We start from the raw sequence: 105,869 nt of genomic DNA, 5'->3' as shown, positions 1-105,869 counted from the left end.
GTCCCTGAGGCCAGGCGGGACCCTGGCTGCGTGCATGGAGAGCCCCTTCCCCCCAACAGACCGAGGGGCTTGGGGGGGCTCCTTCTCCCCGCAGGACTTCTCTGACCCAGCGCTGGTCCTCTTCGAGGCCATGGACTTTGAGGAGGGCCCAAGCGTGGAGCTGAGCGAGGCGCTCCCCGACACGCAGCTGGCCGGCTATGGCACCGTCACCCAGTCCATCCACGTGCTGAGCGGCGTGTGAGTGCGGGGACAGGGGAGAGGGGGGGCAGGGGGAAGGACGAGGCGGGTGCTGAGCCAGCACCCATGTTTTCCTGGCAGGTGGGTGGCCTACGAGGGCATCAACTTCTCGGGTGAGCAGTACATCCTGGAGAAGGGGGTGTACCGCAACTGCGAAGACTGGGGTGCCGCGGATTGCCGCATCGCCTCGGCACAGCCCATCCTGCAGGTGAGAGCACGGGACACCCGCTCCCCTTTGCCGCGGGACCCACCGGTGCCACCGCAGGCGGGGCTGGTGGGGGCCAGGCCGGGGCAAGATGCCAACCAGCCCTGCTCTGTCTGCTTCCAGGTCGGGGAACACAACCTCCATTTCGTCTCCAAGGTCAGGGGCAGCGGATGGGGAGGGGGACTTGCCCCCCCCAGGGGACACGGCCCCTTGCGGGGTGGTGGCAATGCTCTGCCCCCCTCACTGAGCCCCTCTGCTCCCCCTCCCCAGATCCTGCTCTTCTCAGAGCCCGACTTCTTGGGGGAACACGTCACCCTTGAGGAGGACCAGGACGCCCTGCCCAGCGCCTTCATCCCACGCTCCTGCAGAGTCCGCGGGGGCAGGTAGGGCATCCCGGGGCCTCGCTGCCTCCGGCTGGGAATGGGAACAGGGACATCACCCTGGCCGGCAGCCCCGCAGGCATCTGTGGGGGGTCCCCAGGAGGGTGGGCAGGACGGGGGTGCTGGGGGAGCACAGGAGGGATGGATGCCCACCACGACGGCTGCGTCAGCCCAGGCACGCTCCTCCCCACCAGCTGGATCCTGTTCGACGAGCAGGCCTTTGCCGGGGAGCAGCACGTGCTGTCCGAGGGCGAGTACCCTACTCTCAGCGCCATGGGCTGCCTCTCCTCCGCAGCCATCCGCTCCTTGAAGAAGGTCCCGGTGGTGAGTGCCGCCAGCACCGGGGCAGAAACCCCCCGGGAACCTCCTTTTCCCCATCCTGTGGGTCCCCCCCGGCACTGGTTCTCCAGCCTCGGGGCCCTTCTGCACCCATGGGTGCTCGCTCCTCCTGCTTGTCCCCCTCACACCTCGTCTCTTCCCCCATCCCGCAGTTTTTCTCGGAGCCCTCCATCTTCCTGCATGGGCTGGAGTGTTTTGAAGGGAAGGAGATTGAGCTGAACAATGAAGTGCGGAGTCTCCAGGCAGAGGGTTTCAACAACCACGTGCTGTCGGTGCGCGTCAAAGGCGGGATGTAAGTGAGCCCCGGCCCTGCTCTCCCCCGGCTGGTGGGTCCCGTCTGCTTGCCTGGGGATGACCACGCTCTGCTCATCCCATCCCGTCCCATCCCGTCCCATCCCATCCCATCCCGTCCCGTCCCCTGCAGCTGGGTGCTGTGCGAACACGGTGACTTCCGAGGGCGCCAGTGGCTGCTGGACTGCACTGAAATCACCAACTGGCTGACGTACAGCGGGCTCCAGCACGTGGGATCCCTCTACCCCATCCGCCAGGTGGGTGCTGGGATGGGACGGGGTGCTGGCACCCCAAAACCCAGAGGCAGGCAGCTCCCATGGAGCTAAAGAGCTGCCAATCCCAGTGCCTGGGAGGAAGATGCGGTAGCGGCTCCTGGTGAGCTGGGGGAGGCGGCGGGGAACGGCCTGGAGAGCAGCAGCATGCTGCTGACAGCTCTGGCCCATCAAAGGCAGCACCAGTGCGGCACCGGCACCCCCAGATCCCTGTCCTCCGCCCTGGGAGCGGCCGCTGTGGTGGCGAAATGCTCCCTGCGGGCAGGTGCCTTGCAAAACGTCCCAGCATCCCGGCACGGAGTGCCGTGCCCGTGCCAGCTACGAGAGACAGGCCAGAGCCGTAGCTGTCACCCTGGGGAGAGGCAGAGGCCTCCCGGGGGGGACAGGGAGCACCCTCTGGGCAGCCGCCCCGGGGACCAGGGTCCTCCCTTCCCAAAGCTGGGTGAAGTCTTTCCTCATCCAGCTGCGGCGTGGGGGGGCAGAGGTGCAGGCAGCAAGGCTTTTCGGTGCCAAAAAAAGGTTTCTCCTTTTCCAGAGACGGATCTATTTCCGCATCAGGAGCAGGGAGCTGGAGCTCTACCTCTCTGTCCCCGACGACGTGGAAGACATGAAAGCGGGACGGGTGGTGGTCTCCAGCCTGAGCGAGCAGAGCAGCTCCGTCTGGTACTACGAGGAGGGGCTGATCAAAAACCAGGTCAGGGCTCGCGTGTGACAGCCAGTGCCGCGGAGGGGAGCAGGGGGGCCCCAGCAGGACTCCTGCGGGGGTACTCCCCACCCCAAAGACATCCAGCCTTTCCCAGCATCTGACCTCAGCCTTGTCCCCAAAGATCAGTTGATTCTCTCCTCCCCAAGTCTCCCCTAGAGACACAAAGGCATCTCTGCCTTCCCTGATGAGCTTTTGTCACCCTAATTGTCCCCACCTCTCACTGAGGGGTTTTCCTGCTCATCCCATGTCCCACCCCAGAACCAGCTGCATTTACAGGGAAACCCTTCTGAGCTCCAAGCCTTCGTGCCGGTCGGAGGCAATGGAGAGGAGCAGGCTGACCCGGCCACCACCGCTCCTTGCAGGTGGCCCCCAACATGAGCCTGCAGGTCATCGGGCCGGCTGGGAAGGGCGCGAAGGCAGTGCTGTGGTCCGAGACCCGGATGCCGCGTCAGACCTGGAGTGTCGATTCTCAGGGACGGATCCACAGCCAGATGTTCGAAGACATGATCCTCGATATCAAGGGTAAGGCCTCAGTGCCGGCACAGGGGCTGCTTTTCCAGGAACCCCCCAAAATGGGGTGTTTGGCCATGAGGTGGGGCACCCACCCCTTCACCACCATTGGGAGTGTGGTCTGCCCTCCTGAAACGCCCTCCTTGCTCCGCAGGTGGCCGATCCTATGACCGGGACCACGCCATCGTTTGGGACATGGCTGAGGAAAGACCCACGCAGATCTGGGACATACAGGTGCTATGAAGCGGCAGCGTGCGACCCTCACACCCGCAAGTGCCGCGGGGCAGGATGGGGACACCCTGCCAGTGTCCCCGCAGCAGGGCAGGAGTCCTCCTACCCCACGCACGCCAAACACTCCTCTGCCCCGGCTGCTGGTGTGAAGGATGCCCACCATCTCCTCGGGGAACCACCCCACCTCCCTCCCAGGGAGCCCTGCACGTGGCTCACAAAGGACCTCACGGACACGACCAGCGCGGGACTCTCCGGAGAGCAGCAGAGCCCCGTCCCCGCCAGCTTCCCCCTCCGAACTGTATTTATGTACGTGTGTAAGATACGGCCCTCCTCCTCTGGGCCAGCTCTGCCTGGGTGGTTGGTGTCCTTGTCCTTGCACTGGCTGCAGCCTGACAGCCCCCGGGCTGGGGAGCTACCCCCCACCCCAGCACCTTGTCCCCCGCCAGCCCTGCAGCACAGGGCCCAATCCTGCTCCCAGGATGGGAGCCCGGTGCCCTCTAGTGTCCACAGGCAGTGCCGGCTCCCCGGGTTTTGAGCAGTGAAGCCACTGTGGGGGGAGCCCAGCCTGCTTGGGGTGCTCCAGTCGTATCACCCCACGGTGAGCTCTGCTTCAGAGGCGTTTAGTATCCACGCTGCAGAGTCACGTCACGGCTCAGGTCTCTTATCTTTGAGGTCCCCGGGACAGAGGTCTCCTCCAGCTGGGTGAGGGCAGGAGCTCCCCAGGGACGTGACTCAGGGACAAGGCCTGAGACATCAACAGCTTCTGTCATCGCTGCTGGGGAGAGGAGACAGCTGCCGGCAAGGGCCCAGTTTGCTGAGCAGGTTGAGCCCAGTTTGGGGAGAGTCACTGTATTCGGGCAGCAATCACTTATCAACCCCGCAGCGAAACCGGGCTGTTCTGGTGGCGACAGACAGTGCAGCGTCTCCCCAGGGTTTCCTCGGCGGATTCGGGTGCACCAAGGTCCTTACATCAGGCGTCTCCAGCTGGCCAGCAACTGCCCTGGCTTTCGGCAACAGCCGACATCAAACATCCATCTTTATGCTGAAACGTGCCCCCGTTTGCCGCAAGACCTGTTCAGGCGGGAGGACACGTAACCGCAGGAGAGCAGAGCGTGCTGCATGGGGACGCCCAGCTCTGACATGCTCCTCTGCCAGGCCAGCGGGCAGGCAGCTGGCCAGAGCCCAAACCACTGCCTGCAGGCAGTGGGTGACAGGCAGGGCAACAGGCAGGGCTGCTCGTAGAGGGCAACGCCAGGCCTGCAGAGCCGGCAGGCACACGGATACCGAGTGCCAGGAAAAGCACCACAGCCCTCTCCCCGGCCTCTGGAGAAATGCTGGCGGAGACCTGCAGAGGATGAGGGGGGCTGCGGGTGAGGGCCCAGGAGACGCACAGGGAGGAACACTGCCACCCTGTACGGGCTGGGCTTGTGGCACCGCTGAGGCGCCTGGAAGTCAAAAACTCACAAGCTCAGGCCGGCTAGGCAGACAGGACAGGGACGCTGCCGAGGGGGAAATCTCAGCACGACCCCACTCGCGTAGCGGAGCCTGCGGGAGGCCCGAACCAGTGTGCCCCGCCAGAACCTGAGAGAGAACCGGCTCATCCCCGCCTTTATATGCCCCCCGCCAGGCCGGGATTGGTTAATAGCAGCGCGTATGGCAGCGTCGGATTGGTGGAAAGCACAAACCCCCGCGGTGCGATTGGCTGGGACGCACCGTGGAGCTGAGAAGTGGGGACGCCCGGCCTGCAGGGGGCGCTGCATCCGCGTTAGGACCCGGGACCGGCCCCCGAGGCCCGGCCCCAGGCGCCCGGGGCCGAGCCTCGGGGGCCGGTCCGGGGGCCGGTCCTGGGTCTGCAGGTGGTTCTCGGCCCCGATAAAGCCTCAGGGGGTCCCACACCAGCCCCGTTACCAAACCTACCCCGGCAGAGACAAGCCAGAGGCCTCTATCCCAGCGCTTTTATTTCTCAGAGGCCCAGAACAGGCCTCACGGCTTTGCTTTGAGCCGGAGCAGGTTCAGGGTTTCATTTTGAGGTGGGAAAGCGAGAAAAAAAATAACAACGGGAACACCGAGCAAAGGGAGGCAGCGATGGGAGCGATGCTGGCTGGTCCTCCATGCTGTGAGGGTCCGAGGAGGTGGTGGTGCAGGGAATGCCATCCTGGAGGTGTCTTCTGGGGGACGGTCCCCTCCGGGTTAGCGCAGCCACAGGAGGAAAGCCCCAGCCAGCCCCAGGGTGAGGGAGAGGAGGGGTGGGCTGCCACAGGGGGAACTCAGGCTTCTCACAAGGGTGGGGTGAGTGGAGTTGGTTGTACTCACACTCCCCTCTGCCTCGCCAAAGAGCTGGAAAAGAAAAGAAAAACGAACAAACGAACGAGTCAGGCATAGCTCCAAACCAGAGCAGGTGGCAGTGCAGGGTGGAAACCCCCACCACAAGAGCCCTCACCCAGCTGCCCGGGGCCAGAAAGGAGCTGGGGGGGCATGTTGGTGCCCACGCCGTCCCTTCCCAGGGGGAACATGCAGCCTCCTCTCCCCGGGGGAGGTTCTCCTTCACACCACATGCAGAAATCACCGTTGGCCGTGGGGTTTTCCCAATGCAAGGAGCAAAGCAAGCTCTCCCTTGCACCATTGCCCTGTTTCTAGCCAGGGACTTCTAGAAACTGGACGGGGTGGGGGGCGGAAGCAGAAGCCAGGGGGGTGGTCTGCTGCAAGGAAGTGGCTGGGGACAGGGCAGCCCGCAGGCCTTGTGGCGGATGATGTGGGGTGCAGGAGCAGAGCTGGGAAATACCTGTGCTGGAAGCAAGAGGGAGAAGGAGAGAAGGGGGGGTCCCCTGTCCCCCTGGCACCACAGGCTGTCGCAAGCAGGGACATTGCAGGCGGTGTGTGAAGCGTAACACAGCTGGGATGCTGATTTCAGGGCAGTTTCCTTCCGTCTCTAAAGATCGGCACCTTCCAAATTAAGGTGTTTGCATGAATCCCTCCTGCCCTGGCTGTGCAGGACCACAGTCTCTGGGTTTTTGGTCCTTTCCCAGGATTCCTAGTGTAAGTGGCTGTGCGTTACACAGCGACAAGCACTGCCCTGAGCTGCTGGAAAAGGGACGCAGTTTCTCTCCATGAACCAGCCCCCACACTGGTTCACACCGCTCCTCGGGTTCCTCTGGAGCCGAGACAGGGCCAGGGATGGGGCCCCAACGCCCAGCTCTGCCCCCTCACAGGCACTCCTGCACTACAAGGGTTGTTGGCTGGTTTGCTCAGCCACAGAGCAGGACTCCCGAAACATCAATACAACCCGTGGAGCTGGCAGCAAGTCACAGCTGTGTGGAGTGAAGTAAGTACAGACAAATCTGGCCCCGTTATCAACACACTGTAAAACCAAAAATCATCCCAACAGCTGCTCCAAACAGCATCACCCCCCGTGACCCTTCCCAAAAGCGCTGGCACATTGATCCCTCTCACGCAATGGTCCCTACCCAGGAGAGAGCCAACATCCATCATAACGGCAATCAAACCAGCCCCCATGAAGCTTGTGGCAGGAAAGAAAATAACTTCCAGTGGGGAGAGATGAGAGGAAACCACACAGCTGTGAGTGCACCCAGCGTCCCCACAGCCATGCTGAGCGTTCCCACACCAGGCATGGGTTGGCGATAGGGCTGGTGTCCGCATGCAAAGAAGAGGCTGCAAGATTGGGTAGAGAGCTAAGATGAAGATTACAGATATGCATGATGCTCCTAAGTTAAAAAAAAAAAACCACCTCAAAAAAAAAGGCAAAGTGTGGCATTATTTAGACCTTACAGACCACAGTGCAAAGCTCCTGCTAAGACTGCCAGGGTAAAGTCAAATAGAGAGTCAAGTGCTCAGGTTTCCAGCTGAAGTTCAGCAGAAATTTTCCAAGGCATTGAACCCTACAGCCCCCCAACCACCGTCACACCCCCAGGACAGATCTGGCTGGACCCCCTGACCTTTGCGGGGCCCCACGCCACAGGGCTTCTCTTACCATGCAGAGGAGAAGGAGGGCGAGCAGGAGGAACAGGTGAGCACGCTGGAGGAGCTGCATGGTCAGGATTCACCTCGCTATGTGCTGTGACACTTCCTCATCTGCTCACAGCGATTGCAGTCGGAGGCTTCAAGCACAGCGGTGGCTGTCTCACCAATCACACCCTCCTCCTCCACGCCAGCCCCACCAATTTAGGGAAGTCACATTCGCTGGCAATGCTGCGAGGGAAAAGCTGCAAGACACAGCACATGGGAATCTCCAGATAACCACACAGCCCTTCCGGCCTGAGTTCTCCATCGATCTACGTCACTCGGCATGAGAACAGCTCCTGCTCCCCCTTGTTCCCTGGCATGGCCAGCCCTGAGCAGGATGTCCTGGCCACCATCTCCAGCAAAGGCAGCGAGCCCCTCGCCCTGCCTTTTCCCACATCACAAAACCCCCAGGCTGAGCTCTGCCTGTCCTCAAGGGCTCCCTGTCCTGTGCCCCACATGATGGGTTAACACCCTTCCCCTCCCTGCCCCAGTTCACTGGGAGGATTTGCGAGTCACAGCCAACGTTTCCCTGTGTAACAAACCTCCTTCCCTGCAACTCGGGGCAGAAGCTGGGTCTAAGCTGCCCCTCTGAATTTCAGTTACAAGCCTAGGGTAGCCTGAGCTGGGTAATGGATCAGGGAAACAGTTCCTTCCAGCCCCCCGACATCAGTCTCCTCTCAGATCTCTTGAGCTCCCTCACCCTCTCAGCTGCAGCAGCAGGAAACAACAAGGGATCTGGTTATTTGAAGATGGTTTGAAATACATAAAGCTACTGAAATGTGCCAAGCGCATACACCTGTTGTCTGGTTTTGTGTTGGTGAAGTGCATCACAGCGCAGCGCCGCCAGCCTCCGCCCGAAGCCAAAGGCTCCTCTGTGGCAAAGCTTCACCAAATCTAGTTATTTTTTTGCACTTCGTACAAGTATCAAAATGAAAGTCTCTTGGAGACAGCCAACAACTCATAAAAGGTGCCAAAAATCAGTCTGTTCTGCGTGTGGAGCAGCACGGCGGGTGGCACAGGGGACACCACGAAGGCTCTCTGGATGGCAGCAAGCGCTGAGCGGAGTTTGGAGCATCATCAAAGCAAAACGTGTGCGCGGTAGCAGCCGGGTGAGGGAAAGCATTGCTAGAGACAGAGACAAAGGAACCAGGTGAGGAAATCGGGAGCAGCTGTACGGCGGGCGATGCCTCAGGTCAGGCTGTGCCACAGACCACGTCCACAAACTGACGCTGAGAGTGGCTGAGGAAAGGAAGTGTGGGCTGCAGGTCATGCTCCTGCACCAGTTCACACCCCAGCACCGGGAAATGTTTGAAGCGCTCCAAAACAAGAAGTCGAAAAAGCGCCATTTTGCGGGCAGGTGTGCAGGGCAGAGCGCAGGCAGGAGCGGTCCGGCCTGGCTGGCAGCCGCGCAGAACAAAGCCTGCCCGTAGCCCGGGCCTCTCTCCTCAGGCGACAAACGGAGGGGCCTTCCCCTGGCGCATCCCTCCTCCAAAGGCGGGTTCGGGGAGCAGCCGGCAGTGGAGGCCGGGCAGGCCCCGCCACGGGCCGGATCACCCACAGCGCAGGCCCGGGTGGGTCTCGGGGCAGCCCGCCGAAGGGCCGGGCAGGCCGGCAGGGCCGCGCTGGGGCCCGGAGGCACCAGGGGATGCAGCAGAGGCGACGGCGGGTCCCGCAGGGGCCCTCAGAGGGCCCTCACCGGGCTCCGGGCCCGGCGTCCCCCCCACAACCGCTCTCCCGCCACAGCCTGGGACCCCGCGGCCCCGGTGGGCGGCGGGAGCGGTGCATGCCGGGAAGTGTAGTCCTCGGGCTGCCTCGCTCTCCACGTGATCGAGGTTGAGCCAATCGCAGCGGCCCTGCGTCGCCGCGGCAACCGGCTGTAAACAAGATGGCGGCGGCGCGCTGAGCGCCGGGTGAGTGCGGAGCCAGCGGGGAGGGAGCGGGGGGAACCCCCCGCGTTTTGGGAACCCCCCGCGTTTTGGGAGCCCCCGCACACCGTGACGGGCGCCCCCCCCCCCCCCCCCCCCCCCCCCCCCCCAACACACGGTGCTCCCTTCTCAGCACACTCCAGTGGCCCACAGCCTTCCGCACACCCCCAGGGCCCACTCGCACAGGCCTCCCTGGGCAGTACCGGTTACCGCCGTTATTTTAAAAGCCCCTTTTTGCCAACGATCCTTCAAAAAAGCCGATCGCTACCGGCCTTCTGGGGACCCTCAGGGCTTCACGTGACGGTGACAGGCTCAGAAACAACACCAGCTTGAATAAAACTTCCCCAATTCCTTATCTGCTGCCTCCTGGCCGGCATCTGTCCCCAGCGGGTACCAGTCACTGCTCACACAGGTTCTCACCGCGTTTCCATTTCCTCAGTTTCAAGCGGAGAAGAGTTGTTTCCGGCAGCTGCAGCAGCATCACAAGTGTCAGCTCTTTCACCCGCTCCTGCCCTGACACAGCGAGCACCCCTGCACCTCGCTCACCCGGGTTTCAGCCGCTCTGCTGGCAGGCAGCTCCCACAGACTGCAGCTCAAGTTGTGGGTGTACGAGCACCCAGGACGTATGGACTGGGAAGACGGGCCAATGAGAAAAATGTACAGTTTGGCCTTTTTTTTGGACAGCCTTTTCAATTACATTAAAAAAAATTTGCCCATCAAAGCAAATCCTCCCCAAGTTAATGAACCTATGCTTCGTTTTTACATATTATCCCCTCTTATTTTTACTAAAAGGGCAGAGCTGCCCAAGTTCATTACCCACTGGTAAGGCTTTTCTTACCATCCTCCGTGTTTTGCAATGATTGTAGTTCTTTCTCTCCTACATGTGTCCAAAGTCGGATAAGTAACAAAAGGTTTCCACATCCTTAGCAAGCCCTGGGGCACATTAGAGCCTCATCTATTTTTACAGTTCCATTTTAGGTCACATCCTTCCTACTAGATCTTAGAGCAAAACCTCCCTTTCCACTCCCAGTAAAGTTTGCTGCTTCTATTAATCCCAGAGTATTGTGCTTTTTGTTAAAATAGCTCAATATTACCACTTTCTGCCTCACTGTGCAGCGCAGGATGCTCTGTAGGAGTATTATGGTCTTTTTCTGCTAGCCCCATTTTGTGTTTGTTCTTCCCAGCCGTGGAGATTGTACCTTCCCTTGGGTCCTGGCTTATAACGAGCGTCCACATCCACTCATTAGAGCGCTTATGGGATTGAATGGACTGGGCCGCTTTGCTTTCTCCTGCCCTCTCCTTCCCTCAGCATAACCCCAGTATTTCTTTACCTGCTTTTGGAGAAGTCTTATCCAAAACGCTGACCTGTTTTCTTTCTTTCATGCTCTTCGTGCCTCTTCCCAGAAGACGACAGCCTGTCTCCTAGGACAAAGAATCCAGTGCAAGGCAGTCTCTTCTCCTGCTCAAGGGGGACAACACTGGAAAAAGAATATGCAGGGTAAAGTCCCTCAATGATTAGGGGATTCTGGGCCATCACAGTTTCTCGGGCATGGTCTGGTGGACTCAGTACCACCAGAGCTAATTCCTGTGGTCCCCCTTTCGCATACACAGCGTGCTGTTGGTGACACAAGCATCTCTCCCTACCAGTCAGGAGCCAAGGGATTTCTTTGAGTACCCCCAAAAGTACCCTTGTCCTACCTGCTGCAGCAGAACGGGAATTCTTGTGTGGGGTCCCCTACGGCGCAGATAAGCTTCCAATACCGATCGCCGTTTTAGAGAGGTAACACGTCGTATTTGTGCTTTCAGCCGCAGCTCGCACCGAGGCAGAGCTCGTGTCCTCCATGATGCAAAAAATCACTCTGTTGGAACAAAAAATAGAGAAACAAGCACAAGAAATCCAACTGAAGGTAAAAATCCTGCCCCTTACCGAACCTGTTCTGGGCCCTGCTTTGATGGTTGATGCCACAGTAGCATTACACCTGCTCAGACCTAGTTTGGGCTGAAACAAGTTAATCCATAGCCTGCTCTGTTAATTACACAAACAAGCCTTTGCAAAGCAACAGAGCAATTTTATTAGTTCTTGGGGCAGGTGAGAGGACAGTCCATGCTGTGACTGCTCAATATGATGACTCTCAGCATCCTGTCCCTAATATTATTAGCTCTTTGGCTTCAGACTTTTTTTTTGTTTTTTCCTTCCTTTCACTTTCTGAAACAATAGCTGCTCATACAGCAGATTCATCCTAGAGCAGACCTCTCTGCATTACTGCAGCTTTAGAATAAATACCCCCCCCCCCTTTTTTTTTTTTTTAAGAGGTGACTGCAGAGATGCTGGTTTCATTTTTAGATCAACCACTTACTGCAGGTCAGAGCATGAGCTGTACCTCAGCAGGGAGCACAGGGGCAGGAGTCTGTGCATTTGCCTACAGCTCTTGTGCAGATAAAGGAGGGGGAGATATGTCAGCGTGTCTCTCACCTATTCTTGGAGCAGTGTATTTATATCCCACCCCTCATTTGAGTCTAATTAAGGTGTTTGTGAGGTGATACAGCCCTTCTGACCCTTATTTTTCCTGTCTCCGAGTGGGGTGAGGGTGCTTGCACCACTGACTCACCCAGCCAGGACTAATTATGCAAACTGTACCTCAAGGTCCTGAAGGCCAAGGAACTAAACAAGGTCATTATTTGTTCTGGTCCTGAAGGATAGAAGGATTGCTGAACTTGAAGAAAAGATGAGAACTCTTCAGAAGGGAGAAGGTAAAATTTATTCTACCCTTAGCCCTTTGCTTCTACCTGTGGGAGAGTTACAGAGCTCCTGGTACTGCAACAGAGCAGGCGTGGAGACCTCTTCTCTGAGCCATCCTGGTCTTAAAAGCCCAAGAGCCTCTTTGGGGAGTGATATTAGTTACACCACACGTGGTACCCTTTGCCAAAGCAGATCTGCACTTTATACTCGTATCTGTTACTCTGCTTTTCTGATGCAGTGCAAAACATTATTTCCTGACCTATTTTCTATGGGTTAATAAGTTTACATGAGCATAGAGCAGCCACACAGATACCTGAGGATGATCAGAGAAAAAGAATGCTAAATACTGCAGAGTTCAAACAGACTGGAAAAAACCAGAGCTACTCACAGCTAAGCGAAACCAAGAATCTACTTGCAGTCTCGAACAGTATTACAGAACCAGGCTGACTCGTCCTGTAAGGCAGCCTAACTCTAAATCGAACCCAGCTTTGAAGATCTGTCCCCCCATTCAGTTCCTTGGGATGCAGCAGCTCTCTTGATGAGCCCAGACACGTTTCCTACAATGGCTAAACTATCTTGTTGGCACAAAGCTGCGGTAAGTTCACCATTTCCTGAGCAGAGAACAAGAATCTGCCTGTAAAACCACAAACACATTTTGTACCTCATCGTGCATTCTTCTAGCCATTCAGCTTAGGTTTCTGGATCCAGCTTTAGTGGACATCCACTCTTTTTTATAATAGGTCCCTTAAGACTGAGTAAGCCAATCAATTCTCATTGTATAACTGCGAGCAGCACCGCTCACATCAGCTTCCTGCAGCGTAAAAATTCACCAGTTTCATTCACAACCATCTTTTAGTCTGGCAGCGTCTTCTTCAAACTGCTGCAGGTTGAATTGTCACGCACCAGCATGCAGAGCTCACATTCAGCTCCCATGTCATATGGGCTCGAGTTCACTTACAGTACAGGCAGGTACTGCTGGGGCATCTGTGCTGCGTGACACGGGTTATCTATAGCCCTTCTTTAAGGCTGTACCTTCCTTTTCAGATCATCCTGACTCATCCGTAGCAGAGGAACTGGAAATTAGGTGCCTTCAGCTGCAGACCCAGGTCTGGGAGATGGAGGTGAGACACCTGCTTCACTTGCCCTAAGCCATCTGCACCTTTGGTTTGAGATTGTTGCCATTCCAGGCTGCTTGGTCTTTCCCAAGCTTCCACTTTGATCATCGCAATTCTTCACCTCACCCCTCAGAAATGAAAGCACAGATTGGATGTGAGCTACAGGGCAGTAGGAGGTTTTTTAATACACAAACATTTGTGCCTCCTACAAGTCTCTTCATATTGATTTCTAGGACTGTAGAAATATTCTTTGCAGCTATTACAGTCTTGGGAGATTACTGTGTCACTACAGATATTTTCATTGTCCCTTTTGCCTACTACTAGTAGAACTGCTACTACTTCCCTGCCAGTGAGTTTGCCTGCCTGCCTGCCAGGGCCAAAGAGCCCTAAGACAAACCTCCTCTATTTTCTCCGCTTCTGCCTCTCACGGTCAGAGCTGACCACTCTCAGGCTTCCATTTCTAGTTTTCTGAAGCTCTGTACTTTCCTCTTACAGCGCTTTCTAAATGACTATGGTCTGATTTGGGTTGGAGAGAGACATGAACAGCTGGAAGATTTAGAATCACTCAAGGATGAAGAGCTGCCAACAAGGAGCTTCTGGAAGCCAGGTAAAGCACCAGCACTCTTTGCTGAAGCAGCTATCCTAGCTCCTGCTGCACACTTAGAGAAGGTATGATACAGCCCTGAGGAGATAAGCATCAAAGACTCAGAATCTGGGTCTTCAGAATTTGTGATCCTGTGCTGAGGATCGTCCCATCAGTCCATCTCGGAGAGAGGGAGCAGTTTAACAGGAGCTAAGCCAGGCAGAACATTGGTATTTTATACACCTATATTTCGTAAGCCCCATTTAGGGGAAGAGGAGAGAACCCAGTGGCTCAGCCATTTGGAAGGATGCCCTCGCAGCAGCTGCTTCTTGAAGAATTCATACACCCTGAACATCTGAAGCTTGATTAATAATATTGACGTAAAATGGGTGGAAACCGGAATCAGATGTTTTGTGTACATGGTAGCTGTAGTAACTTACCCATGTTGTCTGACTCCATCAGAGAGTATTGTTTGCCTTTCCTCCCAACCACCACGTGAGTGGTGTAATTGAGACCTGATTGTGCTGTATGGGGTCCAAGCACATTTGGCAATGGCTGGAAGTGGAAACAGAGGAAAAAAAGAATAATACTTGGGCTGTACAGCCAATGCTGCTTCCTAACCACCATGCAAATATTAGCTAACTAATCCTTCCCTCCCTTAGATGCAGGAGGGGAAAAGACAGGGGAAGCAGTAGAAATAATTGTCATTGTTTTCAGCTCACCCATTTTAAGGGATATTTCTCCCTCCCTCCTTTATCAAATCGTAAAAAAGCAGAACAGAAAATACCAAAAGCTTTACCTCTACCTACATCTCTTCTTTCATTTCCTCTTCTGATTTCATTCTTCTATCCTATCACAACTCTTACTGCTTCACCTTGCCACCCTCCTCAAGCACCCAGATAAACATCCTCAGCAGCGTCCCAGCAAGAGAGAGCAATGTGCAGGCGGCTGGCTGTGTTTACACCGGCATTCCTTCAGCAAGTCTGCCCTGATCCACATATCCAATCTAGTTAATCCAACTAATTAAGTTCCTCGCTCTGTGCGTTTTACAGCACCGCATGAAGGCGCAACACTTGTGAAATTACAACCAAAGACAAGGAGCTGAGCGTGGTCTCTAAAGAGCTGGCTGCAGCCAGCTCTGGAGTTATATTAGCTTGTAGCAAGAGAGTTGTTTCCCTGCTGCCCTGCCCTTGTGGTTTTGCACACACGCATGTAAACCTGGCAGCGCTGCATCACAGCAGCGGTATTGCACCACGCTTTGCAAAAGCGCAAAAGGCGAAGCATGCACAGGCAGCCCCTAAAAAAATATTAGGACTCAAATGCATCTCAAACGCACCTCAAACTTACACAGAGGTGAAAGCTGTTAGCTGGCATCTTCTTCCCCCTGTAATGCTGATCCCTCTGCCACAGGTGATGCAGTTGTTTCCAAACACCAGATTGATTTTGATTTAATCTTGGAAAACGTGAAGGATTTGAATGTGCTGGCTGGAGAAGGCATTTCTCAAATCGAGCACACGCCTGCGGGTGCTCGGCTGAGACAGCCAGAACCCCTCCCTCTTACGCTGTACCAAAATGGGATCGTCATGTTCAACGGACCCTTTCGGCCCTATGAGGACCCATCCACACAGGTATGGAAAGGCCTGGAGAGGAATTAGACCTAGAGCCATCCTGCAATCGTTCGCTAAGCCTCAGGAAAGGAAATGCACAGGTATAGGGCTTGGGAGCTCAGCTCAGTCCTAAAAATGAGCAGCTACTGAGACCCCCAGCTTCTCACCTGCATTCCCATGGTGCCTTTGAAGACTAGTCTGTCTTTGCACAGTAATTTTTAGAGACAGAGATTCTGGGTCTTTTTTGCAGACTTTTCTGCGCAGCAATACCACCACAAATAGGAGCAGGCCAGAAGGACTAGATCAGTCATGAGATAAAGTCTGAGGTATGACCACGAGCTCTCGTTTTGTTTCAGCAATGCCTGCAGGATATTATGGATGGCTATTTCCCTTCAGAGTTGCAGACGCGCTACCCAGATGGCATCCCTTTGCAGGTAAGCAGTGCAAAAAAAAACTATTCATCAGATTTTTGGGAGAAATTGCTCTCTTGCTTCCCAAAAAAATTGTTCGGGTTTCTTTCACCAATCTGCTGGATGCTCCCCACGGCAAGTTATGTTTGAGGTTTCTGAACACAGCTTAATTCTGTGTGTTTGTGTCTTGGGGAAAGGGTGGCTGGGAGCACACCTGCAAGATCCGTTACAGGAAGTGGGCGAGTGCTTGAGCATTAGGACTGAATGGTTTCTCTGCCTTAGTGAATCTTGGCTTGGAACAAAACTTCTAAGAGCACAGCAAGCTTTGTAGAAGAGAAGTAGTACATGCAGCATTTGAAAAGCTGTGTAACAAAAAGGAGAAAAAAGTTCTCAAATAGATCCCCTAGAAAAGCTTTTAAAACCAGATTGAACAAGTATCTCTCAAGGCAGATGTTGGGAGAGTTTATTTTGCTGCAATTTAAGTGGATTTTGCCGCCTGAGGTTCTTTTGGGCCCCACTTTTTGATTTCTTAGAAATGGCAAAAAGCCAAGGCCACATTTTTCAGGCAGACAGCCTCAGAGGACTCTAATCTAGGTCTTCAAACGCATCCAAAACGTAAGCAGGAACAGAGGGGTACACCTACCCGCTGCCACGAAGAAAGCGGGGCACAACCGCACAGGCGAGTATGAGGTTAGGACAGCCAGAGCGAGCTGGTAGGTGTGGTAGTTAGACGGAAGGAGAAGGATTGTGCAAGGCTCGTGGGGCTGTGGTTCCCTATAATCCGTGCATAGCTGGCTGTGTCTGAAAGCCACAGGAAAGACAGTCCAGTAATCTGGGGTACAGAGTGTGCGAGAAACATAAGTAGAACCCAGAGAGGAAGACAGCTTTCCCCACTGCTGGGGGCCTCAGGGTAGCACATCCCCTTCCTTGGTTTGTCAGAGTCATCCCACACTCCCCGCTGCAGCTTCGTACTGCCGAATCCCTCTCCACATCCCCAACCTGCTGCTTTCACATCACTTTCCACTTGGAGACCATTTTCAAATGTGGAAGCAGACACAGAGGAGAGGTCAGGTCCCAGCACATTTCTTACAACTTGTGGAAAAGAGCAGCTGCCCGGTGCCTGTTGAGATGGATGAACGACCATCCTGTGGTCTGTGTGGGCCATCCTGGGGACTTGAGGCATCTGCCAGGATTTGCTTTGTTAGAGAACCTACAGGAACTGAAAATTTAATTGAGCTTGGACAGCTGGAGCAGCTTCCAAGGAAGCAGCTGTCTTGGTTTCATTTGGGGTTTACAGCTCTTGGTTGTCATTGCTGTGGTTTATTGTGCTCTGATGCAATGAGAACAAGCTTGTGCAACAATCAGATTTGCTTATGGCAGTTGGCCTTCGTTCAACAGGTCACTGACAGAAGGGATGTGGTATTTCAGGAGAGAGACCTTCCAGGGAGGTTTCCTGGCCAGGGCCAAGTGGTTGGTTATTCAAAATCAAGTGAGGTGCAGGAAACCACCAAAATCCCAGGTAAATTCTTAAACCTGCCTCAAAAATGCAGCTAACTCTCAAAGAGGAGAATCAAAACCTTACCGGGACAGCCCAGCTGGTAGGAGGGGAACGTGTAGGGTCTCAGCGAGGAACGCAACACTTCTGGGTCAGAGCCCTGTGCTTGTAGCCCCAGTGTTGCTTCAGGAGCTGGGAGCCAGGCAGTACACATGGTGTCCACTCATTGTTAAATCCTCCTAAAGAACGAGACACGACAAGTAGGAAAACACCAGAAGATCAGCAGGTTTCCAAAAACATATCTGAAAGGCCAGCTCCTTCTAGCTTCACCTTTAGCAGCATCAAAGGATGCTGAGGCAACCCTACAGATCTGCAGGGGTGGGGGGGTGGGTAGCTTGCAACCAATCTTCAGTTCTCCTACAAGCTCATTCCATAAAGGCAGACATCTTCAAGCCAGACCGATCTTAATTGTACTGAATATGGGACAATTCCTCCTCAGACTTTCATAAGAGAATATGGAGCATAAGGTCAGGCCACAGCTTCCTCATTTTGCTTCTAGACTCTAACAGTCTGTGTAAGCGATACCTGTCAGGGTTGGAAAGTCAAATGCAGTCAGTCGTATAGACAGAAAATAGTGGGTTTGTGGATGCATAACTAAATAACCCAAACACATGCATTGCCCATCAGCAACGTCTTCCTGTTTATGTAGAAGTGTACTACTTGCTCATTCATCTCAAGGTCATTCACAAACAGAAGGTGTGCTAAATGTTTCCTTTATCCACGTAGTAAAAAAAAAATAAATTAAATAGATATATATAATTTCCCACAGAAAAAGGAATAGACACCTACAAATACACTCTCAAAAGATGAAAAGTTTTCCAAGTCTGTATTTGTCATAGTTTCAGTTTTTCCTGTTCACAACAGGGCTAACCAGGTTTCTACCTGTTGTGCGCTGAACAGGATGCACAATTGCTCGCTGTTGACATTGACAATCAAACAGTTAGTGGGCCAGAAAGCGAGACAAGCTTCACCAGGAGAGACCGAGTGCCAGTCTCAGCCTGGTTAGGGGAGGTTAGAGCTCTCCCTGTCGGCTGCTGCACTCTCTCCTTTCACCAAATCAGCCTGTTCTGGGGGCAAATTGTTTGTCAAAAAGGTCACACGTGGACACATCTCCCCTCTGCTCTCGCAGCTCCCAGAGTCTCCTCGGAGCAGTTTCTCAACAAGCTTTCCAAGCCTTTCAAACACGGAAGAGAAGCGATGGGTGTTGGAGGCTCAGCCAGAGCAGCGCAGCAGGTATGAGCACCCCCCGCCCCAATACCCACAGGATGAGGCCAGCAGCAGTTCCCTGGGCTCAGCGCCCTGCACAGCACCAGCACCCTCTCCTTGGGCCTCTCTCAGCTCTGTATAACCTCCTCCTCTGAGAGAGGCTCCACTGGGGCATACGTGGCACTTTGGCACCTGCTCCCGGGCTCTCCTGGCACTGGTTGCTCTCTGCGCGGAGCGGGCAGTGGTGACGTTCACCTGGTTTGGTTTCAGGGCTCTGATGGGATGTGGAGCAGCAGAGAGATCCTGGTGGAGACACCCAGGCTGTCTGCCCTGGAGAGGTACAGCCATAGCCCCACCATCCCTGCCCTGTCAGGCTCTCATCTTCCTCCTGCTTCAGCACTGAGAGTTTATTTCAGGGGGTTCCAGTTGAGGAAGTGAATGGACTCGCCCCTTTTATCTTACACCCTAGAAATAATTAAAAATTCCTTTTGGGAAGACCACTGAATTGTTTGTGGTGAACATGCAATCTTTTATATCTCTGACAAAAGCTTCTGTTGTTCAAAGTATTACTTATTGCTGTGAAATACTTTTCCTGACAGGAAGCCAAGGCCTAAGAGTGAAACCATCTAAAAAGCTGTTTGTGGTCATGTTAAATGGGAGAATTCCTCGGGAAACTGATGCCCAAGTGGGAGGTCACACTAACAACACTTTTCCACTCATAGTCTTCTGGAAAGACAAGACCCAAATAGCTAATAAAAAAAAAAAAAACCACAAAACAAACCCAACCACCAAGCAGATTATTTTTAATCAAAAAAGTAGGGCGAAGTACTTACCAGACAGCCCTGATCTAAAATGAAAAAGCTAAAAAAGGTCAGCAACCCTCTTTCCAAGGCACCTTTAAGCAGTGAAAGCAAAGCAGCAGTTTGGTCCCTGGGTCAGTCCGCTCACCTGCAGTCAGACGGGGCCTCGTTCATCTTCAAGGACATTCCCAGCCGTGAAACCCCTCTCCCCCATTTGGATCACCCTGGCAGCCCAGAGGCTCTGCCCATTGAGTGGAGCTCGCAGAGCCCTCACTCCTCAGCTGACGAGCTTTTCTGACCTCCAGGGTGAAGACAGCTGAAGAGACTGAAGCTTCTGCCCCTGATGTCTGCACTCTCCGCATCAAATCTGAAAGCGGGGAGCAGACATACATCGTAAAGATGCTGTTCACAGAGACCATAGGGGACCTGCGCCAACACCTTGCCCACACCAGGTAGGCCTAGGAGTTCCTCCCCTCGTCACTCCCCTCTCAGCTCCGCCGAGCCCCAGGGAAGGTTTCTCAGCTGCTGCTCAAGGCCTCGGAGCTGTGATCAGCCTGAGTGGAGCAGGGCTGGGGGTTACAGTCCCAGGAGCTGCCAGGCACTCGCTGCTGCTTTGGCCCCACCACCAGCAATGCTCTCCAGGCAGCACTGCCAGGGTCATGCTTAGAGCATTTAATACTCACCTTTGCCAAAAAGCTGACACAGCAGTGGAAATAAGTTGCTTTTGTCCTCTCAAAATGGCCATCTGACCCAGGCCCAGCACTGCCTTGGCCTCCTCCTGGCTGCTCAGCAGCACTCGCCTGACTATTGCTGCTGTTCCCAAGGCGCTGGTGCAGCCTGGAAGCGGAGCTGCAGCCTTCTGCTTGGCTGATGGATCTGCTGCTGGACAGACACCCCCCTTTGCTCAGCCAGCTCTGTATCCCAACGCATTTAATGCTGCCCAAGGGCTCATACATCTCTTTGGGGATGGTTCCAGGTGGTTGAGAGGACCCCTTTGCTGTCCCCTCTTCCCACTCCTGTTGTGGGCCACCGCTCTGGCTTCTGAGCCCACAATGAGCTCACCGGTGTTGGGATGCAAGAGCCTCCTTCCCCGCTGCAGCTGTGCAGCCTGGAATGGCTGCTCTGTGCCTGACTGTTTGCAGTTTGGGCAGGAAGCCCTTTTTTTTCTGCTCAGCCTGCGCTTGTGAAACAGTTTCTCCCTCTGCTCTTACATAACTGCAGCTGGATCAGCCAGAGCATCTCAGCAAAACCTTGGGGGATCCTGCGTGTAGGAAATATTGCGCTGTTCTTTCCTAGGGGTGGAGACTCCGACTCGTATGAGATCATCAGTACCTTTCCCCAGAGGGTTTACACGGACAACTCCAGGAGCCTGCAGGAATGCGGCCTGATCCCCAAAGCCTCTTTGCTGCTGCAGAGAAGAGAGCCCTCCCAACAAGAGAGGACAGGGCTGCAACCAGCTTAACAGCTCCTGCAAAAGCTGCTCGCCCCAAACTCTGCAAGAGGAAGGAGCTGCCTTGCACCGTTAGCTGTGTTATAACCTCCCCTGGCTGGGAACACAGCAGAGAGGTGTCTTTGCAGATTTAGTTTCATTGTGCTGTTACCAAGGATGGAGAGAAGAGCTCAGAGGCAGCCGTTTGGTGTCTCTGGCAGAGGGTGCCAGGCCCAGTCCTGCTGCCCTGCAGGTGGATGCTTTTCCCCAAGACAAGTGGGCTCCTAACACAGGGGTGTTTCTGCCAGCTCAAACCCAAGACCTGGTTTCTCATCTCTGCTGAAGGTTACACAGGCTGATCCCTGCCCAGGGAAGGCCACCAGCTTTACGCTGGTATGGGGCAGTTGCTTAGCTGGGCTCAGGGATTCTCTATAGCAGCAGGACAGACAAACAGCTAGGGTGAATTTGCTTTCCACACACAGCTGCTCCCCAGAGATTTCAACTGCACTTACACCACGAGAGAAACGGGCTCAGTTATATAGTCCCTGGTGAAGCTAAACCAAAGGGCCTTGAGCCATTGCAATGCTGGGCCTGAGCCAGACTCATCTCAGCCAGGAGATCCTGCTACTGAGTTTCCTGTACGTGAACAACTCCTTCTCCTGGACAGCCCCCAGCTCCAGCGGGGCCCAGGCTTGCCGCCACGCTGAGCCCGTCTGCAACGCCCTGAGCTGCCTCCCTCCCTCCGCAGCCAGGAGCTGGATGCTGCAACAGGACACCGTGTCATTGGAGAAGAGCGCAATCCCTCTGCTGCTTCTCTGCTGAACGCCGAGTAAAGCATCTTCCTCACTCTCCCGTGGGCCAGGGTTGCACTTTGCAGGCCCCTTTCCCCAGCACATTCTTCCCATTTCAGCTGTGACAAGCTCCCACTTGACTCCCCGCTGACGACACTCCCACTTGTGCGAGGCAGCACCTTCTGGCAGGTTCCCTTTGAGCTGAGGCCCTGCACATCCTGCCACCCAGTCCTCATTAAAGGCTCCCAATAAAAACTTTTAAGTTGCATTTTCCACTCCCATTGAGATTTCAAAGGCACAGTTGCTATGGAAAGGGGCAGGATGGCCAGAGCACTTCCCAGACCCCTCCAACCAGAGCTGGATCCTGCACAACTCAAATACAGGAAGTACCATTTGTGCAAACCAGCTTTTTCCACGGGCTCCCTGTGACCAGTGACTCAAATCTCCACTTCCTCCTCTTTCCACCTATAGCAGATATAGGGCTGTACAGGGGACCCTCCTATAGGGCAGCCCCTTCCACTGCCCCTCTATATCCTGGTCTATAACCCACCAGCTCATCTTTACGCCAGGGGTTTGTTTTTGGCTCCCATGTCTGGCTGAAGCTGTCCCTTCCCCAGGCTGCCGTTCTTACCACGCAGAGGAGAGGAATGCTGGAGAGAAGTACCTGTCACTACCGCGCTGTAGGATATTCAGACAAGTCCTGTGAGCCTCTGATTAGCGGCAGCAATTTAAGGTGTTAAGATCTTTGTGTCAGGCTGCAGCAGCAAGTACAATTGACTCAGCTTCTCTGAGCTGGAAATGACTCAGAATCGTTACGTAGGGTGATGCTTAACCTGTAGTCAAAATAAAACCAAATTTAAAAGAAACCCACAAGTACTGATGTGAAAGGTACAGTAACATTTAATAGCATCTCGGAAGACAACACTGGTTATAAACTTGCTTTTTTGGCAGGAAAACAAAATGCACTTGGTCCGGGTTGCAAAAAAGCCAACTCAAAGAGGAAAGATAAGACTGCCGGAGCATCAGCTGTTCTGGAGGAGCCCTGAGCCATTAACGCTCGCCAGGGAGCCCTGGCACCGCATCACGGCAGAGGGCAGACAGAGCAGTGTGGGGCCCACCTCCAGGCCCATCCATCCGCCCAGGCAGCCTCCCGAGTGACACCAACCTTTACCCCCAGCCTTCTCTGCGTTGGGTGGTCAGACCCCAGCTTTGTGCAGTATTTTTGCATTAAATTAAAACAAACAAAAATCAACTTAGTTGCCATAATCTCTGCAGTTGAGATGAAAAAAACAACAACAAAACCCCCAAAAACTATAAAGGAAGTGAGGCAGCAGGATTTACAATTTTAACAGCAACTGGGGGAAGTGGGAAGTAACATGCAACCCTAAGCCCTTCCCTCCTAAAGCAGAAGCTCTCCCTGCAGAGGAGAGGGCTGACGGACAGCTGCACTTCACACAGTCCCAGAGGCTTTGCTGTTTACAGAGGCACTGGAAGCTGCGGTGTGAGCCAGGCCCAGCTTCGTTCAAAGGCCATGCGCAGCGAGCGTCAGACTTTCTTTGGATCCCTCTGAGATGATTATCAGGGTTAGGCAGGAGGGAATCGTAGGCAGCTGCAATGAGTAGTTTTGGTCATGGGTTTCCCTGTGCTGGGATACAGGTCATGGTGCCAGGACAGCACGAACAACCTGAAAGTGAAGGTGGTCAGAGATGAGGGTGCTCAGGAATGCAGGTAGAGTCCAGGACGGGAGGGGAGCCTGGGGCTCAGGCCAGCTTCAGGAACTCCTGCAGGGTGTTTTGCTCCACCGCTTCCACAAAGAGCTCGTAATCCTGCAGGGAAAAGCGACACTTTCGCTCACAAGGCCAGAGTGAGCTGTACACTCCCGCAGGTCGGGCAGCGCAGGGTCCCCTGAGCACACAGCACAAACTGGTTCACAACACGGGTGACAGTCACACGGAAGGATGACAGGGCGAAGCAGGGACAGCCCTGCTCAGCACAGCCCTGCTGCCCACAGTTCCCCTGCCTGGGTCCCATTTTTCCCAAGCCACCATGCTGCAAATGCCCATTAACCCTCGCAGCACCTTGTCCACGCACAAGAAATGCCTTTTGAAAGGTGTCTTGACGCCATTTGTAGCAAACCAAGGGGATGGGATTATTGCCCACCACCCAGTCTCCATGGTGCTTATCCCCTGCACAGAGCACAAGCCTTACCCCACAGTAGTGGTCTCCGTTGACGATCTGGGGTGGGATGGCTTTGGGGTTGCCTGCCTTTGCTCTCATCTCCTCCCGGAGAGCGTTGTCCTGGGAGATATCCACCAGCTCGTACTTGATGTTTTTCCCATCAAGGATTCTGGTTACTTCGCTCTGTTGGGATTTAATCTGGAAGCCGGGCAGGAAAGGTAGGTTATGGGGAGGCGGAGAGGAGCTCAAAGGGTGGACACGCACCCCAGCGTGCCAGCCATGCTCAGTACAGCACTCACGGAGCAACTGCTCCTTACGGGCCACACTCCAGACTCCCACCTGGCCACGGGGCTCGGCCCCTGCATGGGGATGGGGGGACACTCAGCACCGGATGGATTCGGGGGAAGAAGGGGACAGTGCAGCGTGAGCAAGGGAGGGGACACCTGCGATGGGGCGGGCGGGGGGGGGGGGGGGGAAGGTGTGTATCTTCGCAGCTCCACGGGGAAGAGACGCCCAGCCCAGGGAAGAGGGGGCCCCCGGGGAGCCCAGCCCTGCCCCGCCGGAGCCCCGAGCCCCGCCGCCGCTCACCTCCCGGGAGCCGGTCACCGAGGTGCTGTAGACCTTGAGGGTGCTCATGCTGCGATCGCGGCCGCTCCCTGCTCACAGCCCAGCGGAGAGAGGCTCGGAGGGAGGGAGCGGACGGCCCCGCCGCCGCCCGGCATGTGACTGCGGGGACCAATGGGGCCGGCGGGCCCGGGCATGCGGCGTCGGCGGGACCCGGCAGCGGCCCTGCCCCGGGCAGCCACCGCCCCCAGCGGGCAGCGGGGCCCCAGCGCCCCCCTCCGCACGGGACTGCTGCGCACCGGTGGAGCAGAGCGGCTTTATTTTATACTCAAAATACTCAGTACAAACAAAATGGGTGAGACCAAGGCTGGTATAAATACACTGCGGCCAACGCGATGGGGGGACACACACACACACACGGGACGGGGACAGGACACGCAGGGAACCGGGCTGCACAAGGGGAAGGGCGAGAACATGGGACAGGGTGGGAGCATGGTCCTGCCGTCCCTGCCTGGGGTGCTCTGTAAAGAAAGGCCCAAGATTTGCCCCGCATGGAGAGGGGCAGGCACAGTTATGGCAGATGGGATCACCACCTTAGCCAGACAGGTCCGGTTTGGCAGGAGGACGGCGTGGGGGCATTTCTCTTCCCCACCCAGACAGCCCAGCTGCTGGGACAGGGCCAGGCACGAGGCTCCAAGCATCGGCCGAGATGGGCTTACGGCCACCATCCCATTTGCGCAGCTAGCTCTGCAGGGGCAGAGGGCAAACACGTCCCCACGCGACACCAGGGAACCAGATCTCCTGTTGCACCCCAGGAGGATGCAGGGAAAGGGGATGGGTGCTGAACAGCACCCTGCTAAACCTGCAGGAGAGAGCAACTTGGACAGCTGGTGCTGCTCTGCACCCCAATGCCTAGAGAGCTCCCAGCAGCCAGAACAAATGACTTCAAGAAATAGCCTTGGCCCACATTTAGCTCACTCAGTACATGGCACCAGCAGCCTGGGAACAGTAACAGCCAGAAATGTAATACACCAGATGTGGAAAGAACAGGGCAGACAGCTGGCTGCCCGGCAGACGCTGCTGTGCTCTCTCCCCAGACCATGCAGGGGACAGCAAACTAACCAATTTGTTGCCACCATCACCTGCGGTGGCCAAACACTAAAAACAGATTTGGTCTTTACAATTTAACACAAAGGAATAACAAAAGCATTTCTCCCAAACCTAGCACTCACAGCCCCAACATGAACCAAGAGCAACCAGAAGTTTCAGTGGTATTTTTCCCCCTGATATATAACTGACTTATTATCTTGCTCTTATGACTTATTATCTTGCTCTTATGACTTATTATCTTGCTCTTAACTCAAACTGAAAACCAAACAAGCTCCACCCTCAACACCACAGCCTTGTCACAAGCAACCACTCAATAAAGTTGCCACTAAGGTTAAGGAGAGTTGTGACAAAGTGAGCTGCATCCTATGCTGATTTATTTAGAAATCCCATTATTTAGCAGAGGAACAGGGAGCTCCCAGAGACAAAACCCAAGTGGTCACCGCCTTGCAGGCATCAGGAAGAATTCTCAGATCCAGCTGTACCATCCTACCATGGTAGGACCACAATGGTTTTCTCCCTATCAAGCAGAGCCAAGCAGTGGTGCCTCCCCACTGACCTGCAGCAGGGTCCCCCGGGGGCGCAGAGGCTCTCTGCAGCTCTGGCAGGGGCTACAAGACATTTAAGGGTCCCCAGGATCATTTCTGATGGCTGTACAGGCTGCTACAAGAACCAGCAGTTCCTCGCCCTGCCAGCAGATGCATTAGGCATAAAGCAGTGTGTGGACAGGAGGTTTCTCTAGCACATTAAGGCACTTCGGCATCAGTCCACTTCCTCTGCAGCCTGAATCATACCCACCCTCAGAGCGCTATTTCAGGGGGGATAAAAGGCTTAAGGCTTCTGGGGTAATAGTGCCCAGGGGGAGCATTTTTTGGAGTCGTCTTTTAATGTTGCTTTATGCCCCAGCTCCTGTTGGCTACTGAAAGGCTCTGGTTGGATTTACCTGAGCAAAGCAGATCTTGCTCCACGGATGGCTACGCAAGCATCCAAGCCAGAAATGTGCGCACAGTGTCTGAGGAGCTTGTAGCACCTTGGTGTAAGTAGCAGTAGTATAACTGCCACACCTGTTTGCCTGCAAAGTTCACAGATATCCCCTGAACACTCTGATAATCCTCTGGTCTCACTAGTCACACAGGATCTGCGCAGAGAATTTATCAGAAAGACCAGGGCATACGTTTCCTTTAGTGATGGTTTTAACTGTCACATTTGCATGTTCAGCATTTGACATGCCTGGAAGGCAATTCAGAATTCACCTCCCAGCATCAGAGACCACACCAGCTCCAGCAAACACAGCATAAACACATTCCACAAGATCAAAGGTACTGCAAAGCCCAGACACCGAAGCCCTGAACGATTCCAGTTAGCCAGTCAGCAGCTAAACACTTCCGTCAACAAACCCCTGATTCCTCACGGATTGGATAAGTCACACTTCTTGTACCCGAGCAAAGGGATGGTAAAGTGCTGAATAGGTTTTGGGTCGCAAGAGCTCTAGTCTCCTGAGGGTTTCAAGTCTTCATTTCCTGTCTTACTTTGGGAAGCGTTCTTTACTGGGTGATGCAGTTGTCTCCCATGTCCTGAGCATATCTGTCAGATATTGCTGTCCTTAAGTCCTCCACCTCTTTGTGAAGCTGTTTTACCTCCACCAGTTTCTTTGCAAGTCCGTCAGGGCTTAGTAAGTTGTCCTTCTCCTTAGCAGAGTACTGCACAGCTGTGGAGTCAGAGAAAGGAGTTACCTCACATGCTACTCTGACCAAGGATCACACACATTTACAAGTGAGCCAGAAAAACCAAACGCACATTTGCCACAGAGGTACTACTTAACATTTAGTTATTGTAACATGCAAGTTATTCTAACAACAAGCTAGCTAACCATAGAAAGAAGGTTCAGAATCCCAGAAAGATGAGAACCTTCCATGCTATATGCAAGTTATTTAATTCTGCCACAGCACAGGAATCAAAGGATTTGCTCTGCCACCACTCCGCATACTTACAGCGAATGCCCAGGAGCAGAGAGAGGTTGGGATCCTTGCCCTGAGCCCTCTGAGTGACAATGCTGTAGACAGATTGCAAATCCTGCAGACAGCTGGCCAGCTCACTGTACAACTCCTGGGCGAGGCGGGCTGTCTCTGCAGGCAGCGGCTGGGTTGTTAGCTCTGCCTGCCGGAGTCGTTCCTGAAGGGTCAGGTTCTTCTCAATGAGATCCTGGTTCTGCACTGAAAGCTGAACAAACGGATGCAGCAGATGAGCAGTCAACTTGGTACAGAACTAGCACACTTAAAGCAACTTAATGCAACTGCTCGATGATGATGGGAGCACCGAGGGCAGGAGCAGCAGGTTTACATCAAACCCTCTAGACTCTTGCTGGATGAGTATCAGTCCTATAGAATGTGAGCATTCGGCTTTCCTGGCTCAGATAGGAAGCACCCCATGACAGTGCACCATCCCTGCCGAGGCGTGATGCAACACAAAGAAGAAAAAAAAAAAAAAGGCTTCCAGGAGGTTGTGCACCAACCACTCACCCCAACACCGGCCATCCCTTCCCCTCAAGGGCTGCCATTCTGCTTGGCTTCCTTTAGGCTTGAGAGCAGGGCTCTGCCCTGCCCTTCAGCCAGGGCTGTAGTCGAGTTTGGACTCCTGCTCACCGCCTTGCTGCCCCCAGCTGGCAAGCTCAGCATCCTCCACCACAACCCACAGCCCCAGCTGAATTCCCGAGGCAGAAACTGCCTTTCTCCTGCTTTTGCACAAAGAAGAGCTCCTTTCAAAGCACTGACAGGACAACTGGCTAGCAGGAAGCAGGAGAAGTTGTGCTGCTGACTGCAAATTAAGGGCCTTGCTAAGAGACAATCCATTGTTCATTCAACTGCTATGCTCAGGCACTCTAAACGCTCTGGCTCTGACCTCTTTCACAGCGGTCCGGAGCTGCTGCAGTGCATTTTCTCTTCTCATCGCCTCCTCTTTCAGAGCTTGGCTTGTCCCCTCTTCCTGGGCCACCTGTTCTTCCAGGTTCTGGAACAGACCATGGGAAAGTAGTAAGTCTAACGCACTTCACAGCAGATTCTCAAGTTCTAGGTCCCTCCACAGTCACCTCTCACCTTCACTTGCAAGGACAACTGCTCCATCTTCTGCTGCTGCTTGTCCACAATCTGGAATCAAAAGCAGAAGCATCAGAACCGGCTGCACAGACTCAGTAATACCACCAGACTTTCTCCTTCAATAGGATAACATCCCCTCTCCTCTTTCCTGTCCACTTACAGCTTTAATCACTGCCCCTGTTAGTAATGAACTTAGATTCCCTGATGAAAGGCACCTGATAACAGGCACCATTAGAAGGATCAGCTAAAAACAGACTGGAGAAGTTGCATTCTTGTGGTTTTCCTCTCCCCTCTTCTACATTCTGCAACTTCTCTCCACTGTTACTGCAGGAGTGCCTAGTTATCACACCAAGAACAGTTTTTAAAACCCCTCAGTTTGGAATTCCAGGAACTGCTGCTTGAGTGCAATTGTGACTGCCTATGACTGCAAAAGTCCCTAATTTCATTGCAGTGACTAATATGACTCAGTGGAAGGAAAAACTTGTGATTCCCAGTTAGGACAGCCTGTTACCTTCCTGAGGGAGTCGCATTCTTTCTTCAGAGAGTCATTTTCTATTTTCTGTCTCTCCCCATCCTGCGCAGGGGGTCCTCTCTCTGCATTCTTTACACACTGCTGCACCTTGTCCTGCAAGCTGAAATTAGCAGAACACCATGGGAACACCAGCTTTATTGAGGGCGTTTCCCCTCACTAAACAACATGAGGCAGTGAATGACTTTCATATCAGATGTCAGTGTTCCCATGTTCGCATCCCAGTTTGCAAACTGCAAGGGCTGCGAAGAAGGGAGTCCCTCTCCCTGGACACAGCCCTACCCGCGATATTGGCACATTTGCAGAGACGCAACGATTGCGGATTACATAATTTCATTTTGCAAGGGGTTATGGTTGAGAGCAACAATGTGAGGACACAGGCTAACCCAGGTGACAAAACAGAGGCCCCCTTTCCTTCAGCCATCTGGTTCTACTCCCACCTTCTCCTGCTGGCACGCAGAATTTGAACACAGCATTCAGGTGACCACTCAGATAATCACCACAAATCCATGGTAACCTGGTTCTGACAGGTGGGACGGTGGCTGTGCTGAATTATGACTGCTCTTGTACAGCGATTACTTCAGTGCTAAGATGAAACTTACTCTAATCCTCCAGATGTTTACCTGCGCACAGTGGAAAGAAGCTCCAGCTCCTTGTGTTTTTGGGTTTCTAGCTGCATCTCTTGCTCCCTGAAAGCAGCCCGGACATCTCCAAGCTCTGTTTCCAGTGCCAGCACTGTTTCCTGCATAGCAGCACTCTTCAGTTCAGATTCCTTCAGCTGCAAGAGAGACCATCACAAGACTCTAGAGACCTCCCAGGGGTTTCACCACACACACCGTGTTTCGACTACACTTGCAAGGCAGATTTTTACTACCTCTGTGGCAATTCTCAGCTATAACACAGAACGTTCCTCCTCCAGAGGAATGACCAGACCATGACTTTATCTGGGCAACTGCCCCAGGGGATTATCTACAACTGTAGAAAAGCCACCTGAGCAAATATGTGAAGAGGTACCATCACAACAAAAGAGGATTTTTTACCTTCTGGCTCTGTTTCTGGTGGTCCTCAAGGGTTGGCAGATCAGCCAGGTATCGTTCCAGGGTCTCGATTCTCTGTTGTCTCTCTCTGTTTTGTTCAGATTCCTTCTGGCATTTCTTTTTAAGATTATTAATGTGTTTGTCTCTTCCCTTTACCTGCACGGATAGTTATATACAAGTTTAGTTTATATACTTTCTTGTCCATTCTTCAGTCCTCTGTAAGCTCACTCATTTACCTTTCTGTACAGCACACCACCAAAATACAAGATCACCTTAACTCAGCAGCATTTCAGCTCACTTAGCTAAAGACAGGCTTCTTCTCTGGTTAAAAGAAAAGGTACTGAAATACTCAACTTCAGGAGGAAAGGCTTTTGCTTATAAACCAAAGTAGTCTACAAGGAGATCAGAAAATACCTGCCACAGAAAACTCACACAGGCACTACATTGACTTTTAGCTTCTCAAAGACAAACACCTTCCCATCTCTAGAGCAACGGGATCATACCCTTTCTTCCTGTTTCTTTAATTCCTCTGCATGTTTCTGCATTGTTTCCTTCAGTGACTCCCGGATCAGCTTTGCATCCACCTCTGCAGCAGCCAGTTTTTTCTCCAACTCAATCTTTTCCTTACTGAGGGATTCAGTCTTCTCTGTGAACTGTGCTCGAAGAAACGTGTTCTCCCGCTGCAGCTCCTGCAAACAGAGGCAGCCTATGAATTTGGTTAGTTACAAACTGGCACTAAGCAGCTGTGCTGTCTCGGAGCTGTGTTGTCAGTCCTCCTAATTCCCAAACATCATTCAGCCCATCTGATGTACTGCAGTACCTGAAATAGCACTTGTCAGTGCTGTCAGGCGTTTGCATCACTAGCACAGCTTCTAAATAAACCATAGTACTTCAGGGCTTGAAATATCAAGTCACAGAAGATCTCAGAGATGAGAAGTAATGGGTACCTCATACAAAGGATAATTTTACTCTGCATAGCCCACCTACTCAGGAAACACCTAATGACACCTGGTAGGTCCATCGGATTCAATACATATTTCTTACTGACACCCTGTTGCACCCAATTACCTGCATTCTCAACATGTAGACATCTCCGTAGGGTGCTGGACAGCCAAGCAGGGCACTGTGAACCTGCAGTTCACTTTCCCGAACCTTCTGCTCCAACTGGGATATGTGTTGTCTTTGCCTGTTAAAAAAACCCACCAAAACCAACAATACAGGTAACAGACTGTTCTCAAACATACACCTTGTTTTCAGTGGTATTAGAGAACAATACAACAAACAGTGCCACCACAACTCTAATGCTCCATACAGTGACAAGCAGAACAGAAAGACAACTCTGCAACTCAGAACTGACCTGCAGAGAAATAATCTGAGATAGTTCCATTTCAATTTTTTGGTTTTTTGTTTGTTTTTTTTTTTTTTTTTACAATTGGAATTAACTTTTCTTCCCTCCCCTCCCCCCCAGCAATTATTATACATAAAACACACAAGCCTTGCATGCTTTGGAGGATCCAGCTTGGCTGTGAAGCTTACAAGTAAAATGAAGAGACAGAGGACTCTAAATGGCCAATCAGAAAAAAAAGTATTTACAGTCCAAATGCTGACGGTAGTTTTCATTAGGATTTACTTTTTTGAAAAGCTCATGGACCACTAGCGTTAGGTATGAGATGTGTTGTTTGCCAGCCCAAAGTCACAAAGAACAAATTTAAAATAATACCTCAATGGGGTAAAAGGGACCCTGAGATACAAACCTTCCTTGGTACTTCCAAAACCCTCCCTTTCCAAAAGGAAAGGCACTGGAGTCCTGGTTACACATCAGTATCAAACTCTCACCTGTCAATGAGAAGCTCTTTCTCCTTGAGGAGGTTTTCATTGGAGTTCAGGATATTGATCCACTGGGCTGGATCAGGCGTAGGCAGCGAAGGAGAATACATCGAGGGATGGTGGCAGGCACCTCCATTTTGTAACTGGAAGAGGAGACAAAATGAGGAGGGAGTGGTTTGTGCTCCACAGAGGTAATTGCAACATTGCTAGAGCTATTTTGCACACTGTGTGCTCATCTGCATGCCAGGACATAGCTATTTCAGTCTCTGTCAATGTCCAAGAACGAGTAACTTTGCCCAAGCACAACTGGAGATTAACAAATAATTTTAGATCACTGCGCTAGCTTGCTGGAAACAATTTGTCTCCATTAGGGTACAGCTGGTGGGAGGTGATAAACAAACTGTTTTCACCTAATAAAAAAGATGCATAGAACTAACTGCAGTTTATCTAGAGCTAGGAAACAGACTTTTTTGGAATTATTCTAGAAACTATTAAGAACAACTTGGCATGTTTTTTCTTTGCAGTTTCTAGCAGACAGGGTATTTCACCTCTTCATCTGAACCATTGTGCAGTGCTGTAACATAATACAGGGCCACTCTACGTAAGCAGCGTGTCAAACGATACTCGTGACACCACATGTTGTAAAAACAGATCATTAAGAGACTTTCAGTGTAAGACAGGGAGAAGCATGAGACATTTCCCCCCTTGTTTCTTAAGTCTGGGGCAATGATTCACCACTCAAGAGACAGGAAGGGTTTCAAACTCATACATTCCCACAAGCAGCTCCCTACCTGCATTTGCTCTATTTGCAATCGCACTTTCTCCAGCTGTTCTTTCCAAGCGCTGAGCTCACAGACCCTCTCATGTGGATGCAGCGAGCAGGCTTCTTGCATCCATGCTCGAGATGAAGGAGCTACAGGTTTCGAAAAGAAACTGTTGGCCTGGAGTCCCGTTGGCATCAGTCTGCTCCCACTCGGCCACGTTCCATCCTGGGGCTCACAGGCTCCATTAGCCCCTGCCGCTTGCTTACTCTCTGGCAGCACCTTATAATGGTTCTTTCCTGCCTCAGCTGTCCCAGAGTTTGGATTGAACTTCTGGAGCCTGTGGAGAGGGTCAGCGCACAAACTATCCAGAAAGAGAGACTGGTTAAAGGTGCGCTCAATGGTGGGGGTGTCAAACTTCCAAGTATCTTCTGTTCTCATGTGATCAGAAACAGGATGCCAGGATTGCTCAAAACCATTTTCCCCTGAAGTCCTGTAGAGACGCAAGAGATCCCTGGGTGGCACCTGAGACGACTTCCCGGCATTAACGTCTCCGTTTCTCATGAGCCCTGCATGTTCAGAAGCAGATCCTGGCATAGCAGTTTTTGAAGTACTCTGCAAACAGCTCTGGTCTCCTGCAGAGCACAGCTTGGAGGGTGAGGCACCCAATGTAGAAGGCATAACATGGGCCGTTGGGATGGTCACTTGGGTTTTGATGGGCTGGAATGAGGAACCGTTACTGGAATTGCAAAAGTCTAGGGAAAGAAGAAGAGCGATGCTTTAATTACAATCCTGAAAATATTCAGCCACTCCTCTGCTGAACAACTTTCCAAAAGAATTTTAAAAACCAATTTTATTCCCCCTAAACATATCCTCTTAAGCAGCAGCAGCAAGATTAAGGCACATCCATGTTCCCCCTCACTACAAATTTCAGAAGCCTGCTGACATTTTCCTACCACCATAAACCACAGGGAGAATACAAATTTAGTTCAGTACACATTTTTAATCCCTTGTTTTTACGCTAGTCTAGTATAATCTTAAATCAATAAGGTTATCTTTCTATAGACTTAGAAATCAAGTCCTTTAAATTGAATAAAAAGGCTGAAACTTACTCAGCTGAACACTGAGACCTTGATTCTGTTCTGCCCGTCCCACAGCTCAGCGGCTCTGAACCGTTACCAAAGCTAACTGGAGCCTTCACTAAGCCCATGATGAGCTTCAAACACAGCTGAACACTAGATCACCAAGCAGTTGACCTTCGAACTCCTCCAGGACACTGCAGCAAAAGAGCTTTTTCTAGAGGCTAGAGGAATGGCTCTTGCCTTATTGCCACAGGAAATGAGATAGAGTTCAGCACACGCACCCCAATGTGAGCCTGCCCTCTCAGACGGGCACCAAACCTGGCTACATGGAAATACAGAGTTATTCTTAGCAACTCTCAGATTTCAATACAGCAACAGTAAGAGCTGAGAAAGACAAACAGTGGAGCGCCTGTTCCCATTCCTCGTCCTAATACATTGTGTATTGCAGTAATTCCAGGTTTCTTCCAGATAGACGAACTTGTTTTCTTCACAAGTTTTGGCTAAAGGCCCATCCCCATATGATGTTTCTTTAATCCAACACCGGGACTGCAAGGTCACCCTTCCACCTGTTTGTAACCTCAAAGCGTTGTTACAAGAAGGAATAAAGGTTACAGTCTGAATAGGACCGAAACCAGATTCTGCAAAGACCATCATCAAATTGCAGGAAAACTATCACAATAAAGGCACAAGACCCTCTCCTCAAAAATGAGCAGGAGGGGGAGAAAAATCTCCTAGCCATTACTTGGCTGTGCCCAGGAACTTCAGAGAACACCATGCTACCAAGCAGTCACAAGCACATTCACCTTGGCAAACAGAAGAGACTGTAGTACAATTTCCTTTTACAGCTCCTAAATTTATACCTCAGCATTGCTATCAGGAACTCGAGTTCTCCGACCAGCACGCCACACGTGGATGCTGCAATCGGTTCCTTGAGTGTGCTAAGGGTCGTCACAACAACATTTCTGACTAATGTACTGACCTGAAAGTCAGCGTGCTTCAGCCAGCTGTCAGTGTCACGATTCAGCCTCAGCTCTTACAAACAAGGCTGCAACATTACAAACGTTCAGAAGGGCAATTTCCTGAAAGGGCCATCGTTATCTCCCCTGCCCTCAGCGTGCAACTGGATGTTTTATTATCCTCAGAGAGGCTAAGCGCAACTTAAATATGCACTCTAGCAATATTTCTACAAGCCAGACTTTTTTAAAAAGCCTTCATTTCAACTCACGCATTATTAAGATCTATAGCTCATTCAAAAGGCTCAGGGCAGCTTGAGAAACACATGAATGTGTGTAGTGCACTGTTTTAAAGAACACCACAAATGTCCTCGCTGCTGAAAGAATCAGTGAATCAATAGTTGTTTGTGTCACTTTCATGGATGAAAGCATAGATGAAAACACACTGACCTGAAGTCTCTAGAAACACCTATAAATTATTTCTTTAAAAAAAAATAAAATCACACAACAGACTTGCTGATAAATCACCTGTAGGTCACTATGAACCAGAAAATCACCAAAGTGGCTCTTTTAGTCAGGTAAAAATGCTTATTACAGTTACAAGATAACTAGCTTAGAGAAACAGCAAGTCCCTTAGCTGTTATCTTTTTGGCAGCATATCTGTTTACTGAGGCACTGGTTCAGAAATAGTCTCCAATCATCATTACAGATTCTGCTCTCCTCAAGTTTTATATTCTAAGGTTCAATAATATCAGGCTATTTAATGCTTGTCGGTCTTGTACGAAAACTTCAAAGTATTTGGCTGTTACTGTGTGATGCCACGCTGACCATCACCTTCTGTGCTGTCTGAGCAGGAGGTCCCAATGCCCCCATCCCCGCTGTCAGCCACGCTTGAACAGCGACTGACACGGCTCTGGAACTTCACAGACAACATAGGCGTTTTCCAGTCAGTCTCCAAGAAATGACTCTTCTGACTGGTGCTGGGATCTGGAGGGAAAAAGCCAGGGATATTTATGTTTTAGCCAACTGAAAAGCTTTTTAATACACCTAATTAAGTCATATCTAATTACCCATGCTACCAAAAACCAAACTGATCCTTGCTTGACTCCCCGTATTGTTGCCAAAGAAATCTCCTGTGCAAAAGGAAATGGCAGCAAGCATAGGGAAGTCAAATAATATCAACCAGAGACTGAAAGTCAATCTTGTTATGGAAGTCAGAATGCAAAAGCAGTAAATTAGATTCTCATTGCAATATCACAAGTTTTGTGGTATTACACCCAGTTGATGCTCTCAAACTAAAAAGAGCAGCAGCAATGTTGGCACATGGCAATACTGTTAAAGATACATTTTTGCATTAACTGTTCCTGATTTATCAGTTATCGCTCAAGACACAGGTTCGTTATCAAATTATTCTCTACCCTTGTATAGCCATGTAATCGTTTTATTTTGCAGGAATAAGACATTGCCTTTTTAATAAAAAGCTTTTGGTAAAGAACTCTTCTCAGGGCCACATGTCTCCTCAGAAAGACTGAAACAGGATCCGACAGCAGCAGGGCTTTAAAGAAAGGACTGTCCTTACCTGATGGATTGTTCTGCTGGAGCCTCAGGTCTGGATGTTTCTCAAGAGCAGCCATCTTATCTATCCAGCAAACTACAAGGCAATAAATAAAAAAATCATATTTTAAATCACCATAAACCAAACCCTGATCCCACTAACAAAGTGATGGGTACATACACATCAGCTACTTTTCATTCAGAGTAACACAGTATGTTATATTTAATTAGCATCTCCATTTCATTCCTGCAGCAGAGGCAATACTTTAAAAAACTCTTGCAGTTATTGTAGCTTTTCTTCATGCCTGAGAAGTGAGGAGAGTTCCTGTTTGCAACATTCTCCAGGTATGCAGCAGCTCAGCAGTGCCTTTCAACCGGGGCATGTGTTATCCCCATCATGGCTATTTATAGAGCATCAGTCACCATGGTACCTACACGCTGGCTTTATGTCTACAGAGACTCAAAATTTCCCTTTAAAAAGTCTTAACTCCAAACAAATTCATTTCTGCCCTCTGTAGAGGTCACTGAGCAACTACATGTAGAAATGCAGTCATTCAAAACTTAGTGTTGCTGTTCCATAAACAGCAATCATTATCTATCCAGAGCTTTGGTTTAATTTATCTGCTTATCTGAGTACTTCAGGCAGTGAATTTCCTGCCTCTGATGATGTGAGTGTAATTTACAGCTCTCAGGCTTCACCCTGGAAATTCAAGGCCTCTCTCCTCTCGGCCACTCAAACACTAAATTCTTGACTACCAGCTCTTACAGATTTTTGCTTAACCGATTCAAAGAGAAACCATTAATTCTTAGAAAACATCTATATACACACAGATTTTGCAATATAGGATAGACATTGGGAATACAATAGGGTAGATAATGAATCAGAAATTGCATTTTCCTCAGACAGCAAAGAAATAGAACACTGCTAGCTAAACGTAGTGCTTATTATGTTTAATTTAGGTATGTTTCAGAAATTCCTGAGTTCAAATCCCAGTCTCCAGCACTACAGTCAGGCAGTTATAACAGGAAAATTCCAGCGTGCGGTCTTGAAATAAAATAAACAAACCGACCAAAGCATTCCCACCTCACCCAGCGCCATCCTCTCACAAACACACACCACCCCCAGAGAGCACCCACACCACCAGGCAGACCCCCGCAGAGGGGGTGGGAAGGGACATGTGCAAAATAAGCAAAAACGAAGGAGAAAAAAGGAAGGGGAGCGGTGGGTCACGAAGACGGGGGGGAGCAGCGCTTTACCTGATGGAGGGGGGAGATTTTGGCGGGTACGTGGAGTGATGTGAAGCCGGGGAGCGGGGGGGGGACAGCCCCCGGAAAGGAATGGGGAGAAGAGTGGCTTGGGTAGAGGGAGGGGAAGACGGTTAGCCCCAAAGGGTTGGGGGGAACCACCCGCCTGGAAGGCACAGCCTGACCCCGAGGGGCTTGTCCCTGAGGGGAGGAGGAGGCGGCTGGTCCCTAGGGGAGGGGGAGGCCAGTCCCTGAGGTGCGGGGGGCCGCCGAGCTGCCCGGGATGGAGGAGGAGGGACGGTTTCACAGAGGAGGGAAGCACAGGGAGGGGTGCTGCCCCACGCCGGAGCCCACCCCGAGACACGGCGGCAGGACGGCGGCAGGACGGCGGCAGGGCGGCGGCAGGGCGGCGGCAGGACGGCGGCAGGACGGCTCCCGGGCGGGCCCGACCCCCCCTCACCTCACTCCGCCGCGGCGCTCGCGACCGTTACAGCCGCGGGGAAGGGGGCGCGGCAAAGGGAAGAGGACAGAACCCCGCCCGCCCTTCCCTGCCCTGCAGCCTATCGGACGCGTCGTCCCCGCCCCTTCCCATCTCTCATTGGTTTACTGGAACGTTGATTCCCCGCCCCGCAGTTTCGTGAAGGGAACGACGGCTTCTGGCGGAGGAAAACTGTCCGCAGCCGCCACCCGTAGGGCGGGACCTGAAAGAACGGCACCGGCCGTTGGCCTGCGCCTGCGCAGTGCTGAGCGCGGCAGGGCCGGGCGGTGTGTGAGGGCCGTACGGGGCAGCGGGCCCGGCCCCACCGTTACCGCGCGTTCCCTCGCCCCACACAGGCTCCACCGTCCCCTCAGGGCCTCCTCAGAGAGCCCCCAGCCACCCCAGGCTGAGGGGCGAGGCCGGGCAGCCGCCCCCAGCTCAGCCCCTTCACGCCCCTCTGCCCGCTCAGCCGGAGAGGTCAGCTCTGCCCCGGGCGCCGGCGGCAGAAAGGCCGCGGTGCTGCCTGGTCCTTCGTTATGCCCGGCCGCGTCAGGGCACCTCCCGTGTGGTGCAGGGTCACCTTCCCTCCCCGGCTCCACAGGCAGGGCCAGCCCCGGCTGGAGCAGCGGCACCGCCGGCAGCGAGGCCTCACCGGCAATGGGGACCCTCTCCCTGGTGTGGGGTCTGGCGCTGGCCCCCGCGGGCTGGGTGCTGCTCTTGGCGGCCACGGCCACCCCACGGTGGCGAGAGCTGCCCGAGCGGCCCGGCTACCCCCCTGACCTCTTCTTCAGCGATGGCCTCTGGGAGAGCTGCGTGGAGGAGCTCGCCCAGCTGGGCCCAGCCTGTCTCGCCCTCCCGGAGGACACGGCCCGTTTCTGGCCCGTGCAGGTGCTGAGAGCGGCCGCTGTGGGCTCGGTGCTGCTGGGGGCCCTGGCGTACGCCCTGGCCGTGCTGGGGGCACGGTGGTGGGCCCCCTCGCCGCGCCCCAACCTGGTGGTCGCTGCCGGGCTCCTGCTGATGCTGGCGGGTGCCGTGTACCTGGGTGCCGCTTCCTACGTGGCTCATCGGGTGCTGCAGGCCTTGGCCAGCCCACAGACCCCCCCGGCAGACCGCTTCCACCTGGGAACGTGTCTCTACCTGGGCTGGAGCGGCGGAGGGGCGGAGGTGCTGGCTGGTGTCTGCCTGGCCACCAGCTCCTGCAGGAAGAGGGGGTTTGTTGCGGGGCCGGCTGCTGCCCCTTACGAGGTGGATTATTGAGGCGCTGGGACAGACTGGTTCCTGCCGTGAGCGTCATGGGACAGTGCCGCTCGCTGCGGGGTGATGGCAGCTCCTCAGCCTCCCGCCACGGCCGTCCTGTGCTCCTGGATGTCCCTTGGACTCTCACTGGGTGGACGAGGTGGGTCTATTCCCCATCTTACCTCCTTATCGGTAATTTTTCACTTAAAAGCAAGCTGGTGTCGATACTTTCTTGCCTGTTACTTGATTGTGCCTTAATCTTTAGGCAGGTTAGCCTCTGCAGCCAAATAAAGAGCGTCCCCATACCCAGCTGTAGCACATCTGTCTGTAAGGGGCTGGGTGGCACAGGGAGGAGCAGGATTCCACCATTTCCAGGCTGACTACATCTCCTTCCCCCTCCTGCCCTGCACTCTCCCCTTGCCCCTTGTGAGCTGTGCAAACCCCCAGAGCACCCCAGCCACCCCCCCCATGGGTGGTGGGTGCCTTTGCCCCTGAGCCAGGCTGGTGCAGCCCAGGGGGAGAGGAGAGCAGGGCACAGCGAGCTGCCACAATCCCTCGAGGATGGTGGCACATGGCTGTCGCAGGGACATTTCAACCCCAAGAAAAACCGCGGCACAATCAGCCCTCCTCGACACAGTTTTATGTACAGTAGAAGAGACCCTGACCGGGCTGGCTGGCGGCACCGCACCGGTGTGCGCGGCGGGGGCACCTTCCAGGAAAAAGCCCCCCCTTGCTAGCGCGCAGCCAAGGCAAAACGTCCTTGAAAAAAGCAAGACTGTCACTGCAACGTCCCGCCCCAGGGAAGGGGGATGTAGCAGAAAACACTTGTCCTGCGGCAAGTCCTCGCTGAGGGCTGAGCCTTCAAAAGTGTCATCGATATCATCGATGTCATCAATATCCCTGTGCCCCCAGCACAGGCAGAGCATCCGCTTTGCTTCCACAGCACCGTGATTTTTATCGGCAACGATTCGTGCCAGAGAAGTCCCGGTGGGGTGTCAGGGTTCAGCTGCCTCTTCGGGGGGATTGTGCTTGGCTCCGAGCCCCCCATCGGGGTCCTGACCCTGCTGCCCTGCCCACCACTCCCGCAGCTCCTGGTACAGCTCCGGGTGCTCTTCCTTCCAGCACGTGAACTTCTCGGAGGTGAGCGCGGTGTCGCTGAGCAGCTGCTCCAGGGCCTGCAGCTCTGCCAGCTTCGCCTGCCGAGAGGAAGGGCATGTTTTGGGGTGGCTGCGCTTGGGCAGGGGGCTTTGGGGAGGGGGGGGGGTCAGGGTGCTGCCGGCTCCCACCTTGAGCGTGCTCTGCAGGGCTCGCACTGCGTGCACCTTCTCGTTGATGTGGGGGTTCTTGTTACGCCGGATGAAGGACTTGTGGCACTGCTCCTGCGTCAGAAACCGCTGCCGCCCGATGAGGGACACCCCCCCCTGCTTCAGGCACTGCATCAGGCACTCAAGATCCTCCCCGGCGGGGTCTGGGTGAGGAGAGGGGGGCACCATAGCAGGAGGGCAGCCCCCAAACCCCATGGGGCTGCCCCTGCACACGACCCTGCCCCAAGAGCATCCCAAGACACCACATGCTTCGCACTCAAACCAATGCAAGTTACCCCCCCCCCCCACAGCGTGCACACATCCAAAAGGGTGGCCCTAACTTCAATTAAGGGGTGCATACAAGGTGGCAGGGTGACAAATGTAACACACACACGCCCCCCCCAGCACCTACCCATGGGTGAGCAGGGCCGGGGACTGCCCTGGGGGCTGCTGGCTGTGCTGCTGGGCTCGCCACCGGCCAGGAAGAGCTGGGCTTTCTCTGGGGCATTTTGCAGCCTCTTCTTTGACTGAGGGAGAGACAGGCGGGAGGTGAGACGAGGATCCTCCATCCCCTCCCCGGGATGCCCCCTAGGGCCACTCACCGAGTCGCATCCGTGCCTGGGGGACTCGTCGTCGGGGTCCTCAGCTTCTGTCTCACTGTAGCAGTCTGGAGGCCACGGGGGGAGAACGGTGGGAGCAGAGGGAGCGGGAAGCCCTGGGCTGCCCCCCCCAGCCCTCCCCTCAGGGACCCTTTCTCATATTGTCCCCGAATCATGGGCAAAGCTCCCAGCGGTGCCACGCAGGGGCTGTAGCACCAGGCACGGCTGCCCCACCGGGAACTGCAGCTCCCCACGGGGTCCCCATCTCCTGCGGGGGAACCAACCCCATCTCCCACCCCGGGAAGGGCCCGTTACCTTCCTCCCTGTCTGGGACCGACTGGTGGGCCAGCGCGTACTTCGTTTTGGCTGTCACCAGGTGACTGACCCACCTGGGGAAAGGACGGATGGACGGACAGACAGAGGGTCATGGCCAGCTTGGTGTGGTGGGACCGGCGCGGGGTGTTGCTGGCTGGTGCGTTACTCACATGCTCAAATCAGCCAGCGTTTCTGCGGCAAAGATGAAGGGCTTGTACTTCTGATGGGAGAGCTGGAACACGCTGGAGGAGGACAAGCCTTCGCTGCTGGGGCTACCCAACACTGGAGCCAGCCCCGAGCCCCCGTCCAGCCTCCCCTGTGCCGCAGCCCACCCGTCCTGACCCAGCCCAGGCCCCGATAACACCGGTAGCGCAATGCACGTCTTCCTCAGAGCATGGGCTCCCGTATTGCATGGCAGCTGGTCCTGCCAGCACTGCAGGGACCCTGCCAGCCCTGTGGGGACCCCACCATCACCGCAGGGATGTGCAGGTGGTACCCAGCGCCCTCGGGACAGCATCCTCCCCTCCATCGTCAACTGGGAGGTCCACGGTGAGACAGACCCCACTCACTATTTCTTCTTCTGCTCCCTCGTGCTTTCCAGGTCGTAGGTGGCCACGTTGATGAGACCTGCAGCCTTCTCATCCTGCGAGGGAGAAACAGCCACGTTCACTGCCTGCCCCGGCTGCCCCAGGTGGGGACTGAGGACACCCGGCGTCCCCACTCACGTTGGGGTGGTGGTACCAGTAGAGCGTGTGGCCCTTCAGCACAAACCAGCACCGCTTCCACTTCTGAGCCATGAAGCCCACGTGGTCCTTCTTCTTCAAGAGCCAGCCATCGCAGTCCACCCGGCCCAGGTCCCGGCACGAGACCCGCCGGCGGCTCAGCCTGGTCGCCACTCCTGCCGGCCGCAGCGTTGGAAGGGGAGGTCAGGAGCAGGGAGGAGGGAGCGGGGGGAGAGCCCAGGAGGGCCCCCAAACCCGTTTGCCCCAGCCCCGGCAGGGTCCCTCTCACCTTTTGATCTGCGTCCCGTCTGGGGGCTGCCCTGGACAGGGAGACAGAGATGAGCAGTGAGGGGTGGTGCAGGGGGGCGAGGGCAGCGTAGCATGAGTTGAGCCCCTCCTCAGCAGCACCCCCAGCTCCTTAGGGAACCCCCCCCGAGCTGGCACACCCCCGCAGCAGTGAGCTCAGAGGGGAACCCACCCGGGCACGGACGTTTTGCCTCCCGGCTCAGGTGGGACATGAAGTCCAGCGTGTCCCCCCCGGGGCTCGGCACTCCTCTCCCACCCACTCTCACCTCCCCAGGGAGCTGGCCAGACTCTACGCCCCCAGCCCCCGCGGCGGGGGCTGCCGTGGGGCTGAGCTCTGCGGTGCAGGGTCCGGCGGCAGCAAGGGTGCCCGGGGAGCTCGTGGTGCCCAGCGGGGTGCCACCATCCCACGCCGCCTCCTCCTCCGCACCTGCAAACACAGAGCGTGGCTGCAGCCTCCCATCCCGGGGGAGAAACAGCTCCGTCCTCAGACACCCCCTCTGCTCCCCTCCTACCGTGGCCAGGCAGCCCTGGCAGCTCCTCCACGTCCGCCCCGAGCAGCCTCAAGTCCCACTCGTCCTCTCTGTCCTCTTCGTCGGTGACGACGTCTGGCGCCGAGTCTGGCCCCGAGTCCAAGTCGGCAGCAGCGCTGAGGGGGAGAAGGGATCCCTGAGCCGAAAACCCCCTTGGACCGCCGCGGGGGTCCCGCTATCGGGCTCTGGCTGGCTCTGCGCTCGCTCGGGCACCGGCGGTTCTCCCTGCCCAAGGAGGAGCGGGACTGGAGGCGACGTGGCAGCGGTGGCTCAGCACCGGCTCCACCGGCCTCTGTGTCCCCCCGTGGGGGTCTGAGTCCAGCCCAACGGCTCCTGCCCAGCTCGCCTGCGCTGCCACCGGCTCTGCGCACGCCTTTCCATTCCGGGAGAGGAGAAGGGTCATGTCTAAATATAGTTTCAACCCCATGAAAACGTTACCAAGTGAATGAATTACAAACACAGTCAGGGTTTTTTTTTGTTCCTTAAGACTACTGGCAGCTTCCCGGGCCGCTTGCAGGCAGCTGCTGGCACCTCGCTCCCCGAAAGAGCTGGGAAGGGGCCTCGGGTGCACCCAAATGCCTCCGCTGGCTGGGTTGAGGGTGTTGGGGTGTCAGGGCACAGGGTCGGGGCTCACCTGGAGGTCAGGGACACGGGGCTGCCTGGGCACTCGCTGTTCCTGGCCCCGGGGGGATCTGCAGCATCCGAAAAGGCTCCCGGGAGCTGTGGATGGAGCGTCAGGACCAGCCCACATCCCACCACGGTCCCCCAGCACTTCAGGGACCACCAACGCGGTGGAAGATGCCCGGCTCCAAGCATCCTTGCCTAGTTCCCAGCACAGCCCAGTGTGGCACTGGGGTTGTACTGGGAGCACTGGGATCGCTCACCTGCTGCCCGGGAGAGGCAGACGACCTGGGCAGATCGAGGGGGATCTTCTTCAGCACCAGAGTCACCCCGCTCGCCTTCTCCAGCAGCTTCTTCGCCAGGTTGACACGTGTCCAACCCACCTGCAGACCCCCTGGTGAGGCGTGGGACGTGGCCCCAGCCCCACGGCTGCCCAGCCCCGTGTCCCCTCCCAGCCCCATTGCACCCCCATCCCCAAAATGCTCCCTGGCTGCAGCTCCTGTGTTCCCCACATCCTCCCTGGCCACAGACACCCCCCCCCCCCCCGTATCTCCTCGGTCGTGGCTCCTGTCCCCTGCACATTTCCCCAGCCCCAGCCCCCACGTCCCCCAGATCCTCCTCTGCAGCAGCTCCCGCATCCCCCAACACCCCCCCCCGGCTGCTGCACCCCCCAGGTCCTGTCCTGCTGCAGCTCCCGCACCCCCCAACCCCCCAAGCCCCCCCCCCCAGCAGTGGCTCCTGCATCCCCCAGACCTTTCTCAGCCATAGCTCCTGCATTCTGCAGATCACAGCTCCCGCGTCCCTCCACCAAATCCTCCCAGCTGCACGTCCCATGTCCCCACATGCCCCCAGCCCTGCAGCCCCCCCGCCACGCTGGGGGTTCCCTGGCCACGATTTCATCGCCAAAGCCGAGCCCCCCGTCCCCCCAACTCACCACGACCTGCTCGTTGACCTGCACGATCTCATCTCCAGGCAGGATACGGCCCCCGTGGGCAGCCAGGGCCTGGGGCAGAGGCAGGGTGGGAGCGGGGTGCCCAGCCCCCCAGCTGATCCGCGCTCAGCAGCTCTCCCGGCTGGGGAGAACCGGGGGGGGGACACGGGGGGGGACGGGACGGACTCGGGGCGGGGGGGGGGTAAACATTAACCTGCGGCCTGACCTTGCGCAGCATCAGCTGGAGCCGCTGGTGGGATCGGGGAGCAGAGGGGGGCTCCCACCATGGCCCAGGCTGTGCTCACTCATGAGACGAGTTGCACGGTCTCAGCAGCAGGCAGCCACCCCCAGCTCTGGGTCGGGGGCGGATCAGGCTCCTAAGAGGCTCGCAGGATCCGGCCAGACATGTCGCAGTTGGGGCGGGTGGTATTCCCCACAGCAGGCACGAAAAGGGGGTGATTGGGGGACAGGGTGGCAAAGGGGGAAGTGACAGACCTGGGGAGACGGCCCCCCCACTCACCTCTGAGGTGGCTGCGGACACAAAGTGCAGGCAGGAACTGGTGGAGGTGATCTCAAGGCCCTGGGGGAGATGGGAGGGAGGTGTGAGTGGGGTGCAGGGGGTGTCAGGGGGGTCCTGGGGTAGTGGGGTCACCGGGGACTCACCAGCAGGGTGGTGGGGAGCAGCAGGGAGCTCCCCAGGGGCTCAGAGGGCAGCATTGGGGTGTCAGGGGACATCGGGGGGCTCCCCCACAGGCTCGGGGGCAGCGTCGGGGTGTCAGGGGATTTTGGGGGGCTCCCCCACAGGCCAGACGGCAGCGTCGGGGTGTTGGGGGACCTCGGGGGGCTGCCTCGCGGGCCGGGGGGCAGTGCCAGCCCTACACGCTGCAGCACAGCCCTGCAGTCCAGCAGCGCCGGGGGGCTGCAGCCCACGATGCTCTCGCAGATGCCCACGATGTGCTGGCACTGCGGGTGACAGCGGGGGGCTGAGGGGGGGCCCTGGCAGCACCGGACCCCCCCCGTGCCTGCCACCCTCTCCTCACCCAGCACTTACGATCCGCAGGATCCGGCCATCCCTCTCGGCCGCGGGGCAGTCCTGGGGGGACAAGACAGGGGGCTGAGCGGGACAGGATGGTTCAGCCCCCCTCGGTTCCAGCCGGAGGGACCCCCTGGGGAACTCCCCCCCCATACCACATCCCCCCTCACCCCAGCTCTAGCCCCCCCCTGCTACAGCAGGCGGAGCTGTGGGGGAACAGGAGAGTGGACGGCTGGCTTCCCGCCCAACACCGTGCCCATCACCATGGCCTCGGGGCAGCGTGGCCACCCTGGGCACCCACCTCCTCCAGTGTGTCCGCCAGCTGGGTGCAGAGCAGGACAATGTCCCTGCTGGCCGAAAAGTCGTTGAGGGTGGAGAAGAGGTACCTGCGAGGGGGGGGGAGAGGGGGGCAGAGAGCTCAGTCCCAGGTTCAGGGGGCACCCAGCACCCACGGGTGCCCCCACCCACCCCGGACCTGTTGAGCCAGGAGAAGAGCCCCTTGGCGGCCCCGACCAGGTCGACGACTCGGGCCAGGAGGGCGAGGGGGGGTGGCCGGGGGGCAGCCCCCGCCGGCGGCCCCCCCAGCACCAGGCCCTGGATGCCCTGTGCCAGCTCCCGCAGCCTCTCCGTCAGCGTCCGCAGGCTGGTGCTCGCCAGCCCTGCGTCCTGGGGGGGGGACACACAGCCGCCGGAGGACCGGAGGGCAGCGGGGGTCTCCGGGGTGCCTCCACATCCCCACCTTCACCCAACCGTGGGTGCCCCCGAATCCCACCTCCACCCAGCTCAGGGTGCCTCCGCATCCTCCCGCTCCAGCCCAGGGTGCCCCCATGCCTCCCCCCCCCCCCCCAAACCCCCCATCCAGCCCAGGGTGCCCCAGCATCCCCCCTCCACCCAGCCCAGGGTGCCCCCACATCCCCCCTCCCGCCATGGGATCCCTGCAGCACCCATGGGTGCCGGCACTCACCAGGGCGCGGAGCTGCTCCACGGCCTCCAGCAGCAGCTCCTGGTGCCCCAGGCGCCACACGCCCAGCGCCTCCAGGGCCCCCGCCGACAGCCCCAGCAGGTCAGGCCCCGCCAGCCCCCAGGCCTCGAAGGGGTACCCCTGCACCGCCGCGTCCAGCCCTGCCCAAAGCCCTGCCATAGTGCCAGCCAAACACCGCGGGGGGCCCAGCACCCCCCTGCCGGTGTCCCCACTCGCCCCTCACTGGGTGATTCCCCCCCCCCGGGGGGGGTGACGCCTGCCTGCAGGGAGGGCACTCTGCATGCAACGAGTTCGCTGGGTCTCAGATGGCGGGGATGGCCAGACCTCCACCCCACCCCCGACCGGATCCAGGGACTGATCCCCCCAGGGACGAGGGGTGAGGGTCGGGAAAGGGCTGCCACCCCCCCCCAGCCACACCATGCCACCTGCGTGTCCCTAAACGGGGGACAAGCCACTCCAGACTCCCACCCCAGGGTTGGCAGCGGGGTGTCCATAAGGTGGGGAGCAGCTGGGGCACGGCATTGGGGGGGGGAACCTCACCTCGGAGCCAGGCGGCCGCTTGCGCGGGGCCCCAGGCACCCACGGGCTCCATGGCGGCCAGGCCGGAACCGGCGGCGGGAGCGGCTGCTCACCTGCGCCAGGGACCCAGGGACGGGCGGCCCCATCGGCACGCCCGTGTGCCGCCCACCATGGCCTCCCGCCGCACCCGGGGCTGCCCGCCCAGTACGGCCCAGTACAGCCCAGTACAACCTCATGGGGTGAGGCCCTGTGACGCGCCCTGGTGAGTCAGCGGCTGGACGGTGACGCATGGCTGCTGAAATTCCCGGGGAATACGGCACCTGCCCGGGGATACGGCACCCACCCGGGGAGCCCACCCCCCGGCCTCAGTTTCCCCTCAGCCGTGAGATGAGGTGTCCCCTCCCCACCCACTGCGCACAGCGAGGGCTGAGTCCCAACAGAACTCATGACACTAGTGGGTGTCCCCCAGCAGCCGGGTCCCCTGTGGACATGAGGTTTGGCCCCGCAGAACCCCGGGAAAGCCTGGGGGGAGCCCCTGCTCCACCCCCTTCCCACCACCTCGGGATTTTGGGGAGGTCACACCCCCCCCCCCCAGGCACAATTCCCACCCCCTCCTTCACAGGTGGGGAAACTGAGGCAGGGGGCAACCCACGCACAGGCCTGCGGAGGGGCTGCCCCTGCCGAGCCTGGTTCTCTCGCTCCCCCAAATCTACCCTGGGCTGGCGCTGGGCCTCCCCCCTCTCCGACAGCGCCTCGCCGCCCGTCTCCCCCCGCCCCGGCGTGTGCGCTTGGGGGAGCAGCGGGCGCTGATCGCGGCTGACAGCTGCTCGGCGCTCGCCGGGTGCGTGCCGCCCTTTTCCGAGGGGGCTGCGGGGCCGGCAGGCGGGCGACAGACACAGACCCCCTCGCAGTGACCGGGGTGGGGGTCCCAGGGTGGGGGGAACCCAACCTTGCTGCTGCTGCTGTTGACCCCCAGGGCCTGATCCTGCCGCACCATGATTATCCGCCCGAGACGCTTAACCCCGGGATACTTCCGTCTGCTCCAGGTAAGGGGCGAGCGGGGTGGGGGGGTAACGCGTGAAGACCCCCGGGACCCTGCCTGCGCTGCCCACCCGGCCTGCCGGCCGCAGGAGCCGTGCCTGGCCGTATCCTGGCTCCAGGCTAGGAGTGAGGGGGGTGCTGGCGGAGCCCTGCAAGCGCTGCACGGGGCACCCCAAAAGCACCCCTGGACGCCCCAGAGGGGTCACAAAGCCGCCCCCATCACCCTTACACCCCAGCCAGGTGTGATGGGGACTTCAGGGCATGGCCACGGGTCCCCCGTCCCTGTCCCCAGGGGGTTTGGGGCTCGGGGTCTCGCAGCGCTCCCTTCTCCTCTCCTCTCTCCCCCTGCAGATGCAGCTGGCGGCGGGGCGGGGGGCTGAGCCGGGGGGACGGCTGCTGACCCCCCTGGCCCTGCTGCTGGCAGCCGCCGGGCTCTGCCTCTCCTTCTACAGCGCCCGGAGGATGGCCAGCCCCAGCAAGGCCCCCCCGGACCCGTGAGGAGGGGGCCATCGGGGCCGTGGGACCTGTCCCCATGGGGGTGCTGGGGTCCCCCTCCACCCGCTGGCCCCCGCCTGAGCAGAGCTGCCGGATGCGGATCCTTTCCGGCTGATCTGCACCACAACCAGCCCTTCCCTCCACGCCTGGGCAGTGCGATGCCCCGCGGCCGGGGTACACACGTCTGTCCCCCATCTCTCCCCGCTTTTGGGAGCCGGTTCAACGACTGGGATGAACCGAGAAGCCGCCTCCTGGCTCCAGACCTGCCAGCTGAGCCCCCGACCGGGCCACTGCGAGACACCGGGAGCTGGCCACAAGACCAAAAGCTGAACGGACAGACAGACGGATGGTGGAGTTGGGTACCGTGTCCATCATCATCTCCCCCGCTAAGCAGAGGGGTCCAGGGGCCCCTTGCACCCCCCTGGCAGCCATGCAGCCCCCCCCATCTCCGCAGGGACTGTGCTGCGGCCGCAGCCAGCCCGGCCCTGCAAAAGGAGGTCAGCGCCGAGCGCCGTTAGGTAACGTGGCAGGGATGGCTGGGACCAGATCAGGCTCTGCAACAAAGGGGGGGTGGGGGGGGAGAAGATGGGGTGACAGAGTCAGCGACGTGTCCCTGGGGCAGGCGCATCCCGCTGGGATGGGGTCTGCAACCTTCCCGGTGCCCTCGCACCCACCGAACCGGTGCAGAGCTGCAGCACGGACCTGCCCCTAAGGAGATGCTAACAGCTAGATTTAGTCGCCTCCATCTCGCTGGGGCAGGGGGGAACAAATCTGGGCAAGCTGCATGGAAATAAACCCTTTCCTGCGAGCACAGCTGCGTTGTCCTGCTGCCTTTCTGCTGCTCCAGCCCAGCGTCCCGTTCCCGGCTCGGCAGGAGGGATGAACCTCTGGCCCGAGGGTTTTGCTGCCAGGGCTCCATCTGCCAGATCCACTCTGCAGGAATTTGCAGCAGCGGGCGGTGGCATTGTCACACAAAGTCCCCCGAGCCAGGCAGGGTCACCGTCACCAGCTGGATCACAGCAGCATCACGCTGGTGGATGTGACGGGGGGGGAGGCTGGATCATGCCACACGCAGCCCCAGCCCTCCAGGAAGATGAAATCACTTACAGGTGTTGGGTTTTAGGGGACAGGAGCCTAAAAATGTCCTTGCCTGGGGGACACCGAGCCCAAAGGCGCAGGGCCGGCACAACAAGCTGCTCGCTACAGACTCAAGTGCTTGACGAAGAGCCCATTCAAGCACATATTCCCCCAAAAATCAGCCCCGTATCTGCTACCGGTAGGCTGGGAACCCCCTGCCTGGAGGACAGAGGGAGCTTTACCACCCTGCCAGGGCAGGAGCACTGGGACAAGGCCGCTCCTCCGGGCTGGCACGGACGCTGGCAATATTCCCCTTGGAGCGCTCGGGAAGAACACAACGCTGAGACGTTTGCCCTCCTGCCAGGGTCACGCTCACAGACAGCTCTCAACACCGCCGGCCTGTTGGGTGACATATTTTAATGGGTGACTCACCAGGCTCAACCTCTGACCCAAGGCGAGAGGCCTAAAACTGCTCGAAAAGCAGAAAAACGAGCGTACAGTCACGCCAGCGCTAAGGGAACAAGCGGCTTGTCCGCTTTCCCGAGAAGGGGGACACGCAGCGAGGGCACCCGGGGTCTCGCTGGCTCCTTCTCCTCGTTAGTACTCCTCGTTAGCGTTCTGCCGAGGAGGGCTGCCCGGAGGAGCGGTGCGTTCGCTTGCTGGCAGGCTGCGCCGGGGCGTGTTTTTCTCACAAAGCTGAGGACAAAAACGCCGTTACGGAGCCGCCCGGCCCTGCAAGTCCACGCTCAGCTGGACGCCTCCATCTCGACGACTTCCTCGAGGGGCTGGGTCTGCACTTCCACCTTCTTCGGGGGGATGTAGGAGCCCATCCCGGCGGCACGCTCTGCCTCCTCCTGCGTGTACGGTGCCTCTCGCAGCTGCTTCAGCCTGCGGGGAAGGCGGAGAGGAGGGTGAAGCCTTCCACCCCAGCTCCTCAAAACAAGACTGGCCCTGGACTGACACTGGCACCCCCCTCACCCCGAAGGGGTTGGGGCAGGGGGCCGCAGCCTGCTCGGGGTCCCGCTCGGGCCCCCCCTTACCTCTTCTTGTGCACCTTGGACCTGAAATGCTCCTTCATGCTGGTCAGGTCCACGAAGTAGCGCCTGGGGGAGATAAAAGGCCAGAGATCAGGGGGCCCCCAAGATGGGATCGGGGCTGAGAGCCCTACTGAGGGGCCAGGCCCCCCCGCACCCCTGCGGCCAGCCCCCCCAAGGGCCAGGGTCCCCCCTGAGACCAGAACAAGCTCCCCCCAGATGCCAGAGTCCATCCCAGGACCAGGATGAGGCCTCCAGGGGTCAGAGACCCCCCACCCCAGGGGCCAGGGACCATGACAACCCCCCCGCAGGGGCCAGGGACGCCCCCCCGGGATCAGAACAATCCCCCCACGGGGCAGGGACCCCCCCAGCACCGTGACAAGCTCCCCCAGGGGCCCCCTGGGACCAGGACAAGCCCCCCTCCCCCCCCGGGGCCAGGACCTCCCTCCCGGGACCAGCCCCCCTCAGGGTCTCCCCCCGTGACCGGGACCCCCCCCCCCCGGTGCAGGACCCGGCCCACGCACGCGCAGTGCAGGCAGTAGAACTGGGCACAGCCCGGCAGGTCGGGGTCAAACTCCTGCCGCAGCAGCCGGGCGGCGTTCTCAGGCTGTAGATCCTTGTGGATCTCGTCCAGGTCTCGGCGGCGCCTCTTCGTTTTCAATTGCCGGGCCAGCGAGTGCGCCCGGTGGGCTCCGGTGCGGCGGCCGTTCCGCGGCGACATGGCGGACGCACGCGTGGATAGTGCTCCGCAGTGCGCAGGCGCAGGTGGCTGCAGGCCCCGCCCCACGCCGGTACGCCCCGCCCACAATGCGACAGACTCCGCCCACGAGGCGGCAGATCCTCCTCTGCGTCTGCCGGTCACGCCCACGAGGCAGAAGACCCCGCCCATGTAGCGATAAGCCACGCCTACCTAGCCGCAAGCCACGCCCATGTAACCACAAGCCACGCCCACCTGGTCACAAGCCACGCCCCCAGGCTCAGCCCCATAGCTCTGCCCTCCGGCCGTGCCCAGCCCCGCGCCTCCCGGAGCCGGTGAATGCCTTCGGGGGACAGCCGCGTCCCCAAGGGCTCCCAGCACCCGGTGCAGCCATCCCCAGAGTGTCCCTGCAGTGGGGCACAGGGCCTGGCCTCAGGGCAGGGGGTGACCGGGGGCCTGCACTGCCCCGGTCACTGCTGTGATGAGCTGGGGAGGGCTCAGCACAACGTGGCCCGGCACTGATCGTGTTTCCTCCACTCTGGGTGATCAATTATAGATGGGGACCCATGGGGGAAGGGGGAGGGGAAAGTGCCGAGCCCCAGCGCCTGCTCTGCGCTGTGGGCTTGGGGTGGCCCCAGCCCTGGGGGTCCTCCCCGTGGGTGAGGGGCACTGGCGAGGTGGGGTGGGGGGCTGGAGAGGGGGTTGGGGGTGAGCAGAGGAGCTGCCCCTGCGCTGCCCCCGGCTCAGGCCAGGCTCAGGTTCCCTTTTATGCATTGGAAGTGGCCCCTGAAACTTTAATGAAGCCACCGGATCGCTGGGGCGGAGCAGGGGGGCCCCGGCCCTGGCACCCCTCCCGCTCCCCACGGCACCCACCGGCTCCTGACCCTGTTGAGCCCCTCACCATGACCCAGGGCTTCTGGCGGCTCTACAAAGCCAAAGTGCTGCAGACCCTGGGGGGGGCGCAGGCAGACGGGGCACTGCAGGAGGAGGTAGGGTAGGGGGTACCGGCATGCCTGGGTCCCCCCAAAGTGGGGTGACCAACCTCCCTGCCCCCCCCCCCGCCTGCACCCCTGTCCTCATGTGGGGGCTTCATTGCAGGGAGACCTCCCTGAGCTGATGGAGACGGCCGAGCCCTCCACACTGATGGAGGAGGGACCCAGCCCCGTGTCCCAGCTGGCGAGGAAGGTGAGGAGGCGGCTGGGGGAAGCGGGGGGCCGGGGGGGGGCTGGAGGTCCCCAGCGAGCCTGGTGCTGCCTCCCCCACAGGTGCAGGGGGTAGGTGCCCGGGGCTGGCGGACACTTTCATCCCTCTTCACCCGTGAGGACGAGCACCAGCTGCTCAGCCCGGAACCCTGCGCAGACCAGTAAGTTGCAGCTTGGTTGGGGGGGGGACACACGACCCCAGAGCCTGGATCCATCCAAACCCCCACATCCCCCCGTCCCATCACCCGCATCCCCCTCCCCTGCCTATACCCACGGGGCTGGGCTGGAGGGCAGCAGCAGGAGAGCTGGCATGGAAGGGGGACGTGGGGAGGCTCTGGGGGGGGACCAGTCCCATCGAGAAGGGTCCCTACGCTGCCATCCTCATCCCCGCTCTCTCCCCAGCCCGCTGGCCGCGGAGCCGCCCGAGCCACCCCCCTCCGAGAAGGCGCCTGGTTTTTGGGATCTCTTTGCTACCAAGTGGCAGCAGGCGTCAGGTCTGGACAAGGGGGTGCCCCCCCCGGAGCCGGGCGAGAGCCCTGGGGAGCCGCCGGGTAACGATGACAGCGATCTGCGGGAGCCGGAGGAAGGAGCCTTCCGCTGGGGCTTCCTGGCTGGCAAACTGGCCGAAATCCGGAATAAAAACGCCCCTAAGGGCAACTAGAGGAGGAGGTACCGGCCGGACTCTCCAGCAGCGCGGGTGACCCCCCCTTTACTGGTGGGCAGCCCCCAGCCCCTGCCCAAGGGCTCTGCAGTGGGTTTTGGCGATGTGTCTGCACTAAAGGCCCCGAATGCCCCTTCCCCCTGAGCCCTGCCTGGTGTTTCTTTGCCCTCGCCCCCCCACCTGCGGCAGCCCCATCACCCCCGGAGCAGCACAGCCCCCACGGTGGGGATGGGGAGCTGCCACCCCCAGCTCCGAAGCATCCCCCTGCCCAGCCTGGGCTCTGTCCACACAAACCACACACGCTGCCAGGCTAGAAAAAAACAGAACAAAACCAAAACAGGTTTATTGAGCACTGCTCTGGTCCCAGCAGCCCCTTTTCTGGGGAGGAGGGGGCTGTGGGGTGACCGTGCCCCGGGGTGGGGGGGGGGGGGGGAGGGCTCGGACTCTGCCCACCCCCCAGCCAGTGCAGGACGTGAGCAGCTGAGGGGGCTGCAGCCCCATCCCACCACCCTGGGCTGGTGATGGAGAGGAGGGAGAAGAGGGGCTGCAGTGGGGGGACAACAGCAAGGTGGCCCCGGAGACATGGAGAAACTCCCAGGGGAGCCCCTTCCCTGCCTGCCCCCCCTGGGTGCCCCACTGTGCTCAGCCCTGGGTGCAGGGCAGACCTGGTGGTGCGGGGGTAAAGGGGAGGGGGTAGGGTAGACCTGGTGGCCCACGCGGCCAGCAGTAGCCCCATGGATGCCACCAGCCCATCGGCCACAACCAGTGAGGGGCCGCATCCAGCCAGCGGGACCCACGTGAGGGTCCCCGTCCCCAGCCGGGCTGCCTCTGCTCAGACGGTGGATTCCTTGGCGGCCGCCCAGGCTCTCTGGCAGCCGTAGAGCCACTTGATGACGCGGGCATTACGCTCCACCACCGAGACGGCGGAGCCCAGCCGGGTGTCTGACTCTTCCTCGCCCGGTTCCACATCCTCCTCGCTGCCTCCCGAAGCCTGCCCAGGCTCCGACTCGCAGGATCCGGGGAGCCGAACCGAGGCGTTGTCCCAGCCCGCCGGCCCGAACCTCTCCCGCCCCAGCAGCTCCACCAATGCCCGGTCCAGCCCGCAGTAGTTGAAGAACCGCTCCTGCTCCGAGAGCGGCAGGGAGATGCGCAGAGCCAGCGCCTGCTTGTCGGGGGGCCGGGGGTGCTGCGCCGCTGGGCTGCTGGGCAGAGGGAAGATGCCACCACTGCCACCGCCGCTGCCGGCATCCGGCGTCCTCACCTCCTCCTTCTCTGCAGGCACCCACAGCAAGGGGGGTTTGGGGCTGGGGGGGGCTGGTGGCCCCTCATCCACCCCCCTGGCTGGGGGGGAGCTGGGGGGTTTGTCTCTGAGGGGTCCCTGGAAGAAGCGTCGCACCAGCCCAGCGCCCTTGGTGTTCTCCTTGTCCCCCCCCGGGCAGTCCCGTTTCTGTCGGTAGATGATGAGCGAGTCGGGTCTCAGCAGGCGCCTGCTGCCGGTCCGGCGTGACACAGGGGACTGGGGGCACGACAGCTTCCAGGAGCCCTCCCGGCCCAGCTCCGAGCCCTGACACAACTCGCTACACTGCTGACGGACGAGGAGGCGCCGGCCGCGGGGGGAGAGCCGGGGCGAGCAGCCCCGCAGCGCTGGCTCCTGCCGGCTGTTGATGACCTGCTGGGATTTGACGTATTTGGCCTTGTCGGCCTCCAGCCGCTCCACGGCGCTGGGCGTCCGGCCCCCGCCGCCCCCCAGCTCCCGCGGGCACTCGGGGCCCTGGTTCAGCCAGGCCAGGGGGGAGCCACGGCCGGGGGCCACGAGGCGCAGGTTGCTGGAGGCACAAACAGCGAGAGAGGGGCTGCCCAGGGGCACCATTGCTCCCCTGCCCCAAAACAGCACCCCTGGTCGCTCTGCTCTTCCCCGGGTGGCTCTGTGTGCGTGGGGGGGTCCGGTGCTGCGGTGCTGCGGCCGGGGATGCTCCCAAAGCTTCGCTTGGCTCCTGGATTCAGCCCTGGGAGGAGAGAGGAGAGCCAGGGTTAGCACCAAGGATGCAGCAGTGGCAGGGGGGCGAAGTGGAGCCGGGGGGGGGGGTCCCCTCAACCGAACGCGCGGCAGAGCAGTGCTGCCCTTGCCCGAGCAGGCAGGTAGCAGGCAGCAAACCCTGCCAGCCCAGGCAGGAACAATCTGCGGGCAGGAAAAGAGAAGCGCCGAGCATCCGCCGGCTTCACTCGCATCCCAGGAGTGGCTTCCAACAGGAAAAAATACCGGAGCCGGCCACCTTATCTCTCTGAGCGCAGGGACAGCGGAACAAAGCCAGCATGGCCCTGTGTGCAGGAGAGCTGGCCGGGCCCGGGGCCAGGGCTGGGGGCGTTTTGGGGTTTCCATGCTACGCTCCCCACAGCCAGGCTGAGCTCGGCTGCCTGGGAGAGAAGGTACCTCTCCTGCTCGATGCGAGAGGAGCGTGGAGCAAAGGGGCCTGGGTTGTGACAGCTCTTGCTCAGCTGTACCCGAGCACCCGCGTGGGTCTGGGGCTGTGAATCCAGCTGTGGAGGTGGGTGCTGGGGTGGGGGGTCTGGAGCCTGACCCAGGGGCTGTAAATGCCCAGAGCAGATGGTTTCGCTGAGCAGAAGAGGCCTGGATGTTTGAAGAGCCGCCCCACTGCCTGCAGCCTCCCCGGCCCCACAGCCTCCCCAGGTGACAGCAGGGACATGGGGCCGGGCAGAGCGGGGCTCACTACAGAGCAGACAGCGCCCGGAGCCCCCTGCCCACACACAGCCCACGGGCTCCAACACCGTGTCCACCCCTGGTGTACAGACAGGGAAACTGAGGCACGCGGTTTGTCTGGTCCTCTGCTCCCAAGCAATGAGCTCCCCAGCCGGTGCAGGGCAGAGCTCTGCGGTGGTTCAAGGGAAGGTGGCCCAGCACGTGGTCCCATCACCTGCCGGCTTTGCCCTGGCAGAGCCAGCGTGCCCAGGGTGTGACTGCCCGTGCCAGCACGCCTGCACACTCCCCAGCCCAGCCCCACTGCCCGGATCCGTGCCCAGTCACTGGGCTCGGCGGGTGGAGGATGCTCTCGCTCACCTGAGCCCACGCAGGGATGGGATGCAGGGATGCTCCGGTCTCACTCAGGTCCTGCCCCTCTGGCCGCCAGCAGCAAACTGAGCCCAGAACCGGCAGGAGCCTCATATAGAGGGTGAGGAAGAGGAAGAACCACCCCGTTAACCCCTGCCAGCCCAGCTCCGTCAGCAGGAGCCTGCCCTGTGCCCACCCTGCCAGCATGAACCCCCGGCCTCAGCTGCAACCTTCACACCCCAGACCCCTGCCCCTGTCCAGCCAAAATTAACCCTCCTTCTCTGGCAGCTCCAGCTCAACTCTACCAGCTCTCCTCCTCCCCTCCTCACGGGAGCCTGGCCAGGATTTCGGGATCTGCAACACAGATCTCTGCCTCCTCCCAGGCAGGAGTGAGTCTCCCTGTCCCCCCAGCACACGCGGCATTAGGAACAGGACAGGAAAACCACGTCCGCTCCCGGCAGCTTCTCCTTCTACATCCACCCCAAGATGCTGGGCGCAGCTCAGGAGCAGAAGCCCATCACGATCCCCTTCCCCAGGATCCTGCCCTGGCTGGCGAGCAGGGAGAGGGAGGAGGAGGAGGAGGAAGAGGAGGGAGGAAGGGTCCTTCTGGCACCTTCTCCACTGGCGAGTCAGCCAGTTCCTGCCTCCTCTTCCCCCCGGGAAGGGCTGTAAAATTGCAGGAAGCCACAACAGGCTGGAGCCGGCCTAAGGGTTATTTTTACCGCTGCCCTCTCCCCTTCCCGAAGGCCGAGCGCTCCTGCGGGGGCAGCCCCAGGCCCCCCCTCCATCCCCAGCGCCTGCCTGGGGGGCTGTGACAGCGGCACCGCAGCAGCTGGGGGAAGAAGGACACACTGCGCCCCGAGCTGGGCTCCCAGCCCCTCGGAGCGGGGTCAGAAAAAGCCCCCAGTGCTCCCTAGGGACCTGCCAGCTCCCTCCATCCCTCTCGCAGCCAGTATGGACGGAGAGCCGGGGTTCAGCCCGGCCCAGGCTGCTTGCAGGGACTCAGGAGGTTCCAGCAGGGACAAAGCCACGGGATTTGCCCTGGGATCCGCAGGCCAGGGCACTGTCCCTAGATAAGAGGGGACCTGGCCTCGAGCGCTGCTGGCCCCCACCCCAGTTCCTTCCTGCGGTGCCGCGGCTGAGGAGCCAGTGCCGGGAACCAGGGCCGGGTCGGCATCCAGCACCTCCCTGTGCAACGGCAATGGTGCCAGGAAGGGGCCGGAGCCAGGATTCCCAAGCTGAGAAAAATGGAGTCTGAGCAGGATGAGAGCGGCCAGAGCTTGTCCAAGCTCTGCCAGCACCGGAAAAAATCCCAGTGAAAGCGAGGAAGGGACAAACCACCTATTCTATTCTAATAAACCGCAGAGGAGCAACACCAGCAGCTGTGCTCCCAGCGGTGCTCAGGCTCTGCATGCAGGATGCGGCCGTGCCAGAGCAAACCCAACCGTCTCCAGAGGATGATGGGGAAAAAGGACGGGGGTGATGGAGAAACCTGTGGGAGCCCTGGGATCTGCCCCTGGGAAGAGAGCACCTGAGTTCCCACATGGGACAGGGGCAGCCAACAGGACCTTATTTTTCACTCCAGGCAACATGAATCACCATGTATTAGGACAGGTTTTATTTTCCGAGATGGAATCTCAGCAGCTGTTCCAGTAAATCCACAAGTGAGTAAGAGCAGCCTCGGATTCACCTTTCTCCGGCAGATGCAGGGTATTCCCATGGGATGCTCCTACCAAACCTGCCCCAGAGCGACCACCCTCCTCTCCTGCTCCTCCTCAGAGCACCCACCAGGCACTTACCGTTGAACTGTTTGGACAAGGCAGATTCCCTTTGGGATACAAAACCGGATGATTGGAAAGGCCGTTCCTGGCATCAGCATCCCAGGCAGCATCCTGCTTCCCCTGGGGAGGCGTTGGGGGTTTTGTCACTTCGATTTCTAGGAAGGGATTTACCCAATTAATTAGCCTCTTGTGAGTGCACCAGGCGGCTTCTCTTAGTCACGTGGATGCTCAAAGTCCCTTGTTTTTATTTAAGGTTACTCAGAGCTCTCCGAAAGCGTGCTCTGCTCTTCAGTGGGGCCCTGTTTGGCTCAGCGGGAAGCGAGCACGCTGCCAGGCAAGCAAAGCAACCCCGGGCAAAACCTGACCACAGCTGGGGCCAGGTATGGAAACATCCAGCCCTTGCAGCGGGTGAGAAAAGCCTGAGAAAGTCCTCAAAGGTCACGAGTCCCAGAGCCCTGATCATCCTTCCAACACCATTTTTCAGAGCGTGTCTAGCTCCCGATTAAACAGCCCTGCTCCCTGCAAGCCTTCCTTCCTCCTGGCTCATGGTGAGGGGGACACGGCCCTCGGCTCTGCTAACGATGTCCCCACCTCATAACTCACACGCCAGGCTTGAGGAGCAGCAGCAGAGCAGCACAGGGCTCCCAGCGCTGCTCCCACGGATCCGGGCCAGCAGGCAAGGGGAAGCCAGAGGCTGCCATGCCCGCAGGGAGCAGGAGGGCTGAAGCCCTCAGTCCTTTCCAGTTGCATTTCTCCTTTAAAAAAAAAAAACCCCAAACATCACTTTAACTCCACCGTCACCAGGTGCAGACAGCACTGCAGCACTTGATAACTCAGACATCTGTTTCTACTTGCTGGTTTACTTTCACAACCCACAAAAGCTCTTTCTGGTCTGAGGTCCATGCAAATGCCACCGCCTGGAGAGCAGCCCACGGGAGCTGGGTGGCTGCAAGCCAGAGAGGGCCCAGGGTGCAGGCGCTTTCCTTCGGGAGAGGGCAGGAGCGGAAGGCTTGCTATACAAGTTTAAAAATACCAAGGGCTCAAATGGGCATGAATAAATCTGAAACCACCACCTAATCTAAGGCAGCCACCTACAAGTTCGTGCAAGTAGGAACTAGACAGCAGCTGGGCCCCGGAGAAGACACCGAGGCTCCCGTGGATGTTCAAAACTCACGGTGGGCGATGGCTGGCCTCGCTGACTTCTGCCGGCTGTCCGGTGTCTGCAAAGCAGAACAAATCAGTACTGGGTGCCCAGGGACAGACAGGAAAGGCAGAGAGAAGGAAGGAGCTGCGGGGACTGAGGGAAGCCTCCCCAGGGTCAGAGATGAGCATCTGGGCTGAACCCCCCACCTGCTGCAAGGGCCCCACAAAGGTTTTTAAGGTTGCATCTGGTTGCATCTCAAAGCCCAGAGATTAAAGAGGCCTCTGAGCAATTGCAATTCTAACAGCAGTTCTCCCTTTGCCCTCTTCAGGAGAGCACAAAGCCCATTGGCAGTGTCCTCTCCAGCACCCCAGCCCAGCACGCTTTACCAGTGGAGAGCAGGATGGAGCTGGGCAGACGGGGCTGCCCCAGCGAGCGGCCGCAACTCCAACCACCACCCGCCAGCTCAGCCCCACGGCTCAGCCCGTGCCCCCGCGCTGGCCCTGGCTGCTCCTCGTGAACTGCAGCCCTTGTGCAATTGCTTTCTGCTTCAGACACCCAAATAATCTGGAAATTCATCTGGGAACAAAGGGACCTGGCTCATCCTTCGGGTCACTCGACTTCTCCATGCTTCGTTTGCTCAGCTTCTAAGAGTGTGCGATCTCAGACACCCCAAAACCGCTTACAGAGCTAGTGACCAGAGATCTGCAGCAGCTCGGTCACGTATTTCCACCTCCCACCCCTCCCCAAGCAGCACAGACACTCTGGATGGTTTGTGGCATTTCAGATACATCCCTCTTCCTTCAGTGCACCTAAGAATAGAAATTGCACTTTGCATAAACTGCTCCCCAGCCCCTCAGACCAAAAGGGAAACGAAACAGTCAGTGCTCAGCACTGCCCATTAAACAAAGTTTGTGTTTAAATACTCCTAACTAGTTCTCTGTAGGACAAATCCTTGTGTTCACCACAGAAATTACCAGTAAAGATTAAAAACACTTAGTGATCGATGCCCCACAGAAGGATTTGGTGGAGCAAAGGGAAAAGGAACAGAAAAAGTCGGCTGTTTGTGCTGCGCAGAGTCCAAAGGCCACCTGAGCAGGGGGAAAAAAAAAAAAAAAGTTGTTTTTCTGAAGCGAGGGCACCCTTCCAAGGGGCGGGCAGGCTGCAGGCTCCCCCAGACAGGACTTTATCTCCACCACAAAGCAACGTCTGCCATTACGCTGCAGTTTGAGCAGGGGCCACGACCGGCTGGCACAAAGAAAAAATGCATTTAAACCAACAGAAAGCAAAAATATAAACAAGGAGAGCTCCTGTGTCCAGTGCTGGAGAGCGGGGATCACCTAGCCAAGCCCTGCCCGAGGAAATGGCCTCAGCGTTCTGCAGAACAAGGGAAATAAAGCAGAGGTTGGGTTACTTGAGCTGAGATACAGCCTCAGTTACATCTAATTTCCACCACCCACCCCCGGACTAGATATATCTCAAGTACACAGGCTTAGTTTTCTTCATTTTGGGGGGGAGGAATCTAGCTTATATCTATATTTAAAGCCATCACTCTTACAACTAATCAGAGGTGTGACTTTCTCCTTTAATTAAAGTGCTTATCCTTTAATAAAAAAGAATCTAAATTTCAATCCCTTTCTCTTTTGCAACAACTGCACTGACTTACTGATTGAACCACGCGGCTCCTGCCAGGTGGGGAACCTGCCGAGTTCTGGCACCAGGACACGCAGGAACCTGCGGCAAACAATGCAAGCGCATGGCACGCGGAAGCTGACCGGGCTTGGGTTTGTTACTGGGGTAAGAAATGGCAAGGCAAGGCAATTTACAGCATTTCCAGTTTGCGCTATTCCCACTCCCAGCCTGCACAACCCTTTGTTCCACAGCACTGTTAATTAAAGCGTGCAAATGATTGCTAGAGTTTTGCATCATGTATAAGTAATGGTGTTTTAAAAAACTTTTATTTCTAAGGTTTCTCAGGGGACAGGAGACCAGCAGGTTGCTGTCCCTCACAGGCCTCCAGCCCATTTCCATTTCCACCTGGTTCAGCCCCAGGAACTGCCCCGGCAGCAGCTGCTCCCTCCACCAGCAACACCCAAAGGCAGCAGCAACCAGCCCGCGTAGGCAGGGGGGGAATGCGGCAGAGCACATGTTCACCAGGCTGCCTCCAGCCCTCTGCACAGCAGGGTAACAAAGTTCACCCACAGAATGAGGACTGGCAGCTTTCTGGGTGAAATCCTGTTCCAGCACAGGCAGGAACTAGGAGGGTAAAGGCTCGCTTCAGAGGGAGGAGTGTCAGTGCCTGGGAGAGCGGCAGCAGCTATTTGCAGCCTCAAAAATCCAGTAGTACCAGTAACCGAGTAGGCAGAGCCTGCTAGAGATTTCCTTACAGCCCAGGGTGGTACTCAGTCTGCTTGTAAAAACAACTTCAAGTATGTACTGGAGGCAATAATGCTGCTTTTAGTCTTTAATCCCCGCTCTGAAAATGAAGTACATGCAGAAGGGCACCGTTTTGATTCTTAAAGGACTCAGCCAAAGCCACAGAGTCCACACGGACATGGCTGGCCCAGGAGCCAGCTCTGCTTTCACCTCCAGTTTGGCCTTGCTCTGTCAAGTCCTCCAGCAGCACGTTACACATCAGTGGAAGTTTGGCATTGCCGCTACCCACAGAAGACGAGCAGCACAGCTATTAGCCAACCTAGCATCTTTTACAAGCCTAGGATCACTTACAGTATGACTGAAGAAGTACTACAGCTACTTCTGTCCTAGCACCACAAATAAACCTTTCTGTAGCCTTGCTGACAGCTAGATGACATTGCACTGAGAAGAAAACATTTCTCTGTAGAAAGTTCAAAAACTCCATTGAAATTCAGATTTTATTTCAAAAACAGTCATGAACTTAATAAATTACACAATAATTGTCCTCATTATAAATTCTCCATAAAATATAATTTACAGTTTTTAAAGAAAGATTTGAAAAAAAAAATCTTTTCTGAGTGCTGAAAAGTATCTTGACTTTGTGTCACGCTGGTGAATAACTCCATAGCTGCTACAACAATTTCATTTATCAAAGGTTTTAAAACAAAGACCTCAGACAACGACAACAAAAATAAATCAAACAGAACACAGACCTTGAGGACTACCATTCAGTGTTAACCAAGGAAACACTCAGTGTCACCCAACAGCAAGGCTAAGCACCATGAGAGGGATTTTGGGTATCCCCACCCTTTAAAGTGGCAATCAGTGCAAAGAAACACTTTGGGAGTCAAAAAAACCCCCAAACTTTCCTGCGCCATTCATTTATTTCTGCACCGCAGGCAGGCAGCATATTTGGTGTTCATCCTTTGAAATACTTCAGAGGACAATCAGATGATTTGCAAAGCGCCTTAAAGGTAAGTAGTATTATTCTGTAGTAGAGTCATACTTTAAGATAACATAGTTGATTCTGACTTTTGGAAGTCAGCAACATGTTTTTAGAAAGCTCTCAAGTTTAACATGGAAAAATTATATACCCTCTTGAAACTTTACTCATTGAATGACCACGCTGAAATGTAAGTACTGTGAAACGGCGTTGGCACAGACAGCGAGCAGTTTGTTTTCCTCCTTCCAGTAACAAGCTGAGGCTTCAGTTGTACTGAACTCTTAAAATACGAGAACAAACAGATCTCTGCTTCTAGAACATAAGAAAAAAAAAATAGATCTCCCCTTATCATTACTCACAGATAGGCTCCAAGTTCTCTTTTCTAGGACTAAGCTCCCTGCAGGGAAGGAGTGACACTGAGACATCTATGCAGGCACTAGGCTGTATCCTCGGTACAATACAGTCACCTCCGTCCCTGCTAATTTACGCTGAAGCAAAGTGCTCTGCTGTAGTTGGGAACACTGTCTTCTGAAAGCAACTTGTATTTGTCTGAGAATCACTGTTTAGACAACTTGCCTTAAATGATAAAGTGAAACAAAGTAATGAGAATTAAGGACTACGGCCCCATGGCTAACTGCCACCAGCTCTATACAGCATCAGGTAAGAACCAGCTGTAGTTCGTAGAGCCTCAGAAGTTTGGCAGAAACAGAATTTTTTGCTTTTGGAAGAACAAAAAAAATATTTTATGCTGTTTATTCACACTGGCAGCATAAACACTTATCAGAATTGTTTTCACAGCACTAAGAGGGAACAGTATCAGAAAAGCAAATTATACAAGGAAATACGGCAGTTTTCAGGTAAGATTTAGGAAAAAAACTATTAAATTGATTAAAGCTGCAACAAAGGCCAGTTTTCTTAAAGGCAAATTTTTTTTTAAGACTCTCCTTTTCCCAAAAGGTCACAGTCTGCACCCAAAGGAACAAAGTGTCACACTATTACAAAGCAGCTTCTGTCTGCCCTACAGTGTCAGGTGGCCTCAGTGAAACCTCTCTTAGCAGATCGCTCTGCTTCTCTGGAACAAGAGCTGGAGATAAGCAGCCTTTCAACTACTTCAAAGCTTTCCATCCTACTGTCCATGCCTTTAAGTTAATGTTACTCAACAGGAAGAAAACAAAAGCAAAAAAAATCAGCCAAGGTTGCCACACAAATTGGAGATACCTTTCACATACCAGTTACGGAGTTTTCTCCATATTTAAGAATAGGTGTGTTCTACAAGACAAACAGTCACTCCTTTATCTCCTCATCATTACCAGGCCAGGGGCAGCGCCAGAAAGAAAGAGACCATGACCAGTATTATTTGATTCAGTTAACAACAAAACTGTGCTGCAACCATATTTTGAAGAGTCTTAAAAATAATGTTCTATGCTGCTGGATTCCCTCATCCACACTTCCATAAATTAAGTTCACTGTACTCTATTTGCAGGACCCAAGGTGTTATTGGATTATAGACTCAAGAGTAGAAAGCATGTTGTGAAACTGTAGATTAACTGATTAATAAAGTATTCGATTACTAGAAGAAAGCAAAATTGACTGATTAATGAACTAGCCAATACGCTAGCACCTGATTGCATACGTTTTTAATTTGACTCCCTCAGTGACGAGCTCATTAAGCTGTAAGTGCTAAGCTTGGCCAAGTCGGCACTTTAAAAACTCCTGATCCCATTGCATTTTCTGTCTACAAAGTCAAGTCTCAGACCCCATCTTTGACATTAGATAACAAAAAATAAATAATAAAGTTATTCAGGCCTGGAGAAGAAGGAATGTTTCTCATTTATCTTCTTCACCTAGTTTTCTAGCAGACCCCAATCATTCAGACCCATAGCAAATAATTTAAGAAAAGTGGCATACACTCCCAGTCACTCATATACATAAATATATACACAGAATTACTTTACAAAGCCTGAAGATTTGCACTACCAGCATGCAAATCCTTTTTTTTTTTTTCCTCCATAAGAGTCCCTAATACTGACATAGGAAACTGGAATGTACGAAATACTCCATGACAGTGCTGGAAATCAAGTCTCAGCTCTTAAGACATCCCACAGCCAGCATAGACAAACTAACATCATCACATCTTACACTTGCATGTAACATCCTGGTATTATACACATCAACGCATTGTTAACACAACAGCCGACTCACATTTGTATCATTTCTGAAACTCAGATTCGTTTGATAGAAACTACACCCTGCAGGTTTGAGTTCAGGCTCATTTCTTTTACTGCCATTAAGTTGCACCATCTATTAGGTGAGAAGCAGCTCTACGGAGAGACACACAACTCGGCAGGTCACGTATCCCAGCTGCTGTCTTTAAAAGCTATGTTGACTAATCGCAGTTCCAGTTCAAAAGCGTCGGGTCGGTCCTGCGGGTTGGCAGCCAGCATCTCCTTGATCAGCTGTTTCATTTGAGCGTTCATGGATTTTTTCTTCACAGGGATGAGCAGTTCCATTTTAGGGTTTTCTAGAAGCGCCTCTCCAACAGGCACGATCACCGTCCCCTGCTTGACATAACTCCCCAGAAGTTCTTTCTTTGTTTCCGTATCTATGAACGTGATTCTTTCCAACATTGCCCAGATTATAATCCCCAACGCAAAGATGTCTGCTTTGGCAGTGTAGTGTCCTTCCCAGACTTCGGGGGCCATATAGAAGTCAGTTCCACACGCAGTTGATAAAAAACACTTATTTACATTGACCGGTTCCTCAGGATTCTGTCCTGAGGCTGAACATACCTTGCTCAGCCCAAAATCAGCTACTTTCAGGGTAGGCTCCGAGTCACTAGCGTCCATCCTGCTCTGAGATATCAGAATATTGTCAGGCTTGAGATCACGATGAATAATCTGATTTTTATGCAGGAATGCCAGTGCGCTGCTCAGCTGAAGCATGAAACTGGTGTTGGTCTTGCGGTTCGGCTTTCGGGACAACAGGTACTCGTTCATATCTCCTCCATCACAGAAATCCATTACAAACCAGAGGTAATAAGCGCTTCTGGGGTCAAAGACTATTTCTCCTTTTAATGAGGTCTCTACAAGCTGCAACAAGGAAAAGAAATGTCGTAACTACCTGATGATCACAAGAATATAAAGATATGATGGAAAAACGCATGAAGTTTGGATCTTCCTCCTCTCAACAAACCAGAAGGCAAGACATTGCAACTGGTGAAAAAAACTTTATGCAAACATTAAAAAAAAATAAAATCACAATGTATTCGACAGGCTCCTTCTTTTCATGTGTGTGAAGCATATCAAGTTCACACTCCTGCCCAGAAGCTAAAGCTAGACCCAGATAACAGTGTTTGGAAAGATACTAAGTGGCCATTGCACTCCCATCTGTTTCAGCTGGACAGTGTCCCACCCCAACAAAGCCTGTCCCACCCACTCTGCTAACAACTTTAATGTTGAGACTGTGTTTATACAAGTAACTCCGTACAGTTCCAGGGGGGTTGTATTTGTCCTCTACTGATCAAGCGGCACCACAATAGATTTTTAAAGCCTATGTTCCATTCCTTACACATGAATATATTCCTGCAAGTGTTAACACAGGATCCCTTAACTCAGGAGAAAGCTAATCTATGGGCACAGCCGAACAGCTGCTGCAAGTAACACCTTTCCCACCATAAAGATCCACTAGCTACTCTCTAGACTACAAGCAGTGAGTAGCTCGAGCAGCCAGTTCTAACAGCTACTTCAGACAAAAAGCAAAGTAAAACCAGCAATCGGCTTTACTGATCCTGTTTACACAATACACATTTGCCTCTTCGGCTCCTCTGAGGTGGCTCTTAGCATGCACTGGAAGGTAAGTCTTGCAGTTATTCCTGTTAGTAGTAAACCAATGCATACTAAACCAAACGTCATTCCTACAGGCTTTCAAAAATCCAGGTAGCTATTAATGTTTAGGGAGGTATTTTGGAGTGCCTTAAAAAGCGACCTTTTCCATCCAAGAGCAAAATTAAAGGTAGCTTTAGAATGCTAGTAATTACAAGCACAGCTAGTACTCAAACCAGACCACCTTAAACTAGTAAATCCATGTTAGAACTAAAAACCTACATATTTAGGGTTTCTCGCCAGTGACAGTGAGATTAAGGTATCACAGGACAGCAGGGAGTCTCCTTTGCCAAGTGAGCACCAACACACAGCTCTCCTCTCTGCACGGCTTCACAGGAGCTGTACTTGCATCCCAGTTCAGTATGTTAAGACAACAAAATCCACTACCACACCTGTGACAGTGGCAAAGCACCACAAGACCAGGCTAGTATCACCTGGGGTGAGGATAGGGCAAGCCAGGGGAGATCTGATTTTCTCTATTTTAGCATACGCTATTATGAAGTGATCCCAGCCTCTTCAGAGTCAGCTCTGCCCTTTGCAGGAGCAGGAAAACAATTTGACACAGGCCAGATGTACAGGCAGCATTGTTAAGAGGCACTACCATCAAAAAACCAATACTGCAGGTGATCTGGAACCTCTTCCCCACCCTGTGGTTTGTTTTTTTTTTAAGCTCCTCCCTGTACAGCTGTCCACAAGTTTGATGTAATCTCTCACAGATCCACCAACCACTAGGAAGGCAAGGCACTAATTTCTCCCATGTGAGCTGGCCAGTATTATTTTACCCTAACCCCTTCATGAAAGCAGGTCAGTAACAACTGCCAAGCTACAACAAGTTTACAAAGGCAAGAATCCTCTTTCTCAGGCTCGCACAGCACTCAGCACAACGGGATCTGGACAGCCGTGAAGGGTTGTCAGATGAATGTTCAGTAACAAAAGGTCCTACATTAGACATGCAAGAATGACAACAATAAAAACTGAAATGATAAAAGCTGACTAGGGATAGCACAATAAACATTGAGCAGGCTGCTGACTTTTTAAACCAGAGACACAAATTTCTGCCAGGGGATGATTTATAGTTGGGGTGGCTTCTTGACAAGGGAATGAATCAGGTTTTCAGTTATCTGGAATCAGTCTTTCCAGAGCTATTTATTCTTTCAAAAATATCCATCTTCAAACTTAAAGGTGACTTAAAGGTCACTTTCAATAGTCACATAGGGGAAGCGCTATTTATTGCCTTATTTATCATACCTTTACCTCTCTTTGGAAAAGATTAATAGTTATTTATTCAAAAAAAGAAAACGTATCTCCACATGCTACCAATTGCTTATTATTTCTGAAAGAATTTTAAGTGTTGGCTTCCTACATCAAGATGGTTACTTCCTCTTCCAAGGACAGCCGAGATTAAGAAATTCTTCAGAGCTCTGTCTCAAGACATTAGCACATGTCTGCTCATTAACCCTGCAGCAGGGCTTCTACCAAGTAACACAACAGCCTGCACCTCCCTTCTGCTTCACCTGTGGTGTTCTCTCAAGTCATCAAAGCAGATTTGCATTAAAAAAAATCCTGGAGTCTTTTAGAGTGGCATGGCTTCAAAGTACAAGATACAGGTGATTGTGCAATAGATATGCTCTTTTAAAGATATATAATAATTACAATACCCTCTCCTAACTAAGCATACCTCAAAAAAAAAAAGAAAAAAATCAGCTTATCTACCCACCTCCTTCCCTCCCAGCTACACATCCATATTAATTACTTCCACCCCATTACCTCAGCTTCATGTACCTGTAAATAAAGGGAGGAACTGGAGCCATGGGACATCTTCTGCACCATACCATCTTTCTGCAAGATGCATTCCTCCAGGTGAATGACGTTGGGATGCTGGCTCTTGATACTGCTAAGTGCCCAGAACTCACGCAGAGCTAGTTCCACGTTCTCTGGAGCATGGCACCGAATCTTTTTCACCGCAACCCGTGCAGAGGTCTTCCTGACGACTGCTTCGTACACCACACCATAACTGCCACGACCAACCTCCCGTATTAGATCGTACTTAGGCTGGCTACTCACCATCTTCAAGATCAAGGGTTCTGGGGAAGGGGGAAAAACCCACAGAACTAAAACTTATGAACAAGAACTGGGCTGTATTTTCCCCCATATGGCTTGGTGCGGCAATATTAGGCCTTCCAAAACCCTGCAATTAACAGGGCAGCGCCTCTGAGCGTTACACTGAACGCAACATTGCATTCCAGTGCCAGAAGATTCCAGAAGCTGTTCTGTAAACCTGTACATGTTGCCACGGACTAGTTAAAAAGTGAAATTACATCATTGTGGTGGGACTATTAAGATTTCAAATACAGCCCAGTTTTCAAGGTGGCAACAATTCAAATCTAGACTTGACTTGTGCCGAGACAGGACTATCATGTATGCTCCTGCTCCTTTCTCTCAGTGTCTTCTGTGAACATCTGTGGGAATAATAGTACGGTCTCATGCTCTCCATCCACACCTGGGATGGTGGAGAAGAGGTTCTAGTTGAAGCCTGTGGTTGGGCAGCAACAGATTTAGTTAACACTGCCTTTTATGGAGGTGACTGCGTAAGTAAGGGTTTCTGTTACAATTTAATCATGAAATTCTCTTACTGATACTAAGACAAGAAGATACTTCGGATTGCTTCCGATTTATTTTTTAATGTTACTATGATGTTTCACTTAGTCTCCTCTGAATGAGAGGTCTACAGCTACAAAAAGTTAAAAAGGGTAACTGATTACAGAAGCTTGCACTCAGCATCTAACTTTCACTTTTGCTCAACAGGGCAAGGACAAAAGTTAAGATATTACTCTATAAGCAAAACAAGAAACACACACATACACAAACAAAAAAAAGCCACCAAACACTGCTACAGATTTACAGCCCTCCCTGCACACTTCCCTGCAAGATTACAAACCACAACACATCAGCACCACCTTCACACAACCAAACCAAAATAGGACACTGACTATAAACAGGAAAAAAAAAAAAAATTTGGCTAGCTAATTATCACTGGTCAAACAGAATGAAACACAAAAATAAAATAAAATTGAAAAAAAAATCACAACTAGTATATCAGAACTAAAATAGTTTGTAAGATTGCCAGTGATAAATGTAATTCTCTTTATGTCAGTAAACCAGGCAATAAGGACCACATTGAAATAGCCTGTTATTAGTAGGAAGCTTTCAAGTATTTCCACTGTTTTAGGTACTATGTTTAATAGAAAAAAGAAAAAAAAAAAAGAAAAAGAGAGAGAAAAAGAGGCATCATCAGTCTCATGGCAATACTACACAGACATGTTAACCTTTCAGCAAAGTTCCGTGATGCGCATTTACAAGAGCATTTTGAACTGAAATGTGATGTGCCCAAGAAACGCATTACCATGAGATTCAGCTCACAGGATGCATTGAGCCTGCACCTGTAGCAGGACTATGAGGAATAGATTAAGATTACAGCCTGAACATTAAGATCTGACGGGCCAAGAGCCCTTCCCATGCAGGGCAGAAGAGCAGGATCTGTAATCTCACCAGCGGCCAAATAACTCCTGAGGAAAGGATTGCATTACTCAAACACTATCACATCATGTTCAAAACGAGCAGAAAACGTCCCCCCCCCCCCCCCCCACGTTGAGAGTCAGTTAGCTGTGTGCTGTTACCAGAGAGGATCTGTCATTCTGCCAAGCGTCGGGGTTGCTACCTGCTTTCCTTCACCCCCCACAGCGGGCTAGGCCGGTCTGGAAATACCACCGAGGTTTATTGCCCAACCTGGTGAGAAGTGTCGGCTGCTCCCCAGGGCAGCGACCGGGGCAGCTCACGCCAAGCGGCAGGGCCCTGGCAGCAGGGCCGGGCACAGGCCAGGCAGCGCCGGGCAGACAGGCCGGGCCTGTCCCTGCTCCCTCCTGCAGGCCTGCGAACCTGCAGCCGGCATCTCGCAGGAGAAGCCCTTTCCTTCCCAGGCTGCTTCGTTAGCAGCAATAATTACAGAATAAAATAAATTAACACCCCCCCCCCCTTCATCCCGCTCCTCCAGGGAAGCCCTACAAGCGGCTGTCAAACCGGGACCCCACCTGCACCGAGGGGGGCCTTGCTCCACAGGGAAATTTACCGAGACACCGCTCGCTTCGGGTGGAGGCCGAGAGTGAGGCCTGACCCCATGAGCCGCAGCCCGAGGGGGAGCCCGCCCCGCTGGGCCCCGCGGCCGCCTCAGCAAGTAGCCGGGTCCCTCACAACCCCCGCGCACACCTGGGGCCAAGATCCCCGCCCGTGTGGGCCCGGTGCGGGGCCGCCCCCCACTATGACGCACCAGGGCGACCAACCGGACCCGCTCCCCGATCGCCCCGGAGCCGGGCCTGACCGGGTTCCGCGTTACCTCAGCGCCGCCGCTGCGCTGCCTCCGCCCGGCCGCCATTATAGAGCTCCGCTCCCCTGCGCCGCCGCCGCCGCCACTTCCCCGCGCGAGCCACGCCCCCGCGCCCTCTGATTGGGCGGCGGCGAGTGGGCGTGGGGAGTGCGCGCGCCCCTCCGCGGCGGGGTGTGTGCGTGCGGCTCGCGCCCTTCCCCGGCGGCGCGCGTGGCCCGTGCAGCCGCCCGTGCAACGCGATGGACGGCGCTTTGTGCAACAACCCCTTGTGCAACAGCCCCTTGTGCATCTCCTTGTGCATCTCCTTGTGCAACCCCTTGTGCATCTCCTTGTGCAACCCCTCGTGCATCCTCTTGTGCATCTCCTTGTGCATCCCCTTGTGCATCCCCTTGTGCATCCTCTTGTGCATCTCCTTGTGCATCTCCTTGTGCAACCCCTCGTGCATCCTCTTGTGCATCTCCTCGTGCATCCCCTTGTGCATCCCCTTGTGCATCCTCTTGTGCATCTCCTTGTGCATCTCCTTGTGCAACCCCTCGTGCATCCTCTTGTGCATCTCCTTGTGCATCCCCTTGTGCATCCCCTTGTGCATCCTCTTGTGCATCTCCTTGTGCATCTCCTTGTGCAACCCCTCGTGCATCCTCTTGTGCATCTCCTCGTGCATCCCCTTGTGCATCCCCTTGTGCATCCCCTCGTGCATCTCCTCGTGCATCTCCTCGTGCATCCCCTTGTGCATCCCCTTGTGCATCTCCTTGTGCATCTCCTTGTGCATCCCCTTGTGCATCTCCTTGTGCATCTCCTTGTGCATCCCCTTGTGCATCCCCTTGTGCAACAACCCCTTGTGCAACAGCCCCTTGTGCATCTCCTTGTGCATCTCCTTGTGCATCCCCTTGTGCATCTCCTCGTGCATCCCCTTGTGCATCTCCTTGTGCATCTCCTTGTGCAACCCCTTGTGCATCTCCTTGTGCAACCCCTCGTGCATCCCCTCGTGCATCTCCTCGTGCATCCCCTTGTGCATCCTCTTGTGCATCCCCTTGTGCATCCCCTTGTGCATCTCCTTGTGCATCTCCTTGTGCATCTCCTTGTGCATCCCCTTGTGCATCCCCTTGTGCATCCCCTTGTCGTCCTGCTCTCTGTCCTGCCCTGTGCATCCCCCGCCGCTGTGCTCACCCCGCTTTCCAATAACGGCTCTCCTTTTCTGGGGAGGTGGTTTGGTGTTTTTCTATGGTTTGGTTTTGTGGTTTGTTTTTTTTTTTTAAAATTATTTATTAATTTATTGCTTGGCATTAAGAATTAAATAAGCGGAGTCCCTCGCACCTTTGGGTGCACTCTGGCTTTTTGTGACAGCGACACAGCTCTTAGTGGAGAGCTGTCCCCTCTCCGTGTGTCCCACGCTTTGCCGTTGCGCCCCTTCCTCTGCAGGCTGGAGCTGCCCCCCCCGTGCGCAGGACTTGGGGGGGCGTGAGGCTCTTGCCGTGGTCCCTGCTGTCCTCTCAACCTATAAGGCCATTGCGGTCGTTTTGGGAGAAGCCAGGGCCGGCCGCTGCTCAGAGCCCTGCGGAGCCCAAGCGGGGCGGTTCACCTACGCTCCTGACACAGCAACACGCTCTCCCGCCTCTCCCCGATTAACTGGACCAAGCTCGGTGGTGATCAGCGTCCCGGGGCCCTGCCTAAGCTGCCCCAAGCCAATTAGGGGCGACGAGCCCCTTGTGGGTTTTGAAAGCTGCTTAGGGCATTAAACCCCCTCTGTTCCCACGAATCCCCTTAATCGAGTCCAAAAGCAATTAGTTAATCAATGCCACCCTCAGGCAGGGCCAGGGGATGGGTGCACATCTGGGTGCCCCGCTCCTTGCTCCAGGCAGTGGCCGACCCGCGCGCTGCCCCCCTGCGTGCCCAGCCAGCCCCGCTGCCACGCCAGCTCCTCCCTGGAAGAGCCCCAAGTGCCAAAACGGGGACAATTTTGCAAGATGTGCTTGGCCAGTCCCAGCACGGTCACTTGGTGCACGTGTGAGCCTGCCTGGAAGGAGCACCCAAACCAGCTGCGGGGCTGCCCTGCCTCGGGGGGAGCTGGCTGCAATGAAAGTGGGGCCGGTGCACCCCTGTACCCCTGTACCCGTGCACCCCTGTACCCATGCATCCACGTACCATGTATACCATGTATACATCCATGTATATGCATGTACTCGTGGACCCACGTACCCCTGCACCCCTGTACCTATCCACCTGTGTACCCCTGCACCCACGTACCCCTGGAGTTCTGCACCCATTTACCTGTGCACCCATGTACCCCTGCACCCATGTACCCCTGCATTTGTGCCCTGATTTACCCGTGCACACATTTATCCATGCACCCTTGTACCCGCACGCCCTGTGTACCCGTGCACCCCTGCACTTGTGCACCCCTGCACCCCTGCGCCCATGTACCCGTGCGCTCTGTGTACCTGTGCACCCCTGCACTTCTGCACCCATTTACCCACGCGCCCACGTACCCCCGTACTTGTGCACCCACGTACCCCTGCACCGACGCACCCCTGCACCCCAGCACTCATCCCCTCCTGCCCGCAGTCTCTGTGGGTGCAGCAGCAGCCACCACCCCGCCCCACCCTGTCCCCCCGCCAGCGTGACCCATAGGCGACGGTGCTATCATTACCCCCCTCTCCTCGCGCAGCTGCCAACATTTGCAGGTCTCCCTGTGGACGGGCGCTGGCGTTTGGCACGCCACCCTGTTTATCGCCGTGCCAGCTGGGCACCGTGCACCCGGGTTGTTTTCTCCGGTGGGTGCAGGTCCCGAGGGGTTGTGCTCGGCCGCTTTCCCCCCCCCCCCCCCCACCCCACCACCCCATGAGCCGTTTCTGGGTCAGGTTTTGCAACCGAGTGGAGGGGCTGTGAGGTCATGGCCGCGCACGCCGGCACGGGGAGCAGCCCTTGCAGCCCTCCCTGCAGCTGTCCCCGCATCTAGGGGTACAGAAGAGCCCCCCGAGTCCTGCCTGAGGAGGGGAGACCCCGGTGCACGTGCTGGCCATGGGGACTGCCTCTCCCCTCCGAGCACAGCCTGGGGACCCACTGGCGAGGCGCGTGCTTGCACCCCAGCAGTGACTGCAGTTTGGGGGTGCAAAGGGAGCTGATCCTGATAAGCCACCCCCCCACACCCCCCCCCCCCCGCTGCTGCTGGCCCCGGCTCTGCCCCGTTCCTGGCACCACCGCAATGTCGGAATAACCGTGGGGGTGGTTTTTGCCCCTCCACACCCCCAGCACCATGCCGTTGTGGGGTCCAGCCCCAGGATCCGGCCACGCTGCCCCCCAGGGTGTGCGGTCACTTGGCCCCGGGGCGAAGCCTGGCCCTGTTTACCCCCCAGCTCCAGTTTCGGCGTGCCAGCGGCCGTGGCACGGGCGGGCAGAGCCTCCTGAACAGCCTGTCCCCGCTTGTTTACCGCCGCCAGCGGCATCCCGATGGCTCAGTCCCGTGTGACAGGTGCTGCTTCCCCGGACACCCGACCCCGCGTCAGGATTTGGCTCCGCGTGACCCAGGAGCGACTTATAAATAGCGGGACGAGGGGTGCTGCCGGCAGCCGAGAGCAAGCGAGAGGAACGCGCCGTCGTGCCGATGGATTTCCAAGCCGGCATCCTGCGGGATGGCAGCCCCATGGAGAGCCTGGAGAAGCAACTCATCTGCCCCATCTGCCTGGAGATGTTCAGCAAGCCGGTGGTGATCCTGCCCTGCCAGCACAACCTCTGCCGCAAGTGCGCCAACGACGTCTTCCAGGTGAGAGGGGGGTCCCTGCGCCCATTCCTCCTCCCCCTGGCCCGGGCTGGATATCACCGGGATGCTCCTGGTGCTTTGGGGATGTTCATGGACCCCTCCCCTCAATGTGCATCTCCTCCTCGCAGGCCGCCAACCCATGCTGGCAGAGCCGGGGCAGCGTGATTTCGGGGGGCCGTTTCCGGTGCCCGTCATGCCGCCACGAGGTGCTGCTGGACCGTCACGGTGTCTACGGGCTGCAGAGGAACCTGCTGGTGGAGAACATCATCGATATCTACAAGCAGGAGTGCTCCAGGTGGGCACGGGTGGCTGTGGCTGATCGCTCGTGCTTCGCCCCGACAGGGACACGGGGATGCGGGGATGTGGGGACATGGGGATGCCACCTCCTGAGCCCCAGCACCATTGCAGAGACCGCAGGAGATCGCAGCTGGGCGAGAAATTGGGGAGCTTTTCTGCCGGCTCAGTGGTCCCCAATCCAAATCTTCCTCCCCGGACCCAAATCTTCCTCCCTGGACCCAAATCCCCAGAGCAGTCTGTGTCTCTGGGTGGCTGGGGGTGGGGGGGGATGGCGGGTCCCCGGGGGGTGCTGGCAGCAGGGCAGGTCCTGTTCCCCCCGTGCTCTGCAGCTGGAGCGTTCGGTGGGAGATAAGAGGTGTGGGGGACAAATCCAGGCCGTGCTCGTGACAGCGGGCGCTGCTGGCTGATAAGGGGCAGAGGGACAGCGGGGGGGGGGGGGGGGCCCGGCCAAATTCCCTGAACCGCTGTAAATATTGTTTGAGAGCCATGGGGACGGGGACGATGGCACGTGGCAGGTGTCCGCGGCTGCCGGGGGGGGGGGGGGGGGGGGGGGCGTTTGGGGGGCCAGCCCTGTCTTTGCTTCGGTGGGTCGGCTTGTCCCCATGTCCCCCCTTGCTGCGGAGGGGACGATTTGGCTGCAGCCCCTGGCTGTGACCCCTGGGGGGGGGGTTTTCTGGGCGCCCCGTCCCCCTCAAAATCACGCGTTGGGTGACAACAGTCAATCCCGGCAGCCCAAGGCTAAATTTAGGTGCTTGTGCAGAGTCCCTGGAACGCGGCCCTGGGGCCCCCCCACCCACCGGTGCTGACTGCTGCCGTGCCCAGTGCCGCACTGGTTTAAACTGGGGTTTACTGGGCTTGGGGCTTAGGGAGGCACAGAGGTCGGTGGCTCCTGAAAGAGCAAGTGTGGGGTTACGCCAGGATCTGGCCTCTTTCCCGGGGACCTGATTTTGGGGTGGTTGTACAGCATCAGTGGGGATGTCACCGCAGCGGGGATGATGCTGCAAGGGGGATGTCACCGCAGTGGGGATGATGCCGCAGTGGGGACATCATCGTGACAAGGATTCACCGCCGTGGGGACGTCACCCTGATGGGAATGTCACCACGGCGGGGACGTCACCGTGGCCGTGCCACTCTCTCCAGCAGGCCACTGAAGAAGGGGGAGCACCCCATGTGCAAGGAGCACGAGGACGAGCGGATCAACATCTACTGCGTCACCTGCGAGGTCCCCACCTGCTCCATGTGCAAAGTCTTCGGTGCCCACAAGGACTGCGAGGTCGCCCCCCTGCAAACCGTCTTCCAGGGCCAGAAGGTGCCGTGGGGGGGGACACGACAGGGGGGCTGCGGGGGACACGGCTGGTCCCGGGGCGATGTGCTGAGCTGGGGCGGCCACAAATAGCACTGGGACCCGCTCACGGGGTATTAATATCCCCCCGGGTGACTTCGCCCAGGAGACAGCCTATATTTAGAGCGGCCGTGGCTTGGGGGGGGACGTGGGGGGAGCGGAGCTGGGGCCAGGCAATGCCCAGCCCATCCCCACGTTGGGATGGGAGGTGTCCCCGTCCCTGTCCCCGCTGGGGTTCAATCTGTTTCTGTCCGTCCGTCCCTGCCCAGACCGAGCTGAACAACTGCATCTCCATGCTGGTGGCGGGGAACGACCGGATCCAGACGATCATCTCCCAGCTGGAGGACTCGTGCCGGAGCACCGAGGTGAGGAAAGGGGGAAAAGGAGCCTGGGGGTGAAACCTCAGCTGGAGGGGGGGGACATTGGGGATGGCTGGGAGGGAGCTGGAGCCCACGGAGCAGGGAAGCCCCTGAGATGCTGCTGATGCTGAGGGACACACACGTGGCATCCTTTGCCCCTCGTCCCCGCAGGAGAACAGCGAGGCGGCCAAGCAGGAGCTGTGCGCTCGCTTTGATGCCTTGGCAGCGCTGCTGGAGGAGAAGAAGTCAGAGCTGCTGCAGCGCATCACCCACGAGCAGGGTGACAAGACCGGCTTCGTCCAGGGCCTCATCCGCCGGTACAAGGAGCAGCTGGAGAAGTCAAGCCGGCTGGTGGAGACGGCCATCCAGTCGATGGAGGAGACCGGGGAAGCCACCTTCCTCATGGTGAGACCCCCAAACCTCCCCCCCCCGGCTGGTGCCCGCATGGGGTCCCTCCGGCTTGGGGACACGCCGGTGGCTGCCACATGGCTCCACTCACCTCTGCTCTTGTTCCCCACAGAACGCCAAGCAGCTCATTAAAACGTAAGTGCCCAAATTGCGGAAAATTCGGTGATCCCCAGTCCCTGCCCCGCAGCCGGACAGGATTCGGCCACGGGGCGCCCAGGCGGTGAGCGTGGGGAGGGGGACAGGGACACACGGCCGTGCTCTCCCTGCCCAGGATCGTGGAGGCCTCCAAGGGCGGCAGGCTGGAGAAGATCGAGCACGGCTATGAGAACATGGATGCCTTCTCGGTGAGCCTGGACCACCTCGCTGAGGCAGTCCGCGCCTTGGACTTCAACCCTGGTAATTCAGCCCCTGACCCCCCCAGTGCCCCTTTACCAACTCCCACCATCCCGGTGGCACCCGTCGCCTTTCCCGGTGGCCCCACGGTGACGTTTGGCCACCTGTTTGTAGCTGAGGAAGACGAGGAGTACTTCGATGGGGAGGAAGAAGAGGTGGAGGAGGATGAGGCGCCCGAGAGGACGGTGATGGGTAAGGGGCAGCGCGGCCGAGCCCACCTCCCTGGGACCCTCAAGCACCTGTGGGGGAGCTTTGGGGGCTTGGACCCCCCCTTGATCCCCCCATCCTCTCCCCCTGACAGCTCCCCAGTAGCCGCAGTGACGTTGCCGGCACAGGAGAAACGCCGCGGGCGCAGGATGTCCGGCGACGGGACTCGGGACGGGGAGGGGGGACACACGTGCCGCGGGGGCTGGTGGCCTTGCGAGCCGGCGCCTGCTCCAGCACAGGACACTTTTCTATACGGGTGCAAACAGGACAATTCCGCACGTTTTGTATCTTTCTTGTTTTGTATATAATTGTCACAAATTTGAATTTTGTGTATTTTGTAAAGAAAACTGGTGGTTTGGGTGGTTTTTTTTCCTCGCCTCTCGTTCTCAGCTTGCCAGCCCCATGATGGGCGCTGGGGATGCAGATGGCTTTCCCGGGCCGGTGCCATCACCGATGTCCCTGCCAGCACCCGGCACGGCAGAGGGACACCTCCCGGTCCAACACTTAATTTTCGGCCTCATTAGCACCTCCAGCAGCGCTGGCACCCCACGCCTGGCCGCCTGCCCGGGGATGTAACAGGTTGGCACCCGCAGGATTTATCTCCTGGTGATGGGGTGCCTGGGGCCAGTGCTCGCCCGGGCTTCGGGATGCGGGAGGGGAGGTGAGGATGATCTGGGATGTGCCGGTTCCTGAAACCAGGATGGCCTTGGCATTGAGCTGCCCATTCGCTGCCGTCTGAGCTCATGTGGCTGCAAAAATATACCATGAATGCAAAAATATACCACAAATGCTTTTCTCCTGCAAAACCAGAAGCCCGGCTTGGTGCTTGGCCAAGGGGAAACCGAGGCAGCGCCCGCAGCGGTGCTCTGGGCTGTGCCACGATTGCAATTAGCCCCAGGGCTCTAACGAGCTGCTCCCCCAGGGCGGTGGGCAGATGTCAGTGCTGGGGGGGGGAGGTCTGGTCTGGTCTGTTATACGGTGGCTCTGCGGCTGTATCTAGACCGGGGGGGGGTCCGAGGGCTCCCCGGAGCAGGGAGGGGGGGATCACCGTGTGCCTTTAGGGGGGACAGGAGGATGCTCCATCCTCCCCCTGCCTTGGGGGCTGCACCCATGCCCCGGCGTGCGGTTTCTGGGGGGTGCCCATGGGGGTCCCAGAGCAATCCCCCCCCTCCATCAGCAGCCCCCCCCAGGTGCCGGGTGACCAGGCCCACCCTGGGGCAGGCGGCCGCGGGCGCTTTGCAGCCGGCCTGGCCCTCCCTCCCCCGGCAGGGCTTTGCACACGAGTCCCCGGCACTTCACACGGGCCGAGGCCACCGGCTGCCACCAGCACCGGCCACACACCGGGGTCACCCGCCCCGGCCCCCCGCACCGGAGGATGGCAGCCGGCGAGGAGAAACGGCACCTGCTGAGCGAGGGCGCAGGCGGGTAGGGGGGTGCCCGGGGGGGGGACTGGTGTCCCCTCTTCCCTGTGGGGCTCCCAGGTGGGGTCCCCTGGAGGTGTCTGACCAGGGAAGGGGCTGGTGGGGGGGGGGGAAGCGTTCAGTGTCCAACCCGCTCCCCAAAATCCTTCCGGGCCCCCCCCCTGCTCCAGCCCCTGACGGCTCCTGTCCCCGGCAGGTCCTACCTGGGGGCTGTGCAAAAGAACGGGCACAACTCGGTGCAGGGACAGGCGCCCGCCCTGGAGATGGGGACACAGCGCAGCCGGCACTGCCACGCACGGGGGGCTGCGGGGCACCCCGGCCAGCAGCAGCGGGCGCGCAGGAAGCTCTACCTGGCCGCTGGCATCTGCCTTGTCTTCATGGTGGGGGAAGCTGTGGGTGAGTGGTGGGTGCAGGGTCCAGCCGGGGTGGTCCCCACGGAGGGACCCCAAGTGGCTGCCCCGCAGGGTGCAGGCAGGGTGTGGGCAGGGCTCCCCAGTGCTTTTCAGTGGGTCAAAGTGCCCGGTGGGGCCCCCAATGCGGCACGAGGTGACCTGGTCCATGCCTTGGGGTGGGACTCCCCCCCCCCGCCCCGATGCCATCCCGATGTCCCCACTGCCCCCCCTCCACAGGTGGGTACCTGGCGCACAGCCTGGCCATCCTGACGGACGCAGCCCACCTCCTGACGGACTTTGCCAGCATCATGATCAGTCTCTTTGCACTCTGGGTGTCCTCGCGCCCCCCCACCAAAACCATGAACTTCGGCTGGCACCGGGCAGGTAACGGGGCAGCAGCACCCCAGGGCTCCCGTCTGGCTCCCGGGGACCCCAGGGAGCACTCAGAGCATCCCAGGGTGCCCTCCCCACGGGGACTGGGTGCCTCAGGGAGCCCTGGGGGGCACGGGGACCCCTGGCCAAGCCCCAACACCACGTGCACAGGCAGGGCAGGGCAGAGGCACCACCATACCTGTGCAGGGAGCAACCCTGGGGAGGGGTGCTGGGTGCCCACCTTGAGCCCTGGTGCTGCCAGGGGGGCCGGGAGGGTGCTCGGGCTTGGCACGGTGGCAAAGCAGCAATGCAGGGTTGGGGGGGCTCTCCGCAGAGATCCTGGGGGCCCTGCTCTCTGTGCTCTCCATCTGGGTGGTGACGGGCGTCCTGGTCTACCTGGCGGCCCAGCGCCTGCTCTCGGCCGACTACGACATCGAGGGCAGCGTCATGCTCATCACCTCCGCCTGCGCCGTGGCCGTCAATGTCGTGTACGTACGGCCGGCTCTCGCCCTCCCCGGGTGTCCCCCTCCCCATGCTCGGTGACCCCGGGGATGTCACCGCTGCCCTGCCCACAGGATGGGGGTGGCTCTGCACCAGACGGGGCACGGGCACAGCCATGGGGTGGCCAGCGAGCAGCCCAACGCCAGCGTCCGCGCGGCCTTCGTCCACGTTGTGGGGGACCTGCTGCAGAGCGTCGGCGTCCTCGTCGCGTCCTACATCATCTTCTTTAAGGTCTGGGTGGTCACGGGGGCAGAAAGGATGCCGGGGATGGGGACGCAGGGATGGCGGCTTCAGCCAGCCCTGGCCAGGCACGGGGCAAGATGGAGGGGACCGCCTCCCCTCCCCGCTGGTGCCGATGGGGATTTGGGGTGGGGTGATGGTGCCGGAGGGGCCTCACCCTCTCCCACCCCCTCCAGCCCGAGTACAAATACGTGGATCCCATCTGCACCTTCCTCTTTTCCGCGCTGGTGCTGGGGACGACGCTGACCATTCTCCGCGACGTCCTCCTTGTCCTCATGGAGGGTAGGGACCCATCGGGGGGGGGGGTCCAGGCCGCGGGGCCACCCACGGGTGCGGTGGTCCCCGTCCCTCCAGCGCCTGCGGTTCTCCCTCCCCAGGCACCCCCAAAGGGATGGACTTCAACGCCGTGCGGGAGACGCTGCTGGCGGTGGGGGGGGTGGAGGCCGTGCACAGCCTCCACATCTGGGCGCTGACTGCGGCGCAGCCGCTGCTCTCAGTGCACATCGCCATCAGTGAGTGTCACTCCCGGGGAAACGATGGAGCAGGGGAAGGATTCGGGGTTCACCCACACCCCGACATCTCCTCCTTTGCTCCTTGCAGATGCGGGTGCCAGCGCGCAGGAGGTGCTGGAGGAGGCCAACTCCCGGCTGCAGGGCACCTTCCGCTTCCACACCACCACCATCCAGGTGGAAAGCTACTCCGAGGAGATGCGGGACTGCCAGGAGTGCCAGCCCCCCCGTGACTGAGCCCCCCCCCCCCGCTTCCCGGCAGCCCCCTCACGTCCTGGGGGGGATTTTTTCATGTGTGGAAAATAAATTGGAGCAAAAGGGCTGGGTGCGTGCGGGGGGGGGGATGTTGGATCTGGTGGTGGTGGGGCGTTATCTCGGGTGTCTGCTAGGAGCGAAGGCAGCAAGGACGGAGCCACGGCTGTGGTGGCCAGAGGACAGCAGCTGTTGCACGGGCGGCCGCCGATGGCAGAAGCACCAGTGCACCAAACCGCCGGTGCTCCCGGTGCTCCCCGCCGAGCACAGCCCACTCCCCCGCATCCCACAGCCAGCGGCCGGCCTCTGCCTCTCCACCCGCCTTTATTGTACTGGTAAAACCCAATAACGAGTAAAACCCCGTCAGCAGCGACCCACTCCGGGAAGGCTCCGCGCACCAGGAACGGGGCGCTCGGGGCTGACCCCAGCCCCGGTTCCTGGAAGCCCTCAGGGTTTCTCCAAGCGTGGGTATTTCTTGCGCAGGACGGAGACCTGGTCCTTGAAGAGGACGGGGTCGAGGCGCAGCTGGGAGGACACGAGGGGCATGTACCCAAACCAGTCCGCCAGCTGGTTGAGGCAGTCCTGCCGCTGGGAGAAACGCCGGCCGCCGGCCGTCCCCGCCATGCCCTTCACCTTGGCAGGAGGGGAGCGTGGGGGTGAGGGGCTCCGCTCGCCGGCCAGGGGGGTCCCCGCATCCCCGTCCTCGCACCCTACCTGCTGGGGCACGGTATCCTTGTGTTGCTTCCGCTGGGTGACCTTGATGGGCGGCAGTTTGGTGACGGCGGCCACGAGGACGTTCATCAGGATGTCCTCGCAGGCGGCCAGGCCGTCCGCCAGCTCCCGCAGCCCCGCCGGCAGGTACTCCGTGAAGAGGCTGTGATAATACCTGGGGGAGGGAGCGAGGCGGGGCGGCAGGATGCGGCCGAGCCCCCAGCCCCACCGTCCCCTCCCGGACCGGGTACCTGTGGTAGAAGGCGGCGGCGGTGAGGACAATGGAGAGCTCGTTGGTCCACTTGGACGTGTAGCCCCAACGCCTCTGCTCGGCGTCCCAGAAGTGGCTTCGCGCGGGGAAGCCCACGATGCGCTCGGGGAAGCTGCGCCACACCACGAAGGCAAAGTCCACCTGGCACGGGACGGGGGACGGTGTCACCGGGCTGCAGGACCCCGTGGGAAGGGGCTCGCTGCCACCGCTTGCCTTCCCCCGACGGTGTGCCCTGGGTGTGGGGACACGGGGACGGCGGGCACCGCTCCCTGCCAGCCTTCTGGTGACCACTGAGCATCCGTCGTGGCGCGGCACGGGGCTGGGGACCGCGGTGCCCACAGCCTCACCTCGCTGGTCGAGAGGCTGGTGTGCTCGTCCAGGCTCAGCACGGCGTCCGTCTGGATGGCCGCGTAGGGGAAGAAACGGTCGCTGAGCTATGGGGAGGGGAGAGACGGGTTGGGATGTGCCATGGCATGGGTGCTCCGGCTCCCTGTCGGTGTTCCGGCTCGCCGCCTGCGTCCCGGCGCCTCTCACCTTCCTCCTGCTCTGGATGATGGTCAGAGGCACAGTGGTCTGGGGCCATTTCCCACTCGGCGGCGGCGGCTTCTCGCAGCTCCACAGCACCAGGATCTGCAGGGAGGGGGAGGCCCAGCGTGTCCTGGGGTGTTTGGCCCCATCAGGGCGCGTTGGTGCATCGGTGTTCGCAGGGCAGCCGTGGCCGAGCCCTCCCCGGCCCCACAGCGGGTCCTGCTCCAGCCCAGCTCACCCCAAAACCACCTCACGGCAGTTTGGACCAGAATAAACCCACGGGCGGTCCCACCACTTCCACCCCAGCAGGCTGGGGATGCAGCTCTGCCCACCCAAGGGTGACACCATCAGCCACCCCATTCCACCCCCAACCTCACCCTCACCCTTCCCAGCCCACCGGATCCAGCCTCATCCCTCACGCCGCTTCCCCGAGAGCTGTGCTGAGCGGTGAGGGACTCAGCTCCCCCGACCTGGGCGCAGTAATGAGATCCAGAGACGGCCTGGATGAGCCTGAGGATGGGCTGGGAGAGGGAGCTGGCCGGCGAGATGGCCCGGATGAAAGCCGTGAACTTCTCGGAGGGGCTCGAGCCTGAAAATGGGGGGGAGAGGAAAGGTGTTGTGGCGTGCACTGAGTTTGCCGTGCTCAGCCGGGGCAGGTGGGGTCCTACCGTGCCGCAGGTAGTAGAAGGGAAAGTCCCCGGGGTGGGTGGAGAAGTCGGGCAGGGCCAGGAGCCCCCCGGGAAGTGTGTTCCAGAGGAAGCGGGAGCGGGAGCGGTGTGGGAGCAGCCGGTCCTTGATGATCTGCCAGAGGCCGGGGAGATGCTCTCAGCACCCTGGTTGTGACCCTGGGGGCTGGCGGGGAGGGGGGGGGGGAGTTCAGGGAGGCAGGGGGCTCACCTCCAGCGTGGTGTGCACGATCTTGTCGACGGAGGAGAAGTACGCGTCCCAGAGGAACTGGGTCTGCTGCTGGAAAGCCAGCACGCGCTCGGGGTGGATGCAGCGGACGGCAGAGGGGATCTGAGGCGGCAGGGGAGGGAGCTGGTTTCTCACCCCAGCCCCCCCGGCCCCCTGGCAGGGTTTTCTTGCCTCCGTGACCTCCGTGCCATCCCAAGGGACGCCCCGCGGCCAAGGATGCCGTGCCACTGCCCCGCTGTGGCTCTGCCACTTCCTATCCCTGGAGCAGGATCTGGCCCAGGACCCCCAAGGGTTTTGGGGTTGGGGACATGCTCAGCACCGCCTGGGAAGAATGAGACCCAGGGCTGTGGCTGGGATGGGATTCCCCCCCTCTGGGCTGGATGAGACCCCCCTGCACCTGCCTGCGGGAGGGCTGCCGGGCTCAGCTGCGGAGGTTTCACCCCCGGACTTGACTGGGGGCTCCACCACCACTGGCATCAACACTGGGGGGTCCCTTGCATCTGGCGTGGGCAGGATCAGGCCCCAGTACCTGCAGCAGCAGCCTCTCGGTGCCCACCACGGCAGCTTTGCCCCAGTCGATGGCCTCGGCGAAGGGCAGCTCCCAGCCGTCGCTCAGCAGCACGGGGATGCAGGCGGCCTACGGTGGGACCCCACATAGGCTGGGACAGAGTCCCTGCACCCCAGAGTGGGGGTCCCCCATCCCCCTCCACCCGTCCCGTACCTGCAGTGCCTCCAGGAAGCGGAAGGAGCCCAAGCGCCTGCCCCGGGGCACGATGCAGAAGGTGGAGTTGTGCAGCAGCTCCTGGTAGTCAAACCTGGGATGGGAGATGGGGTGGGGGTCAAGCACGGGCCCCCCCCGCCATCCACGACCATCCCTGGGGATCTTGTTGGCACCCGGCAAGGCTGAGCACCCCTCCCGGGGGGCACGGGGCCATCCCAGGGAAGCATTAGGATTGATCGGGGCTGATTTTGGCTCTGAACGGCCCTGGCTCCGTGGGGCTGGTGGAGCAGAGATGCCCTGGGTGATGGAGGGATGTGTCCACGGTCAGAAAGGGAACCTGTGGCGGAGCCAGAAACCAAATTCAGCTCGAAAGGGGTGTCAGGATAGGACCCCGGTGCCCAGGCAGCGCTTGGCTTTCCCTGGTGTTACCCAGCTCCCTCCACCCACCTGTGATGAAAACCCCGTGCAAAGCCAGCGCCCGAGCCCCCGAGCCCGAAACTGCGGCGACTCCTCTGCCGTGCCCAGACTCGCCGGGCAGGACCGGCCCTGCCTGCCCTGGCAGCATTTCGGTGGGGACAGAGGGCTGGCTGCCCGCAGGGGTGCAGGCAGCGTGCTCCCCCCCCGCCTCCCCGGGGCCCAGCTCGCGTTTTGGGGCGATGAAAGCCCCTTCTGTGCAGCTGGTGGGGAGAGGCGCGTCCGCTGCCGGGTCCCTGCGACCGCGCCGGAAAATCCAATATTGACATTAGGTCGGGACAGACCCCGTCTGTTCCTGCCCATGGGGAGGGAGGGACGGGGCAGCCGGGTCCTGGATGGGATGGGGTGGACACGTGTGATCCAGCCTTGGGGGGGGGGGGGTGCTGCTTGAAATGTGCTGGTCCCCAGGGGGAAGGGTCTCCCTGCGGTGGGGACGTGGGGCTGGTCGAGGTCGTGTCCCCTCCATGGGGTGCTGGAGCACCTTGAAGCATCCCGGCACCCCAAGATGAGGGAAATCGGCCCCGATGGCAAGGCACAAAGTGTTATGATCAAAACCCACCCCCAGAGGAACCATCCCCACATCTCCAGTGGATGCCGGAAACCCCACGAGTGCTCCCTGCCCCGTTCACACCCCAGCTCCTCGCCGAGTGACCGGCCGGAGGGGCGAGGGCGGCTCAAACAGGGCCCAGACCCCCCCCCCCCGCCCTGAACCCGCAGCAGCGACGGCCACATCCCCGGGGCTGGACGCCGCCACCGCTCACCCTTGGGGCACCCCCACTGCCACCCGCTCCTCGGGGACCCCAGCCTGGCCGTGACACCCAGCATCTCTGCGGGGCCGTTCCCACGGCCGGGCCGGGTGGGCAGCAGGATGCGTCCCGAGGGGCAGAGCGGCCGCGGGCAGCCTCCCCTCGCAGGCAGCCGTCGCGGGGAGGCTGGCGCCAGCCGGGCTGCGGGGCCAAAACCTCCCGATGGAAATACTTTGCTCCTGACGCGCTGCGGTTTCCGGGTAATCACGCCGTCAGGGCTTCCTTGTTTTGTTGGGAGCTGGGACGGGCGCCCGCCGTGCTCCCTCTGCCTGGCCCCTCCATGGCTCCGGCCAGGCACGGTGCTACCGGGGGACCCGTCGGCTCCAGAGAGCCTTTCCCACCCTGCTTTGATCGCTTTAAACATGGGGCAGCCCGCAGCAAGTCCGGACCGCGGCGCTGCTACAAGCCGTCCTTTATCCGGGCACAGAACTGGTTTATTATAGGCAGCCCCCTGGGTGTGAGGAGGGTGATGGAGCCCCCAGCAAGGCCTTCCTCTGCTCCCCGCGCTGCCCTCCACCGCACCGGCACCCGCCGCGCCGAGCAAACGGGGACGTCCCCAATGCACGGGCGAACGGGGCAGCTGGGGTCTCGCCTTGCCAACCGCGGTGAGTCCCCTCCCCGCTGGCCTGTCCCCATCGTCACTCTGCCACTGTCCCAGCTCCAGGTCTGGGGACGTTTCCCGGGATGGTGCCGCACAAATCCCCGCCGTGAGGTCGGGCAGAGCTGGCCCGGTGCGATGGAGACGCCGATGGCTTTTCCTGCGGGTGTCCCATAGGGACGAGCAGGATGGCAGAGGCTCGGAGTCAGGCGTGAGCACGCTGCCCTGCGCCACGTGTTCCCCGTCCGTCTGCTGCCGAAAGCTGTCCCGCGCGAGGTGCAAATCTCCCTGTACTTGCAAACAGCATTAGGGGATTACCTGGGCTGGGCGGGAGGGGGATTTCCCGTCCCACCGCCCCTTGGCACAGCACGGGGCTGACCTTGGGCCACCTGTCCCACCAGCCCACGGCATCTCCCACCATCCTGCGATGCCCCATCCCCAAAAAAGGCTCCGCTGCAGGGGCTGACCCTGCTGGGCTGGTGGCACCGGCCGGACAGGGCCACGTGGTGCCCGAGCCGCCCTGAAGTCCTGGCTAATCCCGGTACCCGCAGCACCCTGGCTCCAGTTTTACCTCCCAGCACCTCCTAAGACGCTTTGAGGATGATGCCCAACGTGGCCTCTCCCCATCTGCTCTCCGGCCGGGTGGCCGTGGGATGTCCCCAAGCAGCGGGATGGAGACCAGCCCATCGCTGGTGGGACAGGGTCTGTGCTTACCAGCCCTGGACGGGGCAAGCTGGTGACGGGTCCCAAGCAGCAGGACGGGGAGGCGAGGAGCCGGCGTGGGTCCCCGCATCATGGAGCCCCCCGAACTCACAGAACTTTGTCCCCCCATTTTTTCCGCCAGCGTCCACCATACGCTGCTGCCGCCATCCCCGTTTGTGAGGGGGGACGTAGGGGGACCCCCCACACACCACCACGTCTGGGTGAGCTCGGGGCTGCCCACGCCGGGATGCCCAAGGACCTGCCAGTTTTGTGGGATTTTTAGCAGAGCCAGTGAGGGGGGGATGATTCAGGCTCATCTCCAAGAGAAACATTTATGTTAGGGGAGGGCAGGAGGGGGGGAGAAGAAAAGCATCATTCATCAGCGTTAGGAAAAAGGGAAATCGTATTAGAGGCGGCCGCGGTGATTGCAGATAAGAGCTGCTCTCGCCAGATTACTCGAACTTTAATACAGAACAGGAAAGCCCTGAACAATCAGCGCCTCGCTCCCCACTATGGAAATGAAACCCTCATCTATTTCGGGACAGCCCCAAACCTTTCTCTCTCCCCATGTCTGGAGGTCCAGCCACCACAGACGGGCACGGCAGCACCCCGCAGAGGGGCAGAAACATTAGTGGGGTGTCCCCCCCCCCACCGACCCCCCTTTCCCACCCCATCTCCGACTCACTTTTCATAGTCGACGTTATCCTTGTCGCAGCGTGTGTCCTTGTGCTTCTCCCAGTCCTTGCCGTGCTTGCAGGTGGTGAGCGAGATGATGTCCTTCCCGTTGTGAATGTGGTGCAGCGCGTTCCTTGTGCCAGAACCGATGCCGGTCAGATATCGCTTCCCCTTGAACACCAACAAGTATTTCTTTTTAGGTGGGATGGAGTCCTGATACAACCACCCCCTCTCCCCACCGCGCTGCGGGTGGTCCTTGGAGAAGAGAGGGATGGAGATGTCGAAGCCAGGCCTGAAGCTCTCAGTGTAGAAGCTGGCTTTGGCCAGGATGGCCTGGCCGATGTCGAAGCCCAGGTCCTCGGTGTAATTGGGCCAGGTGCCCGAGTAGAGGTTGAAGATGAGGTGGTTACGGCCGCCGTTCCAGAGCGGGAAACCACGGATTTTCTCATTGACGTTGCGGACATATTGACCCGAGAGGTGATCGCGGTCCAGTGTGTCGATGCTGAGGATGAAGAGGCAGGCTTCCTCGGGGTTTGGGGTGTAATAGCGAGAGCGCTCAATGGAGGTGAGGATTTTGCCGTAACTCTCCGAGAGGGGCTGGTCCCTCTCCCGGGGGTAGGTGAAGACCTTGAAGCCGTGCTTCTCGCACCTGGAGAAGTCGAAGCAGGTTTCCATCCGGCATCTGCTGTTCTTGTAGATGCTCAGCCACGCCGCACGCCGCTCCCGGGGTGATGGCAGCGAGGGGTCCCCATCGCTCCGGAGCTCCTCGGGGTCCGCAAAGCTTTTGAGGAGGGACCGATCTGTCCAGAGGGGCCAGTTCCTCCGAGCTTCAGCTTTCCTCCCAGAAAAGAAAGCGAAACGGCGCAGATGGTCTCCTCCAAAGAAGAAAAGCAGGAGCCAAGAGACAAGGAAAGTCAGGAAAATGTATTTCTTCCTGGTCTGCATAGGTTCACGCGCAGCTCCGGCTCCTCATCGGGTTCGGACGGGCACCAGAGTCCGGTCGAAAGGCCAACGTCCTGAACCCCGAGCAGGCGGTGGGACGGCTCCCGGCCCCCAGGTATTGTCCCGTGGCCCTTGCTGCCCGTGGGACGCGGACGAACCCCCGCAGTCCTCCCACCGTCCCCTCCAACCGGGGCTGCGCTGGCTTTTCGGGGTCGTCTCTCTCTGCAGAGTTCGGTGCAGCGGCGTCCCGCTCCCCTTCCCTCCGGCGCAGCGTTTACTTCGCCGGGCCCCCGTGCCGCGACAATGACATTTCCATCGCCGCTTGGCCCGGCTTCAAATCCCTGGAGAAGGGGAGAGGTCGCGCCGTCGCCGTCCTGTCACCTCCACCCGTGTCACCGCAAGCGGCTTCCCACGTCCCCACGGCGGGACACCCCCCCCCCCCCCCCTTCCCCGACCCCTCCCGCTCCCTCCGGACCCCCCATCTTCTCCCAACCCGCTCCTTCCCCGCCTCCGAGCCCAATCCCCCCGTTACCTGTGGGGACACGCAGTCCCGGGTGGGTTTCGGACCACCGTGCCCCGAAATCTCGATACGCGGCTCCGGGCTGCATCCCCGGCCGGGGAAAGCGGCGGAGCAGCCGCCGTGCCGCCCTGCCCGGGCTCTCCCCGCCCGCGGCCGCAGCGCTCTCGGTGCGCGGCCACACGGAGGAGCCGCCGCCGCCGCCGCTGCGGGAGGCTCCACGCAGACCCGGTCCCGGGGGTCTCCCCCCTCCGCTCGCCTGCCCCGGGGGTGCCCCGGCGGGGTGGCGCCTGGCTGGGGCGGGGACACACACACACGGATGGACGGACCGAGGGTGTCCCCCCACCCTTGTCACCTTGGGCTGGCTGTCCCCGTGTTCCCCTCGTGTCCCCCTGCCCCCGTGTCAGGCTGCCTGTGTCCCCCCCCCCCCGCGGGGGTGGCTGTCCCCTGCCCGTCCGTCCGTCCGTCCGTCCGTGTGTGTGTGTGTCCCCCGGGGGCTGACTGTCCCCCTGTCCCCTTGCCTGCCCGTTTTTTCCCCGGTCAGTGCTCGGCCCCGCTGCCCGGCCGGTCCCCGTGGTTCGTCATCACCCCCCCCGGTCCGTCACCCCCCAGTCCGTCACCCCCCCGCTCCGTGCCCCCCCCGCTCCGTGCCCCCCCCGGTCCGGTGCCCCCCCCCCGCTCCGTGCCCCCCCCGGTCCGGTGCCCCCCCCCCGCTCCGTGCCCCCCCCCGGTCCGGTGCCCCCCCCAGCTCCGTGCCCCCCCCCGGTCCGGTGCCCCCCCCGCTCCGTGCCCCCCCCAGCTCCGTGCCCCCCCCGGTCCGGTGCCCCCCCCCCGCTCCGTGCCCCCCCCGCTCCGTGCCCCCCCCCGCGCGCATCTGTTACACCGCGTCCTAGTCCCACCGTCACAACATTCGCCCTTGGCCCCGCCCACCCGCCTCCCATTGGCCTCCCGCGCTCCCGTGGGCGTGGCCCGCGAAGGCCAGCTGGTGCGCCCCGTGGCGCTCCCCCCCTGCGGCGCCTTCCCATTGGCCCCGCGCCGCCGCCCGCAGAGCACCCACGTGGGACGGGGGGGGGGGGGGGGGGGTTTCCCCGCGCGCCAAAGTGGGGGCGGGTTCGGGGGGGGGGTGGGGGCCGGGGGCTCCGCAGGGTCCCTGCGCCGCCCGCCCGCCGTGGGACCCCACTCGAGGGCCGTCCCACGTCCCGTGTACCCTGCTCGCGGGGGCGCCCGGTGCCGGGGATCCCCGAGGGGAACGACCCATCCCGCTGGTCTCAGCCCTCGGGTGCGGCTGTTTTCAACCCCCCAGCCCCTCTGTGCCCCGGAGCCCCCCGGGACGGGGGCAGCAATGGGGTCACGACAGGGAGCAGGGAGCGGCCAGGAACGCAGCTGGGGTCACCTGCACCCGTGACAGCCCCCAGGCTCCAGTGACACCCCCGGGCTCCCAGCACGGGCCGGGAAGGACAAGCCCTTCTGCAGCCTGGCAGCTCTTCCCTAAGTCAGACCCAGCTCCAATCCTGTCCACGCACGGGAGCCGGGGCCACGGTGCAAAGCCGGTGGTGAACTGCGGGGTTCACCCTCCGACAGGGCAGAGATGGGGTTCCTAGCCTGGCCTGGCCCCCCCCCAAAATCTGCCGTCCAGAGCTCACAGCTGTGAAAACCCTCCATGGGGCGGCCGGGCCGGGAGCTGAGCGGGAGCGTGGGACGAGTTAATCCCTTTAAAGCAAGCCCCTGTGAATGCTGCGTGAGCCCACCGCGGGGGGAACGCGGTCAGCAGCAAAGGCAACGGCCCCCAGCGCTCCTCCAGCGGCACCCACATAACCGGGACCCCAGGGGTTCGCCTGTGGGACCCCCACACCCCTGTCCTGCAGGGCTCAATCGGAGGCGAGAGCGGGATGGCTCCGAGCAGCCCCCGCCATCTCCAGCCAGGCCCCGGGATGGCTCCGAGCAGCCCCCGCCATCTCCAGCCAGGCCCCTTCCCCGGGGGTGGCTTTGCTGGGGTGATGTGGGGGTGCTGGGTGCTGGGGGGGGGGGGAGCTGAGCCCCACGGCAGAGAGCCAGGCGTGGGCTGGAGCAGGCAGCAGGGGCAGGTCGGGGCTCGCCTCTCCCACCCTGCCCTGGCATCCCCGGCCACGCCAGCCACCCTCCGCCCTGCCCCGCCGGCCGGGCAAGTTGGGACCCGACGAGGCGCTGGATCCCATCCGTGGATGTAACAACCTGGGCGGCCTCAGCCCGCAGGTGGACCGAACTCTGGGCAGGATGGGTGCTCGGCACGAGGCAGGGTGCCACCAGCCCCAGCGGAGAAGACGCTGGGCACCCTGGGGTGGCTGAGCTGGTGGGTTTGGGCTGGGGTCCCCTCTCCCTGCCCCAGCAGCCAGGTGAGACCGGGGGACACACAGAGTGACAGTCCCAGGGCCCCATTCCGTGCTCAGCCTGTGCCTCAGTTTCCCCGTGCACCCAGGGGACCACGCTGGGGAGCCCGGCGTGGGGCTGCGTGCGTGGCAGCTTGGTACGGGTGGGTTTTTACCAAATCTCTGGATATTTATTTGCCGGGCCTGGCTGCGGGGGGGGAGGAACACGGCTCGGCCCCGTGGGGAGTTAATCCCCGGCCGCGGAGGGATTACCGGGGCCCGGGGCCGCTTTAGCTGCAGAAAGCGGATTAACCAAAGGGCAGGGAACGTGGGGACGGGCAGCGGGAGCCCCGGGACACCTCTGGGGCCTCTGAGGGACTCTGGGGGTGACACGGGGACGGTGCCCAGCCCGGGGGTGAGGGCAGGGACCCAGCAGGGGTGCAGACAGGGACAGGGCAGCCCCGGGGTCAGGGTGCTGCCCATGGGCACGGCCCCCCCCCCCCAGCACCCCACGAAGGGGCTGCGGCTGCGGTGGGGGGACTGGGGTTGTGTCCCGAACTGGGAGTCTGCGATGTTGCGCTGGGGGGCACTGGGAGCCGTGTCCTGTACTGGTGGCTACTGGGAGCTGTAGTCCATGTGCAGGGGTGGCACTGGGAGCTGTAGCGCAGGGCACACTGGTGCGCGCTGGGAGCTGTGACCCGGTTCACTGGTGAGTGCGGGGGGGACTGGAGAGGGGGACAATGGGGCATACTGGGGGCTGGGGGGAACTGGGGAGCACAGGGGAAACTGGGAGCTTGGGAGGGGCACTGGGAGCCCCAGGGGGAGCTGGGGGGGGTGTACTGGGAGTTCTTGGGGGGCACTGGGAGCTGCGATGGTAACTGGGAGCGCTGGGGGGAGCACTGGGGGCTGTGGGGAGGGCTCCGGAAGATGGGCACTGGGAAGCACTGGGATCTGTAGTCCAACTGGGAATACTGGGAAGTGTAGTCCGGGGACCCAGCACATACTGGGAGGTGTAGTCCCAGGCCAGGGCTATACTGGGAGTTGTGGTTCCCCAGCCCCGGGGGCTGCTGGGTGCTGTAGTTCTGCACCGGGAGGGTGCAGGGCTCCGTCCCCCCGTGTCCTCAGCAGCTCCCGTGGGTGCTCGGGGCTGGCAGACGGCCGCGTCAGCCCTGCACTGACCCCTCGCTCGCACCTTCCCTGTGCCACCCCAGCTCTGCAGCGTCTGGCCGCGCCGCTTCCCCCCAGCCCTCGGGGTCCCTGGGTGCAGGGGCGGGGGACGGGGACAGCGGGGTGACCGTGGGGCAGGTCGTGCCGAACCCCACCTGCCCCACTGAGCACCGACCAGCCGTCAGCCCCACTGCCCCGCTGCGGGAGCACCCGGGAGGGTTTCATCTCTGAGCAGCTGCTGGCGTGGTGCTGGGGGGATGCCCGGGGTCTGGGCAACGGGAGAGGGGTGGGGGAAGGAGGAGGGACCGAGTCGGGGTCCCCCGGGCCGGGGACGGATGCTGACCCTGTGCCTCCGCCTAGGCTCAGCCACGGCAGCATGGGGGGAACGCAGTCGCTGGCACTGCCCCTGGGGAAGGGACCCCACCACGTGGGCTGCGCAGACGTCATGGTGGGCCACACGCAGCAGGTACGGGACGAGGACAGGGATGGGGACGGGGACAGGCTTCCATGGGCAGCAGGGTGGCTGCAGCCAGCCGGGATTTGCAAGGGCTGAGTTTGCCGAGGACACGGCCACCGCCGCTCCGTGCTGTCACCACCGCGTCCCCCTTTCCCGTCTCTCCCCCAGGGGCTCTTCCTCCGCCTCTTCTACCCCTGCGTGCCCCGGGCAGGGGCCGAGCAGCCGCTTTGGATCCCGCGCTATGAGTACTGCAGCGGGCTGGCCGACTTCGCCCGCTGCAGCCGGCGCTGGTGCGCACCCCTGCTCAGCTTCACCATGGGTAAGGGGGTTGCAGGCACCACACCCCCCATCCTGGGGGCTCCTCCATTCCTTAGGGACCCCCTCCCTTAGTGGGGTTCAAGGCCACCAAGCCCGTCCCCTGTGCTCAGGGAAGCAGGGTGGCAGGGAGGGAGCTGAGCAGGGGCCCGCTGCAGCAGCAGCAGCACCCCGGTGCTGTCTCCCCCCCTTTTCCTGGGGGTTTCTCTTCCCCGCAGGCTCCTGCAGAGTGCCGGTGAGCTGGAACGGCCCTTTCAAGGCCTGCAGCAGTGGATACCCACTGATCATCTTCTCCCACGGCCTGGGAGCCTTTCGGTAGGATGAGCCCTGAGCGGGGCTGGGGGTGCTGAGCCAGAACTGGGGTGGGGACGCGGGTGTCCCGGGCCCTCCCATGGCCCTGCTTGGACCTGCCTTGCCTTGGTGGGGCAGCCCTGAACCCGCTCCCCTCCCTGGCAGGACCCTGTACTCCTCGGTCTGCTCTGAGTTGGTGTCCTGGGGCTTCGTGGTGGCGGCGCTGGAGCACAGGTGGGTGCCCCGGTCCCCGCTGAATTCGGCAGCCGTGACAGGGCTGGCAGGGCATCGCACCCTGGGGAGCCGCCGGTGCTCCCCCGTGACGTGACTGCCTGCCCTCCCACCACTGCAGGGACCATTCTGCCTCCATGACGTATTTCTGCACGGCGGAGGCTGGGAGAGAGGAGTGGATCCCCTACCAACGGGTGCCCCAAGGCCAGAAGGAGTTTTATTTCCGAAACAAGCAGGTATCAGGGTGGGGGGTTAAGGGTGGGCAACCCAGGAGGCGTGAAATCCCTCCTGCAAGCCAAGCTGGCCTCCCATGCCTGGGGTCTTCATCTCCCGCCCTTCCCAAACCTGTACTGCCGCGATGCTGGGGCTGAGCTTTCTACTTGCAAAAAAATCTGTTCAACCTGTTTATCTCCGTTTCATGGAGTTTCTCTGTCCAGCTCTAGCTGATCCCAGCAGGAGCTGGGCTGGGCTTTGCCGCATCCCCGGATGCTTAACGTCACCTGCAGCCCGGGGAGAAACGGGCTTTCTGCCCAGCCCAGCACCACGGGCTGGCGAGGCTCCAGACCGGCGGCTGGGTTTGTTCACGCTCCGATTTTTGTCTCTCTGGGATTACCCTGGACAGCTGCTTGCTGGGGAGCAGGAAGGTTTCCTGCTGAGCCAGGTTCTCCCCCTGCTCGTTCCTGCCTCCTTGAAAAGGACAACGTCGAGTCGAGATTTGTCATAGAAAAGCTCTCTAGGAAACACAGCGGTCGGAGGTGCTTTTGGCAGTCTTGAATCACCTCCCAGCCTCTTATTTTTGTGTATGCTCTGCCTCACGGCACATTGCACAAACAAGGGCAACGGTTTTCCTATAAAAATGAACCCGTGAGCGTAAATGTTGAGGGTGAATGAGAAATAAATTATAAATAGAGGGAAAGGTTGCATCTGAGCACTGCGGTTTTAGAGGGATGAGCATGGGGGGATGTCAGGGGGAGGATCTGGCCCCAAATTTGCGGGTTGGAGGAGCTGGGTTAACCGGGGAAGGGGCAACTCTCGCTCCCAGGTTCATCAGAGAGTGGAGGAATGCGTGCGAGTGCTCCGACTCTTCAAGGACATCAGCAGCGGTAAATCTGTCACGAATGTCCTTCACCAGGACTTTGATCTCTCCGTGCTGCAGGTATCTGGGTCTGTCTGTGCTGAAGGAGCAGCCGGGGGGATCGTTTGGCTGGTGGGGGGGTCCGGGTGCCCTTTGCTGCCAGGATCAGTCCTTGTTGTGTGAGACTTTTCCTCCTGGGACGAGCGAGGTCTGTGCAGAGCCATAGCCTTCCACATCTCGGCTTCTTGGTGCCTCTCTCCTTTTTCTCCTCCATGCGTGCCAGGGAAGCCAGGTCCCATTGCACCGGTGGTGAAAACGGGACACGGCATCCCTTGCAGAGGGCAGAGCAGTGGGGCTTTGCTGATCTTCTTCCCTTGGCTTTTTCTCCCTTAATTAGGAACCTTCTGCAGCGAGTTGGGCATGGACTCCTCAGCCTCCTCCTTTTTGCAGGACAGCGTTGATCTGACCAAAGTCGCCGTCATGGGCCATTCCTTCGGTGGGGTGACAGCAGTGCTGGCCTTGGTGAAAGAGCCCAGCTTCAGGTAAGCCGCAGCAGGGATGAGGAGCTGCGGGAAGCTCCGGGGACACAGGGCTCATTCCGGTGGGAAGGGAAGCTGTGGCATGGGTGACAGTGCTGGGTGTCCATCCTGCTGCAGGTGCGCTGTGGCTCTCGATGCCTGGATGTTCCCCCTGGAGAACGTGCTGTACCCAGAGGTGCCCAAGCCCGTGCTCTTCATCAACACTGAGAAGTTCCAGACACCAGAAAGCATTGCCAGAATGAAGAGGCTGAGCTCCAGAAACAGCCAGACAAAGATTATAACCATCCTGTGAGTTAGGGGCTGGGGGTACCCACCCGCCGGTCCCCTCCTGGCAGCACCTCCCAGCAGGACCTCTCCCCAGCTCCCTCTGAGGCAGATCCCTTCCCTGTCCCAGGGGATCCGTGCACCACAGCCAGACCGACTTCACCTTTCTCACCGGGAAGCTCATCAGCCGCATCTTCAGCGCGAGAGGGACCCTCGACCCCTACAAGGGTCTGGACATCACCAGCCGGGCGGCTCTGGCCTTCCTGCAGAGGCATCTCAGTACGGCGCAGGGTGGAGGGCACGTTGGCGGGGGGCTCGGGAGGGCACGAGAGCTCCCCCGCTTGCAGGAGGCTGTGGGGTGGCTGCTGCCTCCCTGGGCTTGGGTTTGGTGCTTCACATCCCGGTGCATAAAGCAAAGGGGTCCGGTGGCTGCTCCTCCTTTACGCCTGGAGCCGGGCTGATAATCGCTGTAGTAACCCCGTCACCATCTCTGCCCCATGCAGACCTGGAAGAGGAGTTCGATCAATGGGACAACCTCCTCGAAGGCATCGGAGACTCGGTTGTTCCAGAAGCACCGTTCTGCCGCTCCAACCTTTAGCCGGCTCCGAGGTCGCTGGCTGGGAGTCGGGTACCGGGAAAGCGGCTGCTGCTTGTCCAAAATGAGCCATGCAGGAGCCAGCACGGGCAGGATGATCCATGGGGAGAGCAGGACCTGGGGACCATGCTCGTAGGACGTCTGGTGGCCGGGGTGCTCAGCGAGCGTGCCAGGAGAGCCCTCCCTGCTCAGGCGCTGCCTGCAGTGGCTGCTGCCTGCAGTGGCTGCTGCCTGCAGTGAGGGCTGTGGGGCTAAGGGAATAAAATCCCCAGGGACAAAGACCGAGTTGGCTGTCACTTGAGCCCGAGGTGACACCCTTCTTGCACGCAGGGGGTAGGTGGGCATCGATCTCTCGCTGGGCCTGGCTGGATCTGCTGCAGCTGTGGCACATCTGGCTGGAGCAGGCAGGAGGATTGTTCGTCGTGGGTTGGGGGTAGTTCAACCACGGCTGAAAGAATTGGTGTGAAGAGATGCAGCGTCAGGGCTCCAAGCACAAAGGTAATGAAAATCTTATCATTGTCCAGGAAAGTTGGCCGGATTGCTGACTCCATGCCTAATATTTGGGGGCAAAAAGGGTGGTTTTAAACAAAGGGCTGGCTGGAAGTATCTCTGAGCACCCCAGCAGCGCAGGGATGTGAAACAGGGACTGACATGAGCCTGGGGACAGAAGGAAAACAGCCCAGCTTGGTTTTGCAGCATGAAGAGCAACGCTGCTACCAGCAGGCACATGCTGGCAGTGGGAATAAGGCACTTCGGAAGTACCTACAGCACCTTCCTGGGTAACACCGGAGACGTTAGAGACAGGGTGCTTTTTAAGTGGGGGTCCGATCCTCGGCCATCCCAAAGCAGGGCTGAAACCAGCGGAGCTGCACGGATTTACCCCACTGGAGACCCTCCCCAGGGTCCTCGCTGGCACTGCGGCAGGAGAGGTGGCAGGCAATCCTGGACACGCCGCCTCGGCAGCTGCGGGGAGCGTCCGGGCTCCTGCCGCACCATCTGCTTTTGCATTGTCTCCACCGTCGCCGGCGCGGCATTCCTGCTGGGGGACGTGCAGGGGGACGGCCGCGACAGCCCTGGCTTTGCTTCACCTCCTGCCATCGCAGAAAGAAGCTGCTGCAGATGACAGCGCCCGGGGCCATGTGGCAACAGGGTTTCCTGGGGTGCTGGGACTGGAGGAAGGGGGGTTTGGGTGGCAAGTGACACCAGGTGACAGGGGTGCCAGCAAAGCCCTTCTCCCAGGGGAAGAAAGGGGAATGGAAAAGCAGCAGCTCACTCCACCGGTGCCCGAGTTGTTTGTGTCACTGCGATCTGCAATGGCCATGTCCTTGTCTCGCTGGTGGCCCCTGGCCACTCTTAGTCGAGGGTGAGTTTTAGGGCTGAGGATGCTCTGGGATGGCCTCGGGGAGAAGGTGCAGCACAGCGGCAGAGAGAACATCCTTCAACGTCTCCTCCGCTCGCTCGCGACACAAAGGACTGATGTGAACAGGACCACAAGACCCCGCTGCTTTTGGAGCTTCCATATTATTTTATTTTATTATTCTTTTACACCTAAACAGGATGTGAACAGGACCACAAGACCCCGCTGCTTTTGGAGCTTCCATATTTTTTTATTTTATTATTCTTTTACACCTAAACCACCATTTCTAGCCCTGGGAGCCAGCTGGGGTGTGACAACCCAGGGAGCCTCGGGACCGCTCTGCTGAGATGCTGAGGGTGGGTGCGGGACATTCAAGGTCAATGTAGGCGATGATTTGTATGAGTGAGCCCGTCAGGTCCCATTTTAACAGTGAGAGACAGTGACTGGTGCAGAAATCAAATCCCATTTTCCTCCCTGAATTAGCACGGCCAGGGATCTGTGCTGGCAGCTACAGGGGAGCAGCCTGGTCGTGGCTCCAGCACGGCACAGCTGAGGCAGGCTATAAATTCTGCAAGGCTCTTATGTAAAGGCTTTCAGGAAGGGGGTGGCAGAAACCGACTGTGCTCAGAGGGTGACTCTGACATTCGTTAACCCTTTGGTTCACAGAAAGCCACTTATTCCCATCCCCAGTGGCCGTGGGGCTGGAGGAGCAGGCAGATGTCCTGCCTGACCCTGTGTCCCTTTGCTCCCTGCTCTGGAGCCGGCCAGAACCACGTTCCCAATTGTCTGTGTGGCTCTGGAGGGAAGCCCCACAGGAAGAGAGCTCAGAAAAGCCCGTGGTGTCACTCGGGCAGGGCAGACACCCTCTTTCCTCCGCTCCATCGGCCCCTCTCTGCTCTCTGTGGGATGTGGTGGTGCGGGAGCCCTCTCCAGCACTTTCCTACTTCACTGACTCACTGCATCTGCTTTAAAATCCAGCCTGGAGCCATCCTTTCAATCAGGCTCCCCTTGCAAGCAGCACTTTCCTCCAGATCCCCATTACATGCTTCAGCCTCGAGGCCGGAGGCAGCGTGCATGAAAGATGCGGCACAAATCCCCGGTGTAGCACGCAAGGAAGGTGTTTTCCTCACATCCCAGCTTGCCCGGATTGCTTTGCTGGGCCTGAGCAGTTGGAAATAAAAGGGCTGGGACAGCTCTGCCACAGCCAGCATTTCCCAGGCCAGCTGTGGGCAGGGACAGAGCATGGGTCCCTGCCACCCACTCTCCGGGAGGGGAGACCCCGCTAGTCTTTGGGGTGGGCCGGGCTGCTCCAGGCTTGCCTGTGCCACGCTGGAAGGTTTTCTGGCAAAAAAACAGGAGTTAAGGGTTAGCCTGGTACGTGATCTGCTGCAGCAGCCCGCTGGCACCAACTCTTGGTTGCTGTGTCCATGCAACACAGAGGTTCGGGTTCGAATGTGAACTAGTTGGGTTTTATATCTGTAAATCCCCCGTGTTTTATCCACGGAGGGATTTTGCTTCTCAGGGGCATGGGAAGGAAACACCGACTCTGTCATGGCAGGGGGGTTTGGCACCCGCGGCACCCGCTGGCAGGTTGGCAGCCCAACTGTCCCGTGCCCCAGAGGGCTGTATGTTGGAAAGAGTTCTCTTCCAGCCAAGCATTTCAATGTGTCTGATCTGCTTTAATATTCAAACCGGTGGCTTTAAAAATAAAAAAAAAAACCCAACCTGCTGCCCATTTATATTCTCCTCACAGCTGTGCTTGCAGCATGGCTGGGGTATGAATGGACGCATTCCTCTTACCCACGGCTTATCTCCGCAGAGCAACCTCCGCTCTCCGACTGGCTTCGGCTTCAAAGCTTTCCACTCTCTGGGCTGGGGGCTGAAATCCAACAGTGTCAGCACAGACCCGGCTTGGAGCTGAGAGCCTTCTTCTCATCCTCCCCACCCCCAGCTCGTCCTGCCTGCGGCTCCCTCCCTCCTGGGAAGCCCCTTCCAGCCAGCAGATCCCTCCCCATCCCGCCGCACATGCACGCAGCAAACTGGAGTTACCAGCTCCGGTCTGCCGCAGCATTTGCTGCTGCTTAGAAAAACCCCCTCATTTACTCAATTGAAGCTTCCCTGTTGATTTAATTAATGAAAATTGAGACATGTGTAAAACCTCTTTGTAATTACCGTAACACTGTTGTGGTTTGGGGTTTGTTTTTTTTTTTTTTTTTTTATTTCTCCCTTTTCTTGTATTTTAAGGAAAAGAGAAAGGCCTGGATTCACAATAGCTTGTGAAGATCCACGGCCCTGCAAGCTGAGCCCAGTGCATGCAGTGAGAACTGCACAAGCTCTGGTAGAGGAGCTCGGTGTCCAGCGGTGGGCTGCGATACCAGCCCCGAAGACAAGCGCGGATGCAGGTGCAGGGCTGACCCCACTCCTAACCCAAACCCAGGCAGCACCATCTTGAGCAGAGTTCCGTAGATTCCTTTGATTGGTGAGTATATGCTTGGTTTTATGTTGGTTTTTCTATTGGCAAATCAAAACTTTGCTCTGTGTGAAGTTCAGAAGAAAAATTGAGTTTCTTAATCTCCGAAGCGAATTGTTATCATCTAATGTGTCGGCTTCCAGGCTGCCTTGAGCTGAAAACCCCGGATGCTCGCAGTCACGAGGGATTCAGCTTCAATTTTGTCATCTTCCCAGGCACCAGTTCCTCCCGCGCTGGGTTACAGGGCAGGACCAGGGCTCTGCCAGGCAGGCAGACCCTTGGGATCCGGCGCAGGGCACGTGCTTGCCGGCTTCGAGGTACAATGCTGCAGGGCTGGGCTGCAGGTGTGATGCTTGAGGAATTCGCTGGCCTTTGAAATGCAATGCCATGGGCCAAGAGGGCTCCTGTTCTTTTGGGCAGCAGTGATCGAGGGTATTCTGAGAGCAGAATTGGTTTTTTTGACAGTTTTCACTCTGCAGCAGAAGTCCCATTTCAGGCTGGAGCAGTCTCTTGCTGACCCTAGAAATGATTCCTGAATAAACAGGGGAAAAAAGCACTGAGAAAGGAAATTGAGGCACTGGAGGACAGAAGAAGTGGTGTGAGGTCTCTCTAGTTCCAGGCTAACCTGAAAAAGCCCTTGAAACAGATTTGAAGGATTTTTTTTGTTAATATCCAGATTTCTCCCAATTTAGGAAGGACAGGCTGAGCTCAGCCCCAGGGATGCCAGCTCGCGCTTTGCACCCGAGTGTGGTGGTGGGGGAGAGCGGGGGGCTGCACGAGGCAGGGACCCTGAATGTCCCACAACCTTCTTTTTAACCCTCTGGCTTATGTCTTCACCCCGGGCCAGGGTGTGGGGAGGTGCTGAGACTGTCAGCACCCCTCCTGGAGTGACACGGTGGCACCGGACCCCCCAGCCCACCAGCTTCAGGATGCCTTCATCTCCTCACGTTGCTAACGGCTCTCTAACGATGTTCATCACGCAAGGCCTGGGTTGGGGTTTTTTTTTGTGTGTGTGTGGTGTTTTTTTTTAATTAAAATGAAGCACTTATGTTAGCAATCGCAACATAAGCGTGTCTCTCTGGGTATTGATTTTAGCGTACGGCAGCAGTTTGCTGGTTTATTGCACAAAAGAGAGAGATGTGTTTTCCCTCCAGAAAGGCTGGCTTTGTTTGCCTGTTCTCACAGCTGCAGTGGATGTGGCTGGTCTTTTTTTTCTCTTAATGTATATATTGATCTATTACAAACTCAAATTAGTGAGGAAAAAGGGATCAAACAGCACTGAGCAAATGTTAAGTGCAGGTATTGTTTCCATTGCTGAGCGATTACAGGTAGCGGGTGAAGAGCCATCGGGATGGAGCAGGAATTAACCCATTTCGGTGCAGAATTGTCGGTGGAGATGGAAGGGGAACTGCTGATTCTCCTGAGAGGATCTAAAGTGCGAAAGCATAGATACGACCTCCTTGTCCGACTGAAGTCGAAAAATGCCATCAAAAACCCCACAAACTTGTTTCCTTGGCTCATAAATCCTGTGGGAAGAGGCGTGTTTTATTCTACCCATAGCATCTGACAGATCTCGTCTATACACAGCACCTAGAGATATCGCCACGGGATAATTAGCTGTGGCTGTTGCACCTGGCAGGTCAGGATCTCCTGTGGCACCTGAGCGCGGGGTTGGATGCGAGGACGGGGGGTGGATGCTTCAAAATGCTGCCTTTTGATCAGAATTCGACCTTGTGCTGTCTGTCTGAAGGAAGCCAGCCACTTCAGAATTGCAAAGCCACCTGCTCCCCAGGCAGCAAATCTCTCTGAAAAATAAGTAAAACCTGTTACCATTTGGCCGCGCACCTATTTTGTCAGTGAAACACCTTTGATAGCAAGCAGCCCGAGAGCTCTGCATTGAGTATTATTTTCCAATTTGCTCTTAGTGGGAACAGGCTCAGTCTGGGGGCTGTTACAAGCTCATTCGTATTCTTTATTTGACATCAGGGAAGTCATTTTCCTTTAAGAGGATTTCCATCCCTGAACTCCTCCCATCATGACACTTCCAAGCTACATTTTGTCTTGAAAGGGTGGGAGTATTTTTAACTATATCACGCCAGGGAAGTATTAATAGCACAATAGGCTTGCTGAGCTGCTGGTAGAGCTGAATCCATATTTTAAATTCAAGGAACTAATTAGGAACTGGGGAATAATTAGTGCTATATCCAGCTTTTCTTTCCCCTCACTTCATTTTCAAAAAGTCAAAGCAAATGTCTTCACTGGAATCTTCTATGGCTGTTGAATATTTTATGGCTTCCTGATGCATTGCTATTCCATGCGGTTGTCAAAATCACGCTGTCTCCTTTGCTCTATCCCAGCTGAAATGGCTGACTCTGACACTTTTGAAATCTAATTAGTGCATCTCCTGTTGGCTCACAGGCAAAAAAAACCCCCATAAACCTTTTCTTCGTGCTTCTCTCCCAGCCACTCGCTATCGCTGGGTGATGAAGCTCTGTGCAGCGCAGTTATTTTTGAACCCTCAGTTGTTTACGGGCTTCCTTGAATAGCAAAACTCTTGGTGCTCCATATGGGAAATGCAAATTTGTGGACTCCGGTTGGGAGCAGAAAGGGAAAAGCAAGAAGGATGCAGAGAAATGGGTCGAGGCTCACGGCTCGGTTGAGAGCTGTGGGAGGAAAGAGGGGAGGAAGCAATGCAAGGAGATCTCTGGGCCAGTTTTCCTAGCACGTTTCTGGACGTAGTGGAGTTGGGAGCCAGCATCCACATAGGTCTGTCCTTATATTTATAGGTAGCTCAAAGGAGAGAAAAACTGCACATTGGTGTCTTGGAGGATCTGCTGGTGCACTGAAGAAAACAACCAGCTCTGAAAATGTACCTGCTGTTGGGAGTGTCTGTGATAGCTCTCCTCAGTGTGAAGTCTCTGTTCTCTAATAATAGTTGGGCTTGTGCTGAAGCCTTTTTCTCACTCTTGCCTCTCCCCAGCCATCTGTTTTCAAGAAACTTGTGGAATTCCTGTCACTGAGATCTTATCCATATTTACTGGAGGGGCAGAGGCTGGCTTACACAGCTAAAAGCTGGGAGAGAAGACTAGTCAGAGACAGAGAAGTAGTTTGATCATGTAAAACCTCATTTTCTTAGGAAACAAAGAATGAAAACCATGCCAGGAGATCTACCGGCCGGCTGGGAAGGGAATTCTGCTGTTCCTTTGCGCAGGGTGAATCGAAGGCAGAGCTCACTATTTAGGAGAAAGACCAGATCTTGTTCAGCATCCTGGTTGCAGCCAGGGTGAAGGTGCTCACGTGTAGATACTGCAGCCTCTGCCATTATTTTAGGGTCTGTCACCATTTCAGGGCATTGGAGAATTTTTTGCAAGGATGGCAGAGTGCTTGTGGGCTCTTTGTCTTTAGCTCATTAGAAGCTTACTTTATTTTTCTACTCTAGAACCTTGTCAGCCCTCATCACCATAGTATTTGGCTATCATGCAGTACAGTCCTATGACTGCATTTGAAGAGGTGAGTACGACATTTCAGGGCTATATTGCCCCAATATCAAAGCAATTAATTTATATTTTCATCTCTCTTTCTGCAGGCGCAATCGCCATCTGTGGTGAGTGCTTTTGTCTCATTTTATGGAGGAATTAAGTGAGTTCGAGTGAATTTCTCAAAAAAACCAAACTAGCAATGGAAGCCAGGTGCCCTGTCTGATTCAAAAAAACTAAATCATTTCCAACAGCACATTGGCAAGTGCAAATTTGTTCTGAAGGGAACATTTTCTTAATGGTGTTTTTCAGCATAAATATAGTATCAGCCTAAACACCTCCAGTAAACAAATATCAATTACCTTAAACATTTCTTGCCTGTGGAAGAGCTTTCATTGTGCGGGAGACATTCTCTAAAACTCGTGCTTTATTCTTCAGTTCCATGGAGTCCTCCACTGCATTTGGATTAAAATGTATTCTTATCTGAAGATCAGCAAGACCTTTGCAGCCACTGATTTTCCTTGTGAGATCTTTGCCGGGCAGCAGCACGTCAGTACAGCCAGCGTGAAGATGGGTACGCTGCAGTGTGGAGAAAAATTTGCTGAAGGTTAATACAAAGACTGAGAAACACGGATAGAAAGAAATCTTGTAGCCCTTCTCTCTACCTCTAAGAACAAGTTTCTTTTAAATTAGTCTCCCCTAGCAGGTTATTAAATCGCTTAAACTGATTGACTCAGGTCAAATAGTATATTGGATTTCCAGTTTTAAAATGAACTTTGCTAATGCAGTGACTGTTACCAGACTTAGCAAATACTTGCTAATATTACTTACCAAGGTGCTTTAAAACATTCTCTGATTAACAAATAAGCTGTCAGTCCATCCACCATGAGTGCTTAAGGGTGGCAATTTAATACTGAGGAAGCACATTTTCTTATGGGAGATTAAATATTTTTGCAAGTTAAAAGAGCTGCCGTGGGCTGAGTTGTCACCTAATTATGTCAGTCTCTTTGTGGGATATTTTGATAAGCACATCAGAGGAGATGCTTTAATCTTTATGCTAAATCTGATCACGTCACATCCTAAATTCACACGTACGAATCCTCCCGATGAGACCTTGACTTATCTGTTTCACTGAGAGCAGATGAACCGAAGCCGAGGGACCTCGTGTTTTGTCTGTGCCGAGAACGAGCCCCCGAGCAACCGGTGGGCAGTTACTGTGGCATGCTTACTGTTGCATGAGGGCAACAATTTTAAGCTGATATCACCAGCTTGGATCTATCGTAGCTGCTGAGGCTGAGAGTAGGTCATATTCCTAATTTATAGAGCCTTTGTCCTTTTCTACTCTGGGAATGTCTGCTGAAGGTTCTGCTGCGGCCCTTTATTTTCTTCAGGATGCACAAATTTATCTGGCTGATGTGGTTAGATTTGGGCTTGAAACAGTATCTTCCTTCTCAATCCCTGTTTTGGGGCTAAATAGTGACATGTTGGAGGAAATTTCTCATACTGCTGCTTGCTCTTTTTTTTTATTTTTTGGAAAAACTGGAATTAGAGCAAAAAGCTTTTGTTGGTGATAAGGAATCCAGCAGACAAAAACTACCACAGCCACATGCTGCTATGCTCGACGAAAAGAAGTCTGTTTAGAATTGCAGTAAATGTGTCGATAAACACAAATCAAATGCAAATTAAATAAAAGCTTTTCATATACTCCATTCTCCTTGAGATCAGACGAAAATAAATGCCACATAAACAAACGAGTTTTATGAAATGTTCCAAAAATAAAACCACTCTTGCAACGAGGCCAAAAATGAGATCGTCTCCATGCCTTTCCAGCTGCTAAGAGCTGTTATTTCTCTTTGTATCACAATAATACTCAAAGATTTCGGTTTAAATTGAAACCGGTTGTGGCAGGTGTTGTAAAAGGGTTGCTAAAGAGTCTCAACCGAAGTGACATGGCATGGAAAATGTCAGAGCTGAGAACAGATCCCGAATCTGATTCCCAGCCCAGTGCCTCTGTTCAATAGACCAAGTTGCCTCTTACAAAGGAGAGTTCTTATCTGAAATAAATGTTTTTGGCTTTAAAGCCAATCTGCAAAGGAAGGTAAGTTACATTCCAGTCTTTTCTTTTTTTTTTTTTTTTTTCTCTCTTTTCTCTTTTTTTTTTCTTCCTGTGAGAAGCCCAGGAAATAAGACGGAAAGCGCTGAGAACAGACCCTGCATGACTTGTAGTTTTATCTCAGCCTGCATCCCTTCTTCAAAAGGGGCAAATGCTATTTCATCATCATCTCTCCAGGGGGTGAGCACTGA

The 105,869-nt window shown here is 57.4% G+C and overlaps 14 protein-coding genes and 1 long non-coding RNA gene across 31 annotated transcripts in view; 7 read left to right on the top strand and 8 right to left on the bottom strand.

Moving 5' to 3' along the window:
• CRYBG2 (crystallin beta-gamma domain containing 2) overlaps positions 1–3,183 on the top strand; it is an 8,039-nt gene extending 4,856 nt beyond the window's left edge. Inside the window, exons 10-19 of the mRNA XM_075774075.1 lie at positions 95–237; positions 319–445; positions 566–598; positions 713–825; positions 1,017–1,146; positions 1,314–1,453; positions 1,586–1,709; positions 2,260–2,418; positions 2,793–2,952; positions 3,095–3,183. Of these exons, the coding sequence (XP_075630190.1) occupies positions 95–237; positions 319–445; positions 566–598; positions 713–825; positions 1,017–1,146; positions 1,314–1,453; positions 1,586–1,709; positions 2,260–2,418; positions 2,793–2,952; positions 3,095–3,183 (1,218 nt within the window). The remainder of the gene's footprint in view (positions 1–94; positions 238–318; positions 446–565; positions 599–712; positions 826–1,016; positions 1,147–1,313; positions 1,454–1,585; positions 1,710–2,259; positions 2,419–2,792; positions 2,953–3,094) is intronic.
• Positions 3,184–5,115: 1,932 nt separating this feature from the next.
• Positions 5,116–18,256, bottom strand: LOC142604835 (uncharacterized). Of its 5 annotated transcripts, XR_012838673.1 has the most exons (9): positions 17,397–18,256; positions 17,154–17,305; positions 16,215–16,403; positions 14,891–15,933; positions 13,995–14,109; positions 10,815–13,099; positions 10,448–10,594; positions 7,160–7,391; positions 5,116–5,508 (listed from the first exon to the last, which is right to left on the bottom strand). It is a non-coding gene; the product is annotated as an uncharacterized LOC142604835 (long non-coding RNA). The 5 variants fall into 5 exon arrangements; XR_012838672.1 differs by having other exon boundaries at positions 10,815–14,109; XR_012838675.1 differs by lacking the exon at positions 13,995–14,109 and having other exon boundaries at positions 10,815–10,975.
• Positions 10,526–22,663, top strand: UBXN11 (UBX domain protein 11). The gene is made up of 12 exons (XM_010301150.2): positions 10,526–10,614; positions 10,923–11,023; positions 11,813–11,867; positions 12,901–12,977; positions 13,467–13,578; positions 14,965–15,182; positions 15,518–15,595; positions 16,970–17,090; positions 18,256–18,359; positions 18,603–18,670; positions 19,438–19,584; positions 20,429–22,663. Exons 1-12 carry the CDS (start codon positions 10,608–10,610, stop codon positions 20,592–20,594), a joined length of 1,254 nt encoding a protein of 417 aa, XP_010299452.2. The 5' UTR covers positions 10,526–10,607; the 3' UTR covers positions 20,595–22,663.
• Positions 22,235–24,257, bottom strand: SH3BGRL3 (SH3 domain binding glutamate rich protein like 3). Its single transcript, XM_075774021.1, has 3 exons — positions 24,119–24,257; positions 23,561–23,728; positions 22,235–23,178 (listed from the first exon to the last, which is right to left on the bottom strand). The coding sequence occupies exons 1-3, from the start codon at positions 24,164–24,166 to the stop codon at positions 23,113–23,115; spliced, it is 282 nt and encodes a 93-aa protein (XP_075630136.1). The 5' UTR covers positions 24,167–24,257; the 3' UTR covers positions 22,235–23,112.
• A 2,094-nt stretch (positions 24,258–26,351) lies between these two features.
• Positions 26,352–37,447, bottom strand: CEP85 (centrosomal protein 85). 5 transcript variants are annotated; one of them, XM_075774005.1, is made up of 14 exons: positions 37,294–37,447; positions 36,062–36,133; positions 35,317–35,469; positions 32,478–33,202; positions 31,696–31,829; positions 30,928–31,045; positions 30,363–30,548; positions 29,863–30,015; positions 29,446–29,600; positions 28,805–28,925; positions 28,294–28,344; positions 28,100–28,207; positions 27,193–27,421; positions 26,352–26,909 (listed from the first exon to the last, which is right to left on the bottom strand). In XM_075774005.1, exons 2-14 carry the CDS (start codon positions 36,114–36,116, stop codon positions 26,746–26,748), a joined length of 2,352 nt encoding a protein of 783 aa, XP_075630120.1. In that variant the 5' UTR covers positions 36,117–36,133; positions 37,294–37,447; the 3' UTR covers positions 26,352–26,745. The 5 variants fall into 5 exon arrangements, with proteins under 5 accessions (XP_075630120.1, XP_075630119.1, XP_075630122.1 ...); XM_075774004.1 differs by lacking the exon at positions 37,294–37,447 and adding an exon at positions 36,218–36,390; XM_075774007.1 differs by lacking the exons at positions 36,062–36,133; positions 37,294–37,447 and adding an exon at positions 34,509–34,574 and having other exon boundaries at positions 35,317–35,457.
• Positions 37,448–38,416: 969 nt separating this feature from the next.
• Positions 38,417–39,016, top strand: LOC142604858 (claudin-19-like). Its single transcript, XM_075774278.1, has one exon. The coding sequence runs from the start codon at positions 38,417–38,419 to the stop codon at positions 39,014–39,016; it is 600 nt and encodes a 199-aa protein (XP_075630393.1).
• A 602-nt stretch (positions 39,017–39,618) lies between these two features.
• Positions 39,619–47,085, bottom strand: CNKSR1 (connector enhancer of kinase suppressor of Ras 1). 3 transcript variants are annotated; one of them, XM_075773912.1, is made up of 21 exons: positions 46,879–47,085; positions 46,321–46,478; positions 45,832–46,022; positions 45,658–45,742; positions 45,375–45,416; positions 44,987–45,286; positions 44,844–44,903; positions 44,327–44,395; positions 43,656–43,775; positions 43,406–43,491; positions 42,754–42,887; positions 42,508–42,668; positions 42,225–42,255; positions 41,939–42,111; positions 41,783–41,856; positions 41,384–41,455; positions 41,214–41,287; positions 40,902–40,966; positions 40,712–40,826; positions 40,282–40,463; positions 39,619–40,191 (listed from the first exon to the last, which is right to left on the bottom strand). In XM_075773912.1, the coding sequence occupies exons 1-21, from the start codon at positions 46,928–46,930 to the stop codon at positions 39,991–39,993; spliced, it is 2,445 nt and encodes an 814-aa protein (XP_075630027.1). In that variant the 5' UTR covers positions 46,931–47,085; the 3' UTR covers positions 39,619–39,990. The 3 variants fall into 3 exon arrangements, with proteins under 3 accessions (XP_075630027.1, XP_075630029.1, XP_075630028.1); XM_075773914.1 differs by lacking the exons at positions 45,658–45,742; positions 45,832–46,022 and having other exon boundaries at positions 46,879–47,084; XM_075773913.1 differs by lacking the exons at positions 45,658–45,742; positions 46,321–46,478 and having other exon boundaries at positions 46,879–47,084.
• Positions 47,086–49,869: 2,784 nt separating this feature from the next.
• Positions 49,870–51,270, bottom strand: ZNF593 (zinc finger protein 593). Its single transcript, XM_075773944.1, has 3 exons — positions 51,029–51,270; positions 50,511–50,573; positions 49,870–50,358 (listed from the first exon to the last, which is right to left on the bottom strand). The coding sequence occupies exons 1-3, from the start codon at positions 51,223–51,225 to the stop codon at positions 50,217–50,219; spliced, it is 402 nt and encodes a 133-aa protein (XP_075630059.1). The 5' UTR covers positions 51,226–51,270; the 3' UTR covers positions 49,870–50,216.
• A 259-nt stretch (positions 51,271–51,529) lies between these two features.
• C22H1orf232 (chromosome 22 C1orf232 homolog) lies at positions 51,530–53,097 on the top strand. Of its 2 annotated transcripts, none has more exons than XM_075774002.1 (4): positions 51,530–51,743; positions 52,300–52,386; positions 52,467–52,564; positions 52,806–53,097. In XM_075774002.1, exons 2-4 carry the CDS (start codon positions 52,318–52,320, stop codon positions 53,062–53,064), a joined length of 426 nt encoding a protein of 141 aa, XP_075630117.1. In that variant the 5' UTR covers positions 51,530–51,743; positions 52,300–52,317; the 3' UTR covers positions 53,065–53,097. The 2 variants fall into 2 exon arrangements, with proteins under 2 accessions (XP_075630117.1, XP_075630116.1); XM_075774001.1 differs by lacking the exon at positions 51,530–51,743 and adding an exon at positions 52,104–52,190.
• Positions 53,098–53,375: 278 nt separating this feature from the next.
• FAM110D (family with sequence similarity 110 member D) lies at positions 53,376–61,799 on the bottom strand. Of its 3 annotated transcripts, none has more exons than XM_075773995.1 (3): positions 56,461–61,799; positions 56,141–56,240; positions 53,376–55,070 (listed from the first exon to the last, which is right to left on the bottom strand). In XM_075773995.1, the coding sequence occupies exon 3, from the start codon at positions 54,932–54,934 to the stop codon at positions 53,897–53,899; it is 1,038 nt and encodes a 345-aa protein (XP_075630110.1). In that variant the 5' UTR covers positions 54,935–55,070; positions 56,141–56,240; positions 56,461–61,799; the 3' UTR covers positions 53,376–53,896. The 3 variants fall into 3 exon arrangements, with proteins under 3 accessions (XP_075630110.1, XP_075630111.1, XP_075630109.1); XM_075773996.1 differs by having other exon boundaries at positions 57,931–61,799; XM_075773994.1 differs by having other exon boundaries at positions 56,141–61,799.
• Positions 61,800–61,908: 109 nt separating this feature from the next.
• On the bottom strand, positions 61,909–70,774 carry PDIK1L (PDLIM1 interacting kinase 1 like). 2 transcript variants are annotated; one of them, XM_075773997.1, is made up of 3 exons: positions 70,683–70,774; positions 68,075–69,524; positions 61,909–65,500 (listed from the first exon to the last, which is right to left on the bottom strand). In XM_075773997.1, exons 2-3 carry the CDS (start codon positions 68,357–68,359, stop codon positions 64,760–64,762), a joined length of 1,026 nt encoding a protein of 341 aa, XP_075630112.1. In that variant the 5' UTR covers positions 68,360–69,524; positions 70,683–70,774; the 3' UTR covers positions 61,909–64,759. The 2 variants fall into 2 exon arrangements, with proteins under 2 accessions (XP_075630112.1, XP_075630113.1); XM_075773998.1 differs by having other exon boundaries at positions 68,075–68,376; positions 70,683–70,736.
• Positions 70,775–74,229: 3,455 nt separating this feature from the next.
• TRIM63 (tripartite motif containing 63) lies at positions 74,230–77,783 on the top strand. 2 transcript variants are annotated; one of them, XM_075773760.1, is made up of 9 exons: positions 74,230–74,433; positions 74,559–74,725; positions 75,871–76,036; positions 76,339–76,434; positions 76,600–76,833; positions 76,949–76,971; positions 77,108–77,232; positions 77,344–77,421; positions 77,531–77,783. In XM_075773760.1, exons 1-9 carry the CDS (start codon positions 74,275–74,277, stop codon positions 77,539–77,541), a joined length of 1,059 nt encoding a protein of 352 aa, XP_075629875.1. In that variant the 5' UTR covers positions 74,230–74,274; the 3' UTR covers positions 77,542–77,783. The 2 variants fall into 2 exon arrangements, with proteins under 2 accessions (XP_075629875.1, XP_075629874.1); XM_075773759.1 differs by having other exon boundaries at positions 75,868–76,036.
• Positions 77,784–78,545: 762 nt separating this feature from the next.
• SLC30A2 (solute carrier family 30 member 2) lies at positions 78,546–81,193 on the top strand. The gene is made up of 8 exons (XM_075773758.1): positions 78,546–78,861; positions 79,054–79,253; positions 79,487–79,633; positions 79,956–80,109; positions 80,197–80,353; positions 80,539–80,644; positions 80,740–80,874; positions 80,963–81,193. The coding sequence occupies exons 1-8, from the start codon at positions 78,812–78,814 to the stop codon at positions 81,106–81,108; spliced, it is 1,095 nt and encodes a 364-aa protein (XP_075629873.1). The 5' UTR covers positions 78,546–78,811; the 3' UTR covers positions 81,109–81,193.
• Positions 81,194–81,361: 168 nt separating this feature from the next.
• EXTL1 (exostosin like glycosyltransferase 1) lies at positions 81,362–89,336 on the bottom strand. Of its 2 annotated transcripts, XM_075773757.1 has the most exons (12): positions 88,999–89,336; positions 87,535–88,807; positions 84,270–84,363; positions 84,078–84,185; positions 83,531–83,650; positions 83,302–83,434; positions 83,104–83,222; positions 82,640–82,735; positions 82,453–82,539; positions 82,086–82,246; positions 81,838–82,009; positions 81,366–81,756 (listed from the first exon to the last, which is right to left on the bottom strand). In XM_075773757.1, the coding sequence occupies exons 2-12, from the start codon at positions 88,467–88,469 to the stop codon at positions 81,571–81,573; spliced, it is 2,211 nt and encodes a 736-aa protein (XP_075629872.1). In that variant the 5' UTR covers positions 88,470–88,807; positions 88,999–89,336; the 3' UTR covers positions 81,366–81,570. The 2 variants fall into 2 exon arrangements, with proteins under 2 accessions (XP_075629871.1, XP_075629872.1); XM_075773756.1 differs by having other exon boundaries at positions 81,362–82,009.
• Positions 89,337–91,982: 2,646 nt separating this feature from the next.
• Positions 91,983–96,541, top strand: PAFAH2 (platelet activating factor acetylhydrolase 2). Its single transcript, XM_075773696.1, has 11 exons — positions 91,983–92,037; positions 92,856–92,961; positions 93,121–93,271; positions 93,486–93,582; positions 93,724–93,792; positions 93,911–94,025; positions 94,832–94,945; positions 95,315–95,406; positions 95,521–95,691; positions 95,798–95,946; positions 96,171–96,541. Exons 2-11 carry the CDS (start codon positions 92,872–92,874, stop codon positions 96,263–96,265), a joined length of 1,143 nt encoding a protein of 380 aa, XP_075629811.1. The 5' UTR covers positions 91,983–92,037; positions 92,856–92,871; the 3' UTR covers positions 96,266–96,541.
• The last annotated feature ends 9,328 nt before the right edge of the window (positions 96,542–105,869 follow it).

Source organism: Balearica regulorum, chromosome 22 (genome assembly GCF_011004875.1).
Source record: "Balearica regulorum gibbericeps isolate bBalReg1 chromosome 22, bBalReg1.pri, whole genome shotgun sequence".
NCBI lineage: Eukaryota > Metazoa > Chordata > Aves > Gruiformes > Gruidae > Balearica > Balearica regulorum.
Note: the sequence above shows the minus strand (reverse complement) of the source record. Positions and strands in the feature narration are given on the sequence as shown.

What these genes read in the sequence shown, in the direction of transcription:
- SLC30A2 (XM_075773758.1), top strand. Translation starts at nt 78,812, where the DNA reads ATGGCAGCCGGCGAGGAGAAACGGCACCTGCTGAGCGAGGGCGCAGGC. An exon ending in CATGGTGGGGGAAGCTGTGG is followed by an intron (nt 79,254 to 79,486) that starts GTGAGTGGTGGG and finishes CCCCCTCCACAG; the next exon opens with GTGGGTACCTGGCGCACAGC. An exon ending in CTTCGGCTGGCACCGGGCAG is followed by an intron (nt 79,634 to 79,955) that starts GTAACGGGGCAG and finishes GGCTCTCCGCAG; the next exon opens with AGATCCTGGGGGCCCTGCTC.
- FAM110D (XM_075773994.1), bottom strand. Translation starts at nt 54,934, where the DNA reads ATGGTGCCCCTGGGCAGCCCCTCTCTCGCTGTTTGTGCCTCCAGCAAC.
- C22H1orf232 (XM_075774001.1), top strand. Translation starts at nt 52,104, where the DNA reads ATGACCCAGGGCTTCTGGCGGCTCTACAAAGCCAAAGTGCTGCAGACC. An exon ending in TGTCCCAGCTGGCGAGGAAG is followed by an intron (nt 52,387 to 52,466) that starts GTGAGGAGGCGG and finishes CCTCCCCCACAG; the next exon opens with GTGCAGGGGGTAGGTGCCCG. An exon ending in CCGGAACCCTGCGCAGACCA is followed by an intron (nt 52,565 to 52,805) that starts GTAAGTTGCAGC and finishes CTCTCTCCCCAG; the next exon opens with CCCGCTGGCCGCGGAGCCGC.
- ZNF593 (XM_075773944.1), bottom strand. Translation starts at nt 51,225, where the DNA reads ATGTCGCCGCGGAACGGCCGCCGCACCGGAGCCCACCGGGCGCACTCG. An exon ending in TTCTACTGCCTGCACTGCGC is followed by an intron (nt 50,574 to 51,028) that starts GTGCGTGGGCCG and finishes TATCTCCCCCAG; the next exon opens with GCGCTACTTCGTGGACCTGA. An exon ending in TCCAAGGTGCACAAGAAGAG is followed by an intron (nt 50,359 to 50,510) that starts GTAAGGGGGGGC and finishes CCTTCCCCGCAG; the next exon opens with GCTGAAGCAGCTGCGAGAGG.
- EXTL1 (XM_075773756.1), bottom strand. Translation starts at nt 88,469, where the DNA reads ATGCAGACCAGGAAGAAATACATTTTCCTGACTTTCCTTGTCTCTTGG. An exon ending in TCGTGCACACCACGCTGGAG is followed by an intron (nt 83,435 to 83,530) that starts GTGAGCCCCCTG and finishes GGCCTCTGGCAG; the next exon opens with ATCATCAAGGACCGGCTGCT. An exon ending in GCCGCCGCCTTCTACCACAG is followed by an intron (nt 82,010 to 82,085) that starts GTACCCGGTCCG and finishes TCCCTCCCCCAG; the next exon opens with GTATTATCACAGCCTCTTCA.
- LOC142604858 (XM_075774278.1), top strand. Translation starts at nt 38,417, where the DNA reads ATGGGGACCCTCTCCCTGGTGTGGGGTCTGGCGCTGGCCCCCGCGGGC.
- UBXN11 (XM_010301150.2), top strand. An exon ending in CCCAGGTCTGGGAGATGGAG is followed by an intron (nt 12,978 to 13,466) that starts GTGAGACACCTG and finishes TTCCTCTTACAG; the next exon opens with CGCTTTCTAAATGACTATGG. An exon ending in AGGCTGTCTGCCCTGGAGAG is followed by an intron (nt 18,671 to 19,437) that starts GTACAGCCATAG and finishes TCTGACCTCCAG; the next exon opens with GGTGAAGACAGCTGAAGAGA.
- CEP85 (XM_075774004.1), bottom strand. An exon ending in CCAGCAGAACAATCCATCAG is followed by an intron (nt 35,470 to 36,061) that starts GTAAGGACAGTC and finishes TTTTCCCTCCAG; the next exon opens with ATCCCAGCACCAGTCAGAAG. An exon ending in TCTGCTCCTGGGCATTCGCT is followed by an intron (nt 26,910 to 27,192) that starts GTAAGTATGCGG and finishes CTGACTCCACAG; the next exon opens with CTGTGCAGTACTCTGCTAAG.
- PDIK1L (XM_075773997.1), bottom strand. Translation starts at nt 68,359, where the DNA reads ATGGTGAGTAGCCAGCCTAAGTACGATCTAATACGGGAGGTTGGTCGT. An exon ending in GTTCCTCCCTTTATTTACAG is followed by an intron (nt 65,501 to 68,074) that starts GTACATGAAGCT and finishes TCCTTGTTGCAG; the next exon opens with CTTGTAGAGACCTCATTAAA.
- CNKSR1 (XM_075773912.1), bottom strand. Translation starts at nt 46,930, where the DNA reads ATGGAGCCCGTGGGTGCCTGGGGCCCCGCGCAAGCGGCCGCCTGGCTC. An exon ending in GCCAGGGCTGCCTGGCCACG is followed by an intron (nt 42,669 to 42,753) that starts GTAGGAGGGGAG and finishes CTGTGTTTGCAG; the next exon opens with GTGCGGAGGAGGAGGCGGCG. An exon ending in ACTGGTACCACCACCCCAAC is followed by an intron (nt 41,857 to 41,938) that starts GTGAGTGGGGAC and finishes TCTCCCTCGCAG; the next exon opens with GATGAGAAGGCTGCAGGTCT.
- PAFAH2 (XM_075773696.1), top strand. Translation starts at nt 92,872, where the DNA reads ATGGGGGGAACGCAGTCGCTGGCACTGCCCCTGGGGAAGGGACCCCAC. An exon ending in TGGTGGGCCACACGCAGCAG is followed by an intron (nt 92,962 to 93,120) that starts GTACGGGACGAG and finishes TCTCTCCCCCAG; the next exon opens with GGGCTCTTCCTCCGCCTCTT. An exon ending in CACGGCCTGGGAGCCTTTCG is followed by an intron (nt 93,583 to 93,723) that starts GTAGGATGAGCC and finishes CCTCCCTGGCAG; the next exon opens with GACCCTGTACTCCTCGGTCT.
- TRIM63 (XM_075773759.1), top strand. Translation starts at nt 74,275, where the DNA reads ATGGATTTCCAAGCCGGCATCCTGCGGGATGGCAGCCCCATGGAGAGC. An exon ending in GGGAAGCCACCTTCCTCATG is followed by an intron (nt 76,834 to 76,948) that starts GTGAGACCCCCA and finishes TGTTCCCCACAG; the next exon opens with AACGCCAAGCAGCTCATTAA. An exon ending in GCCAAGCAGCTCATTAAAAC is followed by an intron (nt 76,972 to 77,107) that starts GTAAGTGCCCAA and finishes CTCCCTGCCCAG; the next exon opens with GATCGTGGAGGCCTCCAAGG.
- SH3BGRL3 (XM_075774021.1), bottom strand. Translation starts at nt 24,166, where the DNA reads ATGAGCACCCTCAAGGTCTACAGCACCTCGGTGACCGGCTCCCGGGAG. An exon ending in CGGTGACCGGCTCCCGGGAG is followed by an intron (nt 23,729 to 24,118) that starts GTGAGCGGCGGC and finishes CCCGGCTTCCAG; the next exon opens with ATTAAATCCCAACAGAGCGA. An exon ending in ACGGAGACCACTACTGTGGG is followed by an intron (nt 23,179 to 23,560) that starts GTAAGGCTTGTG and finishes TTTTCCCTGCAG; the next exon opens with GATTACGAGCTCTTTGTGGA.